Source organism: Microtus pennsylvanicus, chromosome 12 (genome assembly GCF_037038515.1).
Source record: "Microtus pennsylvanicus isolate mMicPen1 chromosome 12, mMicPen1.hap1, whole genome shotgun sequence".
Taxonomy (NCBI): Eukaryota; Metazoa; Chordata; class Mammalia; order Rodentia; family Cricetidae; genus Microtus; species Microtus pennsylvanicus.
The window spans coordinates 87,723,512-87,867,690 of NC_134590.1; the positions used below are offsets into that span (position 1 = coordinate 87,723,512).

Sequence of the window (144,179 nt, forward strand, 5' to 3'; positions counted from 1 at the left end):
GAGATGTCCTATTTGATCTTTTTACAACCAAATGCCACTACCTGCAGGAAGTACTCAAATAAATAAAATATGACAGCTGGATGTAGTTCATTGTATAGAATTTGGAAAATTAAAATATGTACACCATGCCATTGATACTTTGTCAGGTTTTCAATGGGCAACAACTTTGAGTTCGGCAAAGGTTGATTCTATAATCACACACTTACTAGAAGTTATGACCATCATGGATATACCACAATAAAAACATACAATGCTCCAGTGTATGTGTCTAAGAAAATTAAACAGGTTTTGCTTATTATAATATAACATATTATAGGTATACCAAACAATCCTACAGGTCAGGCAGTTATAGAAATAATAAACTGAACTACAAAGCGATGTTAAATGAACAGAAATGGATGATAAATACCCCCAGGAATAGATTGAACAGTGCTTTATTAACCTTGAATTTTCTTAATGAGAATGAGAAAGGAACAACAGCTACAGAGAGTATGGGAGCCCATGTGTGACTCAGTTTCCATCTGGAGTCATTTCTGACTTGAAGTCATTTGAGTTCAAGCTTGCTTGCCTGCTCTGCTTTTTCCAGTAACCTTGAGATCTGTGAGAAAGCTCTGATTAAGCCCATGGGAAAGAGCATTTTTGCCCAGTTGGAAGAGCACATTTTTCTATTAATATTTGAGCTGGTGTATGCCAGCCAGAGGCACTCCTCATTACAGATTAGAAGGTGCTTAGCTGAATAAGTTAATGCACCTGCTTGAACTTCCTCCCAAGGACAGTGCAGGGAGGTGCTTAGCTAACTGCATTGCTCTTTGTTTTACCTTTTGCCTGTAGTACATATGCTGCCTGAAAAATAAACTCAGGGCTGTTTGGTATTGATCTTCAGTCCTCCTGGTCTATCCTATATTTCTGTCTTTATTTCTCTTAATCTAACTTTTCCTCCATCTCAGGTTCACAGGGAACCCTCAGCTGATTTCTGCTGGAGTGGGCTCTGACAAAAGAGATATTGAACAATAGGAAAACCTTCTGAATTGAATCAGCTGATGCACTTCAAGGATGTGTTGGCCTCAGAATGAAAACCAGGAGATGTGCTATGTTGGGAAAGGGTTTTCTCTCTTGTTTCCACAGAAAAACAAAAGCTATGAATACCATCAAAATTAATCAAGATATGGTTTAAAAAGAGAAATCTCTGGATTAAAAGAAACGACATCTCATCCACAGAGGTGGCACTCCTACAAGTTGTAAGAAAGCCTCACAAGGGTTGGAACAAGGTTCTGTTCTTGTCTTTGCAGGAAAATAGAAAATACCCATTTTATGGATCTACAAAACATCATATTGAATGGGGTAACTCGGACCCAGAGAGACAAATATAATATGTACTCACTCATAAATGGCTTTTATACATAAAACAAAGAAAAACCAGCATACAGTCCACAACCCAAGAACCTAGACAACAAAAAGGACCCTGAGAGAGACATAAATTAATCTAATCTACATGGGAAGTTGATGTAAGAGGGTCTTCTGTCTAAATGTTACTTTCATTGATCAAATAAAAAAACTGCCTTGGCCTTTTGATAGGCCTTAGGTGGGTGGAGTAGACAGAACAGAATGCTGGAAGAAAGAAGGCAGAATCAGACAGATACCATGAATCTCCGGCCTGAGACAGATGTAGGTTAGGATCTTTCCTGGTAAGCCACAGCCTCGTGGTGCTACAGATTTAATGGAAATGGATTAATCAAGATGTGACAGCCAAAAAGAGGCTAGAAATAATGGTCCAGGCAGTGTTTAAATGAATACAGTTTCTGTGATTATTTCAGGGTAAAAGCTGCCTGGAGTCAGGAGGCGGGAAGCGGCCGGCCACTCCTTTTACAAGAAGTAGAAAAAGACAAGATCTCCGGAGTAAACTGGGAGCATGGGGATCATGGGAGAGGACAGAAGAGGAGGGGGAGGGAGAGGGGGGAGCAGAGAAAAATATATAGCTCAATAGAAACATTTTTTTTAAAAAAAAATCTTTGAGAAGTCAAGAGACCTTGTATATCTAGATGGCGAAAGGAGAAAAGATAGCTTTTCAGAATCACCAAGTGTAGGAAAATCTGACTTATGATATCCATATTCTCTGCATCGTAAAATCTCACTACTTAAACACACATATCTTCTTACTTCTTTCTCAGTATAATGATAGTCCTGACTCACTTAAAAATCAAAGATGGCTTTGGAGTTAGACAGTGGCTCTCCTTTTCTAAATCCAAGCATGTTGTTAAAAGAAGACTTCAGAGTTTCTGTCTAATATCAGGAGAGCCACCTGGTGTGGGACAGAAGAAAGATAAAAATTTAGAGACTAGAGTTATCAAAATTCTGCATTCAAAAATTCTACTTCTCCCCATATCTATTTTTGTCTCTGTGGTACCTTTCTTTGAATATATGTCTATAGAATTTCAAACTTTCCATTTTGATATGAATAATGTTTAAGTTTTCCACAGTGAACAATAAATTTTTCTACAGTAATCTCTGAAGTCTCTAGGAAGAAAATGAGGTCCCACAACAACAATTCCACCTGGTTCATATGATGCCATTCAGCTGATATCATCACTTAAAGATCAGCTTTGGACTATAAACTACCCAGAATAATTTCAAGGTGACTAGCTGAGGTGATCCAGCCTAACAAATTACTCTAACCAGGACTTGAGACAAGCTCTGTGCTTTCCCATTATGCATAGCCTGGAAAAAGTTGATAAAGCTGCCTCTCCCAAGAGTTGACAAATTAACCCAAATTTTTCTTTACAGGATCCATTAAAGATACTATTTCCCCGCCAGGAAGCATATTCAAGAATATGACACTGACATTCCCAAGAGGTGGGGTGTGTGGTGATTGATTGTTCAACAAATTATGGATATTTGTTATTGTTTAGAGGTGTTGGTTACGAGTTATTATTGGTAATAGTCAGAAAAAATCTAAACAAAGGAAAGTAGATTCAAGGTTTGTTTTGAAAAGAAAAATGGGCTGTAGTTATGATAGGATACAAGGGTAGATTACTGAGTCTACTCCATAAAGAAAAGAGGAAGGATATAGATACAATAAGATAAAAAGGTAGATTATTGAATCTACTTTTAAAAAGTAACTACTAGTTTTAAATGTTTTATTTTGGATTGACTTTTGCATATTATATATAATTTTTTATATTGATACAAATTTGAGATTAATTTTGTTAAAACATACTGTGCATATGTTTCTAATCTTATTCAAGGTGTTGTACCTATAAAGCTCATTTAAGAATGTAATGCAAATTTCTAGTCTTTGAAAGTTATTATTACCAACTGTTTAGAATAATAAGGAAATGCAGGTTAGCAATTAATCAATTAACATCAAATCTGTAATCAGGTATGTTTTCAAGGTCAAACAAAGATACATTTTAGATGGACAGATCATCTTCAAACATTTCAGAGAACTGCAGAATATGGCATTTAAGATGCCTTAATAGCATAGGCTCTTTCTTATGACAATGAGACATGTCTGTTGCTGGCAGCACCAATATACATCAGAGAAGAAACTCCATATGGAGTTTACTTTCTTTGTGGCAAAAGTAAACCACTGGGCAAGAAAATGTCCTTGCCTCAACTGCTGACAGTATGTTGTCCTAATTGGACAAGAAGGACACAAAAGAAAGTGACTGCCAAACATTGTCAAGACAAGGAGGGACAGCCCTTCAAAATATCCTGCTTCACAGAAAACTCTGTCAAATATGCTAGGCCTGTAAGCCAAAGACAGATGTCCAAACATTGCCGAGGAATTTTGGGTGACAGTACTCAACCAGTTGCTTCTGTCATTTCTCACAATTTTTGGAAGTATCTTGCATGCATTTTCTGCTTACTCAGTTAATATTACTTTCTTCTTAAATTTCTGAGGGAGTTGAAGACTAGATAGTTATAGTGTTCCTTGTTTACACAGAAAGCAAGTTATGATAAAAAGTAAATTAGGTACAGGAACTTGGACTCACCAAGGTAGGATAGATATGGAGTATTTTCTCTGAATTAGTCAAACACAAATAGACTAGACATTGTTGATGTATTTATTGCCTGTATGTATTGTATATAGTCATTGTACTTATTGGATATAGTTTTTCTTATATTAGTTATAGCCTTTTTAAATTTTAGACAAAATGGGGAATGAAGTGGTAGTTCATTTGTATTTTAATAAATACAGCTTGCCTGAAGGTCACAGAGCCATTGGTCAGCCTTACAGACCAGGCAGTGGTGACACACACATTTAATTCCAGTAGCCACACTAGTTTGTCATAGAAACTGAGCAATAGTGGTAGCACCTTTAATCCCAGCCCTAGAGAAGAATATAAAATGGAAGGAAACAGTTCTCATTCTTTGTTTCCTGAAGGTAGGATCACCATTTCAGACTGAGCTAAAGATAAGAACCAGTGACTGGCAGTTTTTCTTTTCTGATTTTCAGGTTGAACCCCAATATCTGTCTCCATTTTTTGTTTATCATGCTACATTTGGTGCTCAGCATTTGGGGTACAAATTTACAAGAAAAAAAAAAGTTTGCCTGAGGTTATTAACCAATGTCCCAGGCCAAATCTGAACCCAAACCTAGCTACCTAGGTTCTGGAGAAAAACTAGTGCTCACAACTCCCATCTGCTCTTGCTTAGCTTCCTCTCTTGCCCTGGCTTTTACTTCTTGTGGCAATGGTGGCTTGTTGCCATCCTATGAGGCACACACACAGCTTCCTGTGCACCCATACACACTCCGCAGTAAAAAAACAATGACATCTTGAATTTTGCATGCAAATGGATGGAAATAGAAAACACTATCCTGAGTGAGGTAACCCAGACCCAAAAAGATAAACATGGGATGTACTCACTCATAATTGGTTTCAAGCCATAAATAAAGGACATTAATCTATAATTTGTGATCCTAAAGAAGCTAAATAAGAAGATGAACCCAAAGAAAAACATATAGTTATCCTCCTGGAAATGGGAAGTAGACAAGATTGCCGGGCAAAAAATTGTAACTGTGATTCTTGCTAAATAACTATTCTAATAAATATAGTTTTGCTATGTTTAAAAAAAACCTTCCTTTTTAATTAGACAAAAATGGAGAAATGCTATGGAATAATCCTTCTGTACACTGTGAATGTGTATTACTCTCATTGGTAAATAAAAAGCTGACAGACCAGTCCCATAGCTGGAAGTCTAAGTGGGACAGCCAGACATAGAAGACTCTAGGAAGAAGAAGGGCAAAGTCAGGGGAGATGCAAGCCAATCAATGAGGAAGCGGGATATGTAGAAAATGAGGTAGCAAGCCACAAGTCACATGGCAAGGCATAGATAAGAAATATGGGTTAATTTAAAGTGTAAGAGTTAGCAAATAACAAGCCTGAGCTATCGGCCAAGCTTTTGTAATTAAGCCTCTGAGTGATTGAGGGTGACTGCAGGACAGGAAAACTTGGCCTACATCCTAAAGTATACTCTCAACTTGGGCTGCTAGGAGGATGAAAACAGGACTTGCCTTCATGGGGACTGCTGAGACAGATAATATTCACCTCATTCCACAGATATGAGGGTCAGCAGCATTTCTGTGAAGGCTAGAAACACACCTCAGTCAAATGCTTGATGTATATTGGATGGGTAGATGATGCTGAATAGACGAGGAAGACTAGAAATGAAGAAGGAAGACAAGCAGAGCAGGGTGGCACACAACTGTGATGCCAGGACTCAGACGGTGGCAGCAAAGGCATCTTGAGCTCAAAGCAATCTGGGTGCTACATAGCAAGACCCTATCTCAAAATAAATAAATCTGAAATGAGAGGGAAAGAGGTAGGAAGTGAAAGGAGAGGAGGGGAGAACAGGGAAGGGACAGGAAAGACCTTCCTCCTAGTCTGTGGCTATGCCACTAACTGGTGTGAATTTCAACAACTCGTCACTTGTCTCATCTATGAGCCTCCCAAGGTCGTGTGGGCAAATGGACCCTCATTTTCTTCTCTTTCCTTTTTCCTATTAAGTGAATTCATCTGTTCTTATGCCTTGAAGGTCCTTTTTGCGCCTGTCATTCTTCCAACTGAACTGAACAAATTCAATACTGTTTTATAATTCTTGACCCTTTCAAAGGTTACCTACAAAGGAACCATCTGCTGAACAGAGATCTTAAAGGAAGAAATAAACTGAAATCCAAGAAACATCCATGCAAAGTCTCTCTTGTGGATATGTAAACTTTTAACCTCTTACCTCCAATGAATGAATTTCCTTATTTGTCCCATTTAATCATCAGTAAAAGTCAGACATGCCAGTTCTTAGATTTTGTCTGTTAGCACTGTACTATAAATTCTAAAAGGAAAGTATTTTCTTTGGTCTTTCCACATTCTGCAATGAGAAAGAAGTTAATACTAGTTTATCAAGATAATTTATGTTTTAAATCCCTTAAAGAGGAGAGAGAAAATGATAATGTCTATTTCATTTTAGGCTTTGGTCTCACCAGTTGCATCGACATAGGTTATGACATACTCAGGGGAAAAATCATAAATCATTCTTACAGATGCTATTACACATTTTTCACAAGTATGGATGTCAACATGCATAAAGTATTTATGATTTTTTTGAACCATTATTTCCTAAAGTTCCATTTAAATATTTTTAGACTGATTTTAAGACCTTATTTAACTATAATCAAGAAAAAATTAAGTAGTCACTAAAGGAAAGCCAAGACACATCTCTGCTGTAGTAAAAATCTACAAAAATGAAGGAAATTTTAATCTTCACAAAATGTTATTATTGCTGTGTGCTATATGAGGTTGCATGGCTCCGCCCACATTTAAGGTCGGAGGTGACTCTGTGAAGTCAGCTCTCTCCTCCCACTTCTGTGTGGCTCCTGGAGCTGGATCTCTGGTCATCAGGTTGGCACAGCTAGTGCTTCATCCACTGGGCCATCTCACTGGCACCCCATGAGTTATTTAGATAGTTTTATTTTGATGTTGCAAAGCACACTGAAAGTTCTAAAAATCAACAAATTACTATGGAAAGTTTCCAAACTGGCAACGTGGAATAGCATTGATCTAATTCTTTAAATTGCACATTGAGGAGGAATTAGTCATTTAAGAGGGTTCTTGTTTCCAATTTCATGCTCGGTAACTACAATCATCTTGAAACCCCATCAACCTGGAGGAGGGTTCCAGGAAAGTTAAATCTGAAAGGGGGTGGCGTTGTAGCTGAAAACAAAAGTGAAGCTTGCCATCTGCATCCTCTGAGGTCGCCTCCCAGGATCTGAGAACTTGTTAGAAAGCAACCTTCTGCAAGGCTTTACATCATGCGTTTGTATCTCTCCAAGGAAATTCTAATTACTGGTTCCAATCATTTCTGATTGATTTGACTTTTATTTGTCCAAGATTTTCTTTGCTCTATGATGAAATCAAGCCTCTAATAAAATTCCAAATATTTCAGAACAATTTACCAGCTCCAGATGACTGAAAGTTTTCTTATGTCCATCTGGCGTTCAGGAAGAGAGTTTCACAGGACAGATCCTGAAGAATGATACTTCTGGCAGTGCCTAAAAAAAAGGACTCGACAGTGACATACTTAAGTCAATGAATCTCGCATGAATGCAAACTTGTCAATAAACTTTGAGACCCAAGCTTCAATATAACCATCACACGTTTTAGTGATTTGTCTTCTAACACATGGCTTCATATTTAGAGGACATTTTGGAAATCAATTACATAAACACACATTATCTTCAGTGAACACATTTATAATTATTGGCAAGCCAAGCATAGTGGCATTGTAATTCAGGAGGTAAAGACAGTGGAATCAAGAATTCAAGGCCATTCTCTGCTACATAACAAGTTCAGGGCAAGCCTGAGATACATTAGACTATGTCTCAAAAATACATGTTATATAAACACAATATATATATATATATATATATATATATATATATAAAACATATATGTGTGTGTTTAATATATATATATATATTGTGTGTGTGTGTGTGTGTGTGTGTGTGTGTGTGTGTGTGTGTGTGTGTGTGTGTGAGTGTATGTGATCTATGTGACTCTGGCTGGCCACATAGGACCCTCCTACCTTAATCTTCTGAGTACTGGGATTACAGGACTGTGCTGCCAATTTGCCGTGTTCCTTTTTTAGTCTTTGGGGTTTTGGGTTATTTTTTCTCTTAAGAAACTAATTAGATATGCTAAACGTTCACTTAAATTATTCCTTTCTGTTGGCTTTACATAAACTCTAATTTAATGATGAAAGAAAGTGGAAGAATCTTAGCACTGAAAAGTAACTACTCACCATCACATCCAAGGACTTGCTTGAATCATAGCAAATACATCAGAATTCATAAGTATGCTCATCAAGAAAGAAATTGTCATAGGCAATAATGTTCAATTTAGCTATTCAAAAATATTGAGGTTTTTAAGTACCAATATGAGACTAACTAAAGAAAATAAATAATTTGGTCAACATTATTCTTACAGGTCATTAATTTTTATCAATTCACTACAAATACTACTAAGACAATAATAAATTCTTTCTATAATACCAATTGGTTGATTCATCCCGTTATGGCTACAATTGTTACTTCTCATGTACCCATATAAGAGAACATATTTTACAAAATGAGACGGTGTCAACATTGCCTGGTTTGGCTACCTGGCCGTAACAGTCAGACAATTTGATAATTTCTATCTTGGTCTCTAAGACTCCAGAGATATCCAGTGTGGTTCCTTGTTGGACTCTCTATTAGCCCATACCTCTACCAGCTCCTCTTAGAAATAAGACATACTTACAGGACTGATTTGATCCAGACACGTGCTTCAAGAATTAGAATCTTAGGGCATATTGGCCATGCATAGTCCTCAATGTCTATAAATCTCCTCTGAAACTGTAAACTCTCCCCACCAAACAGAACTTGAAGTCTTTAAAAGTATCAGCTTCTCCTAACCTCAGAGCAATTTATCAAGCCAAGTTTATTCATTGCTCAACTGTATTCTGCTCAACCCTGTTCTTCCAACCTTGAATCCCTGTAGTTGATAGAGCTGCACTCGCTATAGTTGACTGCTTCTTTGTGATCCCATTGTACTAAACTCCCCTGGTAGAGAGGGGGGATAATGCACAGAAACATTCACAGCACACTCCTGACACCAGACTGCCTGAGTCTGACACCCCATGAGGCAAGTTACAGTAGTGTGCTCAGTTTTCTGGTGGCATAAAGACACAGTGCTAAAAAGCTATGACTCAGAGTCTGATTATTAGTTTCTGGGACAATGGGATGATATATAATACTAGTCACTCCTATTTATTAATAGTAAGATAATAGTCTATAATATGTTTAATGTTTGAAAAGTTAAATACCCAGAGCCTCCAAATTTTAGAGGAGGTTTACAGATGTTGAAGAACCTATTCCAAACATAACTTTATCTTTAAATATTGCTTATAAGGGATCCACATATTCCCAAGACCTAGACAGCAAACCACAGCACACCGGTGCCCAGAGCCTGCTGCTTCTAAAATATAGCAGAGACGGGAGGAGACAAAAAGCCATGAAAAAAATTAGACATTAATCTATTTGTCATGTAATGAAGGATCAGACCAGTAAGTGATAGACCATCATGATCAACAGCAACATTAGCAACGGTAACATGAAAATCCTAAAGGTTTTTTCTTTATGGACACTTTTAATACTTGTAAAAACATCAATGTGAGAAAAATCACCTGTCTGCCTGTCTTTTAACATATGAAGAAATCGAGGCCTAGAGAGATTGAGTTCAAAGTTCACGTATTTGGGAAATGCCAGTCAAAACTTGAATATAGCCCTGCAGGCTCTATGCCTCGTGCTCCATCACCATTATTTTGGTTATCTTTGGGTGTGTCTGCTGTTCCTCAGCCATTCTATCTGACCACAGGAGATTTGATGCCATGATTAGCAAAGGCAAAGCACATACCACCTTTAAGCCAGGGTTGGGGACTGGAGGAGAAACCTCATGACAATGACATAGTGAAGAAATGTCCTACATAAGCTACAGTGTCTGGATTCAAGGTCATATATGACCCCAAAAACAGATAAAATGAAGCAAGGGTTCTCAGACTGCCTAGTCCGTGGCTTGCCTGTATTCTGCAGAGGCAGGCCTGGAGACTGGAGCTCTTGGCAACACAGCTAGAAGGGCTAGCCTCTGGACCAGAGAGGAGGAAGGGTGGTCTGTGTCGTTAGTACCTAGGCACACAGAAGCAAACCACTCCCAAAGCCAGTGAGCCAGTGACTCGGTCATGTCACCCAACCCAACAGCTGATGTTTGACATGCTTGTTGCTCTGGTACTAGCCCATTTCCTCTTAACTACACTGCTGAGCCTGGGGGAAGGGTCTCTTTTGTGTGCATTTAAGGACCTCATCAAGGTTTTACACCATAAGCCTTGGTTTCCAAAGGAAAACCAAGAAGCTATTCCCAGAAGACAGATGAGGAGCAGACAAAAGCAGTGTGGCGCCTGCTGACAAGCATGTTACGGCAAGAGTAGCACATGCCGTATGGTGAATGTAGACTGGCCTTCCTTTTGAGTCTGGGCTATAGTTCAGCGGCCAAGTGATTGCCTAGCATTCCTAAAGCCCTGGGTTCATTCCTATCACCACGAAAAGAAACACACAAAACAGCTCTTTATTTCCGTTCCTATTAGCCCTACATGGGCTAATGGTCCACCGTGAAACAGGACCCATCAAGCAACATCACTAGTTGCATCAAGTCTACACTAGTCAGAAGACTGTCAGGACAGGAAGTAATACCTGAATAATATCCTGTTAGGGTGGAGCACCAGATATTCTGATATCTAAAACACAATTATTTGCATGTGTTTGATATTCTTCATGGATTTCTGGTTCTAGCCTCAAAACAACCTCAAGGGGCCAGTAAGATGACTCAGCTGAGTAAAGGGGCTTGCTGCCAAGCCTGACAGTCTGAGTTCAATCCCTGGGGCCCACATGGTGAAAGGAAAGAAGTGACTCCCACAAACTGTCCTCTGACCCCTGCACATGTAGCATGCATGCCCACGTGCACACACACACGTGCACACACACACACACACAAATGTCATTTTTTAAAACTTTAGGAAATAGAGAATCTGTTCTTCAATTTGACAAAAGCAGTAACATTTTAAAAATAGTAAAAAAAATTCTCAAAGCAGATTTTTGAGTAGAAAAAGAAAGAACGGTTCTATACATCAAAATTGAAAATATTGACTCTTAAAAGATAGCAGTAACACATTGATGTTGACAGAAGTTTCTGCCCTGTCTGGTCCTGCAGCTGTTCAGCCCCAAAGAAACACACAGAGGTCTATATTAATTATAAACTGGTAGGCCTATTAGCTATTATAACTCTTAAAACTTACATTAGACCGTAATTCTTGTCTGTGTTAGCCATGTGGCTTGGTACCTTTCATCAGTGAAGCAATCTCATCTTATTTCCTCTGCAGTTGGGTCACAACTGATGACTGACTCCTCTTCCCAGAATTTTCCTCTTCTCCTTGTACTGCCTCTACTTGCTGCCTGTCTACTGGCCAATCGGTATTTTATTAAACATGTGCAAGAAACAAGTATTTACAGTGTAAAGCCATTGTCTCACAACACATTGAAAAAAACGAAGAAAATGTTCAAATTGTATCTGACCAAAGACTGAAAAGACCACTGAAAAGCACTTCTACAATAAGATAAAATAAATAAATAAATCGACAAAAGATTTGGACAAAATCTTTAAAAGAAAATTTTACCAATAAGCAAATAAAAAGATGCTGTGTGATAGACATGAAAGAAACGTTATATGAAACTGCACAGATACAGGTTAGCCACCAGAAGGGATAGCATTGCAAATACTGAGTCAGAGCAAAGTGAAAACGCAAAATATTCTAACATTTGCTTATAAAGGTAAAGATACAATTCCATTCCTCAAACATTTACCTAAAAGAAAAATACTCAAAGCATTCTAAATGAGTGCCCAAAACAGGTTTATTCATAAACAACCCAAATATCCATCAAAACACCAGCAGAAAACTGGAGATATAGCCACACAATGGAATGCCACACATCAATGGAAAAAAAAAAAAGAACTTCTGGGTCCTTCCCAAGGCTTCATCTCAAAAGCATGCTAAGTGAAGGAAACCAGATCCAAAACAATTATATGCTGTATGGTTTGATTCACATGAACTTCTGCAACGAACAGCTGCAGGGGAACAAAGGTACACACAGAGAAATCAATCAGGAGCTGTAATGATCCAGATGGAAAAGTCTAAATCAGGGTGGCTGCAAAGATGATGAGAACTGGTCCAGTTCTGAAAATATGTCAAAAAAAAAGTCTGTGTCGTTTTCTGCAGAACTTAATGCAGTATGCACGAAGTAAAGAAATGAAGCTGACTGGATCCTAGCAGAAGGAGAGATGAAATTTTTGTTGATTTGAATGGTGAAGCTGATGGTGGTGCAGGCTGGGGGAGGGGTTGCTGAGGCTGGCATGTGTCCAGTCTGAAATGCCCATCAGACGTCTAAACAAGGGTAGCAAACCAACAACTGGGTGCGCAAGATAAACTACAGATAGAGTTTATATAGAGGTAAACTACAGATAAACGACTACAGATAAACCACTGGGAGCCTTTTACCTCGCTGCTCCAAAGAAAACGATGAAGAGAGTTCGAACAAGAAAACACATAGAGAGGTGTTTTAATTGTACAGAAAGGGAGAATCTACTTTTTAAAACACAGAAAAGCAGTTTGGAATCGTTGGTGATAAGTGGAGTCAGGGAGACTCACTAGAAACTCAGCAGTCAAAGTCTTTGCTACGATCATCAAAGTCTTGCACACTCGGTATATGCTGGGGACCATCTCAAACTTCTCTGGTCCTGTTAAATGTTGGGTGGTTTTTTATCTACACACTGTTGTCTAGGTAACCCACCTTCCCCAAAGACCACCTGGCAGAGCTCTCCCAACAGTCTCCCCAAGTCCCCACCTCCTCAACTTCTGCAGTCTGCCTCTGGGCCAGCATGTTCTTAGACCCTCCAAGTTATCAGGTTCTGTGACCTCTGATATTCATTTGGTAACTTGGTTCTTAAAAGGCACACCGGCAGCCAAAGGGAACTGCCTGAGTCTAGGGTTAGAGAAGTTATCATAGATAGCTGCAATCTGTGCGGTCCGTGAAGTGGGTTTTAAAAAAAAAATCTCTCCTCAGATTCCTGAAATTCCACTACTATTATGAAAGATGGAAGCAAAAGCCTAACTTGACTTTGGATGAGCAGTGCTGGGGAGAAGGAAGAAACTATAGATAAGAAAGGAGAGGAGTTGAAAGACCAGCAATACCACACACACACACACACACACACACACACACACACACACACACACACACCACGGTGCGGGCAGGGGACAGGCATGCATTCAGGCAGGTACACATTTTGTTAGTGTGAGTTCCATTTGACCCACTCGCAACCTGGAGCACCTAGTAGGCCAGGAAATGAACACATTCGTTCTCACTATTGCACAATTTGAGGAAGCAAACCCTCCCTCCATCAATAAATAAATAAATCTGAAATTAAAAAGTAAAAGGCCATCTCTGAATAACCTTAATTTACTCTCCCAGGAATCACTTCTTGAGATTAAAAAAATATATTAAGCCATTTCTGTAGAACCTAAAAAAAAAAAAACCCTCTATGGGGGTGATATTTGGCATCATGTCTCAAATCCTTGTGAATCTGAAGACAGAGGGGCCGACCACAGAGAACAGCTGAACACCCCCAGACCCCAACGCCGAGGGGCGCGCTTTCCCGCGGGCTGCAGCCTGGGCTGGGCGCTTGCGCCTCCCTCTCTCTCCTCCGCCCTCCTTCGCCCTACTTCTCCTCCCTTTCTCCTCCTCCTGTGGCTGCTGCTGCTGCCAGACCTCGCCATTTCAGACCCACCGGGCGGCCCTCCCCTGCGCACTCCTTCACTGCCAGGGCAGGAGAGCGGCGCGGTCCCCCGCAGGTAGGAGCCCCAAAGCCGAAGTCGCAGGGTGCGCGCTGCTCCCGCGGTGGCTGCACCAGGGAGTGTGGTGGGGTGACCCAAGAACTATCACAGTCTGTGCAACCGGGCAGAGGAGAGGGAGGTGGAGGTGAGGGTCTGGGAATGCAAACTGTCAGCCTATGCCAGTACTTGGGTGACATCTGTTGGGATGGGCAGAGTGTGTGCACGGGCTACCAACCCCGAGAGTTTTGCTGGTGACCATGGTCTCCAAAGTTCAGCGACGGATGTGCAAGATCTGAGAGGCACCTGGATTGCGCAGCGCCTGGGTGAAAACTGAAGCATTCAGCGATTCACGCTGACAGGCGCCTAGTAGTTTACATCTAAGAAAGCGGAGCTCAACTCCCTGCAGGCACCAAACCAGGCACCCAAAAACCGGTACCCAATGTTGCGGTGCAGTCCGATGTCCGAGCCTACGCAGCCTAGACTAGTGTGTAGCACATTTTGAGACCTTGGGACGAAGGGACAAGGGATCAGTGACTTTGAGTGGCTGATCTCTGATGCCCTGAGTTTAGAAACAAAATTGAGGGCGCGATGGAAAAGGTGCTTCAAGAGAGGGGACATGAGAAGTAGCCCTGCGGGGAGTGAGAAGCTCTGTGATAATTTCTACCAGAAACTTGGAGATCGCTCATCTAGTTTTGTTTGGGTATTTTGGACTTTTGGGGTGCGGTGTGCGGGGGGGGGGGGGGGAGAAAGTCTGAGGCCATATTTGTTTGCAGGTATTTTTACTGAGCTGGGTAAGAGCTTCACTAGCTAGAGGTGAACCATGTGGGTATTCTAAGATTCCACAGAACAGACAGGTGCTGCCCATTTTCTCCTCCGCGGGGGAGAACGGGGGTCGCACAGTCGTCATATTATACAACCCCTTTTTGACTCCCGTTTTGGAGCCTAATGCGTAGGTGCGGTATAAATAGACGCTGAACATCCTTGGTTCAGGATGAATGAAAAATAATAAATGAGGTGCTGCAGTTTCTCCTCTCGGTGGCTGGGGGCAGGGGTGAGAAAGCAGATTGGACGCTGGGTATCTTGGGCTCTCCACCCTCCCTCTCTTGCTTGTTTCTTCACTGCAGAAGTTTTGATTTTCCAGGCAGCAGACACTAAACATACCTTTGTGTTTTCCTTAGAAAGTCACGATGTTGCAAACCCTTTTCCTAACTTTGCTGACTCTGCTGATGGTCAAGTCACAGGACACCGAGGAAACCATCACATACACGGTGAGGGGCGATGGAATTTGAGATAAGTGTATTGAGTGGTAGGTAGTCTGTGACACAGCCTTTACCCACCTCTGCCAGGGGAAGAGCGCTGTGTTCTGTAAAGCAAAGTAACTTAAACACTTTAATATAACTCAGATTGGGGATTACTGATAAACTTTGGGTCCTTTCAAGGGTGCATTCAGATTCTCAGATGAGATGGGAAACAACATAGAAGGATTTGCGAAAGACCCGAAATGAGCACTTTCATATCTTCATCCGTGTAAGCTCTATGTTTCTATGACTCTCAGTGAATCGATGAGTTTGAGGAATTTGGAAGCCTGGGTACATGCAGATGAAATCAATGCATGCGAGGAACACTCAAGTCAAATAAGAATGTATCGGGTAAGGACACTGTCTCATCTGTGCCTGTGCCCACTGTCCTTATGGGTGATCTTTATTGAATTCATGGAGACTGTCACTTCAGAACCCTGCAAAGAGTTTCTCTGTCAGCAGGAGACAGCATTTGCTAACGAGGATTTAAAATACACTGTGTGCCTCCTGGGCTTGTAACCTCTGTCAGCATCTCTGGCATTTCTCAGTCAAATCTGATCAATTAATTAGCTGCACCAGTATAGCCAATGGTTGATAAAATATTTAAAACATCATCTGGCCCCACCCACTGCCCAGTGTGTGAGGAGAGACCAGGCCAGGGCTCACCTCACTGTGATGAGGTGCTGGGTCCGCTGTTTGGTGTTTTCTAACTCAGGGTTGTGAGATGAATGACATGTGTCCTGGGTTGAGTATATGAAAAACATATTTTTCTGCTTCTTTCCAATTTTTAAAATTAAGTAATCCTCCTAAAAAGAATGCAAATGTTTTTATAATAAAACTCAGAAGTGAGCTAATATCAATTACTAATAATAAACATTATCTCACTTTTGCATTATGTTATCCCTATAACATTATTGCCCATTCAGCAGATGTTCCTTTCTGCTGTTCACATCAACTGTTAACAAAATCGGTTAGTGAAAATACCTTGTTAACATGAAAATAAAGAAAAATGAAAACATACTGTTTATCTTCAAATGAAAATGTTTTGCTACTCAGGATAAACTCACTCCCTTCTAAGTAAGCTATTATTCATCTAATAAAAGAGTTTGCTCCTTTTTCCTGAGACTCTGTCCTAGAAATCACCGTGTAGACCAGCCTGGCCTTGCATGCATCATCTGTCCATCTCAATCTCCTAGGCAGTTATTACTGCTTTTAGAATTGCTTATCTTATACCTCCTCGTTTTTCCAATCTCCTAAATCTTATTTCTTTGTAGCAGAAAGCATCCATTGTGAGTTACAATCCTACAGTTTTAGGGTTGTTATTATGAAGGCCTTCCAGATAGGATGCCCTCTTTGTGCTGAGAGATAAAAGTCTATCCTCTTGTAAGATGTGTATGTCTAATAACTGATGTCTCAGAGAGCAGAAGTGATTAGCCAGGCTTAGTCACATCAGTGTGAACACAATCTCTGCTCCCTTGCAGCCAAGTGTGGGGTGAGTGGCGCTATCCTGTTGATGGTGGGATGGAAGAACAGAAAGGTTATCCACTTGATTGAAGGTTACACAGCCAGCAAGTAGGGAAACCAACTTTGTTCTAGGCAGACATGTTTCATAGTAGAGCCATATTTAATGCACTAATGTAATGTGATAAATACCTTACACTGCAAGTTTTCCTTATTCATCACGCCATCATCAAATGAACTGCCATCTTGACATGATTTGAAAGACTGGTATCTATAAAAGAGACAGTCTTATGTTCCCCTTTCATATTAGAGATAATTGGGTTCGCTAAACTACTATTGGACAAATATCTACATAAACAACCTTTTCACTATCAAAAGTGGTTAGAGTTATTGGTTTATTGAGACAATTCAGCCCTCTATGTTGGGGAAGATACTGTTGAAAACTACAAGGCTTCTAAACAAAATTATCATAGATTATACAAATCACCAAAGACATGGAAAGGCAAAAATGGTTAAGGTCAGTGCTAATGTAGAAGAGAATAACTTAATGTTGGCTCTCGATGGAGGTTTGAGATCAATTGTTATAGGAAGGCCCGCACAGCCTCTTGATGGAGGTTCTGAGATCGACTGTTATAGGAAGGCCGGCACAGCCTCTCAATGGAGGTTGTGAGCTCAGATTGTTCTAGGAAGGCCTGGCACGGTCTCTAAGACACGTGGAAGTGATTGTAGAGTGGATGGGGAAGAGGGACTGTGCATGTCTGAGTCATTGTGAGGTCATTGGTGGGGTTGTAAACCTGACCAGCGTGGCTACTGTGCACCAAATGTAAGCGTAAGGAATCTTGCCTCTTTGAGAGGCCAGGAAGGCTCACATGGTAATACAGACATGGAAGAGTGATAAGAGCTTGATGGTGGTGCCTTAAACAGTGTTAGAAAAACTGAGACAAATCAGTGTAAGGGATAATATGAGCTGAGTTTTCACCCTAGTAGGTTTCATGTGTCACTAAAACAGCTGACTTGACCTGGGTGCCTCCACCAGCCAGGTACATGCTAAGCATTTCTGTGCACAGTCAGTTCTCACTTCTAGTTAATGAATTTGTCTGCTCTACTTTTGTAGTCTGCCTGAAGCATCTTCTTCACTTTGACTTTCTCAGATACCATCTACTCAAACTCCTTCCTGAGTTTAAAAATTCTACCGAGGCTTCTTACCTTCTCTAGTGGTGTTTCTCAGATGTAATCTACAAACGACCTTCATGGCCATTGTCTGAAGTACTTCTCAGAGTATAATCTATAGACAACCTGCATAGCCATTGTCTGAAGTACTTGCCAAAGAATCAGATTCCAGGCATCCTATCTAGACTGACAGAGTCAGATCCTTGAGAGCCGAAGAGTCTCCTTCAACTAGCACACCAAGTGATTTGGAGGCCTAGTAAAACCTGGGAATCCTACGTTCAGGGTAGAATCTAGTTCCTCACTCTCAAGGAGAAGGAAGACTTCCTGGTTCAGCCCAGCTGGCCTTGCTGACCTCAAATCCAAACTTTTTGCCTCCTCAATAATTTCATGACTATGTTCATAGTGATCCCCATTCCTAGAATTTCCACAGCTCCCTAGGGAAAATTTGTCCTTCACTAAATCCTTGTTCACTCTCACTTTCTCTGCAAGAACTTTCCTCCTGTCTCCTTCCACACAAAAGCACCCCTAGCAAATCGGTATAACTCATTCCCTACCCACCTGCTCTTCTGGCCCATGAGCTGTCAGAGGAAAATGACAAGGTCTTCACCATCTTGAATTCCCAGGCCTGGGACAAAGCCTGGTGTGAGCAGCTGCTTGGTGGTTGTTCAGTGAAAACCTAGAGCTAGGGCCAGACCTGGGGGTGAACTCAAAGTCAGGATGTCAGGGAAGCTACATACTCGGTGACAAGTTTGGGGTTCAGAGTGTGGAGGAGATATGTAGGGGGCTTGCAGCGTGACTGAGGCTCTATTCTGAGAGCATTTCAGACCCTAATGCTATACACAGATAAGCAGCATCCTGCAGTCTCTCATGTGGCAGCCTGGGCAAGGTCCCTTCTGCACATACAGGTTTTAGAAAGAGGGGCTACCATGCATGTGGTTGATGAGTATTCCACAGTACACATGTGTGTCAGGCTGGCTCTGCTTCATGGGCAGCAGGGGAGGGGGGAATGTCTTGCATTTTTGCTGAAGGAATAAGATGTTGAGGGGAGAATCTTGAGGATGGGGCTTGGCACTTAGCTAACGGGCATTCATCATAAAGGGTGTGTCCCTAGTAACCCCTGATTGCTTGGAGTCTGTAAGCCTAGGGGAATGTATACAGAATGAACTATGAGTGTAAAAGGAAACAAAACCACATGGGCAGCAGTTGGTCCAGGTTCTAATGTTCCTAACTTTTTATTTATATAAAAAGAAATGAGGAATAACTTTCAATGGAGGGGATTAAGATACTGGACACCATGTTCAATCTGGTTGTCTCCTGCCGAGTGTGAGGGGGGCTATCCCAGAGTTAGAGGTAAGATAGCCTTTGGACCTGTCCACACTCATTGCTGAAGTGCTGGCAACACTGCTATCACTTGTCGAACAGCTTTTGAAGGAACATGAGAAATATTGTTCCATGTGTTCCATTGCCAGGAAGGTCATTCCTAGAATAGTCAGAAAGCTGGGTCTTGGGAGAGAGAAGTTGTTACTAAAGCTGTGATAGAAGAAATTCCTGAATCATCTTAATTAGTCACCATAACCTGGTTTGATTTTTGTCCTGTTCTTAATAGCTGATGCAAAAGTAGTACTATGTCCCATATTAAAATAATCAAAAACATAGTACATCTTTATCTTTTTTTCTCTTTTGGTTTTTCGAGACAGGGTTTCTCTGTAGCTTTGGAGCCTGTCCTGGAACTCTTGCTATAGGCCAGGCTGGCTTTGAACTCATAGAGATCTGCCTGTCTCTGCCTCCTGAGTGCTGTTTTTTTTAAGTAGGGGTGGGTATAGTAAATCCCCAGACTCACTAAAAGGAAGCTGATGTAGTTTGGCTGCCCTTCCCAGAGCAATGAACAGAGAGGTGACCCTGGAGATAGGGGCACAAGTTTCTCTGTTACCTATTTTTTTTTTGTTTTATTTTGGTTTGTTTTTGTCAAGAAAGGGTTTCTCTGTGTAGCTCTTGCTGTCTTGGATATAGCTCTGTAGACCAGACAAGCCTTGAACTCACAGACATCCACCTGCCTCTGCCTCCCAGGTACTGGGATTCAAGGCATGCACCACCATCACCAGTATAGAACATCTTGAAGTAAAGATAAAGTAAATGAAGAAAATAGTTGCTGTAATGTAGTCTAGAAAAGGTCATTTCAAATCTTTAGTTATTCCCAACTGTAGCAATTTGAATAAAAGGCAGAAGAGGAGAAATCTAAGTGGTTGGACTCAGTTACTATTTTTTTTAATTAGAAAAGGTTGGGATTTGGTTTAAGAGTTTGGATTAAATTATAGATACCCCACAAATAGAGTTTCTTTCAGAAGATTTAAAATAAATTTTGGTCAATTTCAAATTAGATTTCTTTTATCCTTTTCAAAGACAGTGAAACATTTGAGATGTTTAAAGATGTAAAGTTAGTCCAAGTAGGGTAAGGGGTCTGAGTAAGTAAACAGCTACATCAAAAGCATGATTTAATTAAGGATACAATATAATATTTACCTTAGTATTAGGAATGTACCAAGCTAAATTTCAAGTGTCTTTTACAGATAGCAGAAATGAAGAAATAAGGAAGCACAAGGCTCTCCCTCTAGACTGGAGGGCTCTTCTTTTGCTTAGTGAAATCTTCTCATCATCTTCACTATCCACAGGCAAAACTCACAATTTGCTGATGATAGCTGTTTATTGAATTAGCCCTCTGGAGGACTGAGGATCATAGTTACAATAAAAATTCATATAAGGGGTCAAATTAATAAGTAGATTTAATTATTTGTCTACCAGAGTAAGTTTGATAATTAGTATGTAACTTAGCAGGAATATCTCAGTAGTAAGACTCTTTCACATCAGAACCTTTCCTAGTGTTAAGACAGTACCAGCAAGTGAAGGCTTCATACAATAGGAAAACATGTTTACCATTTGAAGAAATCAAATCACAGATTTTAAATATCTCACTTACTATAATAAAATTTTTGGACAGTGAGATTTTCGGTAGGTAAAGGCGCTTGCTGCCATGCCTGACAAACTGCATTCAATCCCAGGTTGCATTTAGTAGAAAGGGAGAACTGAGCCCCCAAAATTTTCCTCTGACTTCCATACATGAACCATGGCACACATGAGCCTACACACATATGCATAAATAAATAAATTAAATAAACCCCAAATCTAGCTTTTGTAAGTATTATTAAGAGAAAAACTAATACTTCAGGAAGCTAGAGGCTGGGGAGATGGTTTAGTCATCTGCCATGCAAGTGTGAAGACAATCATTTGGATCCCCAGAACCACATAAGTGCTGGGCAAATGTGTCTATAATATCAGCACTGGAAAGAAATACCCATAAGTTCCCCAGAGCAGGTGGGCTAGTGGAACTACCCATATCAGGGAGCTCTGGGTGTTATTGAGAGAGTCTGCATCCGTCATAAGGTAGACTAGAGATGGTGGTGAGACTACCCATATCAGGGAGCTCTGGGTATTATAGAGAGACTCTGCCTCATTGAATAAGGTAAACAAATAACTGAGATCATTCATGGCCTCAGCTTCCGGCTCCCACAAACATGTATGCACGCACACATACACCTACACATGAGCAAACTTACACACATACATGCATACCACACACACATGAAAACAGTAGAATTAAAGCATATGCTTCAGGAAAACTTATTGTAACAAGATAGAGAACTAGAACATTGATTTTTATCTCGATACTTAGAGTTTTGGCCATAGCACTTATAATGAATTATGTTTCACCTACATTATAACCATCTTTCATAAATTTCCCATATAAAAATCTCTTGTCTAAAGACAATATCCTTTCTAACCTTTGTTATGAGCAAAGATTAAAATGGATTTATATATTTTGTATACATAACCTTTATGTCTCTTTTTAATTTGATGACTTTTATGCCTAATTTTTAATAAAATCTTGCAAACAACAATCTTTTAAATGAAAGCTGAATAAGTCATATTTGAAACACAGAAAGCATGCACGTTGTATCCAAATATCTAGCAGACATACGTATAGATAGCATGGAGATCACCTAAAGTCACTGTGAAAGAGAAGTTAACATTTATGATGTAAGCAAGCACAGGCCATTGTTTGTGAATGTCCCGTGTGTCTGAGCAAAAATCTCTGTGTCTTAAAATGTTTGAAACATATATACATACCCACCTGTGCGCATACTCATATCTTAAAATCAGGTACACAGCACTCAATTACAGTAACTACAGGTTCTATTTCGTTTTTTTTTCTTGGAATACAGAATGGCATCTAAATATAAGTGGCATACATGTGGCTCATAAGCCCAAGCCAAGAAACATAAACATGCAGCCCATAAACAAATGACACACACTTAAGTAACACGATTACATTCAACCCTGAGAAAGGCAGAGCATCCAGTGAAGTTCTGCATCTGAGCAGAGACGCAGGAGGCCCCTTGGCCTGGAGCCAGTTTGGGCAGTTTCAGCAACTGAGAGATACAGGGATCCAAGGGGTGGGGGAAGGACGCAGACCTTCATGTCTCGGGTGTGTAGTTCCTGGAGAGAAGGGGAAGGGAGAAGGTGTGACTGAAGAGAATCTGGAGACTACAGACAAAGTTTAGGAGCCTGCTGGTTGGACACAGAATGAAATTGCGTAGGAACCAGCAGCACCATGAACTGCCAGGTTCCGGAACAGCCCTGGAGGGAAATCCTGGAGGGCAGCCCACAGGGAAAGGGAAGGCCCTGAAAAGAATGTTCACGTGGAGACCAGAAAAAAAGGGCCGGAAGCAGAGAAACAGGAAGAATTCGCAGAGAAGCTCTCTCACAGGGGAGGAGGGGGCAGCAGTGAGCCACTTTGAGATCCGAGGAGCTGGGGTCAAAGGAAGAGAATCTGGAGACACCGATTTAGGAAAAATAAGCGCTATTCTCATGTGATTAGAGCAGGGTGTCTGTCTAGAATAGAGGAAGATTTGTTATCTCCCGCAGAGAAACGCTGCAGTTTCCGGCCAGTCAGAAAAATAGGCTTCATGGAGTGGAATTTTAGTAGCATGATGGCGTAAGCATTACGTGGGTGGCAGAGAGGAAAGCCCTTCCTACGGTCGAAAAGGACTCTGGGAGCAGACCCTTTAACTACTTGCCAGTACAGCCTGGAAGAGTTCTGACATAAAATAGAAAATCTGTTAAGAGGTTTCCAGCATCCATCTTCCTTCTGGGGAAGGAAGTTGTCAGAAAGAGTAAGAGTCCATTGCTTTAGGGCTATGGAGTCCAGTCCAAGTTCAGGGGAGCACCTGACCCAGAACCAAGTCAGCAGACAGTCAGAACTCCTGGTGAACCCAAAAACCTCCCCAATGGAGACCAGAGGACAGTGTAGGGATGGAGAAAGCAGCAGCAAGGGTAGAGCCCCCCCCCAAAGGGTGATCTTCTTCAGTGGTACCCCCTTCTAGTCACAGCACTGTCGCAAATGTTTTAATATCTGGAATTTGAGGAGAGATGCTGAGATAATTAATGGGAGAGACATTAACAGACAAATACAAGGCATGAGGGAAGCTCTGAGATCCAAGGACCCCTGCCACAGACAGACAGTCGGGGCTCTCAGGAGAGCTCAGGCCCACGTGGCAGAGCGAAGGGTCCCTTCAGATGTGTTTCAGAGGAAGGAGAAGGGCTGCAGGCCAGGTCGTTGATGAGTAGTCCATAGTACACAGTGGCTGTCAGGATGTCTCTGTTACCCAAGGAGGTCAGAGAGGAAGGAGTGTTGCGGTTGGGAAAAGAATGTGTGACCTAGATGATGGGGGTCGAGTTTACTTGACTTGAATCAACCACGTGGGGCGTGACTGAGAAGCCCAACAGCTTGAACTAGGCTCCACTAGCCTGCGGAGAGGAACAGCTATGTTGTGCACAGGACCTGAGCAGCAGTGGGCTGGGTTCTACCACACAGCTCCTCAGGAAGAGTTAGAGCGATGCAAGAATTCAGGATGGGAGAAAACAGGGAGCCCAGTGGACTTTTTTTTTCAATCTTGGTTTTGGTTGTTTTTTTTTTTTTTGTGTGTGTGTGTGTGTGAAGTTTATAATGCAAAGTGAGGAGGGAGCGACAAAAAATATCAGTCAGAAATTCAGAAATATTTGGGGTGAGCAGTCTTGAAAGAGAGAAAGGAATTCTAAGAAGATGTTGATGGACAACTGTCCCAAACACACCATGGAATCAGGCCAACTGAAGGAAAAGAAGGGACCCCTAAGCTGCCCGTTAGCCATATGTGTCTTAGGAGAATGTGGAACTAACTGCCCATCTCGTTTCTCTAGGGTTGCAAGCCTCAGATAGCCCTTTCACAGTAGCTTCTTAGGGAAGCCATTCATTGTTTCCTGGCTCCATGTCTGGTATTTTCTTTACAGCAATGCACCGACGGATATGAGTGGGACCCCGTAAGACAGCAGTGCAAAGGTAAGCTTGCTTCAAAGCCTCGCTGTCCACGAACAGCTCCCTGTCTCCGTCTCACGCATTTCCCTTCCTAGTCCTTGCTTGCTAACCCACACTCTATCCACTGAGAAGCTTGCTGACTTATTTTATCACTGACTACAGATATTGATGAATGTGACATTGTCCCAGACGCTTGCAAAGGTGGCATGAAATGTGTCAACCACTATGGAGGATACCTCTGCCTTCCTAAGACAGCCCAAATTATTGTCAATAACGAACAACCTCAGCAAGAAACACCAGCCGCGGAAGTACCATCGGGGGCCGCTACCGGAAGCATAACTGCCAGTAGCGTGGCAACCAGCGGTGTGATGCCTGGAGGCGGTGTGATAGCCAGCGCCACTGCCGTTGCTGGCCCTGAAGTACAGACCGGCCGAAATAATTTTGTCATCCGGAGGAACCCAGCTGACCCTCAGCGTATGGCTACCAACCCTTCCCACCGGATCCAGTGTGCAGCAGGCTACGAGCAGAGTGAGCATAACGTGTGTCAAGGTGAGCGTGCGTGACGTGTACTGACAAGTAAGTTCTTGCCCAAGGGCACCTCCTGGTGAGGATGTAATAGCTCACATTGATCAAGGGCTTCCCACACAGGACAGGGTGATAAGTGCCTTGTCCACAGTAGCATATACCATCACTGCAATATTCCCAAAAGATACTTGCTCGTGAAGTCATTATTATTATTTTACAGATGAGGAAGCTGTGCCTTCGAAACTTCACCAGTGGTTCCCAACTCACTGCTCTATTTATAATCACTTAGGAGCCTTTTAACGCTTCTCAGTGGCCAAGCCACGCCCTAGCACAATTAAACAACACTCCCTCAGGATGAATTCCAGGCATCAATATTTCTTTAAAGCTCCCAGTGCGGTTCCAGTATGCAGCCAAGTTTGAGAAGTGGAGGTCACAGGTGTTAGGTACAGAGCTGGTTTTTAAGCCCAAGCAGGGAGGTGCCAGAGTCATGGCTGTTGGGCGAGGGGTCCGGTTATTTGTTTGGAATTTGAAACTGTGCTGTTGACCTACTCCATAAATGTCCCCCTTTGGTTTCTTAACCTTTTTTTTTTTTTTTTTTTTTTTTTTGCCGTTGGAGTTACCACTAATTTATTTTCCCCAATCAGAGGAAATCTCCACCTTGGAGGGCAGCTCTGCATTCATGAGGCTGTTTCTTTTAAAGGTCTCATTTCAACACATTTTATTTCTGTTGCATGCACCACGGCACCATATGCCTGGGCTTCTCAGTTTATTTCCACAGAGTACACATCACTGCATATTGTAGAAACAGCTGAGGGGTCATGCTAGCAAGGCGATAAGAATCTTAGGCTTTGAAGATATGTACGATGTTAACTAACTGGACTGTGCTAAAAGATTGTTTGCTTATTCCTTCTTGGCAAATTCTCTCAGAACTGCTCGTGTGATGATTCTTTTATTGAGAACGGATTCTACGAGATCCCAGACTCCTTTCACATTGCTAGGGGATGAGTAGGTAGATCCCCTAGGATGGGCAGGCCTGTCATCACCATCCACACTGGGCAAGGGATGGGGCTTAGGAGCCCTGCCCTTCTGCCTGGTTGTGAATGAGGTCATGAATCTCTCAAGACGTAGTACCATCAAGCATCAGGGACATGGTCTCTTTCCTAGTGGTTTGTTCTGTCTTCAAAATAGAAACAGGAGCTTTTCAATGGCTTCTAAGTTAAGTGAGGAATCCACCCTGTTCTGGTTTTTATTATTTGATATTTTGTGGGCAAATTTTAAGTCACCCCACATCAAGAGCAAACTCATGCAGTGACGGTGTCACCTTTCAGGGGACCTCAGAAGAGCATCTGTTTTTTGTTACTGTCATGAGTCAGAATTCCAGTATTGATGATAAATGCTTCAGCATCTGCTTGGTATTTTGGTATCTAATTTAGAATTATGACAATGAGATAAACTGATGAGGTTATATGAGAATATATGTATTCGGATGAATACTGGTGGAAAAATGCCTTCAGTTTGTTTCAGATATTCCATCTTTTAGCTGAGTTATTTAAATACATTAACTTGAAAGTTTTGGTGGTATTTTATCTGAAATAAAATATCTTTGGTGAAGTTGTTTAGATTTTTACATTCATTCTGAGTTACTTTTAGCCCTTTGGGTATTGTATACTTTAATGATACCTGGGGGAAGAACAGATGAATAGTGGGCTATTTATCAAAGTAGCTCATGGTTCATCATTAATACTTCTGGCTGAATTCAGGACCAATGTCTAAAACTGAATGAAGACATTTTAGATTACAACAATTCCAAAACATACATCAGGTATAGTAGAAACACACTTGTGAACAGTGAAAATCAGATCCTATGTAATTTTCCTTTAAAATAGTTAGACTAGTTACCTGTGTTTCTATGTCCTGGGGTGGGACCCCTTGAAACTTTCCCCATCCTTGTTAGCATGCTCATTGATATTGCCGTTGTTCCAGTCTGGCTTGTTCAGCCATTTCTAGGAGACGCTGTTTGACAGCAGATGCCCTGGTGTTCTGGCTTTAGCAATCCTTTCGCTGTCGCTATCCCCACAGCTCCGGGAACTGTGATGCAGATGTGTCTGTAGGTGTAGTAATAGGGGCGGCGGCGGGATTGCGTCCCCCAAACCCAAGCCACCTGCCCGGCTAGCTTATGCCCCGAAATAATTACACGGACACTGTATTCTTTTAAACACTGCTTTGGCCCTTAGCTCTAGCCCTTACTGGCTAATTCTGATATCCCAATCAACCCATCTCTAATAATCTGTGAGCACCGGTCTTACCGGGAAGATTCTAGCCTAAGTTCATCCTGGGTCGGAGCTGGGGCATGGCGTCTCTCTGAAGCGTCTGCTCTGGAGAGGAGAGCTGCGGAGTCTGACCTCACTTCCTCTTCCTCCCGGCATTCTGTTCTGTTTACTCCACCCACCTAAGGGTGGGCCTATCCAATGGGCCTAGCAGTTTATTGCTTAGCTAATGAAATCAACAGATTGATATATGACACTCCCCCATCATGTAGGTGCTAGGCTCACCACAGTATGTTGACCTCTGCATCGTGTCCAGTTGTGTTTTTCTCTGATAGTCTCCATTTGCTCTAAGGTGAAGAGTGGTAACTACACTTACCTGTGTAAGGATAAGATTTGGAGTGTAGTAAGGAATTGTGTTGGACTAACCAAGTGATGTAGTTGATTCTTTCCTAATACGCATAAGGTCACTAGCCCTGGGAAGCTGGCCAGGCTTATAGGATTGGCATGACTTTCCTCCTGTTGCATGGGCTTTAAGTCCCATTAGACAGCTGCTGGTTACCACCAACATGTCAGCATCACATACTGCATCTTTATGGGTGTCTTTCTGATCATTGCCATGGTTCCTAGGTGCTGCACCTGGGTAGAACTGTTTAATTGCTACACTCCCTTGGAAGCTTGCATAGTATTGTCTGTACCATGAAGGCGAGACAACAGGAAAGAGGTTTTCAGGTCAGATCCAGCTTGAGTCATCTGGGTCATGTGCCCTCAACGTATGGTGTTTTCATCAATGGAAGCAAACCTCAAGTCCTAAGAGGCAACCAATGGCTACATTAATAATCTATATCTTTTAGGAATCACTTGGACTACCATGACCAACCATTCAAAAGGAGGTTTCTTTTTTTTTAATTTATTTATTTATTAAAGATTTCTGTCCCTTCCCCCCCACCGCCTCCCATTTCCCTCCCCTTCCCCCAATTAGGTCCCCCCCCTCATCAGCCCGAAGAGCAATCAGGGTTCCCTGCCCTGTGGGAAGTCCAAGGAACCCCCACCTCCATCCAGGTCTAGTAAGTTGAGCATCCAAACTGCCTAGGCTCCCACAAAGCCAGTACGTGCAGTAGGATCAGAGACCCATGGATGAATATAGCAGACAAAAGGAGGTTTCTTATACCCAGTTACCAAGGTTTTTGTTCGTCTGTGATTCTTATGGGGAACACTGCAGTCAGAGTGGTTTAACTTCTTTTAAGACACACACACATACACACACATATAGGCATACACAGAGACACACATACAGACACACACAGAGAGACACACACAGACACACATAGACACACACAGACATGCATAGACACACACAGAGAGACACACAGACACATACAGATGCAGGCACACAACCACACTCAAGCACTACAGACACATACACACTCAGACACACATTCAGAGAAAAACACACAGACACACACACAAAGAGAAACACAGAGACACACACACTGATGTATATTCTGTATAATTTTATGTAAATATAAAATGATTCATTGAAGTTTATCAAGCGACTTTGGTGTTCTTTGTCCTTCATCCCTCCTTCTTCTGTACTGACCTCCCTCCTCCCCAGTTGGGGTTCCCCTCTTCACATCACCTGTATCCTGCTATGAGCTTCCAAGCCCAGCACCCTTCCACCCCACACTCCCACCACCTGTGGTCACTGTGGCTACTCTAGGTCCTGTCCTCCTCTATGGGGATTGGGACTAGGAACCACAGATGAAAGAGAACATGTTCAGGAGCTTTTTGGTCTGGTGTCCTTACTCAGTATAGTCTTTTCTAGGTCTATTCTCTTACCTAAAAACTTTGTGTTTTCATTTTTCTTTGTAGGTAAATAGTATTCCAGTCTGTTTAAGAATCACATTTTTATCTCTATCCATCTATTGAAGAACATTTAGGTTGTTTCCACTTCCTGACTATCAGGGATGAGCCCCCTTTTCATTAACCAACTGAGAGTGGGTAACCCCCAAATCATAGACACACCACCAACAAAATGGACTCAGCAGGCTGTATTTATATATTGTGCATGTATATGTGACAATAATAACCAAAGAAAATAGGTTATCCTCTTGGGAGTGAGGGTAGGACTTGGGAGGGGTTGAGGGAGCATATCTGGGAGGGCCTGGAGGGTGGAAAGAAAAGAGGGAAGTGATATAATCTTATTTCAATTTAAAGCATCTCAAAAAAAACCTCATAGGAACAGACATATTTAATTAATAGAAAAGGGAAAAATATCTTTATAAAGCTATTAGTCACATATTAGGGTCCAGTTTCACAGTATTGTCACAGACATGTTATGTGCTCTTGGTCTAACTGGAAAGTTGTAGTCATTTAACTATTTTTCAGGTTACTGGATGAAATTTTATCTTACGTTTATTAAATTAATTAAAATACCAAAAGATATATTTAGACTATGTTACGAGGACTTTTGCATATTAAAATACAATAATTTTCAGTTCTCTGGGTAATTTTTAATTACAAATAAAAATTATTAGGCAGTTTGCTTATAGAAAATACAAATACTTAGCTATCTATTATATACACACCAAAGTATTCAATCTAAACTGTTTTAAATAATTCAGCAATTTCTAAAATTTGGGCTTGGGGATCTGTACTGGGCTTATGTACAAAAGCAATGTTAAAGGTTCTTTAATGACCTAAGGCTTAAATTGGATTTCTTCCCACCTCCCAATTTTGCAAAGTGCCCATAAATGTGGATTTACTTAATTGTTGACAAAAAGGAGTTATAATATGATAACAGCGGAATAATCTGTCTAGGGATCTGACTAATAGAAGTCCAGTCACACATGTGCCCATTGATTATTGAGCTAATCAAATATGCAGCCCCGCTCCTTCTAATTGCCTGCAGATGAGTGACGTCCTCAGTCCAGGCCAGCAGCATAAAATAGCGTTTCATAACAGTGCGAAAGTGTGAGGGCCTCTGCTTACAGCAACAGTGTGCCCCAAGGACCTAGATCCCTGATGTCACCAAGCCACTTGAGGAGCTCTTTGTTTTAATAAACCTCTCTGCTCCCTTTTAAATGCTGCACAAGTGTGTCCAGTAAGCCAAACACATTTATTATGACTGTCTGGATTAGGATAAATGAAAGCTACAAATGAATCTTAGTTGTACAAAAACTATTTCTTTTTTTCCACATATATTTTTCAATAGATATATATCATCGCATAGTCCAGAACTGAGAACTTCTTATGCAAGTGCGGTGGTCTCTATGGTGTTTCCTTTTTAAACAGTGCTTTCAAACGCACCGTGCCAATCACATGTCTAGTGGACCCACCATTAGATTTTTTTAATAAATATATAACCGATTATCTATGTATTAGCAGTTTAATAAAAACATGGAAGTCTTAGTTTTTTCCATGTGCATTTCCAGAGTTTTCAGTTTTGTGCAGAAGCGGAAGGCTTGAAATATGACACAACATCCAGAGATCGAGTCATGGCATTTTTTAAAGTAATTCTTGACAAAGGAGAGTTCAACAGGGGAGCCAGACATACTGAGAGTTGTAAGTGGCTGGCATTACCCTTACAGATACACAATAACATGGTCATTTCTGTGTTAAGTATCTGAAGTCCATGTGATATCGTCCACCTCAGAGACAACAGAAACTTGTCTGGAAAAGCAAGTTGGATGGGTAGGAGATGCATTAGAAGCCATAGATGGCTGACCTCTTGTTTTCCACATTGCTGTCCCTATGTGGTCATCCTCAAAGGAATGGAATTAAGAGGCACTAGTTGAAGTCAAGAAAGATTTTTTTTGTCATATAAAATTTTCTGAGTACAGCTTTGTAGGGGAAAATCATTTTGAAACTGGCAGAAAGAGAAAATACGAATTGTCGTATTTAAAGGAATGTGTGTGTTTAATTGAACTTACAAAAAACTGGGATATTTTGCCTTGCTTGTAAGAAAACAAAAGCTATTAACTTGGTCCTCTTTCACAGGGACAGCGACTAACCAATGAGAGAAACTAACTAGGCCATCAGGAATGAACTCAAGATGGTTCAGTAGCTAAAGGCACTTGTCCCAGCTCTAACAATCTGAGTTTGATCTCTGGGTCCATAACACTGAGGGAAAAAAAAAACTGACCCCAAAAAGTTGCCCTCTGACTTCAACATGCAGGCCATGGCGTGCACATGAAAGCCCAGGCACGTGCTCTCGTGCGCATGCGCATACTCCGGCATGTCACCTTCTTAGGCGTACAGACGAAGCCGCCGCCCTCTGTGTATTTATAGCTAAAATACTGTTTTGAAAAAGGAAGAAATAATTATGCATGTACTTATCTAAAATCCTCGAGCTAACACATTCCACTTCTTAGAGGCTACGGAAATATTCCTGTTATTTCTTTCCTTTTAAATGGATGTGATCTCATAACCAAAAGAACACTTATAAATTCTAGCCTAAACAGATGGCTCAGCGGACTTCACATTGTTTTTAACAGGCAACTCTCAAATGCTGCCCTTTGTTGATCTGACTGATGCTGCAAGGGTCTTTGGATGCTTGGGGTAGTTTTGTGAGGAAATGCCTGGGTATTGCTGCGTATAATAACACAGCCCAGTGAAGAGCTTTGATATAAGAAAACATATTTTGAAAAGGGGAGACTATAATTGTGTAAATTATGATATAAACCTAAAAAAATAGCTCAAGTAGAAAGAAAAATGGGCAATTAAACCTGATTATGTTTTTAATTGTCAATTAGTTTTGAGTATCTAAAATGTATAGCAGAAATTTGACTTTTAAATAAATGGATACATTGAAATAGAGATGTTTTCCTCCTAAACATAAAATATATTTTATTATTTTCTTTTCAAAATACTGTGGTCATTGAATTTCTAGTCAATTTAAGGTCATTTTAGTATGCATTTGTGAAGAATATATGTATATATTTGATTCAATAGCATTAAAAATTTTGTTATAATGGCCAGGCAGTGGTGGCATATATCTTTAATTCCAGAGCTGCTCTGAATTGGAGGACAACCCGGTCTATAGAGTGAGTTCCAAGAAAGCAAGGACTACATAGAGAAACTCTGTCTAAAAATAACAATAACAAAAAAAAACCCTTCATAAACATAACAATTGGGGTAAAGACTAGAAGAGATCAATATGATCATTCTCCTAAGAAAACTGTGCTATTGCAATCCTGACTCCACTGCTTCAAAAGTATGATCCCTAGACCAGAAGCAGCAAGCACATTTGGTCATTTTCTAGAAATGTGGATTTCTGGGTCCCACACCTACAAAATCAGAAAATTCTGGAAGTAGGCCCCAAACGCACACGGTAGTAATCCTGTGTTTCTGATACCTGCTTAAAACTGAGAACGAATGTTGTAGCTTAATCCTAGCTTTCAGGAAGCTGTGTGAGCCACATAAATCAGAAGACAGTATCAGAATCCCCATGGGATACAGTTAGCAGTAAAGGGAAAGCAAAAAACATGCATGCTGTGGTAGGGTAGGGTGCTACCGTATTTTCCTTCTCTTCCTGCTGCGATCACTAGCATGCGGTCGCAGGACCATAAGCCCCTGCTAGAATTGTATCCTTAAACTAAGGATGTGATAATGTGAATCTCAAAGCGAGGGAGTAAAGAGGGGAGCCCCGCATCTCTCTGTAAAGACTGAGGAGGTGAAGTCACATTGCCGGAGTGAACCTATAGTTGTGTTCTGGTTGGTTATGATGAGTGGCTCTCAGCTACATCTGTGACTTCTCTACAGATCCCCGTAAGCTCATGACACAGACTGTGGTGTGAAGCAGTGTGGTTTGGAGGCTCAGGGCACACTGGGCCACAGAGGGATGAAGGTGGCCTAGGCTTTGGCCGCAGAGCATCTTTCAGCTACCGAAGTAATAGGGAATCTTCCCAGTACCGGTTGTGCTGATGACTGTCCCACTCGGCTCACTCGCTGAGATAGCCGGCATTTCAAAAGTTCATTGTGTCTTCTTGTCGATATGAATTTGATCAAAGATGCGTTTCCCATCACAGGAGGAGATTCTTGTTAGGACAAGTTAACTCTTAATCCGTGGAAAGAATTTCCCTCTCCCCACATACAGGCAAAGCAGCAGGTTAGAGTAGAATTGCAAACCTGGGTAACTTCAAGAATGTGTAAAGGGGCTGGGTGGTGGTAGCAGCACTTGTCTTTAATCCCACTCGGGAGGCAGAGGCAGGTAAATCTGTGAGTTTGAGGTCAGCCTGGTCTACAAGAGCTAGTTCCAGGACAGACTCCAAAGCTACAGAGAAACCCTGTCTCAGAAAAAAAAAAAAATGTGCACGGGAACAGGCCAATTATCTCTTTGTCCAGCAGAAAACCCCAAGCTGTATTCTCTGAAACCAATGTTTCCTTTTGTAAGGATTGTCTTTTCACTTGTTGGCTACTGGCATGATTTTATTTTTTGAAGCCAAGGAGTAAACAAAATTTGTACCAAATGCGTTTGATTTTGCACGAATGTACAAATAAGCTATTCACACCACATCTGAAATTCATTAGCACACTGCCTTTTCCAGGAGGTAACTGCAAATTGCACACTCAAACCCAAAACTGATCAGGAAAACTGGAAACATTGGCAGCAGAAAACACTGTTGTTACAAGAAGTTAAAACAATTGCAGGTTTGTAGTTTGGCTCTAATTGATAGGTAAACATTCAGTGTAAGCACAGTGATGAAATACATGAAAGGAAGGCTAAGTACCAAGACGTTTGCAACAGCATGGAATTCTTAGTTAGTATGAATGGAGATTAAAAGAACAGAAAGACAGTGGGTCAATGTTGTATAATTGGGTGGAAAGTAGAGAAAGAGAGAGAGAGAGAGATTTCACTTCAATTTTAAAATTTTACCTACTCTTCAAATAGTTGCGCATTTATGCTAGTCCAGGCTAAGCAGTCAGTATTTCAATGAGATTGCCTAATTACAACACAAAACTATTCAACTAGTATTTGACAAATGCTGTCAAATCTGAGAACCAATTTCTATTGTTATTTGATAAAGTCAAAGTAGAAGGAAGGCATTTTGATACAATCAAAAGTAAAAAGAATGATCACAGTCTAATACTTAGAGAACTCAGCATAAATGATCCACGATTTTGCAAATGACGTTAAAACAGCCAACAGTTTAGCCAAGTAATCCATAGAACATCTCAAGTACCTGATTAACTGTTAAAAGTCAAAACAAAACTAGTTTGTGACACAGAAAATCTCACAATTGGCTAAAACACATACTCAGACCAAACACAAAAGTATACCCCAAAAAGCAAGGCCAAAGGTAAAAGCTCCTCCTTGGAATGGAGCATTTAAGAGAGAAGAATGTTGGAGTAGAGTTGGAAAAACGTAGAAATTAATATCCAAGCCTCAGAAAAAATGACCATCCTATAGCCAAGCAGAATAGTGAGGAACATTGAGTCTGGGTCCCTTTTGTCTCAGAAGGGGCACGGGAGGCTGCTTCCATAGGAATGGCATCAGTGTACCTCGGGAGGTTGTTTCCATAGGAATGGCGACAGTGTACCTCGGGAGGTTGTTTCCATAGGAATGGCATCAGTGTACCTCGGGAGGTTGCTTCCATAGGAATGGCGACAGTGTACCTCGGGAGGTTGCTTCCATAGGAATGGCATCAGTGTACCTCGGGAGGTTGTTTCCATAGGAATGGCATCAGTGTACCTCGGGAGGTTGCTTCCATAGGAATGGCATCAGTGTACCTCGGGAGGTTGTTTCCATAGGAATGGCGACAGTGTACCTCGGGAGGTTGCTTCCATAGGAATGGCAACAGTGTACCTCGGGAGGTTGTTTCCATAGGAATGGCAACAGTGTACCTCGGGAGGTTCTTCCGATAGCGATAGGAATGGCAACAATGTAACGAGGGACAAACCAGCTCCGAAAGAGCCTATGATGAGCTGGCTCCAGTAGCTTTCCCAGCAAAGTGCTCGTAACCTAACCAAACTCTGATAAACACCTTCCCGGGTCATTTCATTTAATATCCAAAGAGCACTAAAATGCTTTGTTTATGTACATGACCAATTTTTAATCACAGGCTCTAAGACCTCAGCTATCCTTGAAGATGAACCCATTGACTATTATTGTGTAAGGCTTATGTCCCAACCAGAAGTACTATAGAACCCAATGGAGTTATTTAAAAAGAATTTTTCATCCTTTAATGTAAGGCATCTTGGAGAATCTGTTCTATTTAAGCTTATCCACTGGGGGGGGATTCATAAAACCTCTTCTTTGCAATCCTGAATTGCTGTGTTTTAATAAACACTAGTAACTAAACAGGATGTTCTTTTCCTAGGAAAAGGAAAATTGGAACTATTGAAGCTATTTTCCAACAAACCTTTTCTGTAGTGACCTCAAGTCTGTATCAGATATACCCTTCCTCAAGCTAATAAAAACTTGGGTTGGTAAAATTTTAATATTCATGATATTTGAATAAAATAATCACAAGGATGGAAATTTTACCCAATATTTTATTGCATTTACTTAAATAATGTGTGGGTGCTGGTGTGCCATGGCACGTGTAGGAAGATCAAAGACAGCTGTCAGGAATCCGTTCTCTTCTCCCACATGTGTCTTGGGGATGGAACTCGGGTTGTTAGGCTTGGAGGCCAGAGACTTTATTCACCAAATCATCTCTCTACCCCTTTATTATTTTAATTTTTAAAAAATGTATAGGGCTAATGATGAAGCCCAGGTCTAGCATGTGACAGACAAGTAAGCTACAACTGACATATACCCCAGATGTGCTTTCATATATTTATTTTATTCATGTTTATGTGTGTGAATGGTTTGCCTACATGTATGTCTGTGTACCATATTCTGTGCACACCTAGTATCCTCAGAGGCCAGAAGAGGGCATTGAATCCCCTGGGACTGGAGTTAGAGATGGTTGTGAGCCACCATGTTGTCTGGGAACTGACGGCAGGTCTTCTGGAAGAGTAGCAAATATTCCTACCTGCTGAGTCATCCCTCCTGCTCCTGAGTTTTTATATTTTAATTGGCAAGTAATAAATCTATATGTTTTGAGGGCATGGTGTGATTTTTGATGGGTGTACTTATTATGGAATGATCAAATCAAGCTAAGTAATGTATCCATTACTTCACACACACTTTATGGTATGGATAGTTAAAATCTACTTCCTATACATTTAGAAATACACAATAAATTATGAGCCATACCTTCAACTTGTGGAAGAGATCTCAAAAACTCATTCTTCCAGACTAACTGAACTGCCCCTTTTTACCAGCGTTTCCTCGCCCCTCGCCTTCCCTACTCAGCATCTGGTCACCATATTCTTCTTTTTCTAAGTTTGGAATTTTCACATTTCACATATGTGAGATTTTGTAGTCTATCTGTAAGGCTCATAGATAGTCATGCGATTTCTCTGATAGCCCAAAGAAGCTCAAAACTCTTGAAGAAGGATGGCGCAATAAGAGAAAGGAGGAAGAAGGACAGCAGCTTGTCTCTGTGGCACATGTCCTTTGACCTACCTATGGCCCAGAGGCTGTCCTCTGCTTTTAGAGAGTTAAGAAAGATCACATCTGATCTCAATACGGAGTAGAAAACTGCAGGGAGGCAAGAAAGAATGCCAGGGTCTCAGGACCTCCAGAAGAGCTGAGACCTGGTACACTTACACAGTTGGCAAAGGAGAAACGAAGAAAGGAGAGAGCTATGGGCTGCCTCAGTGTCACTGGTATCCCACGTGCCCAGCTTACACAAGAACCACGACAGAACTTGCATATGCCTTTGTGCTTTATATGGTTAAGTCTAAAAATGCTCAGAGGTGAAGTAAGTTTTCACTCTTTGCAGCTGTGTGGGCTGTCAATGATCTAACTCTGCTCCCAGGAGGGAAGCCATGAAACATAATTCAAAATGAGAAATATCTCCTGTAATCCTATTCAGTGTCCTCTTTAGCTACCAAGTCCTTCACAACCTGGACTCAGGAAGAACTTCTATTGATGTCATTAGATGTCACCATTGTTCATAATTTGAGACCTAAAGAGATACCGTTGCATAAAATGGGTTTCTATCTTTTTATTTATCTGTTTACCATCTTTATTCCTGAGAACTTCGTGATGATGGAATATTCTAGAAGTTGTTGAATGGTCGTTAAGAAACTGACCTGTGTGATATAGATGTACCCTTCTTGCTTGGAGCCAATATATTCTAGAAATTTTTGCTTACATGTATGTACACATACAGACACCTGCTCCAGCACATGTCTGTATGCATGCATGCACAGAACATGCATTTGGCATTGTTTGCAGAAGGAAATTACACTTATAGGAGACAAGACTTCAGTCTTGCTCTTAAGATCTCAGTCAGAGTAACCTAAACACAGCCTCGCAGAAAACAGGACACCTTGGACAGCTACAGCATTAATTTGTTCAACCAAGAATTTCTGTAACATTTTCCCTAGAAGGGTCATCTACACAGAAATGAAGCTGATAAGGCACAACCCCTGGCTTTGTCATGACACATTTGTGATGCATTGGGATCATTGCTTTGTTAGTCTAAGAGACTCTTGGCAAAGAGAAAATGTTTGAGAAACCATGACATGGACTAGAAAATAATATTTTAGCTGGGTGTAGTGTTAAATCTCCAAATCCTTACATTCCTAGGCCTTTGGTAAATTACATAGTCAGAAGTAAGTTCTGAATGAAGATCTGCTCAGCAAACAAGACAGAAAATTCCAGTCATTCATAATGAATTAAACTTCACAGTAGAAAACTGTGGGCCCTTTTTGTTAAAATAGTTCATGACCTGTTGGAACATAATAGCCCTAATCCAGAGAAGAAGCCAGGCTGCTAAAGATCAACCTTTGTTTTGAGTTTTAGTTGTATAATCCCCTACCCCATCCCCACCTTCACCCCCATCCCCAGATTTGTTGATGGAGAAAAAGAGCTAGTGATAAAAGGAAGCTAAATAAAAAATGGAAATTTAATTGTGGTGCAATTTAAGATGCTAATGATAGTCCTTTTAAAAAGAGAAGAAAGAAAGAAAGAAAGAAAGAAAGAAAGAAAGAAAGAAAGAAAGAAAGAAAGAGATTATTTGGTGAATAGATCATTCAAAAAATAGTTAAATAGAAAACCTTTGTAAACTAGAACTCAATTCTAAGTAAAGTGAAAAACCTTCTCATTGACGTTTTAATCAAAACATGAAAGCAAATTGAGTAAACAAAGCAAGGTAGTCATTTTCAATAACCCAGCCTATCACAGGTGGTTAATTCCTCAAAAAGATTACCAGGATTATGCTCTATTAGAAAAACCTGGATAATTTGGTTATCATTGTAAAAACTAGCTACTTATAGTAGAAGAATATGGCATTGAAAAATTATTGCAAAATCTGCTTGTATTCTATATAATCAGAGATGGACAGACATACAAAAATGTGAATCCAGTACAATATCATTTCAGTCATGTAACATCCTTAGCAAACTATTGTTTCTTCTCTCAGATTTATAGTGTCCAGCTATATAGCTTATAGTGAATAATGGAAAATAAAGATCTCAAGAAAAAATACATAAACGATATTTTGGTGGTGGTGGTGTTTTGTTTTGTTTTGTTGTTTTTGTTTTGTTTTTGCAAAAATATGGTAGCAGTTGTGAGAAATTGGCCTTCCTCTTCCTTAGTGCAAGTCTTGAGTTTGAGTTTCCTTTGTAACAAAATAAGGAAATCTAATTTTTAAAAATTATCTCAATAGATGGCATATGACAATTGTGTCAAAACTATTTTATCCACTAGAAGGAAAACACAACTGTCCTTTAGAAGAAATGGGTTTCTTCTCCATGGGAGAGATTGAGTTGGGGCTGTCCAGAACAGAGCTAACAGAGGAGAGAGAGAACAAGAGTTATCATGGGAATTGTCACATGATTATGAAGGCCAAGAAGGCCCATGGGACACAGACTACAAGCTAAAGAACCATGAATGCCATTGATGTGAACTGATTGAGTCTGAAGGCCTGAAAAGGTAGGATCATAAGAGGCCAAAAGTCTAAGATCCAGGAGCTCTGATGCCTAGAGCAAGATAATGTTTCTGGCCAAGAAGCAGAGGGTCATTTGCCCATCTTTTACACTTTTGCTTTGTGGGCCTCAGTGGGCTATATTATATCCATCCACCTTGGTAAGGGCCATTTGCCTAAATCAGTCAACCAACTCGAAGACTCTCTCTTTTGGAAACACCCACAAGTACACACAACAGAAATAATATTTCACCAGATATTGGGACAATCTTAAGTGCAGTCAAACTGACATATAAAATTAACCATCATACTTCTTAACTACAACCATTACCTAGCAAAGTACAGTTGTTGAGACTGTATGACTTGGGTGAGACTATTACCACATATTATTTGGAAAAGATGGTAAAGCCAGTCACGAGACATCTTGGGTTTCTCTGCTGTGTGACTCAGATACCTAAGAATATCAGTTGTGAAATCTTATTAAAAATTAATTTAAAGTTATATAGAAATATTTACATTCAAAACTCAGTTTAATATACTTTAAAAACTCTTATATGCTATGCATTGGGAACCAAAAATCCTCAGACTTTAATGAATTTCCAAATTACCTGAGAACCCTATTAAAAAAGATTCTGACTCTACATCCAGGCTGACACCTGACATTACACATCTCTAGCAAAACGTCTCCATCTTCTGTAGCTGGCTATGGACTTCCTGCCATGAATCCGATTTCTCCACTGATTCTTCAGAGTTGGTCTTCTTCAGTAGCCAGCCTCATATGGGAATAATCAGATCTGCATGTGGTGCTTTTTCTCCTTTGTTAGATGCTTGGTTTCTTCCTCAGGAGCGCACATGTAACCACTGCAGCTGTGCTACACGGGTATCTCCACTGCTTACTGATGAAGAGACTTTTATCTCTGGCAGACTGCTTTCATGTCTCCCTGCTCAGAAGCGTTTCAGAAAGTAGCCTCTGGCAGCAAAGAGTGCTAGAGACTCCACCACACTAAGCAAGACACAGAAGATTGCCCTCCGGGTCCTCCCCTAAGAGAACTGACAACCTATTCATCCAGCTCATCTCTCCAGGCTTTAGTTTTCTTAGCTCCTACACTGAATCCCATATGCAGACATACTGCAACAGTAAAGAAAGGAACAGAGGTTTCATCCAACCAGTACAGTGGCAACACTCTTGCTCTTCACTGAGAAATAGCTGACTCTTACAACTATTTCTATTGATGGGTGTTCTTCTTTGCCTCAGATGGTATTTTTATCAGTAAAATAAACAGAGTCTGCCAGGGCAAGTTAAAATCTTCCCTGAGAAGAAAGCAGGAGCATCCTGTGATTGTAAAACTCTCCATGACTCAGAGAGAGAAAACTAGACATGTCTACTGATCTGAAGGTTTATTGACAAAGCAGTTCACACCTAGTTCCGATTGCCTATGGGATGTCTGATCCAACTCACTGAAGCATCAAAGCTGGATCACCACTCTACCCCAGGCCCCAGCGTGGGTCATTACTGTGGTGACTTGGAAAGGAATTGTTTTCATTTTGGCACATGGCAAGTAACCATTTGCACATGTTAACAGGAACTTCTTTATAACGTGGGAGTACGGACTTTAAGAATGACTAGCCCTCTGCTGTGTTCTTGATTCTGAGTTGGAATTTCTCACCTTCGCTGGGGATAAGAATGCCTTTCAGCAAGGGCAGATCACTTAAAGTTTACCAATTTCATACATTTTGGATTGTTTTTTTTTTCAGCTTTGCACTCAAACTAGATTCATAAACCAATTTATTTTGCTTAGTTTCATTATTGTTTATCACACGTAAACCATAGGGAAAGCTATATTTGAGTTATCCATTGCAATACATAAAATTACCCCCAAAACTAGAAACTTCAACCAGCAAACATTGATAATCACACAGCTTTTCTGGGTCAGGAATACAAGTGTGACGTTCCAGCTTCTCTGGTTTTGAGTCTTTCACAAGGCAGCAGCCATCTCTGCACTAGACTCGGAGAGATTTACTTCCTCCTTCATTTGTTTGTGGTTATGAGCAGGACTCACTTCCTGCTTCCACCAATGGAAGAATTTGTGACTTTTCCTTTAGAATTCCTTGCTGCATAGCATGTCTTCACAGCCTCCATCAATCTGCAGCTTCTTTCATTAAAGGACATAAAGAAAGAAGCAAGGGGAATGGTAATTAAGCTAAAGTCACGGTCCTTTGTAAGCTAATCAAAGAAATGGACACCAGTCTAGGACTTCAAAATAAGTCAGTGGATCCAGCCCCACTCAGGGGGAAGAATGCTGAGAAACTAGCATCCCTGGGAGACAGGTCAGAGGTGCCCACAACAGTCTAATTAAAACTCCAGAGTTGACGCTGGCCAAACTTTACAGTTAAATCTAGAATTTTTACATGGGTTCTGTAAACAAAGACTGCTCGCTCATTTCCCAGACACCCAGACCCAAATAGTCACACAGAAACTATATTAATTACAACACTGTTTGGCCAATAGCTTAGGCGTATTCCTAGCTAGCTCTTACATCTTAAATTAACCTATTTCTATTAATCTGTGTATCACCATGAGGCTGTGGTCTACTGGTAAGGTTTTTGTGGTGTCTTTCTCCTTCAGCAGCTACATGGTGTGTCTTTGACTCCACCTACTCTCTCTATATATATATATATCTCTTTTGGGATTTCCCACCTGACTTTATTCTGCCCTGCCATCAGTGAAAAGCAGCTTCTTTATTAACAAATGGTAATAAAAAACATATTCACAGTGTACAGAGGGGAATCCCAAATCAGGGTTCATAAATTAATTAATAATTGAAAGCAAAACAAATGCCCATTGTCAAGCAGTGTAAGATACAGTATGTCTCATTCAGACAGCCATCCCAAGGGCAGTGTATGGGTGAGGTGCTGTCCAATAGAAGAGCCTGCTTGTTTCTGCCTGCCCCTTGTGCCTAAGTCACTCTCTTCTCCTTCATTGACCAGAACTTCTCAAATGTTATCCACTCCTCCAAATCTTTCCTAAAAAATTCCATCTCCTTGGATTTTAAATTTTTCACTCCACTGTACACATAAACAATACCCCTGAAATAAAACTCACTGAGAAAGTACAACAATCCACATTAGTTTTAGAAATTAGTGTGTGCTTGGTTTACAAAAAAAAAATACAATATACACTGTTGTTACCTACTGGCAACTTTGGTTTTAGACATCCTGGCAGCTGTGTGTTTCTCTGAGACTCAGAGATATTTGTTGTTCTCTCCCACTGAAATCTCAGTTCTGATGTGGTCACAATTTTCTTCTCATAGGCTATAGCCTACACCAAGAATCATCACATTTGTGTTTAAATATGGTCAATATATTTTCTTTTATCATGAAAGTTTGCTGGGAGATATGCTACAAACATAACCTAAGGTTGCAATAGGTACATAACTTAAAAATTCAGAAACAACAAAATTCTACATCAACTTTCTTGGGGTCCTGAGGAATAAGTGTCTTGATAAAAGACAGGGTGGGTCTTATTTATCAAAAAGAGATAAGGGGTAAAGCTGAGTCACATTATAAGGAAGGGAGAAAAGATACATGACCAAAACAAGAAAAGTCTACAGGGATGGAAATCAAGAAGGGAGGACCACTAGCTATGCTGTCTCTCCCAGCAGAACGGTCTGGAGACAGTCTGTGAATTAACTAGAGAAAAAGAAAAAAGAAGAGTCTAATTTGGCTATATTCACAACAATAACAAAAATCCAAATGAAATCGATTTTCTCTTAAAGATAAAGATAGATCAAATGTTTTAAAGTTGACTTTTAAAGTATGTAACAAAGTTCTGACAGAGCATAGTGTGTTGCCCCTCAGCTTGCTATAATGCAGATTATTTTCCAGAGTTGTCTAAGTGTTTCTGATGTCATTAATCCATCTATGGGCCTGCTCAATGGGTTGTTGGGACCTCAAAACCAGGTGCAGGCTAGCCTCTGCCCTGCAACCTCCCAGGGAGGCTAAAGCAAGGAGAGCTGACTCGGCTCTCAGCGGGGTTCCCAGTTAAATCTGGTTCTCTTTACCAGGAGGCCTGGAGGAGGCAGGAGCATGATGCTCCTACGGCTTTTTCATATTCTGCTACCCATTTTCTAATACATCCTCTTGACATGAGCAGCCCCACTGTATTCTTTTTTCTTCGTCACTAACTCTAAAATGACAGGTGGAGGATTATCTTTTCTGCCACTTACCATGAAACACAGCTCCAGACAGTGGTTGTAGGTTTCTGAGCTTAACCACACAGCTCACAACTGAGTGGATAATCAATCATTCTGTGACTAAATCCATCTGGAACAAATTTGTAGAAGTGGCCATGTAGGTTTCTTGGGGGAGGGGGGGAAACTAAACTGAAACCAGAGTTGATTTTTTTCAAAGCTTTAGAAGGGAAAGGATTATAAAACACAGCAGTGACTTTCTCCTCCAGGACTTACACGCACACTGTGTGTTTGTGTAGATGTGTTCCCACTTGGCAGTGTACTTAAACAGTGAAAGACTCTCTGTGCATCGCAGGAGAGTCCACTCCACAGAGAGTGAGACCTCACTCTCTCCTAGGTTAAAGAAAAGGAAAAGATCGGGGAGGCACGGTACCTTCTCATCACCATAACTCCATGCTGCTCTGCAATCCCCGGTATACAGGTTCAACTCTGGAGCTATAGAACCCAGAGAGCCTGTTCTGAGCCTTTTCTGGATAGAGCACTCTCTTTTTACCCTTTGCATCATAAACATTAAAGGATAATTTAAATTTCAATAACCTTAATTTTTAAAAACATTTTCATTGGATTTTGAGATTTGTGTACACTATGTTTTGATAGTATTCAGTACCCTCACCTCCTCCCAGATCCATTCCCCTTCCCTCATCACTTAATGTTGTGAGGAAAAAACAAACAAACATGGAGACAACTTGTGCTGCCCAAATAGTTCTAGGTGTGTGGCCTTGCACTGGTGTGTGGTTGACTTAGCAGCAGCTCTATTCTTGGAGAAATCTGACCCCACCTCTCCCAGCAGCTAACAACTGCCAGTAGCTCCTCTTCTGGGGCTGGGACTTAGTGCTGGCCTCCCCTTCCATGCTGGGATCTGGTCTGCCTTGGGCTTGCACAGGTCTTGTGCATGCCATCCCAACTGCTGTGAGTTCATTGTGCAATGCCCTGCTATGTCCAGAAGACAATGCTCCCTTATAACCGCCCAGTCTGTGCCTCTGCTCTCTCCACCCCATCTTCGGCAGTGACCCCAGAGCCTTAGGAGGAAGTGGTACAGCATACTCGTTCTGTTCAGGGATAAATACTCTGCAGTCTCTTCTTCAAGTGTGAGTCTGTTTGTCACATCTGCTACAAATAGAAGCTTCTGTAATGAGGGTTGAGGAAAACATTAACCTATGGGTATAACAATAAATCATTAGGAATTGGTTTACTACTACAGAACTTTGGCTTTTAAAAACACTTTCTCTGCTATAATACAAAATGAGAGTAAAATTTTAAAATATATTTTTGATGTGTAACCCTAAGTCAATACTATTTATTTATTTATTATTTTGTTTTGGTTTTTCAAGATATGGTTACTCTGTGTAACATTCTTGGCAGTCCTGGAACCCACTGTGTAGATCAGGCTGGCCTCAAACTCACAGAGATCTGCCTGCTTCTGCCTCCTGAGTACTGGGATTAAAGGTGTACAACACCACTGCCCGGCCACATTTTTAAACAATAAATGTTCCAAGTGATTCAGCTCCACACTGAGCGACATTTCCAGGTAGCCAGTGGTAAATGGTAGCTGCAGGGCAGCCCTGAGGTCCTCAGAACAAAGACTGGTGACTGCAATCGGGCGGCCTGCTAAGACTTTTTAAGACAATAGGTGACATGAATGATAATCTGGATTAAACAAACCGGGCTGGGAGAGGATGTGAAACCAGGTAGGCTTTGCTGGGGCACAACCTGGAGACCTCATGGTGTGAGTGCTGGTGCCACTGTTTGCTGTAAGAGTAAAGACAGCATCAGCAAGCACAGCAGGAAACAAGACTGGAAAAGTCCCTGGGTGACTGTTTAGATAAGACTCTGAGTTCTTGGTTAAATCACTTAGACATGACATGGTCAGAAGAAAACTTTGGTCAAGGAGTGACATAATGGAAATACCACTTTCAAGTAACTAAATAATAAAGAGTGAAAGTCTACATAAAGAGTTAAGTGCGTTAAATTGTCGTAATTTTCACAGTGGGAGAGAGAATGTGTCAGTCTGATTGATAGCCAAGTGAGTGTCTCCAGAAAGAATTGTGGGGCATTTGAATGCTGTATTTACGGTAACTGTACTAGGAGGAGCATTCCAGTGCTGTGTATACAGTAACAGTGCTAGGAGGGGCATTGGGATTATATATATCATTGCTTAGAGGAGCATTCCGGTGCTGTGTACACAGTAACAGTGCTAGGAGGGGCATTGGGATTATATATATCATTGCTTAGAGGAGCATTCCGGTGCTATGTACACAGTAACAGTTCTAGGAGGAGCATTTGGATGATATAGATATAGATATTATCAATGCTTAGAGGAGCATTCCAGTGCTGTGTACACAGTAACAGTGCTAGGAGAAGCTGTATATACTGTAACAGGGCTAGAAGGAGGTATAATATAAATGGGTTATTTTCAGGATGATAATAACTAGCTTAAAACTATTTCTAAAAAGTGCTGTTTGCTATTTTACATCTGAGTGCTTCTCCTGATTCAGTGATTTCAAACAAGTTATCTTCAAGGAGGGTCAACAGCAATATATTTATTCATAATCATATATTTATTTATAGCTATAAAGATAAGTATCAATTACACATTCATAAAATGGTATGATTTCTGTTTTCATGCTTCATAAAATAATCAATTAAGGGATAATTAGCCCCTAAATGATCTTTTGAGCAACTAGCCTTTCTGCCTCGTGCCCACATTATTATACTCTAAGGTGTTCGTTCACCGTGAAGTCTAACCAGAAGGACTCTGCAACAAGTCTCCTCCTACAAACTGTCTAAGCATAGACTCTGCACAGACATTCTACTATCTGAACATCAAGGCTGCTCCCTTCAAAATGCAATGAGCCCAAGCTTAGCTCAGTGTAAGGTTTTGAGAATATATGAAATTATAACAAAAGGCAATTCTCTGTCCCGCCACTCCCCAACCTATCAGATAGGAGTGGATGAAGAACAAGCTCCTTAAGGAGGGAGAAAGCAACAGGTTTCCATGGTGTCTACAGAAAGAACGTCTTACAGCTATTGTCTTTGTTAAAAATAATAATTTTTAAATTGTATGGGAAAAAGCAGTATAGTTTAGGAGGAGGGGCAGGGCTGACCTGCTGAGCTAATAAAATATAAATTTGATTTTATAAGAATATATGGTTTGTGAAATAAGCCAAAGAAACTCGAGTTGAGTTTGGATCCTATTTCGCTAAGTTGTTCTCTGAAAACTAGCACACAACCAGTTTACAAAGGTGACAGTGACTGACGTGTCTGGTGACTGACCTGTGTAAGTCACAGTCAAGCCTGAGCTTTCCCTCTGTGGGGTAGGCGTCTTCTGAGACGATGTGGTAGCTGTCTAGGTTGCTTTTATGTTTCATATTGGATTTAGGAATGAGATGAGGAAGATGGATTTAACTTCACTTTGTCACAGTTGGGGACATGTCACCAACCACAGATAAGGTATCTCATTGCAAGATCCCTAAACATGTCTTCCAAATGCAAAGTTATGTGCCGGGCCTGAATTGAGCATGATCAAAGCATAGGAGGTACCGAGAAAACAAGTATCAGAGCTTATGGGGCCTGCCTGCCAAGAGCTCACATGTGGGAGCAGACTAATTCAGTGTGGCATTACAACTATTAGGTTCCATTTGGGGACTTCCTGGGAAAAGTGACACCAGGCTTTAATCTTAAAAAGTTATAGGAATCTGATTTCAGAGACATAGGGGAATGAGGGAAGAGAAAAAGTTTTCCAGGCCTAGTGAGAAACACTTGCTGAAATGTAAGGTGTTTGGTGTGACCTGGGTGCACACGGTGTGAAGAGACAGGAGTCGAAGCATGAAGAGCCCCACACGCCAGGATCAGAGTTGGGGTTTTATACCATTGATGGGCCAAGATGACATGATGAGTGTCCTTAGTATAAGATGAGAGATACCCTGCATTAAATTGTCTTACAGAAGGATTAAGTGCACAAATATAGTGTTAACCTTTAAATTTGCTTCTGAATTCTAATTTATTAACAAGATCACATTATTTATCCTGAATACTTAGAACTGGCCTTATTAGGTATGGATTTCCTTCCCAAAACAGCCCACGTCTGTTTGTAAGTCTAACTTTCCATCAAATGATGCAGCAAAGACCCGGATTCAGGAACAGCTGCAGAGGTCAAGCCAGCTTTATGGATCCCCTCGGTAATGGCTGTATCATTCCCACCACTGCTAGGTTTTCCCCACACAGACCCCAGCTGCAGTTCTTGAAGGGGTTTGAGCCAGCCCTGTCCAGAGCTTGTACTAAAACTTATTGAAACACTGGTTTGAAAACCAAACTGATATTTGGGGTTTGCAGAGACCAGGAAGAAAGTCCAAATAAACACATTACTTGGCCCAACATTCTCTAGTTATGCAAAAAGAAATCATTTATCATAGAGAGGAGTAAACTGTAAAGTGTAATGGAAGCCTTAAGCATTGTTTATCTTACGTGCTTTGTTTCTTTATATTATAAAATACTAGGATGTGTACATCAAATTCAGCAGAGAGCTCAAGGGCTGCTTTCAACTTGCTGAGGCTGTGCAATCCCCAGGCCACTGCTATGCGACGGTTGTCTAGAGGACATGGCCAGAGTTTATTTGTCAGACCAAAACTTGATAGAAGTTTGGGCCAGATCAGGCACCATGAGCCGAGTGCCCCTTCATCCTTACTGTAACTTTAATTAAAAATGAAGTAGAGACCAGGCAGCAAGGGCCTCCCCTAGGTAGTTCATGATTGCTGCCAGTCTTCTTAGAAGGAGGGTTATGGCTACAACTGTCTGAAGGCCAGCTGGACAACAGGGCGTCACGTTGGTCAAAGGAATCTGGGAGAAGATGTATAAAGAAGGTTGGCATGTGCTGACCTGGAAGGGCACTCCCTCCTGCTGAGTTAGGGGGCTGGGGGAAGGCCTACTGGCAGAGGCAGGCGAGAGGTGAGAGTGTATTACACATGGCTGTGGCATGGGTGATACGCAGAGTTAGAAAAGATGCGTTGATGAGGAGGAGCCCAAGAAGAGTCATTTTGTATATGGAACCACCTATAATGCCTCAGTGGAGGTTCAGAGCAATTGTGCAGAACTGACTAAACTTTATCACGTATAGAGCTGGGGCAGGTTTTGGGATCCCTGAGAGCCTGGCAGCCCCAGCCTCACTAGGCAGGTGAAGATGGCAGGGGACATGCCCCGGGTCAGAGTAAAAGCACCTACGAACAACTGTCCAAGAAGAGGTGTCCAAGGACTGTGTCCCTCACTGAGGGATCAGCAGTCAGGGCTTATTAATTAGAGCAATGGTCTCAAAGGTGATACAAAATTAAATATTAAATGTAAGAAATGTAGAGCTGACAAAGGAAGTCGCTGTCGGTTCTCTTACCTACACCTTTAATATGGCAGTAAGAGACACTGGATACAATGAATATGATTCTCCTCACAATGTTTGATGTCCAATGAAAACTGACTTTCCGAAAGGTGCTTCTCATGATCTTTGCTGTTACCTGTAAACATCTCAAAACCTGAAAGCCGCTCTCAATAAAACCTCCCCCTCTGCTGTGGCCAAAGGGCTGCTTCACCGACACACGGTCCAAGTGCTATAGGCATGCTTGTTCTGAACCTCCTCATTGGAGAAATCAAATACCCTGCAAATATAACCAGTTCATTTCAGTTTAACTCTCTGCCTTATCCTTAGGGAAAACTGCAGGACCCTGGTTCTGCTTCTGTATGTAGATATTTCCCTATCACAAAGCATTATGAAATAAAGGGGTGCATTCTCCCTTTATCCTCTAGTTCTGAGCTATAACTTCATTACTGACTTGAATGAATTACAGTGACTATAATGCCCTTAGCATAATTAAATAAATAAAAATTACCACTAAAACTTCCATCTTCTTATCTTTCTCATAGCTACAGTGTACATTAGAGCACTCTCTTAGATTTATAGTTCAATACTAATTGGAGCTGTGGTTGGTGCTGTCTGCTAAATCCTCTTATAAACACTAATACCTGATTGTCACAAAGGGCTGTTAAAGTATGAGCTGTCCTTTCCTATCATGAAACATTATGAAATATAAAAATGATATCATACTTTATTTTACCAGACCCCTTTTTGTTTGAAGGTTCCTATTTCCTCCATGAGAACAAAGTATAAGGAAGTCTGGCTTCCCTTTTCTTGGGTTCATTCATCTGGGATATATAAAAAGCAGGGACAATGGTCACGCAGTGGTTGGTGATCCTCCACATCAGGCTTCAGCTATGGTTGGCCATATTCAAATATGAGAAAGCATAGAAATGAAGACCTGTGTCTAATCATATAAAAATTAATATGAAAATTATGCTGGAAATCATAGTATTTGCAGCTTTCTTATTTCCTTCCATCTGCGTCTGACAGAAGTATTAACTTGATCTGCTGTCAACTTTTAGTCTTTTCATCCGAAGCAACTTATGGAGCACTTCCTATGATCCCGTGCTACTCTTGCTGTATTATTTCAGTTCATCACTGCAATGACATTATGTAATTGACACTATCTCTTTTTGGTATATATAGCAGTGAGACTTGGAAAGGCCAAGTAAATGTCCTAGGACACAAAATAAAACTGCAATTCTGTTTAGGGTTGGGACCCGCGTGATGGGGGATAGCACAATGACCAGAGCACTTGCTGCAGGAGTGTGGGCATATGAGTCTGGATCCTAACCCCTCAGACAAAAGCCGGGAGCAGCAACACATGTCTGTATCCCAACATTTTGTAGAAGGGGAAACAGATCTCCGCTGCTCTCTGGCCAGCCACTCTAGCTGAAGAGGGGAGTTCCATGCTCAGTGAGAGACCATGACTCAAAAAATAAGGGGAAAAGAGAGGACACAGAACATTAATTTCTGGCCTTCATAGGCACATGCATAGGCGAGCACAGCTACATACGCAGGTGTACACACCTGTAGGAACATGTATACGTACATACAACAAACACACATATACTACACATAAACAAAAGAAAAAAAAACACCCATGATCTTATGCTTCTGTCTCAATCATATTTAAAACAAGGAGCTACATAAGAAGATGTTATTCTGCAATTCTAAAACCTTTTAGACAGATCTGTTCCTTCTTTGAACTTGGTTCATAGTATAATATGTTAGACATAAGCATTTTGTTATATTTGTAATAAAATTGCCATCTCAAATAAAAGAATTTAGGACTTAAAATACTAGCAGGGAGAAAATAGCTTGATTCCTCTACTTCAGAAAATAAAGAGATCAGTGATTGACAGTCACTGACAGGGGACATTCAGAGACCTTTCTGGCAGTCTCACCATCATCTACATTAACCACATGTGTGCCTGAAGTCAACAGCTTTTATTTAAAGGTTTGCATAAATAAAATATTACATTCCTAAGGAAAAATAATCCCAGGGTAATTTTTAAATTAACAATATGACTCGCTCCAACGTCCCACTTTCTTCCATATTTGTGGAATGAGATAGACTCCATACATGTGCCGCATACAGCAACCATTAAAGTAGATGTAAGAGAGCCAAAACACACAGGCTCCTTTTCATCTGTGTTTACTCGTGCCAAGAAATTCCCCTGAAGACTGGGTTATTTAGCATCTACCTTTAACACATCCACCACGTGCCTGGCATAGCTCCATCTGTCTTTGTACTTCAGCTGAGAAACACTGTACAGTGCATGTCTCTCCATGAGGTTTTCTCCAGTGTACATTGTCAAGCATGCATTAAAGCTACTCTGAAGTCCTGGCAAACAAGGACTTCTCAGGTACACAGTAGTATGCATCCAGGACTCCCTACTCCTCTGATAATCCTTCCCTCTTATCCAGAAAGACAGTCTGTTTTCAGACTCCGCTTTGAACCAATCCAGTAGAGTAAGGGGGAAGTTTGATCAAAAATTTTAAAGGAGAAAGAAGAAATGGAGACTTGACACCATCACTCCAAGAAAACAAGAACAAGGTTTTCATGGAAATGAGTTGAAAGCGGGGAAATGAACACTTTTGAAAATGGCACCAATGACCCATCAAAGAAACCATTGTTTCAGAACTGAAAAAGATCTCAGAGAATAATAATACTGCAAAACTTACCACTCCCATCAAGGAAATATAAGATAAAAGGCCCAACATTTATTTAAAAGTTCAAAGACCGTTTTCCATGTTGGTTTGCAGAAAGCTTGAGACTCAGATCTCCCGTGGGGCCAGCAACTTTACTGAACAGGATTTTCTCTTGTCCCACATCCCCTTTACACTCCTCCAGCTGAAACTTATGAGTTCCTCAAACTTTCACAACGCTCATTGCATTTTGATACAAAGAAGGAGGGATTCCACAGTCTAAGTCAACACAGTTTATTGGAAATTAAATTGCGGAATATAGGACGGTAGCTCGGGGAGAATGGCAATGGTTGAATCGTTCTTTGTGAAATACAAGTTAATTACTGATAGTTGCTCACATTTAATATTTTGGTCACTGAGTAATTCCATGTCTTGACATGATCAAAGTGAAGGGTCCTCCTTTCTGAGGAAACAAAGACATGTGATCTGCTTTTCTGCTCAAGGAGAAGGGAGGAAATAAACAGGCCCTTGAGATAAGAATGTCCCTCTGTATATTTTATCTTCAAGTTTGTCAGATGTTACAGGATCAATACAAAAGTCAACTTCCTAAATGTACAAAGACACCCATGTGTGTGCATGATGTGTCAAATGAAAGGAAGTGCTTAAGTCTGTTGAGTCCTTATTCATTACTATTAGGACAAAGGCAGTGGTTTTCCTCTCTTTCTTTTGGTGTGTGTGTGTTCTCTGTGTGTGTATGTGTGTGTGTCCTGTGTGTGTGTGTGTTCTGTGTGTGTGTCTGTGTGTGTGTGTGTGTGTTAAGCTTAGGAAAAGTTAATTTTAAAATACAAAGAAATATGCCCAAAAGATTAAAACGTCATTTCCACTGCCACACGTATGTATAACCCCTTATCACTGTTTTCTAATACAGATAAGGAGGCAGATCCCTGCCACCTGCCTGAGATCCATGGTGCACGTGTGCAAATTCCCAGAGACAGGAAACTCATTACTTCTGCATACATCAAGGCTTCTAATAACTGTAACATCTTTTCTTGAATGTTAAAGTCTAGTTTCCTTGAATTTCTCCTCATGACTTCTAGTTCTGCCTTTTAGAATGTATTTGCCTCTTTTCTCTAAATAGCTTCTCGGGATGCTGAAGTCCACTCTGAGCCAACTGTGACAGAGAAAAAAGGTCAAGACTGATGGGGAAGGTATGGAGGAAGGATACTCGTCCCCACGACTCTGGATGTCGTTTTCACTTTTCTCCCTTCTCTAAGCCACGGGCTTGTCAGAAACGTCTGCCTTTTCCAAACGAGCTTTGCCAGTCTTATTGCTGCTGTCCTTGTCCTCTTGCTCCAGTCTCTTCTTCGTCCCTGTGGAAGTTGGAGAGCGTAGCGTGGGGTTAACGCTCTGCCACTGAGCCACACCCTCTAGGAAACATAATCTCTACATGGACGTCTTTGAAATTTATTTAGACTTGTCCCATGGCCAGCACATGGAGATTTTCTTTCAACATTCTCTCAGTACATATAAAAGCTATGTTTTCCATACAGTGGTAAGCATTTTTTCAAAGTTTTCGCCATGATATTTTTATTTTGTCTTCATTTCTGAATAATGTGTGTTGATTCTTTCAGTTCCTAGGAGAAATTGCTGAAATCTTACCACTTACCATAATTGTGTTTCATTGTGTTTACATTTAGCTTTTACTTCATTTATGATTAAATGATTTTAAATTTAGAGTTTCTATGTTTCCCTAAAACTTTTGTTGTAAGTACTATTCCTGACTTATTCCTTAGTGATTTTCCCCTTAAAGGCAATTTTATCCAATGTTAAAATTGCAAAGCTAAAGTTTTCCTGGTTAATATTTGTATAGTATATTTTTAATCTCTTTTTCTTTAATATCCATACACTTACAGTTGAATTATGTTACTTGAAACAGTATATTCATTTTCTTTAATTACACGATTATTTAATAATTATCATCATCATCATTATTGCTAGTGTATAATGTGAGCAACAGGGTGGGAACATTGTGAGATCAGGTCTCCATTTTGCATGGGTTCCAGAAACTGAACTCCTGTCCTCGGCTTTCATAGAAAGCATTTCTGATTGCCGAACTGTCTGCCTGCTCAGTTTTTGGTTTAGAGCTAGCATGTAGTCCAGTTCTAGTCCCTAATTGATATGTGTGAAACCCGAAACTACCCTACCATCTGCTGTCTGCATTGCCTGCACATTTCGTCTTCTCCTTCTCCTTTTCTTTTTTGGATTTCCGAGACAGGGTTTCTCTGTAGCTTTGGAGCCTGTCCTGGAACTCACTCTGCAGACCAGGCTAGCCTTGAATTCACAGAGATCCGCCTGCCTCTGCCTCCCGAGTGCTTGGATTAAAGGTGTGCATCACCACCGCCTGGCATCTTATTCTTATTTTTATTCTTATTCTTCACCTTCTCTTTAAGTTGACAAAGGATTTTTCATGATTCTGTGTTCCCCTGAGTCAGATTTCTAGTTCCGTGCTTTATTACTATTCCTTTATGTTTTCCCTGGGGATTGCTCAAACATGCACCCTGGCGTATCAAAATCCAATGTAAATTAGAAGTTTTAACCTTTCCTGAGGATCTGAAGATACACTAAAAATATTTAAGCTCACCAGGCAGTAGTGGCGCACTTCTTTAATTCCAGCACCTGGGAGGCAGAGGCAGGCGGATCTCTGTGAGTTCGAGGCCAGCCTGGTCTACAGAGCTAGTGCCAGGACAGGCTCCAAAGCTACAGAGAAACCCTGTCTCAAAAAAAAGAATATTTAAGCATTCCATCTCATTTTGTCAATCCACATACATTTAAATATACATGGTGTGTATATGTTTGTGTGCATTTATGTTTCTATGTGTTCGTGTTCAGATGTGTGAGTTTTCATATCTGAAAATTCCACACCCAAGTGTGAAACTTTTCAGGTGTCAGGCCTTGCCCTCCATTTTGCTTTGAGAGTTTCTTCTTGCTTACCCATGTGAATGTCAGACTAGCTGGCCCTCGAGCTCTGAGTAATGCTCCTGTCTCCACATCCCAATTCACCATGGTCAAAGGTCACCCTAAGGGGACAGATGTGCCCTCTCCCATGGTCACCCTGAGGAAACAGATGTGCACTCTCCCATGGTCACCCTGAGGGGTCAGGTGTGCACTCTCGCATGGTCACCCTGAGGGGACAGATGTGCACTCTCCCATGGTCACCCTGAGGGGACAGATGTGCACTCTCCCATGGTCACCCTGAGGGGACAGATGTGCACTCTCCCATGGTCACCCTGAGGGGACAGATGTGCACTCTCCCATGGTCACCCTGAGGGGACAGAAGTGCACTCTCCCATGGTCACCCTGAGGGGACAGAAGTGCACTCTCCCATGGTCACCCTGAGGGGACAGAAGTGCACTCTCCCATGGTCACCCTGAGGGGACAGATGTGCACTCTCCCATGGTCACCCTGAGGGGACAGATGTGCACTCTCCCATGGTCACCCTGAGGGGACAGAAGTGCACTCTCCCATGGTCACCCTGAGGGGACAGATGTGCACTCTCCCATGGTCACCCTGAGGGGACAGATGTGCCCTCTCCCATGGTCACTCTGAGGAAACAGATGTGCACTCTCCCATGGTCACCCTGAGGGGACAGAAGTGCACTCTCCCATGGTCACCCTGAGGGGACAGGTGTGCACTCTCCCATGGTCACCCTGAGGGGACAGATGTGCACTCTCCCATGGTCACCCTGAGGGGACAGATGTGCACTCTCCCATGGTCACCCTGAGGGGACAGATGTGCACTCTCCCATGGTCACCCTGACGGGACAGATGTGCACTCTCGCATGGCCACCCTGAGGGGACAGATGTGCATTCTCGCATGGTCACCCTGAGGGGACAGAAGTGCACTTCTCCATGGTCACCCTGAGGGGACAGATGTGTGTGCACTCTCGCATGGTCATCCTGAGGGGACATGTGCACTCTCGCATGGTCACCCTGAGGGGACAGATGTGTGTGCACTCTCCCATGGTCACCCTGAGGGGACAGATGTGCACTCTCCCATGGTCATCCTGAGGGGACAGATGTGTGTGCACTCTCCCATGGTCACCCTGAGGGGACAGATGTGTGTGCACTCTCGCATGGTCATCCTGAGGGGACAGGTGTGCACTCTCGCATGGTCACCCTGAGGGGACAGGTGTGCACTTCTCCATGGTCACCCTGAGGGGACAGGTGTGCACTTCTCCATGGTCACCCTGAGGGGACAGATGTGTGTGCACTCTCGCATGGTCATCCTGAGGGGACAGATGTGCACTCTCGCATGGTCACCCTGAGGGGACAGATGTGTGTGCACTCTCCCATGGTCACCCTGAGGGGACGGATGTGCATTCTCCCATGGTCATCCTGAGGGGACAGATGTGTGTGCACTCTCCCATGGTCACCCTGAGGGGACAGATGTGCATTCTCCCATGGTCATCCTGAGGGGACAGATGTGTGTGCACTCTCGCATGGTCATCCTGAGGGGACAGGTGTGCCCTCTCACCATGGTTACCCTGAGGGGACAGATTGTGCAGGAAAACATAATAAGGTATTATGGTCAAAAGTATGAGTCACAAAGACATTTTTTGAAAAAGCTTTAGGCCTTTAATGAGTTAGGGAACTAATGCCAAGTTGCACCCAACATTTAGTACTGTGCTTAAATTTAGTGGGAACTAAATCTACTTAATGTTGGATGAACAAGAATATAACCCGTCTCTCTAATTAGGAGGTCACCAAGCCATGCCTGTTATAATTGGCACTGCCGTAGCCAGAGGCTTATGTCACTTCAAGTGATGATTACCTAAAGGAGAAAGCCAAGAATGTGTTTGCTTTGGGGTGGGGGAACTGACCCAGCTATAAGGTCTCCAGGCAGGAGACCAAAACTCAAGTCACACTGCTCATGGGGACTCAGTAGGCTCCAGAAGTGGAATTGGTCTCCATTCAGCTCATAACTTGCCAGAGTTTGATTTGGGCTTCTGGAACTGGCCAGTGCCAAGACACCCACAAAACATAGATACAAACACATCCCATGATCAGTAGGATCAGAATTATACCCAAGACCATCCTTTTTTTATAATTAGTTTTATTGAACTCTACATTTTTCTCTGCTTCCCTCCCTACCGCTCCCCTCCTTTCTACCCTCTCCTATAGTCCCCATGGTCCCAATTTACTCAGGAGCTTTTGTCTTTTTCTACGTGCCATGTAGATTAGATTCATGTATATCTCTATTAGGGTCCTCTTTGTTGTCTAAATTCTCTGGGATTGTGATGTTTGCTGGTCTTCTTTGCTTTATGTTTTAAAACCAATTATGAGTGAGTGCATGTAATAATTGTCTTTCTGGGTCTGGGTTACCTCACTTAATATGATGCTTTCAAGCTCCATCCATTTGCCTGCAAATTTCAAGCTGTCATTATTTTTTCTGCTATGTAGTACTCCATTGTGTAAATGTACCACATTTTCCTTATCCATTCTTCCTTCAAGGGGCATTTAGGTTGTTTCTAGGTTCTGGTTATGACAAACAATGCTGCTATGAACATAGTTGAGCACATGTACTTACTGTATGATTGAGCATTCTTTGGATATATACCCAAAAGTGGTATTACTGGATCTTGAAGAAGGTTGTTTCCTAATTTTCTGAGAAATCACCACACTGACATCCAAAGGGGTTGTACCAGCTTGCATTCCCACCAGCAATGCAGGAGTGTTCCCTTTACCCCACAACCTCTCCAGCATAAGTTGTCATCAGTGTTTTTGATCTTAGCCATTCATACAGGTAAGATGGAATTTCAGAGTTGTTCTGATTTGCATTTCTCTGATAACTAGGGATGTTGAGCATTTCCTTAAGTGCGTTTCTGTCATTTTAGATTTCTCTGTTGAGAGGTCTCTGTTTAGGTCTGTAATCCACTTTTTTATTGGATTATTTGTTCTTTTGATTATCAATTTCTTGAGTTCTTTGTATATTTTGGAGGCCAGCCCTCTGTCTGATGTGGGGTTAGTGAAGATCTTTTACATTCTGTAGGCTGTTGTTTTCTCTTGTTGACCATGTCCTTTGCTTTACAGAAACTTTTCAGCTTCAGGAGGTCCCATTTATTAATTGTTTCTCTCAGTGTCTGTGCTACTGGGGTTATATTTAGGCAATGGTCTCCTGTGCCAATGTGTTCAAGTGTACTTTCCACTTTCTCTTCTATGAGGTTCAGTGTGGCTGGCTTTATGTTGAGAAGACCATCCATTTTTAATATTTAAAAATAATGACCAACCTTATAGGACAAATTTGAATTGCCACACAGAAAAGCTTTTATTCCTAGTACCCAGCCACTCAAGAGCCAAGACTGATATTCCAAAATATAGTCACACTCCCCAAGGTTGCAGTTGGACCACTGACCATAGTATCCCCTATTCTAGGGCACCTTTCCCCAAATATATCTGGGGAGTAATTGTGTTTGAGAAAGAAACAAAAACAAGTTCATCTGGGTATGATACCATCACACAGATGCCTGAAAATATCCCAATACTAAAATATTTATCTGTAGGAAATGTTGCTTTAATTCTCTGAGTGCAATCAGCTGCACTTGCCCAGTGCACAAAGAGCACTAAAGAATGAGTGTGTGTGCCTCTGTCTTCTTTTCTGTTTCGGCCTATAACTTAGGGGTACATCTGCTGGGTGAATAGTACAGAGAAGTTGCAGGTTAAGCATTCATGTGAACCTGTTGGGTTTCCTTCCACATTTATGAATGATACACTGAACCCCATCTAATCAGCTTGTGTTTGGAATCCATTGTTCCATGGAAAGCTAGGTGAGTAAAGGTTCATCTTCCATGCAAATCCATCCTCATTGCTGAAGAAGCAACCCCGATACAAGCATCACTTTTTAAACATGGGAACAGCATATTACAAAACTCTACCAGAACATGGTACAGTGCCAAGGATTTCCAGGACACTGGATTTGGTCACTTTCTAAAACAAAGACTGAACCACCAAGAGGGCTGAAGCTGATTTTGATGATGTTTTTGTTTATCACTTAAAGCACACCAAATTGTTATCTACGCTTTGCCAGAATTGATAAGAATCTAGAGCTATAAATCTCCTGCTGGCCACAATGATGACAGTTCCCCTCTGTTAGTAAATATCTCTTTTCTCCACTAGAACTGCTTAGCTCTGGTGAATTCTAGCTAAAGGGTGAAAAGCCAATTGGAACTGGGCATGTTGCCAGATAAATCTGATCCCGGCTCTATAAAGGAAGCAAAATGGGAACTAGAAAGTCTTTGACAAAAATTGTTGATAAGTGGCTAAAGACTGGGGAGGGAAGCAGAAAGCACAGAGAGCTAGAAATCTAACTGTAAGCAAAAGAAAGACACGGGGAAGAACCCAGGTATGACATGATTAGCAATCCTCTGATCCTGAGGGAAAAAGTTAAAGTATACATGCCTGCAGCTCAATTTTTGCTACCCACGTTTGTGGGAGAAAAGTCTGTGGAGAACTAAATCATAGAAGGAGCAAAAGGGAACCTGGGATTTGAACATGAGGTTTCTGCAACATCAGGCAGCTCTGACTCTACATGTCACTAGCATCTTACTTCCTCGCCTGTCAACTGTAGACAGTAGTCTGTTTCTGTTTCCCGAGGTGTCCTGGAGTAATTCGACTTCTTAAGAAACTCTTTCTGTATAGAAACTATTTATCTACTTTATGCTAATTTGTTTTAGAGCTTTAATAAATGTCTATGCAATGCTATATTAAATAGTATACACTCTCCTCTAAGTAGATTTTAATCAGTAACATTAATGGATTACCAGGATTATAATTACCAGCAGCCACTATTAGATAAGACAGAGGCAGAACAACAACGTCCTCAGCTTTTGCTAAGAAGTTCCTACCTCCTCCAATAATTTTGAAAATAAAGACCCTCCAAATTCCTAAGATCCTCATCCATCAACTCCTTCCACTGAAAAAGTTCACTGAGGCCACAGTCCTAGATCACATGGGCAGCCACAGAATCAGTCACTTCAGCCGCCTTCCTCCTCTCTCTAGTCTGCAGCGCCTTCCTCAAAAGTGGTCAGGAGTCACTTCTTAAACTCAAGTTGAAACCCAATGTGGTACAGTAGAACACTCATACTGCATCTCACTTTTGCCCATAGAACACGCTGAAGTGACTCCATGTCGTGGTAAGTTATCAAATTATGGAAAGAACATTGCAGAGATTAAAATGTTGCATAAGAGAGAGCACAACATGAGTCAGGGATTTGGAAACTATGAGTCAGAATACAAGGGAAGAAGCCAAAACTGGAGAACAAAGGCCTAAGCAGGGCCTAGGGGACACCAGTGAATGGACACCATCCCCGTGTTCGCTTGCAGATAACAGCAGATCTGCAGTGCCACTGACTGGGGCAAGCCTGATAAGAGGCTCAGCAAAGACTGTACTGGATTATTTAAGGCAACTAAGGTTGTCAGTGTCAAGAAAAGAAATACCTACAGTAGTATAAACCACAAGCAGGGAGGTGAGGACTCTTTTAAGTTATTCTCAACCTATCAGAATGTTTAAAAGTGTTGTGGGATTTTAGGAAGCATGTTCTGCTGTTTTGTTCTTCGTAGTGTTAACATTATCCATGGCTGTTTCATTAACAGCTGTTCGCTATAGTGTTCAATACAAACCCTCGAATCCCCCATTTAAGTCTCTGGATTCTGCTAGTGACTTGGGCACGCATTTGCTGAGCACATTCTGCCAGACCCAGCACCGGGCTGACTCCAACTCCCTGCCATTCTCTGCAGAGTTGCTGGGTCTCTTTCTTGTGGGACTTGCCTTCAATAAGAGAGCTTCCTTCCACTACCAGGTCCTGTATCTCGTCCCCTTCACCTGGCAGCTCAGGACCAACCTCCTCTGCAAAGATGCTAAGGCTGCTCACTCTGGCCAGCATAGGCTGAGAGTCCTCCAGACTCAACGGTTTTCCCTTGTTCCCACTCAGAAGCAGAGTTGATTCTGCCGTGCTCCTCAGGCCTGTCTGCTACTCTGCCTTATGAATTTTACTTCCATAAGCTACAGTGCTGGTCCTGCTTTCTGTAAACCCTGAGCACCAAGGTAATCATTCATTCATCCATTAATTGGGTAAACATCTATTGAAAAAACAAAACCCATAACATTCCATGTGCTATAGTAAGCAGGGGAAATGAGCTTCGCTGTCAAGGACAAATGATGGATAATTGAAAACAAAAACATAAAATTCCTTTCCCCAGAGCGTTTGTTCCTAGATTCTCAGGAAAACATGGCTGACCTGAGTCATTTTCCTGTTAAATAAAGCCGGGTTTTGCCCACGCAGATGGCCTCCCAAACAGATGCAGGAAGTGAGTTCTGCTCACAAACAACAGAGGTTCCTGAAACAGCAGTGGTTGTGCCGCCCTGGAGTGGTGACAGAGTGTCACCCTGAGCCTTCTGACAACAGACAAGCAGGAAAAGACGCACAAAAAGGTTTAAAGATGTTTGATGGCTTAACATGCCTTTGTGTGAGTGTATAAGCAAGCAATAATAGAATCTTCCAAGCAATAGCATTACGGCATTTAAATAGATACTGTAATTGAAGACAGTCCACAGAAGTTCTGGACGCTGGGATTCTTTAGCTTTAAATAAGCTGCTAAATGTGAGGGCTGGGGAGAATAAATACTCTACACTGCGGTTAGAACGATACAAACAGAAATGCAGATGACGCTGCCTCCAGGTCATGGAGGTTATGCTTTGAGCATTTCTAAGTGCAGGTCAAAGGAACATTGCATCCAGCAATTCATGCTCACTAGATGAAGCAAATTCTATCACAGCTTTCTTGTTTGGGGTAAAGAAAGGAAAATAAGGTAGTTGGAGTGGCATAGTAGTGTATTTGGGTCTTTGCCTTTATTAAATTACTGTAACTCACTGGATATTTTTTAATAAATAATTCTTTTCAGAAGCTAACTAGAGCAGACTCTTAGAAAGGAGCCTTACAGGTTTGTATGTTTAAAACCTATTTCATGATACATTGATCCCAGGGGAAACGTTAGTCGGTTTATCAAAGACAGTTCGAAGCAAATGATGGGAAAATAGGAAGGAACTTGCAGGACACCCAGAATGTGATGAGGTGGAGTCAGTTTGCACAGAGTGGTTGCAAAAAGAGAAGCCTCCATCACTGGCAAGGCCTCCTTCAGCAGTGCCAAGCCGGCCCGAGTCCTTGATCTCCTGCCAGCACGGACAGAGGGAGCTTGCCACAGTTGGATCTACCAGGACTCTATCTCTCAGGGCTGTTATCACGGCAAATGTTGGCAGATGTTCCTGACATAAAACAATAGGAATTCTGCTGTCATTTCTACATTAGGGAGTTATAAAGCTCCAAAGAATCCCAGTAGAGAAGGTTTTCATCAAGTGCATTTGAGAAAAAAACAAGGCATGAAAGGGAGCAGCTGACTTCACAGTACGGTCACTGCTCCGTGGCCTTTCACCTCGAAAGGGCCCTTTGGGGTAGATTGGAAAACAGCATCATAGTGATAGTGTTAATGCATTTCAGAACAACAGCAACAAAAAAACCTTGTTGATGTTTAAAATCAGGTGCCAAGAATTTTGTGTGAAAGAAAGCCTTACCAGGTTTATCCAATGGGCAATCGTGCATCAATCACTGGAGCATCCTCATCCTCTCGCCCTCTTTTTCTGGACAGAATCTCTCCTACTGCTCCAGGCTAAGTAGAGTGATTATCTCAGAATGACTTCTTATAAAATGAATGGCTTACTTTATGGCTTTGCTTAGCATGAATGCAACAATTCAATTCTCCTTGAAATTAAAAAAAAATCCAAACAAAATAACACAAAGAGCCACTTTCTGCTTAGGTGGGAAAGAGAAAGCATAGTTAGTTCTCATGGCTGAAAATTGATTTCTTTTAATTGATTCTCAGCCCACCACCTTGGGGTCTCCCACAGTGATGATCAAAAATTCACTCCCCAGCAAGTCTATCTTGGTTATGAAGAAATGGTCATCTAGAAATTACATGTTTTGTGACATTTTATTAAAGCTTAGTCTTCAGTTGTTAGAGAATACCAAAACTATGTAGCCCCCCTTTGAAATCTATCTTCCTGGTGGCTATGTGATTTCTGAATGACTGTGAAGGATACAGACAAGGCAAAATGAATTCTACCTACAAGTGGCAGTGAATGGTCACACAAATTCCTAGCACACTTTGGTCAGGAACAGGCTAAGTTGTCTTCCTTGGTAAGTTCCCCTCTTTGCTAAACCTGTAACTTGCTTCCCATGGAAGCACATGTAGCAATTGTTCAAAGTAAAATCTCTTAGGAGACTATCAACTACACTAACATATCTGTCCTAGAAGAATATGATCAAATTGGTGCTTTTCATTTTGAGTTTTGTAATGTAAACTTTATATATACATGTTATTCTGCCATTTGAGAAAAAGACACCAGAATCAGAAGAGAGACTATACAATAATAAGATTTATAAGAAGGTCTCTCAAATTTAAAAGCATTTGGTAGCAAAAGTAGGAGTCGTGCAATCTAATTTAATTCTCTCACCTTTTATGTAAGTGTATCTACATATGTATGTTGCTGGTGATTGCACCTAGAGCATTAAATATACAAGGAAAGTGCTTTACCAATGTGCTATATTCTAGTCTCATTTTACTTATAGTTTTGAGATAGAGTCTAAGTTGCCAAGGCTGGACTTGAACTTCCCCTGTAGCCCAGGCTAGACTTAAATTGGAGATCCTCCTGCTTCAGTCTTACAAATAGTTGTTGTGTGTTCTCATAGGTATCCCTATCTAATAAAAGTATAAAACTGACTTAGGGAAGCATTCATGCCTACTGGGAACGTGATGGGTGATAGATAAAAGGAAGAAGATGGAGTAAATGACTAAGATAGGTATAAGAATTATTAGGACCTCGTAAATCTCAGGTGTACACACTGGTAATTCTGAAAATATTTTATAAACATTTGAAATATTTTTTTATTTTAAATATTTCCAGCATTATAAAATTATTTTATAATGCTTTTGAAGAATAAAGTAAAATTCAGTTTAAGAAAAAAGAAAAGAGAGCCTCCATATCTTCACAAACAGCTGGAATTCTTACTGTATTGCATGTCTTTCCCAGATATCGATGAGTGCGCCTCAGGGACCCACAACTGCAGAGAGGACCAAGTGTGCATCAACTTACGTGGTTCCTTCACATGCCAGTGTCTTCCGGGGTATCAGAAGAGGGGTGAGCAGTGCGTGGGTAAGTCCCTGGTGCAGTATTAAGACTCCCATCTTGAGACTCTTTAGACATCAAAACAAAGCCCTCCCGGTTGATTGAAGAATGATACCCAACAGCTTCTTCCTCTTCCGACAACGAACAATATAGTTTCCAGCTACCAAGAGGAACCTTAAGGTTGAAACTATCCTAAATACTGAAGTACTATAGACTAAGTGAAAGCAGTAATCTAGTCTGAATGGAATCATAAAGACAACTGAGAACTAAATTTTTCATTAGGGGTTGTGTCACTAACATACTGGTGACAGGGACCACTGCACAGCAGAATATGGTGTATGTGATAGATGCTGAGGTCAAATGCCCCCTCTACCCCTGTCATTTGAGCCTATGGTTACTTAAGTGCTCTGTGTATCACCGTATTCAAGTGTCCTGTGGAGATGCCACTAGTTCCAACTCAGGAGCTCATGAATGGCAGTGGTTAGCACATATGTGGTCCTGTGCCATGTGACTGGCAGAGTGAACACTAAAGAAGTGGTTCTCAACCCTCCTAATGCTATGACTCTTTAATACAGTTCCTCATGCTGTAGTGACCCCCAACCGTAAGATTACTTCATTGCTATTTCATAATTGTAATTTGCTACTATTATGAATCACAATATAAATATCTGATGCAGAATATCTGATATTCAGCCCCCAAAGGAGTCATGACCCACAGGTTGAGAACCCCTGATCTAAAGCCTCTTTACACTGCAAGTCTTTGGCGGTGTTTTAAGTGCAGAATGAAGCACTGTACCAGAGGGAGTTTGCGAGGATACCTCCCTGAGGTCTAGGGCCATGTCAGCTTGTGTCACTACGGATGCCAGAGTCCCCACAAAGGGTCCAGTACACGTAGTAGATGACCTGCATACATTCTGAATGAATGAAAGAACACAGTTTGAGGAGGCCAGCTGGCGGGCAGTGAAGTAAAACAGCACTCTGGCTCACTCAATCAAGGAACCCAGTAGAAGTCACGTACTGCTGTGATTGGCTCCCTCTGCCCATCTGTTTACATGCCTAGACTCTTACCACAGACCAGTGGGAAGACCAGATTTTCTTCTAGGAGCAGAGGATGAGGGTTTGGAGACAGCCAGGCAGCATCAGCTTCTACCTGAGAATGTGAGCTGTCAACATGGGTATGTCAGCACTCAGCTCCTTGTAGACCCTGGCTGACCCTGCCTGCCAAGGGCTGTGTCTAGGTGCTGGAATGGGTGTCCGGACTCATGGAAGGACCAGGGTTTGTAAAGCTGGAAGTTAAGACAAAGAACAAGAGTGCTGGAAAACTCCACAGACGCCAAAGCAAGCTATGCTCTTTGGGTTAGTCAGTAAAATAAACACTGAGGGCCTAAAAGTACAGTAGTAACCTACTCTACTGCAGGGTGAACCGAAGACAAAGGAAGACTAAGAGGCAGCCTTTATGGGAAAGTGGGAAAATGAGCTCACATCAGATCATGTGTGTACCGACGTTGCCCTCACCCACAAAGGTAGTTCTGCTGTTTTCAGAGATCATAGAGGGGTCTCCCCATCATTTCTAGGGCATCAACACCCTCCCTCCCAAGGTCACTTGCACCACAGCTTCTTCTCACTGGTTATGGTTCTGGTCCACACATGTGTACACATTCTTTCCAAAGCAACAAGACCACCCCTACAAAACCCTACTGCACTATCCAATCCCATCCCAGTTGCCTCCCCAAGGAGCCATAATCTAACCAAATATAATTAGTCACTCCTCCTTCCAATTAGGATGAAGTAGACCATTTTTGGAAATTTCCAATCTGTTGCAGTCTGATAACTATGCAAAGTATAATAAAAGCATTGTGGAGGTTTTGCTTGCCGTAGCTAAACATGCACTCTGAGTTCCTGCACTTGTGGATTGACCCAATCCTCCATGGACCTCCACAATCAGCAGGGCACTGCGCAGCTTGCTCTCTCTGTCCCTGCTATACCTTCCTATTATTTATCTTCTCACTATGTGGAGTAACACGTTTATGCCTGTATCCCATGCAGACAGATGGAGAGTAAATTGCAGTTATGACTATGCAACCTTATCACCAAATGCAATGCTGTAAAATGAGTATCTACTAGTTGAAGAGACGGGCACCATTGAGTCATAATATATTCACCGAGAGCAGACTGTGTGCCAGGTACAGTTCTAGATGCTGAGATATAGGATTAGGCCAACAATTTTTACAGAATCTTTGGTCTGGAGGAGCTATTAGAAAAAAATCCATACATATTGACTAGCGATTGTGGTACCTGGCTATCACATAAGGCACTAGGAAGCACTCTAAACAATAGCTCTTAATTAACGTAAGATTCCTCCACATCAAATAATGTAACTGAGCATCTACTAATACTAGTCCTTGCTCGGGGCGTGAAGCATACATCAGAGAGCAGACAAATATCTTCCACCTCTATCTCAAGGGAAGAGACAGCTCTTATTTGCCTCAGATGATAGTGAGAGAGACAGATAAGCAAATAAACACACATCTCAATATTAAGCAACGACAAAAGCTACAAGGAAGTCTGAAGCAGGATAAGAATATGGGTGGGGACATAAACTGTCATATGTAGTGAGAGAGCCATCCTCCCTGGGTACCAGGAAGCAGACACATAGGCTGTGTGGATGTCTCTCTAGTTATTTCAGTGTGCTGATTGGCCAGCAGCATTCTGCATCTTTCTACTAACACCTCCCACTTCACTACCTAGTATGCTCCAGATACATCACCTATTCTGTACCATGTGAACTCTCCAACCATTCTACCATATGGAATAAGAATCAGAAGCTCCAGAAGCTAAGACATGGAATTGCCAGATCCAAGATTCGAACTCATGTTAGCTTCAAGCCATTCGAGCACACTGTTGTTAAAACAGCAGCACAGCTTTGTTATTTCTTATTTTTTTTTTAGCATGAGGTAATGTCACTCTGTGGTGCTGTTTTGTATGTACAAAACTGTCCTGTTAAACTACACATGCTATGCTGGAGCTGTCACAGAGTGTAGTCATGAGGTAATGACATTTTATTATGCTTCTCTGCAAGTTCTCCACCAAGCGTTTTATAGCTGGAAATATTTATCAAAGAAGGACACAGGCTGGAACACATCATCCAAACGTCAGGACATTCTCAAAAGGTCACTTGTGTAGTATCCTTTCCTTTCACAATGTTCTTTCATTTGACCCTCACAAAACTTTCTAAGATACACATAGCAAGCCTTCCTATCACGTTAGGCACAAACACGAAGACACAAATGTTTGGATGGCTTAGCCACAGTCACTAGCTGGCCACGACCCACATCTTTTCTCTCTTGATTGTAAGCTGTATCTTCATTCTTTTTCTTTTTCCTCATTTTAGGTAAGTTTTTGGCCCTCCACTCTCAGCATCCTCCTGTGTGTATGTGACATGATCTTAACCTCTTTCCTTTCTCTACATTTCAAAGCATTCATTCACTGCTAACATGGGTGTGTGGTTGGTCTTTTGTTTCGTTTTGTTTCTTTGTTTGTTTTTGGTTTGGTTTGATTTGGTATTTTGAGGCAAGATTTCTCTATATAACAGCTCTGGCTCGCCTGGAACTCACTTTGTAGATCAAGCTAGCCTCAAACTCACAGAGGTCCGCCTGCTTCTGCCTCCAGAGTGCTGTGATTAAAGGTGTGCATCACCATGCCCTGCTTGGTCTTTCTTCATAATGTTTTACTTAACCTATGGCCAAAGTATGTTTTAAATACATGTATCCTAATTTTAAGAGAGAAGGTGAAAAGGAGAGATTGAGGAAGGGAGGGAAGAAGATTGTTTTTAACACAAGATCTTCCTGAGATGTTTTCTACATTAGCACCACTGAGAATTCAATAAGTCAACAACTTGGTTCTGGTTTTTGGGTTTTGGGGGTATTTGCTTGTTTGTTTGGTTTGGTTGATTTTGTTTTTGTTTTTGTTTCAAGATAGGGTTTCACTATGTAGCTATAACTATCATGGAACTCACTATGTAGATCAGGCTAGCCTCAAACTTACAGAGAACCACCTGCCACTGTCTTCCATGTGCTGGGATTAAATTCGTGTACCACTATGGCCAGTTAACCCCTTGGTTCTGTGTCTGTGCCATCTGCTTAGATATAGATGAATGCGCCGTGCCTCCATATTGCCACCAAAGATGCGTGAACACACCAGGTTCCTTTTACTGCCAGTGCAGTCCTGGGTTTCAGCTGGCAGCAAACAACTACACTTGTGTGGGTAAGTCCTGCGAGAACTGCTGTCCTGCAGACCAGCTTCTGCCTAAAGGAATGGTCTGCTGCTTTGTTCCTGGTGTTCTGCGCTCCCGTGTGAACTGGTTTCCGCCAGCTTCCCTGCGAGAACTGCGAGAACTGCTGTCCTGCAGACCAGCTTCTGCCTAAAGGAATGGTCTGCTGCTTTGTTCCTGGTGTTCTGCGCTTCTGTGTGAACTGGTTTCCGCCAGCTTCCCTGCGAGAACTGCTGTCCTGCAGACCAGCTTCTGCCTAAAGGAATGGTCTGCTGCTTTGTTCCTGGTGTTCTGCACTCCTGTGTGAACTGGTTTCCGCCAGCTTCCCTGGGGTCATAAAGCTGAAAAGACAATAGCTAATCTGTTTCTTAAAACAGATCAGGATAGGAATGGGAAGTAATTTTAAATCTTGGTTCAAGTTTTCCTCCATGGAGATAGATAGACAGACAGACAGACAGACAAAGAGAGATTTAGATATAAAATGGAACTACAGATTAATGGATACACATACTTCAATTAGTCAGTGTGTGTGATAGAACGCTGAAGAGGCCAAAGGGTCACTGGAAGTTCAAGTGCACAAACTTTTCACTAAGAGCGCACGTGACCCTTACATGCTTCGTCTCCCCTTTCAGTGTGCAATGTCATGCATGCCACATGATTCAGACGAGCACAACCTGGAAGGAATCTAGTGCAGGAGGGAGGAAAATGCCTTCTTCACCATATTTTCTGTGTGTTGGAGCATAACAAAACTCTGCATGGGTCTCAAAGGCTTATGCTATAATTGTTGAGGAATTTAACAGAAACCATTTAAAAAGTAATAAATATCCCAGATAACTCTTTACCACCACATGCTGAGATACCATATCAGTTCAGGTGTCTTAGAACAATTATTTATGGATTTGGATTTTGAATCTGGACAGCATAAGAAAATAGGTACTGGGACGTATGTTTATTGGACGCATTAAATTCATTGGGGGGAAATTTATCAGACATCAAACTATCATTCCTAGAAAAAAAATATATTCTGGTATTTCTAAAAGAAGTGTCTGACCAACTTTTGTCCTTCCAACAACTGTGGTGCTGAGGGGTTGTTCTCCAGTGAGTGCCCACAGCGAGGGACTACTTACCATCAAATGACACAGGCACGGAAGAGCAAGGCTGAGCCTAAAAACGTGCAGCCCCAGATACACAGAGACAGATGTAGACTTAGATTCTTTCCCTACAGATATAAATGAATGCGATGCCAGCAACCAGTGCGCTCAGCAATGCTACAACATCCTCGGCTCCTTCATCTGTCAGTGCAACCAAGGATACGAGCTGAGCAGTGACAGGCTCAACTGTGAAGGTAACATTTTCCACACATCCTAGAGCAAGGGCCAAACTGACTGACGTTTTTTTGCCTGACTGTGCTGCCGATGAAAGAAAATTTTATTCCCACAAATCCTGTTCTTAAAATCTTACAAAGGCGGTTTAGAGAAAACCGTGGCTTTTGAGTTTGTTACTGGAAGAAATAAAAAGCATTGAGCAGTTGGAACACTAGGTGTAGCCTGGGAGTGTCTTGATTTTAAAAGTGTGCTCCTATGGTGGCTTCTGCTGGGAGTTGGTGAGAAACTGAGAATCCCAGCCCCCAATCACAATTTCCCAAGACAGAATCTGCACTTTTAGGTTTATAAAGAGCTGGGGGTGCGGTAAAAAACCAAGAGACTTGGCTCCTAATTTTATCCATGCGCTGTGTGGCTTGAACACATTTTTAAAGAAGTCAGGGTTGAGGTTTCTAAAGAGTAAAAAGATGGTCAGTCAGTGGAAAACGTGACTTTGAAAGGCTAGTGGATATACACCTCCTGGGTAATTCAGTGGTTTAAAGCATCATGAAGGGGAGGCCATCAACATTTGGTGTTCATACCCGCCTCATGAGTCTAGCCATGTTTATTTGGGACCACATAAGTCATAACCCATGCAAAGAAGTCTCAAATCAAGCAAGCGTGTTTAAAACTATAAGGAGTTAGCTCAGAACTGCTGCCTCTGCCGGGCTTAGCAAACTATATGGTGGTTGCTGATTCTGAAATGCAAAGATTCTTCCTCAGAAGGCCATGCCTGCCAAGACGTCACCTCTGCAAAACTGCACAGGGATAGAACTTGAATTTCAACAGTTCAGCAGCAGGGTCACACCATCACTGAAGAGGCAAACATCAATCTGGTACCTGATTAGGCCTGCGGAACACAAGATGAAGAGTGTCAGCCAGGAGCCCACTCACTCAGTCCACTTAGCATCAGTGAAACCTGCTGTAAGAAACCCTCTGCAGGCTGGGAGGGAGAGAGGAGAATGGACATGTTGCCACGGTTGGCTCTGCATTTCAGATGGAGCCTTGCCTTTCTTCTGTTTTAGAGTTTGCACTCTTTTGACATTCTTTAGCTGATCTAAACATGTGTAATATAAAACTAGTGTCAGAAAAGCTTCTCAGCTCTGTGCCCCTGTTCTTGTCTGATTCTACAGACATCGATGAATGCAGAACTTCAAGCTACCTGTGTCAATATCAGTGTGTCAACGAACCAGGGAAGTTCTCGTGCATGTGCCCCCAGGGCTACCAAGTGGTGAGAAGCAGGACCTGCCAGGGTAAGCTCACTGGTCTCATAGAGCTGAAGTCAGCAGTGGCCGGGAACAATGTGGAGAAAGTGGCAGGATTCAGACTTTCATTTTTCTACCTTGATTGTACAATTTGAGTTCCTGACTCATAACATTATTAGAGTACATTTTATGAAAGGGAGATTCAATGGTACCCTGACTTCCTTTAAACCTTAACTTCCTTTCTTTTTTTTTTAATATTTATTTATTATGTATACAATATGCTGTCTGTGTGTATGCCTGAAGGCCAGAAGAGGGCACCAGACCCCATTACAGATGGTTGTGAGCCACCATGTGGTTGCTGGGAATTGAACTCAGGACCTTTGGAAGAACAGGCAATGCTCTTAACCTCTGAGCCATCTCTCCAGCCCCCTTAACTTCCTTTCTAAAACTGTGATTTAAATAAACTTTAATGTTTCTTAATATAGTAATATCTGTGGAATTACACCTTCCAATAATCTACCAAAAAAGATTCACTTACTAAAATGCTTCACTCTGAGTTTTGAGTTTAGAGCCCACTCTTACTACTTGAGCTATATGTACGTACCTTAAACAAGCCTCAAAAGCTCCAACATATCAAAACTCTGAATGAAGTATACTTGGAGGGTGGTAGAGGGACTTGCTCTATACCCCAAGCTGCCTCATAGCACCCCAGCCTCTGCCTCATCAGTGCTGGGATAACAGGCATATATCATTACTCTCAGCCAATTCGTGTAGTTTTAGATGTTGAGGAAAGCAAAATTCATGATGGATATTAAAATGTATTTCAACGACTCAATAAAAGCAAGTATTAATCCAATAATGGCTAATGACCCTGGGCCCAATTTCAAAATTAATACTCATATGGTCCTCGTGTTCTTTCAGGGGTGGAAGAGAGAGCTCTCTGCAAACATATAATTCCGAGTCTGACAGAAAGATGGGAGAATATGCAGCCCTTCCCTAACCTTCAGTGTTGTACACAGCTTGAAATTTCACTAATGGAAGAAAGATTATCAAATAAAAACAAAAATATAGGTGATCCCAGGAAATCCAATATAAACACGTTTACTCAAAACAGTGGAGTAAAGTCAAATACAGCTGAACTTAGTGACAGAAACCCTGCTGGGATCCAACTCTGCTGCATACTGTCTGTGCAATCTGAACAAGTCATCAGACGTCTCTAAACATTGACTTTCTCTTTTGAAAAGGGGAAACACAGGGACAAAACAAAACAACACATTAAATGATTTGCACAGCTCATAGTGATTTGATGAAATTTACTTAGCAATGTCAATAAGCAATAGAAAATCTCTAGAGTCCTTTTTACTTGGAATTAGAAAAACTAAACTTGAGGACAGGAAAGATCTTATGTTTAAAAGGACCAGATGGAGGCATGTAGAATCTAGTCTAGTGTCACAGTTGTAGGGGGGCAGCAGTGAACTCAGAGACCATCCGAAACCTGGGATTTTGTAGTATGGAAACACACCACAGTAGTAGGTGTAAGAGTCATTAGGATGTCATCTCTTGCACAATGACCACCTCTATAACCCTTCCCAGGTTACTATAAGCTCTGCAAATGTTAGTTGTGGGAAAACATTGCCCTCCAGTGATCTCACATAACCCTAATTGAGATATGAATATTACATGCAGGGAAATATTAGCCAGTCGAATACTTCAACCAATTCCCCTGGAATCATCAAACAAATGTCTGTGTGCTTCCAATCACAAATGAATTTGATAGTCAACAAAGTCAGACTCAAACTAATACATAGTAGGGTCTTATTTGTCTGGGCTTTGTCTTCAGGGATATTTCTGTTATAATTGGGGGTAAAAATGCATTGAAATCAAATGAGAGTTCACAGTGCTGTTATGTTGAAAATACCTAGCAGCAAAACGTTTGGCTATGCAAAACATCTTTTCATCATGCAGACTTCACTCTTCTAACATTTAAAGCAATTGTTTCTCTCTACTGAAACCCCAGCATCGTTTGTAAGGACAGAGTAAAATCTACCATATTTGAATTCTTAGCTTATTCCAAGTGCAAAGGGTCTGATATAAATGTTCTCATGATCATAAGATCACAAAAGTCAGAGCAGTGTGCATGTGTGTTTCTAGAGAGGATCAAAATAAGATGTACTTATATATATATATCAAATATTTTAATATTGTTTCTTCCTGAAAATTTCTCCAGAATGATATAGGTGTTGATTACGCTAGCTCCTAAGTTACTGGAAGTAATAAATTAAGTCGTACCCTCATTTCCTTTCGCTACTGCCACTCTTCGTCATGGGAACCAGTCTTAGTATTCCTGTAGCTGAATGCTACCTTCATTGTGCAATACGCTGGAAATATTTAAAGAATATATCAACTGTTACTTCGAGGGAATCTTGACATTTTGTCTTTAGCTAGAGTCAGGCCATGAAGACAGTTTGTATAACTTGTTCTCAGAAACTGTAGCTTTTCCAGTTTCTTCCTGGATTGAAGAAAAATTTTAGCCAGCTAGAAATGAGAAGAACTGGTGTTCTTCAAAACACGGCATAGAATTATTCTCACAATAGAACTATTTCTGTTATTTTATAACCTTGAACTTAACCTCTGTTTTTCCTCCATAACCAAGAGCCGCTTGTCACCTAGCTCTTCACAGCTTGCATGAGAAACTACTGGATTATTATTCAACAGATCCAGGTGATCCTGATCCGTGCCTTAACACTAGCTAGTGGAAAAATTCCAGAGTAGCTGTAGTTGCTCCTCCACAAGAGTTTACACACTAGGAATACAAACAAGCAAAGCACAGATTTTGATTACGTAAAATAGAAAGCAACAAAGACCCTAAAGGGACCGTATCAGGTCTAAAAATTCAAAGGAGTTCAGACCCCAGCACCCAGCCAACTAACTGAAAGCAGGATTAGGTAAATCACTTCAGGAAAGATAAATTAAGGAATGAAAATACTCACTTGTAGGGAAGGCATGATTCATAAAAGGCTTCTGTGAGACAAAAGAGAAACTACAATCCACATGGAAATGGAGTGAGGATTACATGATAATATGGACGTTGAGTATTGCTGTTAACCTACAATAATGCTTGCTAGTAAAACCCTTTCTTCAGCTGTCGTCTGGGGATCCTACTAGCGAAATATGAATTCAGCACCTGTATGACCTGGTCTAAGCACCACCACTCTCAACCCCAAGACTCTCCTCATCTGGATGCTTCTGTTTACACTGTCTTTTCCTTATTTACTTGCCACTATTGACAGTCCCTGCTTCTGCACAGTCCTAAACTGTCTCTGTTCTGTGAGGTGGAACACGTCATAGCTCACTTTCTCAGTGCATCGTCCAAGGAGTGCAGCCCATCCTCCCAGAGCACCATCTGTCCCTGTCCCTCACAGGTCACAGGTCGCAGGTCATAGGTCATGGTTGAGTCTCTCTCTCTCTTCCTCCCTCCCTACCACTTTCCCAGGCTCCTGAAACAGCTACCCTCTCTTAGAAATGTTCCCCTCTTTACATGAGAATTCATCTCCGTACCTTCTTCCACTTGAGATGCCTCTTTCCTTCTGGTTGCTAACCCTCCACACACAACCAGCTGTACTTCCGATTTATTCTGCTCTTACCTACCTCTTAATTGCATTTTACTCTGTAAGTAACTGTTGGCATACCTACATTCTCAACTCCTTGCAACAGGAAATGAAATGTTTTTGTTGGTCTTTTGTTTACTTTCATATAAGCAAAGTGAAAATTAGCATTTGACTTTCAGGTCAACAGATGGACAACTGGTGAGTATTAAAAAAAAATCAGGAAATGTCATGTATTAGTCCACAATGACTCTGCTCTGTCTATCCTGATGTTGAAGCAGCAAATGTAGGTTGAACTCAGTCTTGTGTCTAAGAGCAAACTGAACAAGCCAGGTGTGGTGGTACACACAGATAATCTTAGGTCTTAGGAGGCTAAGAGGGAGAATTTTGAGCTCAAGGCCAGATTTGGTTACACTGTGAGCTCCTCACGTGCAAGACCCTGACACACACAGCAAACAAATAAAAGTCGGTCCCTCTAGTGCTTCCTTACAAACCAAACTCGGCCACACATAAAATGTGCTTAGGTCAGTAGGTTCTTTAACCCTGTGACTGCAGATATAAACGAGTGTGAGACCACTAACGAATGCCGAGAAGACGAGATGTGCTGGAATTACCACGGCGGCTTCCGTTGTTACCCACGAAACCCGTGTCAAGATCCCTACGTTCTAACGTCAGAGAAGTAAGAAACATTAGGAACTTTATATTAAAAGTAAGAAGCTTCTGGTCCTCCTGAGTCAAACTGATGACTGCGTTTGTGTTTGTCTCTGCAGCCGATGTGTTTGCCCTGTCTCAAATGCCATGTGCCGAGACATGCCCCAGTCCATAGTCTACAAATACATGAGCATCCGATCTGACCGGTCCGTGCCTTCAGACATCTTCCAGATACAGGCTACAACTATTTATGCCAACACCATTAATACCTTTCGGATTAAATCTGGGAATGAAAACGGAGAGTTCTACCTACGAGTAAGTATGTTTCGGTAGTAGTAGCTGGCGGAAAGGTGGCCATTTACTGTGTGCATTGCATGGCGTCAACCTAAAACCTAAGGAGCTTCACGTGTTGGCGTTGTGTCTGGCCTTCTGAAATATATGTAGTAATACTATCAGATATTAAAATCTACTCTTTACAGAAGAGTGGGATTCTGAAAGATTGAGTACTCTCCCAAAAGTCACCCAGATTCCAAGTCATGGAATCTAATTAAGCTGTGCGTGACTCCCCAAAACACAAGCATGCCCCAAGTACGTACTGCAAATGCATGCTTTGTAACTGTACAGGGAAAAACACTCAGAGAGCTTCTCTTGGGATAAAATTTACTAATTGTTTTGATGTTTACCTGTTTAGCCTGACCCTTGATTTATTAACTTTCTTCTTGCTCCAGAGTAACAGGATCCCATTTCTTTGCCAGAAAATTAGAAGGGATTAATTTCTCAGAGACAATTTCTAAGGCGAAAAACACAACTCAAAGTACTGTCCATTGCTTTTACTTTTCTTAATAGGAAAGAGTAGGTTTCATTAACATATGATGTTTTAGACTTGAGCTATAGCAGTTGCCTCAACATGAGTATCACACAGTTCAGATGCTTATTAATTATTAATCAGTAACTGCATCGTAGCACAACAGCTCTTCTCAAATATTTCAATAAACTTTCTATTTTTTGACCTTTTAACCAACATTTAAAAAGATAAAAGCTTCCTGTACTAACAGTTAGATGAAGTCCAAACATGTTTTTTTTTCTCTATAGTAAACCTGGCATTTTGAAATTTATTTTTATTCTCCGGAAATCCTTTTCTCATGTATGAGGTGAAACATTACCAATTTTGTAGAGTATTAGAGATTTTAAATTATTTGCAGAATGTACATGCTTGAAATCTCAGCATTCAGGAGAAGGAATCAGGCCTGCAAAGTTGAAGCCAACCTGGTCTCTCCAGTAAATCTGAGGCCAGCCTCTGTCTGAGGCCCATCTGAAGTTCTGAGAAAGAATTCATCTCAAATTAAGTGTAAGAAAAATAACAGAACAATAAAAATGGGTACTCTAAGAATATTTAACACACAATTAAAATCAACTCCTACAAAAGTTTTATGCTGGAATTCCACCTGTAGCCAGCATTTGATGCAGAAGGATCAGCCAGCAGGCCATAGCTGAAAACCTACTGTGTTCTGGGTGTTATGCTGGCTGCTTTGAGAAGCTGAGAAGACATTCAGTGCACTGTTCCTTCTTCCAAAGAGCTTTTTACTTAATAATTTTACCCTGGGTCAATCTACTGTTTGATACTGTAGTCTAATAGAGGCCACAGTTGTGGGTAAGATCATTCACAAAGAAGATGGAAGGAATGTCTCAAATTGTTCAGAAGAGGACTAAAGTAAAGAAGGACTAAATGATGAGAGCCTCCCTCTGTAACCTTACCTGAGGACTATTGACCATCTCATCCACCATGACCTCCATGTCACCCTGCCACCAACTCCCAGATTCCAACCATGGCCTGAGGTTTCTTGTCTATTCAGCGCAGTATTGCATGAGAATCTTGATCTTCAGTGGCACAGGCAGTAGCTGATGCTCCTGTTTCCTATATGTCCTCACCCCCACTCTGTGAGCTACTGTCTCCAGCACCCCACTTCCCTGGGCAACAGCCCCAGAGAAATGATGTAATTCACATATATTCCCCCCCAAGCATGTGAGCTGGTAATACTAGCAAAGCTTAGGCTCCACTTTCAGATAGGACCTCGGTATGCTCAACAACCCTACTGCTTCTCTGTGTCTTTCGTACCATTCTTTTCAGCCCTTGTTCTCAAACGTTCTCAGATCTAGGAAGTCCTTATACCCTACTTTTTAGTAGATTAGTCACTTCCTGTTTTGAAACCACTGACACCGGCACTAACGCTAATAGGCATAAATGACCCATTCTATCCCAAGCAAATGTACATCTGTGCTGTCCCTCTGGTTTCCAAAGATATTTTATATTTGCCAGTCAAGACCAGCCCAGCACTGTGTGCTTCTCATTGCATCTCCTCTGGACCCCTACTCCACCAGACTGCCCCCACCTCCAAATGTTTAATCCTAGGTGTCCCACTGTCTCCCTTCTCCTGTGTTCTTTGCTCTGTGCTTCCTCACCCCTCAGCCATTCCTTTGTCTTTCTATCAAATACTCTACTGACACTGCTCCAGGGAAAAGTCACCAATGACATCCTTTAGCATAACGTTAAATCCACAACCACTTTTCAGTGCTGGAATTAAAGGCGTGTGCCACTACCAGCTGGCTCTTTTTCTATTTTTTAAATTATTTATGTGTATGTATGTATTTTTATAAATATGTGAACATGGGTGTGCCTAGATGCCTGCAGAGGCCAGGTGAGGGTGTCAGATCCCTTTTATAAAGGAAAACATTTAATTGGGGCTGGCTTACAGTTTAGAGGCTTAGTCCATTATCATCATGGTGGCATGCAGGTACACATGGTGCTGGAGAAGGATCTGGGAGTTTTACAGCTTGATATGTAGACCAGGGGGAGTGAACTGTCTCCAATGGGCATAGCTTGAGCATAGGAGACCACAAAGCCCATCCCCACAGTGACACACTTTCTCCAACATGGCTATACCTACTCCACAAATCCACACCTTCTAATGGTGCTTCTCTCTATGGGCTTAAAGTAGCCAATTACATTCAAACCACCACACAAACACACAATTTAAGAAAATGAAAAATGACAATTTTCTTTGCCAGTTCCAAGATTATCAGACTCTTACATGAACTCTTTAAAAAGGCTGGAATGATTCAATTTGTGGATAGAGAAAGGCTAACATTAAAAGAAAGTGTGAAATGTTAACACATGTTATCAAAAAATGTCGGAAAATAAGAATTTGGAAAGCAAAGCCTTACCTTGAAGCCAGTGCAGATGACGGGGTTAAGGTAAGGATGAAGGTTCAAGCAAGCAAGAACTAAGCAATGCTTCTTTATCCTATATTTTCCCCTGGTTATTGTAGGAAGTATGCTAAAGAAAAACAGAAACTCTAGCCCCAGAAAAATCATTCTCTCCACCCCTCTTTTCTCGTTATTTTAGCAAACAAGCCCCGTGAGCGCAATGCTTGTGCTTGTGAAGTCACTAACGGGACCGAGAGAATACATCGTGGACCTGGAGATGCTGACAGTCAGCAGCATAGGGACTTTCCGCACAAGCTCTGTGTTACGATTGACAATAATAGTGGGGCCATTTTCGTTTTAGCCTTTATGAGGGTCCACCACATGCATTTAAATAAGCCAAAGAATATTGTTACATTAAAGCACTATTTTATTTATAGATATATCTAGTACATCTGTATCCAGACAGTTACACAATGATAGGAAGTGGGCATTTAATCTGTAAGATTCAAAGTTTATCTTTATCACTGAGTGTAAATTAGACATTAAGCCACCAAATGTTCTTCTTGAAGGGAGATAAGCATATATTATCTGGTGAAACTTGGATTCTTTCCTATAAAAATGGGACCAAGCAATGATACTGGTCTGTGGTATGTAGAGAAACACATGATTCCACAGGCCATCTCATGAGTATCGACCATCTTAACACCAAGAGCAAGGAGGAGGGTTTTTTTTTTAATTGCTTTGTAAGAAAAGGGGGAAAAAGTCAATAAAGATATATTTCTTTAGAAAATGAGAATCTGTCATGTGTGTATTTTAGTGATGACTTTAAAGGTACTGTTTATTGTTCATCAGTAAATTATTACTCCACAATATAGTGGTTTCTGTAGGACTCTTGAACTTTGTCATAAATTTTACCCACAATTCCAAATGAATCACAGATTTCCTCAAAATTTACCCCATTGGAAAGTCTATGAGGAGCAGTAAAGAAAACAGCTTTTTGTAAAACCATGTTAGAATCCTTCACAGAAGCAAGCACGTGTAGTAGAATTCCTGAAGCAAGAAGTGCACCCAAGGCTCAGAGAGAGATGGGAAAAGAAGTATCTCCCTGGAGACATCCCTGTTTCTAAGCTTGACTTCTAGCAAGCCCCTGGTTTGCCAGGAAGAGTCTAGTCCTTGTACTTGCAAGCACAGAGGAAGGAATGGTGGCTCTTTAGCCACTTAAGATTCACATTAGCCTCCATTCCCAATCCTATGAAAAAGCTTCGTGTCTTGTTTGTGTAAAATATCTGCTTCTCTTTGATGTACCATATTTTTAACTAAAATAAATATTCTAAAAGATCACCCAGTTTTCAGAAGAATTTTTTTAATGTGGCCAATAAGAGATGACATAATTTTTATGTATTGAGAAAAATCAATTGTAATTGTCAGAGCAAGAACAATCTTTATATTTTATATATAAAATAATAAAGTAGGAGATGAAGACATACAAAGACTATTACAATCATGCCACAAGTAAAAATGTCACAAGTAACCTCACTGCTGAAAACAAATGTCTTTCAGAGTTGACTAAATGTGAAAGAATTGTCAAAAAGACAATTCACTGGGGAACAAAATACCAGCCCCTTGTGTGTAAGGAGTTGGGGTGGGTTTCAGCCACAGCAGGACACAGAAACACAAACAGCACAAGATCCTGCTGGGCAGCCACAGGACTGCTGGACTGTGGGCACACCCTCTCACCTGCCACACATGGTCTACAGTCCACATAAATTAGAGATTGCCACAAACTTTTCCATTTTTAACCAATCTAGATCCCCCCCCCATTTGGATAAAGCACTCAAGTTAGAGTTGAATATAAGAACACTTTAGGAAGTGAGGATCTACAATATTTGTGTTGATTATTACTTTAATGATCAGTCTTAAGGCAGATGTTGCTGCAAAGCATTAAGTCACTACTGTACAATGTACTGGTGCCTGTGGAACTCTAAGCTTTATCAAAGTTTTTTTCCAAAGCCTAAGATATTATCCAAGATTTTCCATCTTAAAAAGACAGAGTTGTCTATAGTTCTGCAGGGCACTGCAGAAGTAACAGGGATCTACAGAAGACTCATGCATAAATGTTGGCCCTCCAGCCTCCCTTCAAACATGGCATATTAGATCTGGATCAACAGAAGCCATTAGCTGCCAAAAAGATGATTTCCCTTTTAGTCCAAAGTCTAGTCCAACCCACACATCACAGACACATTGAAAGACTGACAGTCCCACGGAGGTGTTCCTTTCTTTAGATTGTGGCAAGTGCACACGTCAAAGGATGCACGGCTTTAGGGTGTGCAGCCCCGAAGTGCACACTTCAGCGGATGCAGCATGCTCACTAAGCTGTGCAACTGTCTCCACTCTCTAGATCCATAGCATTTTATTCACTAGAAAAGCCCATTCTAGTCACTCCCAGAACCACTTGTCACAGACTCCTGTAAGAGCTACTACAGTCTGGATTTGTCAGCTCTGACATTTCCTATAAATAGAAGCATATATATGTGGGCTTTTGAGTCTGGCTTCCTTCACTTAGCATGTTTCAGAGATCACTGACAAGCATTTCTCTGTAATTCTCACAACATAGTTTCTATCTGTAATTCATTCCTGGTTGTGTTCATTGCATAGATACACATTTTGCTCATCAATTCATCAGCTATTAGGTATCACTTGATACATTATTTCTGCCTATAACTCTTTTTGTCATTCACTTTTACAAAAAAAAAAAACCTGATTATTTACTCACCTCTTTCAGAGTCAAAATTATCTCATTTTCAGCAAACTTTTGCCTAGGAGAGGACAGCCAGTATTTTTTTTTAAATTTTTAATTCACAGGAAAAAAAAGTCTTGCAAAGACTTTAGAGGTACAACAATCCTCAGTACACATAAAAATCATATGCTCTCTTTGACTATGGCTTGAAATCCAAAGTCGGTGATGACCCAAATTAACAAAGGCAATAAAAGAAAGCCCTGTTTGTTCTCCAGCTGTAGGGCTCCATCCTCTTGTCCTTGAAAACCATTCATCTGAAGCAGTTCCCATGGCTGGGAACTACAGCGTGATTCACTGTCAAAGTTATAATTAGACTTTTTCTATTGGCACGCATTCATTGAGAATTCTTACTGTATCCCTATCCAGCACTGGCTGGTATAACACAGAAGAACCAGCATTCTAAGAGATTCAAGCGTATGGCACCTCTGTCATTTTATCTATAAAACGAGAAGTTTGAAACAAGGTATTTTCCCAACTTTAAACCCTTTTTAATACCTACCCCATGGATGCATTGAGAGCTTCCTCAAAGTACCAGGGTACTCTGTGAATATGGCCATTGTTGGGAAGTACTGCACACCTGTGGGAAAAAATGATTATTGTCCAAAAATAGATCCTCACACTATAGGTTCATCTTTTGAAGTCATGAAAATAGTCCAGTTCTGCTACAAGTTTTTAAGATTTACAATATAAAATATATTTGTACGTATTAACTCTTAAATGATGTCTTTTTAAAGTATTAGAAGGGCAATGTGCAGGGAAGTCAGAAGCTAACACATGGCAGACTGTCTCTCCTTATGCCTTGTGGGTTCTGGGGAATGGACTCAGGTGATCAGGTTTGCAGCTAGTACCTACCCACCGAGACGCCTCCCGCATTTCTCTCCACCGATACTAACTGAAACAGGACTAGGTAGTGAACATCATTTTAAAACTTGCCTTATGCACAGAGAAGGAGCTGTTCACAAGTACAGGCAATGTACTCCTAGAGAAATGTCTGCATTTTTCCTCAGGGGGCCTCAGAAATGAGGACTGATGCAGACCCATTCTAATGGGTCAGGCCTTGATGTTTTCTGAATGGATGGATGTTCCGACAGTGGTCAGGAAAGGACTAGTGACTAAGCCCTCTCCAAAGGAGGATTACTTCCCTCAGTTGCCAAATCGCTACCCCAAGCAGCTTGACAACATGTGATTTCCATTCCCTTAAAAAAAGAAACTCTCCTGACACACACCCTCCTTTTTAAGTAATCAAAGGACTCATGAACCTATATCTGATCTTGTTGGGTCCTTTGGCTTCTAAGACGTGCTCAAGGCTGCAGTGTATTGAGCAAGGTACCTGTACCCAGAGTGTTCTTAAGAGTTAAGAGTTTTCCGTAGCCATACTCCAAGTCTTAATATCACCAGGCAATCCGTTTCTTCCCAAGCTCTTCCATAGACAGTTGACTGCATCACCAGTCAACCCTGCTACTTACATAATCTACGGTCACAGCCACTGTCACACAGTCAAGACAAAATCATACTTATCCATACTGCAAAGTAATTTACTTTCTCGAGTTGTAGCAAATTTGTTTGCTTTAACTCCAATGAGACAGAAGTGCTTTATATACAATACCCCCAACACATTGAAACACCAGGAGTTGATTCTACGTGAGAGGACAGCCATGGCCTAAAGAAATGGAAGTGTGTCTGTAAAGCTCACAATGGAATGCCCTGCATGTGGGGACTCTTAGAGGCAGAGTGGGACAATGGGCTGGGTCTAGTGCTGGTCAAGAAACTGGATGAAAAGGCTTACAGAGCCCATGCTTCCCCAAGAGTAATGGGAGGATTAGTATAAAGGATACTGACATTCATAAGTTACTACTGAGAGAGAAATATGCGCATGAGACAAGCTTGGGTAACAGTGCCTGCTGCCAAGTGTGATGGCTTAAGTTCAATCCCCAAGACTCACAAGAGGAAAGCAAAGAATTGACCCTGCAAAGTGGCCTCTGACCTACACACACACACACACACACACACACACACACACACACATACACACACATAAACATACCCACGCCTGCGCGTGCGCACACAGAGACTAATTTTTTTAGTTTAAAGAAAATATTTTAACATAATTATTTACTAAGATGTAGGACACCCCTAGAAAGCATCCTTAATATGTCACCTCACTCTGTGAGAAAGATGTTTTAATGAATCTAAAGGATGCACTAGAAAGATTAATTATCTAAGACCACTGAGCATCACCCCACGAGTTCATTGTTTTGGAAGATCCTTCACAAAACTGCTTCTGTCTCCATGAATTCGAGCAGTTGCATGTGTTTTAAAGAGCTCAGTGTGCTGCTAACTTTCTAGTGCTCCCTTTAAAACACAGAGCAGCTGCTGCTCTGCTCACGCGCTATGCACAAGCAGCCCACGAGAGACAAAGCCCTCCATTAACGTGTTGAATTATTTTTAACACACATACTTCCGTCCCAAATCAACATCCCTGAACGATGGCATGTGTCCATGTCCCCAGCTGGGAGGTGAGCACCTGCGAACTACAAACCCAAACTGTCACACATCTGCTCCCAAAATGGCCAGCCTTGTTTCATCTGGCCCACAGACTAAAATATCAAGACTGTTGAACAGAAACGAGGCAAAAGTGAGCTGCCTCCTGCATGCAGTCAACGCAGAGGTCTGGTTGAGCCGTTTATATTGTAAGCACATGTGCATCCTAACTCAGCACAGACTCTCCTAATAAGCCAGAACTGGAGTATAAATGCAGTAGAATTTTAAAGACCCAAATGCAATGCTCAATTCTTTTCTAAAAAACCTTCCCATAGAAACTCAGTTTCTGAAAGATTAGCATTATCTTCAAATAGATGCATACACCACGAACAAATGATTGAGTAAATATATACGTCTCCAAATCGTTTATTTCCTTTAAAAACCGTATTCCACGGTTTTGTAGTTTAATGTTTAGACTATGTTTCATGTTGTAAAATACTTGATTAAGCCAGGTGTCTCAGTTTGCACCGTCCATAAGCGTATCCTGACTCAAAAACTACACAACATAGAAGTGGTTTGAGAGACTGTCACAGACAGTATGCGTGAGGAAGGAAGCAAGGTGATGAAGAGAGATACCTTGAGCCGACAAGGGAGCACGCTTTGGACAACTTGAGCTCAGTTCTGGAATCTACCCCCACCGAAATTCTGGGAAACTCGCTTTGGAAGTGGTCCATGAGAGACCAAACAGACTGGGGTATCACCTACCAGTGTGCCCACACAAACACCTGCCTGCAAATGAGTGGACACTCTGGTGCTGGAAACATTCCTTGGGCAGATGGGAAAGGCTCCTTTATGTGAAGCACTACCAAAAAGTTACAAACATCTATCCTAGCTCCCAGTAAACTTCCATGGTACAGATGGAGTGGGACACTAACATCTCAAGATCAGTTTCAGCCCAGAAGACTCTGGCAACCACAGTCTGTGTCACTGGGTCACTCCTTGGCAGTCTTCTGTCACATGAATCCATCACATAAATAAACTTTTCTTCTCCGCAGGTGTCAGCTAGCGATTTACGCTCATGCCATATGGCCCTGAATCAGGCAGAAAGACAGCTAAGTAGAAAGTGTATGCTTCGTGGTTGACATGACATCGATCTAACCCTGATGTCATTCTACACCAGACTGTGGAGAGCTATATAAAATGGGGTGCTCTTGAATGTCAACTCCAGAGGATCTAACAAAGCTGAGGTAGCGAGAGCCCTTCCCAAGACCTTGGAAAGGCCCCTAGCTATGTGTCCACCTGGTCATATACTCATGGGAAATTTGCAGAAGCAATGTGCTTCAGCTGATTTGTAAGGTAGTACCTGTGTTTTAGATTCACAGTCACCTTTTCTCTCATCTCACACAGCACCTGAACTTCACAAGCATTTTTGGACACAGTTGAAGCAGGAAGCATTTATATGGTCAACAGTCAATACAGTATATACAAAATAGAGCTCCTGTTTGGGTACAAATAGTGCCTAGTTTATACCACTCTGTGTAGAGGAAGCGGGGAAGAGGAGAGGAAAGGGGGATAAGGAAGGGGCAGGAGAGGGATACAAATTTGTCAGAGCCAAAAACTAATCCATGGAAAGCTCTTCCAGTCCCTAGAGATATGAAGCAGTAAGCAGAAGATATTATTCTTAATGCATACTCATGGTATACTTTATGCTATATGCATAATTATTAATTTACCATATCATGAAAATACTTTCGTGTTTCTATAAGATCCCTAGAAACTATTCTGACAAAGGAATGAACTGTGCCTAAAAAAATCTTCAGATAATACCAAAAGCCAACATTTACTGAAGGAAGAGATAAATTCATTTTTGGTGTTTTTTTATTTGTTTGTTTGTTTGCTTGCTTGTTCAAGACAGGGTTTCTCTGTGTAACAGCCCTAGCTCTCCTGAAACTTGTTCTGTAGAGCAGGCTGGCCTCTAACTCACAGAGATCCGCCTGCCTCTGCCTCCCCAGTGCTGGGATTTAAGGCATGCGCCACCACCGCCCAGTGAAATGAATTCTTAGAAAACATTCTTGAGTTAACCAAGAGTAAAAGTTGATGGGATGGCCAAAGAGAATGGACCAGCTGGGAAAGTACTTACTACACAAATGTTAGGGCCTTAGTTCGATCCCCAGCACTCATGTAAGAAGTAGGGTATGCCTGCAGTGCCAGCACTGGGACACAGAGGAGAAATATGGGATTTGCTGGCCAGTCAGTCTAGTCAAACTGTTGAACCCCAGGCTTCCACAAAAGACCTGACCTCAAAAAAACAAGGTAGATAGCTCTTGAGAAATAACACTCAAGGTTGACTTTTGGCCTCCAAATACACACACACAAACACACATGCACATACAAACACACACAATAGAGAGGAATGAATCATGTAAAAGAGACTGTGAACAGTTTTAAAAATATTTTCAGAGGGGAGAATCCCGGTGCTAGGGAATCCACAAGGATGACCCCAGCTAAGTGGAGAGCAATACGCCTTCCCCTCTAACTAGATTGGTTGATGGGGGAGAGTCTTCTGGCTTGTGTTAATTTCATTGGTTAAATAAAGAGACTGCCTTGGCTCTTTAATAGGACATAAAATTAGGTAGGCGGAGTAAACAGAACAGAATGCTGGGAGAAAAAAAGCTGAGTCAAGGAGTTGCCATGATTCTCCTACCAGACACAGACACAGGTTAAGATCTTCCCTGGTAAGACACCTCGTGGTGTTACAGGGATATTAGAAATGGGTTAGATCGATATGTAAGAGCTAGCCAATAAGAGGCTGGAACTAATGGGCCAGGCAGTGTTTAAAAGAATACAGTTTCTGTGTAATTATTTCGGGTATAAAGCTAGCCGTGCGGGTGGCTGGGTGGCGGGACACAGCCCCACTGCTCCTATTTCAACAGAGTGGCGCCCAGCGTGGTAATGAACTCCATGTAAAACCTGAGAGAGCTTAATTTTAATCAGAGAAAAAAACAGAGTTTAACACAGCTTTTGGCTGTTAGTTGGTGGCGTGCTGTAGAGAGATTTCCTGATTCGGCATCAGCAGCAGAAAAAACCCTCCATCAATTGGTGAATCCCCAACTGACATCGTACAGTTTTCATACAGTAACTGATGGAACCAGATAAAGAGATCCACAGCCAACCACCAGGCCAAGCTCGGGAATCCAGTCAAAGAAAGAGAGGAGGGATTATATAAAAAAGGAGGTCAAGATCATGATGAGGAAATCTACAGAGACAGCTGAACCAAGCTCATGGGACCTCATGATCTCTAGACTGACAGCTGTGGAGACTGCATGGGAACGGACTAAGCCCTCTGCATGTTGGAGACAGTTGTGTAGCTTGAGGGGCCCCTGGCAGTGGGACCAGGATCTGTCCCTGGTGCATGAGCTAATTTTTGGAGTCCATTCCCTATGGTGGGATGCCTTACTCACCAGTCTTGATGCAATTGGTGGGGGGGGGGCTTGATCCTGCATGGACTTATTGTGCCAGGCTTTGTTGATTCCCCATAGGAGGTCTTGCCTTTTGGGCGGAGTGAATGGGGATGAACTGGGGGAGGTGAGAGGGAGCAGGAGGAGGGGTGGGAAAGAGAGAGCTGTAGTTGGAATGGAAAATGAATAATAAATAATAAATTTATTTTCTGAGTATCATGCATGCTGCATGGAATATAGTATGACTGTACATTAGGAATCACGTTCTGCTCCAACCCACACATAAGCAAAAATGAACAGTGACACAAGACTGAGAACTGGCAGCACTCACCACCACAGACCTCGCATATCAAAGGGGATCAGATGAATTTTCTGCAAGAAAATTTATCGTGATCCAAACTCACAGATCTGACGAGACAGAAATTTGACAGAAATATCTCAAATCAGGCAGTACCAAAAAATTGCATGACCTAATAACTATTAATGAAGATAAAGAAACTTCTGTAAGTATTAATTTAAGAAAATCTCAATCATATGAGAAGCAAGACCTGAGCATCTTGCTATTCTCCCTATAAAAATGACATAAAACAATTTGCGGAGAAACATGTTACAGGAGAGTACTCAGCAGTTAGCTAGGGGCAAGGAGGTGGTTTTGCGGACTTGGTGAATTTTGCTAATATTTGTCAGTTTTTAAAATCTGTAATTTCTAGTGATATCATTTATAATTTTAAATAAAAATTTACTCACTTCTAATTCTGTGCTCCTTTTACATCCATTTTCTCACATTGAGCCCCAAGTATGTGCACACTTCGGTCAAAACTTGAGTGCATCCCTGGTAAAGGTGGCACAAATCTGCCTTCCTGGCACACAACCGGGACTTCTGTGGGAACCATGGAATGATACTTTCTTTGTCCATTTTGTTGTTGCTGAAACAAGATTCCTAATGCTGGATGGTTAACAATGGAAAAGAATCTAGTAGCTGGACAGTGATGGTTTTGAACTCACAGAAATCCACCTGCCTCTGCCTCCCACAGGCTGGTCTACAGAGCAAGTTCCAGGACAGGCTCCAAAATTACACAGAGAAACCCTGTCTCAGAAAACAGAAAGATAAAAGGGGAAAGAAAAGGGATCTCAACCTTCCTAATGCTGCAACCCTTTAATTCAGTTCCTCATGTTGTGGTGTCTCCCAATCATAAAATTATTTCATTGCTACTTCATAGATGTAATTTTGCTACTGTTATGAATGGTAATGGAAATATCTGTCATAAGGGACCCCTGAGAAAGGGTTGTTTGACCCCCAAAGGGGTAGTGACCCACAGGTTGAGAATCACTGTCTTAAAACTCATAATATTGGAAGTTGAACATCTAAGTTAGGTAGACCCATCACTTCAGTTCTGGTGACAGCATTCCAGGTGTGCCCAAACATGGCTCATGCGCATAAATGAATGCAAGAGTGATGTGGAGGAGATCATATGGTCAGAGTGCTATGGGATCGAGGCAGGCCATGCTTTGTTCTCAAGAACTAATCGACTTCTTCAAGAGTCCATGAATCTAAATTCATCTCTTTATGAGGATAGTTTTTCCCAAAAGATTCCTACTAGACTTGTCTTTTTAAGGTCTCAGTACCGTTCAATACCTGCTATACTTTTGATAACATTATTGTAAAGACTTTTAAATATTATTATTTTGAGAACCAAGCTTCCATGTGAGTTGTGGAGAAGACGAACTACTTCTGAAACACAGAAGACACTTAACCTGGGTCTTAGAACATTTGAATGAGCAGGAAAGGGTGCAGGGGGAAGACCTTTTATTTTGGCCATGCTGCCTCTACTTACCAGCATTATTTAATCTTTTTGGCAGTAATTGTAGATTTAAATGTATTCAGCTTTAACTCAAATTCAGACATTTAAAATATATTTTAGGGGCTGAAGAGACAGATCAACAGTTAAGCGCACTAGCTGCTCTTCCAGAGGACCCAGGTTTAATCCTCAGCATCCAAATCCACATGGCAGCTCACAATTGTCTGGATCTCCAGTCTTGGAGATGATGCCCTCTTCTGGCCTCCTCGGGCACCAGGCGTGAAAATGATGCACATATAGACATGTATCATGCAGGCAGATAAGAGTGTGTGTGTGTGCGCGAGCGCACATGCATTTGTGCATGTGTGTGTTGATATGTGGTTTTCTTAGAATGTCAACATTCTGTTCACTTGTTTTACCAATGATTGTTTCTTCCTTATATCTTTTAAGCAGCTGTTAATGAGAAAGGGAAGACTTCAGGGCTACCTATACTCTGATTGTATTGCACTCTGGACCCTGCCTTATATTATTAGCATCTTTCACTGAGCAACAACCATGCATCTAAGCATGGGCTAAGTACTAAGGGAAAAGACTAAAAATGACATATAAGCTCTGCTCACAATAAACTGGAAATATATTTATATAATTAAAAAGAAATTCTCAAGTCCCACGTTTTTCATCATTTCCTGAGAACTTACCACCAACAGGAGCCCTCAGCTCCTCATTTCACACATCATTCTCACCGTGGGAAGGGGGAATGATGGGCTCTGCTTTACTAGTGAAAAGTCAGCGTCAATCATTTAATAAGGGCCAAATATCAGGCATGGTAGAACCAAAACTGGAAACAAGAGCCAACTTGAACATTGACCAAGGCAGCTAAGGGCACTTACTACAAGAACACAGAGAAAGCCCCTCTGTGCTCTTCAAGATGGTGGAATTGGGTTTCTTCAGGAAAAAACTGTTTTAGCAAGGGAGACTTACACATTTTTAAGGTTAATATTGAGAAAAGGATCTACATATACAAATACTTTTGGAAGGAAAGAATATTTCTGGAATAAAATATAAGAAACTAGAACTCTGGCGTGGCTGGGATAAAGGATAAAGCTTAAGAGCTAGGTAGAACCCACTGAAGTTCTAGCTTTACTCTCAGAGAAGTGGCAAAGGATTTAAGCACTTTAAGCAGATAACCAATGTTCTCGGGGTTTTACTTGTCAAGGTGACAAAGAGGTAGAAGTGGTGCAGGTAGGAAATCCCATTGAGAATGAACATGGCAACTCAGTCGAGAGCATTGGTAGAGAGTGTGAGCAGACAGTTACAGGTTCAACATTTATGAGACAAAATCAAGGACATGATGCTGGAGAGTGTGGGGAGATGGGCATGTCAGGAACGAAAGGGTTTCTGACTCCTATTGACAACTAGGCAGGCCGCCATTTTCAAGCCAAGATAAAAGAAGGTCGTCTGTGTGATCATGTTTGGAGCTGGCCATTGGAGCCTGGTGGCCCACCCATGAGCAGACAACGGAAGATAACGCCATCCTTACCCCCCAAATCGACCAGCAGCCAACATCTCAGCAGAGAAGGGGAGGGCTCTGTGACGGACAAGCCCAGTCTTGCACAGGCTCAGCAAATCCCTATCTTAACACCACTTACTCATTCACTAAATATTCAAAGGTCCACTGTTGCCACAGACTACTCAGAGATGCCACACAAAGGGAGGGCAGAAGCAAGGAGGGCTGTATGTCCACTCTTTACTAAATTAATTTTAGCTAATAAGTAAAAATATAAAAGTTATGCATATCCATGGCATGCCTAGCCAGGCCTGTAATCTCAGAGTTCACAAAGCTAATGTAAGAGGGTCACAGGCTTCACACCTGCCTGGCCTACAGTTTTAAAGACTAACCCGAACAACTTAGTAATGTTTAGGAACTATATTTTACTCTTAAAAAGAAATATTAAAAATGAGTTTCCTATTTATGAAAACACACACATATATGAGTATTAGTATTATTTTTAATAATTGAGCATTATGAGCAATTAAAATTTCTAATTAAAAACTTTTAAACCACAAGCATGTGTGACTTCCTTAATTGCTGACATGCCCTCTTCAGATCAGCCAAAGATGCTATTAAACGTTAAGTACAGAAAATTCCTGAGCAAGCACACGTTTGTAAGCCTAGCACTCAGGACCCCGGCAGAAGCAGGGCAATCATAAGACAACTCTGGACTACATAGACCTCTCCTAAATTAATCAAAAATTAAAATAGAGTATTCTTTACTGGGTAAGGATAATAAATGAAAACAGTAAGTACTTTGTTGTTTGAAGATTAATGTAGAACTGTTAAATATCAGCTGCCTCTTAACATGTTTGGATATGTGGAGGGAGTGTGAGTGCGGGTGAGTATGTGAGTGTGTGAGTGAGTGGGTGAGTGAGTGTGTGAGTGGGTGTGACTGTAGGTGTGAGTGTGGGTGTGAGTGAGTGTGTGAGTGAGTGAGTGTGAGTGTGGGTGTGAGTGAGTGTGTGAGTGTGTGTGAGTGAGTGGGTAAGTGAGTGTGTGAGTGGGTGTGACTGTAGGTGTGAGTGTGGGTGTGAGTGAGTGTGTGAGTGAGTGTGTGAGTGAGTGTGTGAGTGTGGGTGTGAGTGTGAGTGAGTGTGAGTGTGGGTGTGAGTGAGTGTGTGAGTGTGGGTGTGAGTGTGGGTGTGAGTGAGTGTGTGAGTGGGTGTGAGTGTGGGTGTGAGTGTGGGTGTGAGTGAGTGTGTGAGTGAGTGTGAGTGTGGGTGTGAGTGTGGGTGTGAGTGAGTGTGAGTGAGTGTGTGAGTGAGTGAGTGTGAGTGTGGGTGTGAGTGTGGGTGTGAGTGAGTGTGGGTGTGAGTGTGAGTGTGGGTGTGAGTGTGTGAGTGTGGGTGTGAGTGAGTGTGGGTGTGAGTGTGGGTGTGAGTGTGGGTGTGAGTGTGGGTGTGAGTGAGTGTGTGAGTGGGTGTGAGTGTGGGTGTGAGTGTGGGTGTGAGTGTGGATGGTGAGTGTGAGTATGTGAGTGTGAATGTGGGTGAGTGTGTGAGTGTGGGTGAATATGTGAGTGTGAGTGTGTGTGTGAGTGGGTGGGTGTGACTGTGGGTGTAACTGTGGGTGTGACTGTGGTTATGAGAGTGAGTGTGGTGTGAGTGGGTGTGACTGTGGGTGGTAAGTGAGTATGAGTATTGAGTGTGAGTATGTGAGTGTGAATGTGGGTGAGTGTGTGGGTATGTGTGAATATGTGAGTGTGTGACTGGGTGGGTGAGTGGTTGTATGTGAGAGTGTGAGTACAAGATTGAATGTGTGTGCGTGTGGGTGGGTATGAAAGTGTGAGTGTAAGAGTGAGTATGGGTAAGAGTGTGTATGTGTGTGAGTATATGAGGGTGTGAGTATGTGTGAGTGTGTGTGTGAGTGTGTGTGTGTGAGTGTGTGTGTGTGAGTGTGTGTGTGAGTGTGTGTGTGTGAGAGTATATGAGGGTGTGAGTATGTGTGAGTGTGTGTGTGAGTGTGTGTGTGTGAGTGTGTGTGTGAGTGTGTGTGTGTGAGAGTATATGAGGGTGTGAGTATGTGAGTGTGAGTTGGTGTGAGTATGTGTGAGTGTGTATTGTGTAAGTGTGTGTGAGTGTGTGTGTGTGTTTTAATTGCTCAAGGTTTGGCACATTTTCTTCTGCTGAGTGAGAACTCGTGCAATGAACTGTGAGGAAAACTGCATTCTAGGGCCATTTTACCACACCAGAAATAACTTCACCCAGCTCCAGTTGCATGTTCTCCCGAGTTCTAAATCTAAATCATGGCAAAACAACCACAGGGGACTGATATATGGCATTCACTTCCTGTTCCAAGAAGCTAAACTATAAAGGAATGGGAACTGGAAATATTAGCCCCTTAGGCAGTAGCTCTCATCTTTTTTCCTAAGAGAAATTTCAAAACCTCTGTGATGAAATTGCACAAAACACATGGTACCATGGCTGCCCTGAAAGAACAAACACGTGGTTCCGTGGCTTGCCACCAAACGGCAAACAAGAGATGCCGTGGCTCCATGAAACAGCAGTCCATAAACACTCTGGAGGAGAGAAAATTAGACATCTACACCAAGAAACCAGCAAACCTGGGTTGCTGATTTTGCTTTTCAGGGCCCTGAGTGCCAGTCAGAAGATCCTGTTTTCAAGTCAAGGAAGCCGTATCTAGACACTTCCTTGTTCGCGAGTGTTCAGAGGAAGGTGGCACAAGTTTCCTGGCAAATTAACGTAGAGGATCCATATGAAGTAAAGAACAGAAAAGGACGCGCCACAGCACTAGTTAGCTCTGCCAGATGTTTCAGTAGTAGAGAAATCCCTGCAAATTAAACACAACGGCCGGTTAGTGTCCCTGTAACTTCAGTAACAAGCTATTTGGTGTGGCAGCCGTTCAGGTCTCGGCTCCTGACAGTTTTATAGACCACAGTCAAGCTTCTCAGCAGTGTTTGGGGCAGGCGTGGCTGACTAGCAGCTAGATTATGCAGACGGACTTCCCGCTTGTAGATACATATTTACTTTACAAAGAGAGCCAGTAAACCATCTGACCGATTAGGCCCCAGATTCTTTGGGTCTCATGAAAGCTAAGAAAAGACCGGATGTAAAAGCCTGAGGACACATTCAGGCTGGAGCGTCCTCTAATGGGTCTTTCCTACAAGCCCTGTAAAAGACTGCCAGAGTCCAGTCATCTTCATCACGGACACAACGAAAAACAGTGCGTGCCTCTGAGAGTCCAGCTGTGTGGGTATAAAGACGCACACACTGGCAATCCATGGAACATCGCTTAGGAACAAGGCAGAGTTGTACCAAAAACCTCCTCAATTCCCCCACCCTTGTCACTTAGCCTGCCATCCAAGTTCATCCATAATCAGTATTTCAACATTTTAGAGCAGTATTTCCTTAAATGAACTTCTATTCTAGCTAACTGAGCCCTGTCTCTCTGCTTCCGCTCAAGCCACTGGACAGAGAAGGTCATCACTTTGCACTCTGTCTCCCCTTCCCCATCCTAAAGCCCAGACCACCACCAAATGCCCGCTTTAATACCTCCTCTCCATGAACAACTCTGGACCACACTCATGTCTCCTTTCTCTGGCTTACCAGGATTAACTGTAGTCACACTCAGTTGATGCTAACGATGGCATATAACTGTTAGATCATCACCAGCCTCTTTTATATATGTCTTCTCTGACTCATAATTGATAACCACTAATTAACAACTTTGGCTTTATATTGCAAATTGACAGATCCATCCATGCGTGTGGGCTGTCCTGCAATTTCTAACGCCAGAACTATCTTTCTTATATTTCAGCTAGGTTCAAAACTAGGCCTCTCCTTCCACATATGCCACAGTCAGTCACTAGAGCTTGTGAATTCTGTCATTATTGTATCTCTTGAAGCCACCCACCTTTTCCATTCCCGCTGCCAGCATCCTTGTGTAGGCCTTGATTTCCTTGCCTGGACTGTTTCAAAAGTCTCCCACTGGCCTTCCTGACTCTAGTTTCCTCACCTCCAATCCAACGCAAACACCCAGCTAGATTAATCTTCCTAATACAGCTTCGTCTCACATTACTTCTCAAAGTAAACACCCTCCACGGTATCCCATAGACTATCAAAGTATAAATTGCTCGTTCTGGCATAAACTAGCCCAAGGTAGTGAGTGCTGTGGTATGTCACCCATCCTCCTCCCCTTCACGTCAGGATATTTATTCCTCTAGACGTCAGCAATTCTGGCTACTGACAGGACACAGTTGAATCCCTCTCCAGAAATTTCCTTTGGCATCAGGAACTGTTTGTCTTAAGTTCTATTCCCCCCACCCCCACCCCAGGAGGCAGCCCACATGCAATGCTGGCTGTGTGGACACAAAGACTGGGCTGGGTCTAGAACAATGTTGTGCTCTGCCAGCTTCACACAGGACCAGCCGAAGGGCCTTCTCCAGCTTCATGTTAGCTCAACTTTATCTCTACCCTATCCTGTTTCCTTTAGTCTCTCAGTTCTTAATCCCAAGGGAATTCCCCAATAAACACCATCCACTGGAATCTTCATCTCAGAATGTGTGTCCAGAAGCTACAACGTAAGACATTAAAATACCTTTCTTCCACAGAATTCAGTTTTGTTTTCCATGTAGCCTCCGCTCCTTGACCCAGAGTCAAGCTGGGTGATCGACCTACCATTCCTTAAGAACATTCACACGCCGCCACTCATTTCACCTAACATAGAACCTTGCTGGCTGTCCAACAAGTTACAGAATTTTTGAAAGATTGGACTAACAGCACATAAAAGAGCAAGCATCCATTAGAATACAAAAGGAGCAGTTGTTATGGTTCAGATGTGATTCAAGTGTCTGCTAAAGATTCCTGCTTTGGAAGCTGATTCCCTAATTTGGCAGCATAGAGTAGTGGAACCCGTTAAGAGGTGGGGCTTGGGGCAGGGTGAGTAGGTCACTAAAGACAGAGATCAAGCCAGGAGATGGTGGGGCACGCCTTTAATCCCAGCACTCGGGAGGCAGAGGCAGGTGGATCTCTGTGAGTTCGAGACCAGCCTGGTCTACAGAGCTAGTTCCAGGACAGGCTCCAAAGCCACAGAGAAACCCTGTCACACACACAAAAAAAGACAGAGATCAATAACCTTCTTATAGGGTCCCACTTAGTAGACACAGAGTGGGTCATTGTTTTTAATGGACTGGCCCCTTCCCAATCTCTGTACTCTTGTATTTCTATGCTATGTCCTTCTCAGTCCCGCTCCCACTGGGATATCCCTCCATAGTGCATCAGAGACTCAGGGCCTCACCATAAATTGCCATTACAGAGTCAATTGGTCTTGAATTTTCAGCCTCCAAAACTTTGAAATTAAATACAATAAATAAATTTAGTTTTTATAAGTATTCAATTGCGGGTATTTTGTTACAACAACAGAAAATGAACTAATAAGGCACTGATTTCCCAGTTGATAACATAGGGCAAACATAGAAGAGTATGCTGGACAGGGAAGGACATGACCAGAGTTTTAGAAATATGAAAATTCATCCACAAGAACATTCCAGAACAACTGAAGGTCAAGGACTTTGAGAAGTGGTAACAGAAGAAGGGGCATGAGAAATCATCAAGGGCAGAACAGGAAAGGCAAGCCTGATAGATGATATTTAGAACAAGGGAAACATCACATGGCTTGAAGGAAAAAACAACCGGAAACTAATATTTGCACTTTAGAAAAAACCTTCTAGGTACTGTACAGAGGAAAAGAATTGCTGACTTTTGAAAGAAGTTAGCTTCTTCAGTCATCTAAGCAAAATATAATGGGAACTAACCCAAAGGGATCCATTTACTCTGTGAAGGCTGATGAGAAGGAAGGAATCAACATCACTCCAGGCTGCTGATGACTTTCTGGAATAATTACCTGGATATTACTCACAGAGGTACAAAACTGAGAAAGATAGAGCTGTAGGAAGTAAGATAATGGTTCAATTTTAGTTGAATGTGCTAAACTAGGGAGGACTAGGAATGAACAGAAGACAGGCATGGAGAGCTGAATGTGAGAAAAGCTGCCTAGCTGGAGACACGGGTCTACACACACACACACACACACACACACACACACACACACACACATATATATATATATATATAGTCACAGAGAACTAGAGGTGAGATTGCAAAACACCACCAGGGAAGCAGAAAGAATCCCAGCAGAAAATGGGGCCAGGAAGCCCAGAGAGGACTTCAAGATGAAGGAAATAGTCTACAGTCTCAAATATTCCTCAGGCCAAATTAAGTAAGACCCAAAAATGTATCCACTGGTTAGAAACAACCCTGTGCTACTGATCCAACTCCTACCCCACTCCCCCCAACCCCCTTCTACCACCTGGCCAGTCTGGAATGTTCTTTCCCACAATCAGAAACAATCCCGTCTCTCAAGGCTGAGTTCTAATACCTCACAGTTACCTCCTGACTTACCAAACATCATCGCAAGTGACCTCTCTGACCAACTGAGATTTTGAGGGCTAAGTCTGCCTATATATCTTGCTCCCCTTTATCTCATTGGAATATGGAAGCTATAGATCCCAAAAAGAAACTAACTATTTGTGCGGTTGGAGGGGGAGAGACGCCATGGAAGAAAAGGGCCAGAGAGTGAAAAGCACTTCTGAGAGCTGTCTGTGGGGCTGACATGGCAGCCAAAGCAGAACCCACCTACTCAAGATGGTCTTCCCTGTACAGGCAAACGTGAGGCATGAAATGACAGTGGCAAGGCCTCTCTGCCTTTTCACTGTGTGAGATTTGTTTAGTGGCCCAGTCTAATGTCAGCACTGGAGAAAAACATCTCTCTCTTCCAAAGCCTGGCTGACCTCACTGGCTCCAGAAGGGAGGCCCTGAACAGCCCGTGAGAAGCAGATACTCGTCTTCTGCTTTTTATTTGCCCGAGTGTAAACTTCTAAAGAGGGAAGCCTATTTGCATAGGCACAACTGCCAGCTTCACTTACCCTCTCGTGTTTAATGAGCCTGTTTTGTTTTACGGGCGCTTCAAACAAGCTGACAGAGAAGAGGCGGCTGCACACAGCCAACATGAAGCGACTTGCTGAGCCCTCAGTGTGAGGTCGGAGGCTTGCTCTGCTTCACCCCCTCAGACCTACTTTTCCATGACTCCCCGTTCAAACACAGATCAAAACCCGAAGCAGACGAGGAGAATTCTTGCTCTTCCAGAGTGTCAACAGAAGAGAGCGTTTCGAGGCGGCTGGAAGGAGACGCGGTTGCCAACGTGAAAACAATGAACGTGATGGTCATGTGGTAGCTATTGGAGACATTCGACTCAGAACTTCAAAATCTGGGTTTACAGCTGTGTGACCAGGACTTATTCTGCCCTCCCTCCACTCTTGCCTAAGCAGCATTCCTCTTGGACTTCTTGGCTTTTTGAACACCAGCAAATATTTACTCAGTGCCCAGGAGAGCATTTTGAATATGATTGGTAGTCACAGTGGTAACGCTCAACATTGGTAACAAATAAACCTTTAAGCTATAGCTTTTCCTCAGTTAGGGGGATAGGGTAGTGAAAGTCAGTATTAACCAAGGTAGAAATTCCTAGCAGCTTGAATCTGAAATATTTTACCTTGAAGAAATGTCAAGTCAGAGGGCTGGAGAGATGGCTCGGTGGTTAAGAGCACTGAATGCTCTTCCAGAGGGTCCAGGTTCAATTCCCAGCACTACATGGCAACTCACAACTGTCTGTAATTCCAGATCCATGGGATCCTACCCCCATGACAAACACTAAAAAACAATATATAAATAAATAAACCCTGCAATAAAAAAAAAAGAAGAAATACCAAAATGCCCATTAGCAGTAAGCCATTCTCCTGGTGGCCTCTGTGCTCAGCAATTCCTGTCCTTTCAGAATGACTCCCACGTTAATATTGCTTATACCACCACACACTTATTCCCTGGGTGGCTTTAGACTTGAAATGTGGCTCCCACCTACATCCCTGAGCCGGCAAAAGTAGGTGATCACCTTCACGCCAATTTACCTGACAAGAGTCCAAAGTCATAAGGCACCATGACAGCAGAAGCAGCTGTCAAAGGAGACTTTCAGATGGGAAGACATACATATGGATCTCGGGAAGGAATTGTGGATTTAGTCCAACACCAGCATTTTGCCTGATTAAGACAACGTTTAAACACATGGGAAACATTGGAAAGCTTTACCAAGACCGCATCCTTACAAGCACCTTCTCAGAAGGCTCTGTTTTCTGTGTGTTGCCTCTGTTTTTAATGCCTACAATCTATAACTTGTCAAATAGAATAACACGTTGTATTTAGCTACCTTAATCATCCCAAGCACAGCTTTAGAGCCTTCGAAGGGGAAATGGGTGGAAGTTAAACAATTGAGGTGGAAAGAACATTTACCAAACACAAACTATACACAAAAATTGAGAAAGTGTTTTTGATTAAGCCAAAGGAACTCTCCTCTACACTGATGACAGGTGGGATTTTACAGGTGCTTGGTTACACTGAGTCCTCACAACCATCTCCATATACAGACCAAACAATGAGTGAATACAAACTGACTTCCCAGAGAAGCTCAAGACAAAAAGACTTCCTATATACAAAATTTGAGGCATTTCTTTTTTTTATTTTTAATTTATTTATTTATTAAGGATTTCCGCCTCCTCCCCGCAACCGATTCCCATTTCCCTCCCCTCCCCCGATCAAGTCCCCCTCCCTCATCTGCTAGAAGAGCAATCAGGGTTCCCTGACCTGTGGGAAGCCCAAGGACTGCCCACCTCTATCCAGGTCTAGTAAGGTGAGCATCCAGACTGCCTAGGCTCCCACAAAGCCAGTACGTGCAGTAGGATCAAAAAACCCTCTGCGATTGTTCTTGAGATCTCAGTATTCCTCTTTGTCCGCTATGTTCAGCTAGTCCGGGTTTATCCCATGCTTTTTTAGACCTAGGCCAGCTGGCCTTGGTGAGTTCCCGATAGAACATCCCCATTGTCTCAGTGTGTGGGTGCACCCCTCGTGGTCCTGAGTTCCTTGCTCGTGCTCCGTCTCATTCTGCTCCTGATTTGGACCTTGAGATTTCTGTTCGGTGCTCCCATGTGGGTCTCTGTCTCTGTCTCTGTCTCCTTTCATCGCCTGATGAAGGTTAATATTTATGAGGATGCCTATGTGTTTGTCTTTGGATTCACCTTCTTATTTAGCTTCTCTAGGAACATAAATTATAAGCTCAATGTCCTTTATTTATGGCTAGAAACCAAATATGAGTGAGAACATCCCATGTTCCTCTTTTTGGGTCTGGCTTACCTCACTCAGGATAGTGTTTTCTATTTCCATCCATTTGTATGCAAAATTCAGGAAGTCCTTGTTTTTTACTGCTGAGTAGTACTCTAATATGTATATATTCCATACTTTCTTCATCCATTCTTCTGTTGAAGGGCATCTAGGTTGTTTCCAGGTTCTGGCTATTACAAACAATGCTGCCATGAACATAGTTGAGCATATACTTTTGTTGTATGATAGGGCCTCTCTTGGGTATATTCCCAAGAGTGGTATTGCTGGATCCAGGGGTAGGTTGATCCCGAATTTCCTGAGAAACCGAAACACTGCTTTCCAGAGTGGTTGCACAAGTTTGCATTCCCACCAGCAATGGGTGAGTGTACCCCTTTCTCCACAACCTCTCCAGCAAAGGCTATCATTGGTGTTTTTTATTTTAGCCATTCTGACAGGTGTAAGATGGTATCTTAAAGTTGTCTTGATTTGCATTTCCCTGATCGCTAAGGAAGTTGAGCATGACCTTAAGTGTCTTTTGGCCATTTGAAGTTCTTCTGTTGAGAATTCTCTGTTCAGCTCAGTGCCCCATTTTATAATTGGGTTGATTAGCCTTTTGCGGTCTAGTTTCTTGAGTTCTTTATATATTTTGGAGATCAGACCTTTGTCAGTTGCGGGGTTGGTGAAGATCTTCTCCCAGTTAGTGCATTGCCTTTGTGTCTTAGCAACAGTGTCCTTTGCATTACAGAAGCTTCTCAGCCTCAGGAGGTCCCATTTATTCAATGATGCCCTTAGTGTCTGTGCTGCTGGGGTTATACTTAGGAAGTGGTCTCCTGTGCCCATGTGCTGTAGAGTACTTCCCACTTTCTCTTCTATCAGGTTCAGTGTGTTCGGACTGATATTGAGGTCTTTAATCCATTTGGACTTGAATTTTGTGCATGGTGATAGATATGGATCTATTTTCATTCTTCTACAGATTGACATCCAGTTTTGCAAGCACAATTTGTTGAAGATGCTCTTTTTTCCATTGTATACTTTTAGCTCCTTTATCGAAAATCAGGTGTTCATAGGTTTGTGGGTTAAAGTCAGGGTCTTCTATTCGATTCTATTGGTCGACTTCTCTGTTTTTATGCCAATACCAAGCTGTTTTCAATACTGTAGCTCTGTAATAGAGTTTGAAGTCAGGGATGGTAATGCCTCCAGACAATCCTTTGTTGTATAAGATTGTTTTGGCTATCCTGGGTTTTTTGTTTTTCCATATAAAGTTGATTATTGTCTTCTCCAGATCTGTGAAGAATTTTGATGGGATTTTGATGGGGATTGCATTGAATCTATAGATTGCTTTTGGTAGAATTGCCATTTTTACTATGTTGATCCTCCCAATCCAAGAGCAAGGGAGGTCCTTCCATTTTCTGGTGTCTTCTTCAATTTCTTTCTTCAAAGACTTATAGTTCTTGTCAAATAGATCTTTCACTTCCTTGGTCAGAGTTACCCCAAGATATTTTATGCTATTTGTGGCTATCGTGAAAGGTGATGCTTCTCTGATTTCCCTCTCTGCTTCCTTATCCTTAGTGTATAGGAAGGCAACTGATTTCTTGGAGTTGATCTTGTATCCTGCCACATTACTAAAGGTGTTTATCAGCTGTAGGAGTTCTTTGGTAGAGTTTTTTGGGTCGCTTATGTATACTATCATATCATCTGCAAATAACGAAAGCTTAACTTCTTCCTTTCCAATACGAATCCCCTTGATCTCCTTATGTTGTCTTATTGCTATTGCTAGAACTTCAAGCACTATTTTGAAGAGGTATGGAGAGAGTGGACATCCTTGTCGTGTTCCTGATTTTAGTGGGATAGCTTTGAGTTTTTCTCCATTTAATTTAATGTTAGCTGTTGGCTTGCTGTAAATAGCTTTTATTATATTTAGGTAGGACCCTTGTATCCCTATTCTCTCCAAGACCTTTATCATAAAGGGGTGTTGAATTTTGTCGAATGCTTTTTCAGCATCTAATGAAATGATCATATGGTTTTTTTCTTTCAGTTTATTTATATGGTGGATTACATGGATAGATTTGCATATGTTGAACCAGCCCTGCATCTCTGGGATGAAGCCTACTTGATCATAATGGATAATTTTTCTTATGTGTTCTTGGATTCGGTTTGCCAGTATTTTATTGAGAATTTTTGCGTCGATGTTCATGAGTGAGATAGGTCTGTAATTCTCTTTCTTGGTTGGGTCTTTGTGTGGTTTTGGTATCAGGGTAACTGTAGCTTCATAAAAGGAATTTGGCAATGACTCTTCTGTTTCTATATTGTGAAATACATTAAGGAGTATAGGTATTAGTTCTTCTTGGAAGTTCTGGTAGAATTCTGCATTGAAACCATCTGGTCCTGGGCTTTTTTTTCGAAGGGAGATTTTTGATAACCATTTCTAATTCTTCACGAGTTACCGGTCTATTTAGATCATTCACCTGGTCTTGGTTTAGCTTTGGTATATGGTACTTATTTTAAAAAATGTCCATTTCTTTTGTATTTTCCAGTTTTGTGGCATACAGGCTTTTGTAGTAAGATCTAATGATTCTCTGAATTTCCTCTGTGTCTGTGGTTATGTCCCCCTTTTCATTTCTGATCTTATTTATTTGCGTGTTCTCTCTCTGTTGTTTAATTAGTTTGGATAGGGGTTTGTCGATCTTGTTGATTTTCTCCAAGAACCAGCTTTTTGTTTCATTGATTCTTTGGACTGTTTTCTGTGTTTCCATTTTGTTGATTTCAGCTCTCAGTTTTATTATTTCCAGTCTTCTACTTCTCCTGGGCGCATCTGCTTCTTTTTTTTCTAGAGCTTTCAGGTGTGTTGTTAAGTCCCCAGTGTATGCATTCTCCATTTTCTTTAAGTGGGCACTTAGTGCTATGAACTTTCCTCTTAGCACCGCTTTCATTGTGTCCCATAGGTATGAGTATGTTGTCCCTTTATTTTCATTAAATTCAAGGAAGACTATAATTTCTTTCTTGATTTCTTCCTTGACCCAGGTGTGGTTCAGTAGTTGACTGTTCAGTTTCCATGAGTTTGTCAGTTTTTGGGGGATAGCGTGGTTGTTGCCTTCTAACTTTAATCCGTGGTGATCTGATAAGACACAGGTGGACACTGATATTTTTTTGTATCTGTGGAGGTTTCCTTTGTTTCCGAGTATGTGGTCAATTTTTGAGAAGATTCCATGAGCTGCAGAGAAGAAGGTATATTCTTTCCTATTTGGGTGGAATGTTCTATAGATGTCTGTTAAGTCCATTTGCTTCATTACCTCCAATAATTCTCTTAATTCTCTATTAGGTTTCTGCCTGATTGTCCTGTCCCTTGGAGAGAGAGGTGTGTTGAAGTCTCCTACTACTATTATGTGTGGTTTGATGTCTGCCTTGAGTTCTAGTAATATTTCTTTTACATAAGTAGGTGCTTTCATATTGGGGGCGTAGATATGCAGGATTGAGACGTCATCCTGATGAATTGTTCCAGTTATGAGTATAAAGTGACCATCTCGGTCTCTTCTGATTGATTTTAGTTTGAAGTCAGATTTGTTAGAAATTAGTATGGCCACACCTGCTTTTTTCTTAGGACCATTGCTTGAAACACCTTTTCCCAACCCTTTACTCTGAGTAGGTGCCTGTCTTTGTGGTTGAGATGTGTTTCTTGCAAACAGCAGAACGTTGGATCCTGTTTTCGTATCCAATCTTTTAGCCTGTGCCTTTTTATAAGTGAATTGAGCCCATTAATATTAAGTGATATTAATGACCAGTGGTTGTTTACTCCGGTTATTCTTATTGCTTTTGGTAGTAGAGATTGTGTGTCCCCATTCTTTGAGATGTGCTGGTGAAGGGTCACTAGATGCCTGGGTTATTGTAGGCAGTGTTGGCAGTGTTGGATTCCTTGGGTTACGATTTTCCTTCTATTACTTTCTGTAGGGCTGGATTTGTGGCTACGTATTGTTTAAATTTGTTCTTATCCTGGAATGTCTTGTTTTCTCCATTGATAATGAACGATAGCTTGGCTGGGTATAGTAGTCTAGGCTTGCATCCATGGTCTCTTAGCTTCTGCAGTACCTCTATCCAGGACCTTCTGGCTTTCATGGTTTCCATAGAGAAGTCAGGTGTAAGTCTGATTGGTTTACCTTTATAAGTTACTTGCCCTTTTTCCTTTGCAACTCTTAATATTCTTTCTTTAACCTGTATATTTTGTGTTTTGATTATTATATGGCGAGGAGATGTTTTTCTTTGATCCAGTCTGTTTGGTGTTCTGTATGCTTCTTGAATATTTAAATGAATATCTTTCTTTAAGTTGGAAAAGTTTTCTTCCATAATTTTGTTGAAAATATTTTCTGGGCCTTTGAGCTGTGACTCTTCTCCTTCTTCTATTCCTATTATTCTTAGGTTTGGTTTTTTTTATTGTGTCCCATATTTCCTGAATGTTTTGTGTTGAGAATTTGTTGGCTTTGCTGTTTTCTTTGATCTGTTCGTTTATTTTCTCTATGGTGTCCTCAGCATCTGAGGTTCTTTCTTCTAGCTCTTGTATTCTATTGATTATGCTTGTTTCTGTAGACTCTGCTTGTTGACCTAGATTTTCCATATCCAGCTGGTCCTCAGTTTGTATTTTCTTTCTTGCCTTCATTTCAGTTTTCAATTCTTGAACTGTTTCCATTACCTGTTTGATCGTTTTTTCTTGGTTTCCCAGGGTATCATGTACGTATTTACTCATTTCTTCAAACTTTTTGTTATACTTCTCATCCATTTCTATAAGGGCATTTTTTACATGTTGTTTAAGGGACTCTATTGTCTTCATAAAGTCAATTTTTTCCACTTCTTCTGTGTTAGGTTGTTCAAATACTTCTGTTGTAAGATCATTGGGTTCTGGTGTTTTCATGTTGTTTTCAGATTATTGGGTGAATTCTTGCCTTGGCGCCTGCCCATCTCCTCCTATTGATCCTATCTAATGGGTCTTTTAAAAACCGGATCAGGTTTCCCTGCTGGCCAAGGGCTCCGCTTACAAAATGCCCTTGCTCTGTTTCCTGGTTCCTGCCGCAGGCCAAGAACCCTCTCACCCCTCCAAAGGGTCTTCAGGACAGGACCAGGCTCCCCGTGTGCCAGTGACTTGGCCAACCAAAGGCCTACCTCTTTGATTCAATTGTAGTAGGGCGATCTGCTCTCCTTATTGCATGCCTGTCCCCGCCGCTTGGGTCTGCCGCTGCGACTGTCCCCCAAAGCCTCTTCCTGAATGCAGTGTCACACTGCCGCGTCTGGCTGCCGCACCGCCTCCATGCGTCTGGGGCATTTCTTTTTTTATAACTTATCATAAAACTACTAACTTAAACCAGAATAAACGAGTGTTTCACTTTCAATATGCTTCTTTAACTGATGGCTTGCATTTAATTAACCAGCTAATTTTTTATATAATTAGAATAGTTGCTTCTTGCTTAAGAACATTAATTATACAATCATGATATCTTTCAGGAATTTGGATTTTTCTACCAGATTATTCTTTCTTAAAATGAAAGAAAGATTTATTTTAATGACAGGTCCGTGTGGATGCACATATGCCCACGGAGGCCAGAGAGGAAGCCAGACTCCCTGTAGCTGGTGCTGTAGGTGACTGTGAAATGCTCTGTGCAGGCGCTGGCAAACAAGCTCAGGTCCTCTGGGAGAGCAATGTGTCCTTTTACCACTGTGCCATTTCTCCAGCTTCATAACTATTTCGTTTTCAGAATACTAACCTGAGCATCTGGATCTTCAGAACATTGTTCATAATTTATTATATTTCTAATAATTAGTGGAAATTATGTTTGACTGGAATAACCCAAGCAGATTGGAAGTCAAAACCCACTTTCCAAAAGTGGCCACTAAATTAACCAGTGGAGAAGAAATTGTAATGTTGGGCCAGCCCTTCTAAAAATTGAATCAATTTTTTAATTGGCCAAATTCAAAGATGGCTTCTTTTTCAAATATTTATTTTTTAAAGTTGCTTCCAGGTAGGTTGGTGGAACTAGATGCTACCTCCTTGTGAGCCAGTGAAGAAAGTCAATTCAAAGGAAAAGGAGGCCATTTTGAGAAAGGAAGACCATACGAACCAGTAAGGAACTTAAAAACTAAAAAGTGGAGAGAAAGACAACACAAAGAGTTCAGTCAGAAACAGCATCATGGACAGCTCCACCCAGGAAACCACTTCCTAAGGCAACTGATCTTCTCCTTGCCGCATTGCTCTTAGATTCAGCTAAGTGGGTTGCTCAGTGAGAGCATCCTCTTTTCTCAAGAAAACAAAGATATCCCAACCAACAAATATACAAATAGTACCATAGAGACACACAAACGTAGTGCAATGGAGTGAACCTAGCAAAGTAATGGGAGATACAGAACCTGAATCGCTTTCTTCTGTAAGCAGGCAAGGCTTCCAGTGGAGGGACTGGAAGGAACATCAACCCAACTGCAAAACTTTCCACCTCTCTGTCCTGCCTGCAAGGTATAAAGGTGGTACACAACTCGTTGGAGCAGCCAACCAATGATCCGTCCAACTTGAGACTCACACGATGAGAAGGAGTCCATGCCTGGCATTGCCTGGATAGCTAGGAACCAGAGGCTAGATATTCCAGAGACCTATGACAGAGTCAAATACAACTGGCAACAAAAAAGTCAACGAAATGATTCTTAATGACTTTCTGTTATACTTGTAGGCCAGAGCCTAGAATAATCATCATCAGAGAGGCTCTGACTAGCAACTGATGGAAGCAGATGTGGAGACCCAGAGCCAAACATAGGTGGAACTTGGGGAATCCTGTGAAAGGGAGGGAGAAATGATTGTAGGAGGCAAGGCTCACAGATACCAGGAGAACACAGACACAGAATCAACTAAGCAGGGTTCACAGGGGCTCACCAAGACTGAAGCAATAAACAGGGTGCCTGTATGGGTCTGACCTTCATCCTCTGCATGGATGTTACAGTTGTGTAGCTTGCCACTCTTATGAGACTCATAACAGTGGGAGTTGGGTTGTCTCTTTCCCTCCTACTGGGTTGCCTCATTCAGACTTAATATGAGGGTGTATGCCTAGTCTTATTGTAACTTGTTATGCCATGTTCAGTTGATATCCCTGGGAGGCCTGCCCTTTTCTGAAGAAAGGAGGAGTGGATCTCAGAGAGAGTAAAGGTGAGGTGGAACTGGGAGGGGTGGAGGGAAGGGAAACTGCAGACAGTATTTTTTATATGAGAGAAGAATAAAGGAAGATGGAGAAAGAGAGAGAGAAAGAGAGGAGAGAGAGAGAGAGAAGCCAAGGCAACACGACTCTTATAAGAGATGGTGACTTCTGGTATACCGAACTCAAACACATTTGAACAGTTAAAAGGCCAGACAAATGTTTCAAAAGTTTTCTGTTACAAATGATAAATGATGTAAAAAAAGATACAAACAAGCAAGTCAGTTCAATACAGAAACTGGAGAAGAATGTCTGAAAGGTCAGCAAAATGTATGGGGAAAACAGAATTGTGGATAAAAAGGTCAGTAGTGTGGGAAGAGTTCAGCAAGGAGGTGGGGATTTAGGAGAGAAAGACAAAAGCATTATAAGGAAAAACGCAATGAACCATATAAAAATCACAATGGAAACCACTGTTAATAGCTTTGACCATGCAGAAGAAAGAATATCAAGGATGGAAGACAAGGATTAAAATGCTACACTCAGACACCAATACAGGAGAAAGTAACACATGGATGTAACTAAAACATGAAGAAAGTCGGGTGTGACCAAGAAACAAGACCTGTGGGACAAAAGTGTCTGAAGTAAATCCTAAACAAAAAGATCATAGTATAATTTTTTTAAAAAAAAAATCTAGAAAAAGAAATAGACATTCAAACAGAAAAGGCTTTAAAAACCCCAAATACCAATGACCAAAGAGGAACTTTTCTTTGACATATTATAGTTTTCTTTTAAAAACACAAAGTAAAGAATATTAAAATGCTGTGAGGGAAAATCACCAGCTCGTCTGCAAAGGTGGAAACAGCAGGATAATGCATAATCTCTCATCAACAAATGTAAAATGCAAGGAAGCATGGAATGATATAGTAATTATATTTCTTGAGCTCTGAAAGCATGTAACTACAAACCAAGATTCTTATATTCAGCAAAGCTGTCTTTTAAAATAAACAGAAAATTAAGGATATTTCAAGTCAAGTATGAACTACAGTGGTTATTGATTATGAAGTCAGCATGACAAACAATACTTAAAAGAGTAGATACTCTACATCCAGGATGAAGAAAGACATATCAAACATAAGACTACAATAAAAAAAATTTATTAGAGGAACAGATGAACTGAAGAGAGATTGGAAGGAGTCCTTTCTATACAATAAAAGTAAGTCAGCAAACCTCAAATACCAGAATGGAGAAAAGCAAATAAGTAAAAATCCAACCAACCATAAAATAATCAACAAAATGACACAAACTAGTAAGAATCTCTCAGTTGTATACTTAAGTGTAAATGGCCTCAATTCACCACTAAAGAGAATTAGATTGACTCAATTAAAAACTGCATCCAACTATCTGTTGTCTTCAAGAAACATACCTCACTGATTCTGAAAGCCAAAGAGTAGAAAACAATCAATCAAATGAACAGAAACTAAAAATAAGTTACCTAGGGTATCTGATATCTGACAGGCTTCCAACAAATGTCTTTAGAAGAAATAAAGATGACTCTTACATTAGAACATTGTCTTAGTTAAGGTTTCTATTTTTATTTTAATTAATATTTATTTATTCATTTATTTTTTATTTTTCTTTGTTCTCCTTCCTTCTTCCCCTTCTCCTTTTACCCTCTCCTGTGACCCCCATGCTCCCAATTCACTCAGTAGATCTTGTCTTTTTCTCTTTCTATGTATATCCATCTATGTCTCCTTTAGGATTCTCTTTGTTGTCTAGGTTGTCTGGGGTTGTGGACTGTAGGTTGGTTTTTCTTTGCTTTATGTCTAGAAGTCACTTCTGAGTGAGTACATATTAGATTTGTCTTTCTGGGTCTGGGTTACCTCACTCAATATGGTTTTTTCTAGATCCATCCATTTTCAAGATGTCATTATTTCTTACTGCTGTGTACTACTTTATTGTGTAAATGTACCACATTTTTCTTATCCATTCTTCAGTTGAGGGGTGTCTAGGTTGTTTCCAGGTTCTTGCTATTACAAATAATGCTTAAGGTTTCTATTGCTGTGACAAAATATAATGACCAAGCAAGTTGGAGATAAAGAGTTTATTTGCCTGACACTTCCATATTGCTGTTAATCCTCAAAGGAAGTCAGGATCAGGATAGAAACTCACACAGGGCTGGAGCCAGTAGGCAGGAGGCCATGGAGGGGGTTGCTTACTGGCTTGCTTCCCCTAGATCGCTCTCCTGCTTTCTTATAGAACCCAGGAAAACCAGCTCATAGATGGCACCACCCACAGAGACTGAGCCCTCTACCATCAATCTTTGATTAAGAAAATGCCTTAGGGAAGAATCTTATGGAAGCATTTTTCTCAGTTTGGGGCTCTCTTTTCAGATAACTTCAGGTTATGCATCAAGTAGACAGAAGACTAGCCATCACAGACATCTGTGTCACTGCCTCTGAGGCTAAGGGAACATCACAAAAGAAGGAGCAGAAAGGATGCAAGAGCCTGAAATTGGAGAGATATGCAACAAAAAGGTGTGTTCTGGACATGACCTGGACATTGCCCTCATGAGCCGACTACGTCTGTGGTCACCTGCACAGACCATGCACAAGGCTGGGTCTGTTAACATCTTACCATAAGAAGGGAATTGCCCATAAGATTCTATCTGAAGGTCATTAGAGGTAATGCTGGGGTGGGGGTCATTTTCTTCAGTAGCATAGCCCCCGTTTCACTGTCCATGCACCAGTAAACAACTCCACACCCACGAACCATTAAATGCAGTGAGTCACCAATTAAAAGACATGAAAGCAGTGTTCTGGAGAAGAGAGGTTCAGAAGGAGTAGAAGAGGGGTAAGAAAGCATAGTGGGGTGGATATGATAAAAAATACATTGCAAATATGTAAGAAACTCTCAAACAATAAAAATAGTAGTAAAACAAAATGAAGCCCACTATATATTAATGACAGTAGCCACTTGTATCCCTAGATACATCATCTAGGGTAAAAATCAACAAACACCCATGTTAAACAGCAACACAGATGCAATGTATTTAATGGTATGTAAAGAATAGTCCATTTAACAAATATAGAATACACAATGCCCTCAGAAACTCATGGAACTGTCTCTAAAATATATCATGTTTTATGCCACAAAACATGTCTTATCAACTGAATAAATTGGGAGCATGGAAACCTTAGGAGACGGTTGAAGGGGAGGGGAGAGGCAGGGAAGGGAGCAGAGAAACTGTAGAGCTCAATAAAATAAAAAAAAGAAATTTGTTAAAATTTAAAAAAAGTCTTATCAAATACAAAAGAATCCAAATAAATTACTGTATCATAGTGTAATAAGACTAGAAATTAACAGCAAGAAAAATTCCAAAAGCAGACAAATAGTTAGAGTCTGAAAAAGATACTTTTGAATAAATCATGGAGGAAAATAATTTTTCTAAATTGAAAATAAAAGTACAACCTATCAGAATCATTGGGAGACAGCCAAGAGAGTTCTAAGAGGAAATTTTATATCCATGAGCTCTTACATTTAAACAATAGGGTGAAGCAAAACTATTTCCTGTACAAGCAAGAGGACATGAGTTTAAGCCCCCAAAACCCACATAAAAAATTCAAATGCATAGCACAGGCCTCTGTAATCTACCAAGAGAATACCCTGAACTTTACAGGCCGGCTTGCTCCTGGCTTGCTGGCATACAAAGCAGAAATCAACAGAGACCCTGCTTCAAACAAGATGGGAAGTAAGGGCTGAAATTCCACACTTTAACCTTCAAATTAGTGCTGTGGCATGTGTTCATACGCACACATGAGTGCACACACACACATCACTTACCTGGATGTGCAAAAATAATTAGAGGTTAAAAAGATTATTCTGTGAGTAAAGCACTTTCTACTCCAGCCTGGGGACTTGAATCTGGATCCACAGAATCCACATCAAAAAATGTGATGGAACATAGTAATGTGTGCTTGTAAGCCCAGCACTTGAAGGGCAGAGACAGATCCTCACTGACCAGTCAGTCTAGCTGAAATGACAAATTTCAGATTCTGGGAGGAACTCTGTCTCAAAAAAAAGTGGAAACAATTGAAAAAGATACCAGTTGTAAACCTCTGACCTCCATATGTGCACATACATGAGCATACACACATATCACACATACATACATACACACACACATGATCTGAAAGATGTCAGATAGTCTAATGATGTACCTTAAGGGCTGAGAAATACAAGAGCAATCCAAACTCAAAAACAGTAGACTGAAAGAAAGAAATGATAAGGGCTGGAGAGATGGCTCAGTGGTTAAGAGCATTGCCTGCTCTTCTGAAGGTCCTGAGTTCGATTCCTGGCAACCACATGGTGGCTCACAACCATCTGTAATGAGGTCTGGTGCCCTCTTCTGGCCTGCAGACATACACACAGACAGAATATTACATATACATAATAAATAAATAAATTTTTTTAAAAAAAGAAATGATAAGATCCAGGGAGAAATTAATGGGATGGAGACTAAAAGAATAATATATAGAATCAATCGAACAGCTAATTCTTTGAAAAATAAAAAAAAAAACAAGATTCACAAACACACAGCCAAATCAACCCAAAAAGAGAAAGAGGCAGAGAAAACTCAAAGTAGTAAGATTGGGAGGTAAGGGGGTAGTTACCCCAGATCCCAACAAAATCCTGAAAATAACATATTCAAAAAAATTATAAAAATCTGGAATAAATTGATAGTTTTCCAGACTCACATTAAACCAAGAGGATGTAAGCAATTTAAACAGATTCACATCAATCATTGAGATGGAAACAGTCATTATAATAGTGTGAAGGTTATGTTGCTGTGCTGGTTCTTCGTTTCTTATTAGGAAATACAGGTGTTGTCACTATGTATTGATCTGTAGCAGTGTTAGAATATGTATAATCACATTTTATTCCATGGACTATTTGTCCACATTGCTGAATTGCACCTGATGACCTTAGAAAACCAAAAATAGCTGAGTGATGATGGCACACGCTTTTAATCCCAGCACTTGGGAGGCAGAGGGAGGCAGAGGCAGGTGGATCTCTGTGAATTCGAGGCCAGCTAGATACAGAACAGGCTCTAAAGCTACAAGAAACCCTGTTTCAAAAAAAAAAAAAACCAAGTGGGGGAGTAAAAGAACAATCACCATCCAAAAAAAAAGCAAATATGAAGAAATAATAAAAATTAGAGCTGAATGAAGGAAATCAAACAAAAACAATATAAAAAATAAGGAAACAAGAAGTTGGTGCTTTGAAAGTATTAATATGATTGGCAAACCTTTAGCCAAATTAACCAAAGAATGAGTTGATCCAAATGAATGATATTAGAGAAGAAAGGGAAGATAGTACAAGAGGCCCTAAGGAAATTCACAGAATCAAAAGTCTACTCTCAGTAGGGTGTGGTGGCACGTGTCTTTAATTCCAACACTTCAGAGACAGAGGCAGGTGGATTTCTATGAGTTGAAGGTCAACCTAGTCTACAGAGTGAGTTTCAGGACACCCAAGGCATCATAATTAGATCTTGTCTTAAAAAGAAACAAATACCAACAAAAACAACTATATTCTACCAAATTTGAAATCTAAAAGTAATGGTTTAATTAATTTTTAGATATATACAATTTAAGTTAAAGCAAGATAAAGTAAATAATTTAAACAGACCCATGACACCCAGTGACATAAAAGCTATGATTAAAATCTCCCAACTAATGCCAGACATGGTGGCACAAAGGACTCCATTTTCTACTATAGAGACACTTGCTCATCCTTGTTCATTTTGCTCTATTCATAATATCCAGGAAATGAAAACAACCTAGATAATCATCAACTGATAAATGGATAATGAAAATGTGGTGTCAACCACCCTGTGGCCAGTGAGGCTGAGTCTCAAGATATAAAAACCTGCAACAGGTACCAAGGGACTCCAGGCTTGTGAGCTCAAGAGCAGTGTAAACAAAACATTTCTCGTTTTTATTATTAAAGCGAGCAAAGCATGAGGTGAGGTTTACTCTCGGCTTAAGCAAATACAATAAGGGAGTACACCTGGTATTATGTCTTATCATCTTTGGTCATGTGAAAAGGGCCAAGAGTATTCCTCCCAGGCCTTTGCCTTTCTGTCAGAGATAATGTGGACATGCCAGGGCATTCCCTTCGCGCCCTTGCTTTCAAGTGCATTCACTTATCACAGTTCATGCAATTCTTTCTAAAAAGCCACCTTGTGTAAGAACATTCTGCACTCTGCCCCATCCATGGATCACAGTAAGGTCACAACAAGTTCACAGCTTTCTTACACAGGTGCCCACAATGTGAGGGATTGCACAATAGAATATTACTCACATGCTAAAGGAAATGAAAATCGCATTGAAAAGAATGAAAGAATGATATTAGAAAAAAATCACTCTGAATGAAGTTACCTAGACCCCAAAAAGACAAATTTCACAAGTTTTCTCTAATCTTTGGATGTTAATATTGAATTTTGAGATGCATATGTTTCATTTGTAATATCCAATAGGGCCAAGAAACTACTAATGGGCCCTAGGAAGGACACTCGAGGGAGGAGAGATAGAATACACTCGTATAAAGTGTGAAAGAAAAATCAAGATACAGGAGGGTGATGCTGGAGCAGGGGAGTGGAAGACAGAATGAGATAGAGAAGGAAACACAATCTTTTGAAAGAGATATATGGGAACCTTCACACACACACACCAGAGAGAGGGAGAAAGTTAAAATTGAATTACTTTACAGTGGGGCTACAATTCCCCTACTAGACACCAGAGACTAACACATAAGTTCTGAAGGGTAACCATGACAAATGGCAATAGCCTATAATGTTTGAGGGTCTATAGAATTCACTGACCAACAACTCCAAAAGTTCTTTTTGTCTCCTTGATACAAACTAGAGTCATCTGGGACTCTGTTGAGGAATAGCCTTCATCGGATTGGCTTGTAGGTATGTCCTTGGGGCTATCTCTTGGCTGATTATTGATATGGAAGGGTCCAGCCCACTATGGGTTGTGCCAGCTCTGGGCAAATGGTTCTGGGTTGTTCAGGAAAGATAACTAAGCGAGCCATGGAGAGCAAACATGTAAGAAGTATTTCTATGCAGTCCGTGCTTCAGTCTGGTCTGTGTCCTAACTTCCCTCAATGACGGACTGTGACATGGAAGTAAAAGTCAAATAAACACTCCCCCCCCTCAAAAAAAAGAAAAAAAGGAAGTAACCTGGCATTGAGTTTCTTATTTGTTAGTCTCTGGTGTTTAGAATGGGAATTGTTGCCCCACTGTAGAGTAAAGCCCTATTGTTGAAGACACCACATTCTTGAGTCGTAAAATATGGTGAAATGAAGCCGGTAAAAATCTGAAAACATTATCCATACTGATTAGCTAGCTTTCTTCGTGCTAGAAAGTGCTATGCAAGCCTAGTGCAGTGGTGCACTCCTTTAATCCCAGCACTCAGCAGGCATAGACAGGCAGGTTTCTGAGTACAAAGGCAGTCAGGTCTACAAAGTGAATTCCAGGACAGCAAGGGCTACACAGAAAAAACCTGATTTGAAAAACCAAAGAAGGAGGAGGAAGAAGAGGAGGAGGAGGAGGAGGAGGAGGAGGAGGAGGAGGAGGAGGAGGAGGAGGAGGAGGAGGAGGAAGAGGAGGAGGAGGAGGAGGAGGAGGAGAAGGAGGAGGAGGAGGAGGAGGAAGCTACTGGAGAAGAAAAGAAATCATCAATCATACCTAGCTATGAACCCTTCAAGCTTTAATAATGAATGGCCTGGGAATACATGCCCATCAGTGCAATGGTGGCATAAACATCATGGGAGTAATCAATTACTTTCTGATTGGATCTAAGTACAGCACCAAGGGTTGAACTCATACCTGGCACCATTATCTGACTAAGAACCTCTGGACAGACAGTCTTGGGGGAAAACCCACTACTATTATGCTTCTATATGGATATAGTATTAAACTCACTCTTAATTATTTGTCACTCTACCTGCACAGATCAGGGCATTTCTTATCACCATCTGAGAGGCTTCTATCCGCAGTGGATTGTGATAAACACTGTGAGCCAAGGTATGAGACTAAGAGACTACAGAATGTTCAGCCTTCTGGGGAACATACATACACAACCCTATACCCAAGGCTCAGAGCTCATTTCTGCAGAGGGGGTGGGATGGCTGTAAGAGAGGAGGTAAATGACTACAAAAAACATTGTCTTCATGATACATCAGAGCAGCTGCAAGATGAACTCATAGCAGTTGTAACAGCGTGTGCAAGCCCAGGCCAGATCAGACCCCAGCAAGGAGAAAGAAACCAGGCACATACTCCCACTCCAAGCTGTAGAGCTACTGTCAATTTTTGTCTGCTGGGAGACAGAGAGACAGTTTCTCTGAGTATAGCTCCTGGTAAGTCAGCCACTCTCTGATAGAAAACCACACATCCAAGAATATTTTGGCAGCACAGATTGATCTTGAAGGATTTTAAAAAAAAATTCACAAAGTTGGGTGAGTACGGAGGAGGCAGTGACTTGAGGAAGAGCTGGTAGAGGGGATAATGAATGTCATCAAAACATGCTGCAGGAAACTTTCAAAGAACTAATAAAATATTACCTTATAAAAGAACATCAAAAGGTGGAAACAAAATGTTTTGTTTAAAGTGTAAAATGTGGCCTCACTAGTTGAGTTTTTACCCAGCATGAACAGAGCTCTGGATTTTATTTCCAGTGCTGCCAATGAAACGGTAAAAATTTTGTTTGATTTACACACAGTATGTCATTCATGCATTTCTTTTGTTGAAAGAAATAAAAACACTACATTGCTATATATTCAATCCTGACTTACTGATTTTAAGAATAACTCTATACTCAATTCATTATGGCAAAAAATATAGTGCTATGTAATTCCCATCAAAAAGTATCTCTTCGTGCTCTGCTTTTTCCTCCATAATGATTCTTTGTGGTTCCTTAAATTTATAATATTAAAATATACTTATCCATTGCTTATACTGAGCCTCTCAAGCTTCCAGGAAATTTTTTAGGGTGTTATATATGTGATAATGTGTATTAGCCTGTGAAGAAAATAAAAGATTTTTTTCAAGGTATACAGTCACCTAGTAAGTAATATATAACTATAAATATGTTGATTTTAAGCATTTGGGGTCATTTAATAATTTATATGGTGCTTATTATATCAAAATTAAATATTTTAACATGTGGCCTGACCCCTTCTGAAAGCATTCTGAATGTTTCCTGTTAGAGGAATTTAAAAGAAAAATCATCCATGATCTTTGTACTGATATTTGTACCTCTGGATGGTCTGTCTGCTGCTTCTGCCTCCAATAGCCCCCAAAGCCCCCTGAGCTTCACTCTCTTCCGGCTGCACTGGCTCTTTCCATCTCTCTTGTGAGTCAGAGTTTAGCACTGACCCTAGGGAGCTGCTCACTCCATCCTCTAAACAGTTAACTGCTCCTCTTCATTCAGCCTCCTTCTACCTCACAACTCCATCCAATCCACCTAATACATGTTACAATAGCTCCATGTACTTCTATTCGGGGTACTTTGTATTGATGTGACTTTAAGGTATTTGGGTGATTATGGATAGCTGTCTGTCTTTCCCACTAAACTATGTCTTACTCCAAGAAATAGGAGTTCCATGTCTGACTTTTAATGGTCATTTCCATTGAACAATGTACCTGGAATAGAGTAGTGATTGTGAAATAAACGAATAGCTCAATGGCATCTGTAAAATAATAGGAGTTGAATTTAATCATATATTGCTTGCTATAAAAGACTCTGCAAGCTTGCTTGAGAGTAGCTCTCCTGTGGGCATGATTTTATAGAGGCAGCCACTTCTTCACTGGAAATAGAGTCCTCACTACAGGATCTCATGATTGCTATGGCTGTCAGTCAACTCCTGTTCCCCGGGGAAGAATTAAAGTTACCACAGTGTCAAGACGAGCCAAGATTCCCTAAAGAAAGTTCTATTAGATGCATAAAGAATTAATCTCTGAAAAGTGGATGGAGCTGGAAAACCTTATTTCGAATGAGATAACCCAGACACAGAAAGACAGTTATCACATGTACTCAGTCAATAAATGGGACCTCCTGAAAATGAGAAGCTTCTGTAAGACAAAGGACACAAGCAATAAGACAAACTGGCAGCCTACAAAATTAGAAAAGATCTTCACCAATCGCACATCAGAGAGAGGACAGATCCCAAAGTATATAAAGGACTCAAGAAATTAGACATCAAAATACCAAATAATCCAATTTAAAAATGAAGAACAAATCTAAACAGAGAATTCTCAACAGAAGAATCTCAAATAGCCGAAAGACACTTAAGGAATTGTTCAACATCCTTAACTTGCAGGACAGAAATGCAAATCAAAACAACTCTGAGATACCACCTTACACCAGACAGAATGGCTAAGATTTAAAAAAAAAAAAACTATGATGAACACTCCTGCATTGCTGGTAGAAGTGCAAGCTAGTACAGTACCTTGGATATCAGTATGGTGATTTCTCAGAAAATTATGAAACAGTCTTCCTCAAGACCCAGCAATACTACTTTGGGATATATATCCAAGGGATACTCAATTGTACCACAAGGACATATGCTCAACTATGTTCATAGCAGCATTGTTTGTCATAGCCAGAATCTGGAAACAACCTAAATCCCCCTCTACCAAAGAATGGATAAGGAAAATGTGGTACATTTATACCATGGAGTACTACACAGCAGAAAAAATAATGACATCTTGAAATTTGCAGGCAAATGGGTAAAGCTAGAAAATATCATATTGAGTGAGATAACCCAAGACCCAGAAAGACAAATATCATATGTATTCACTCATACGTGGCTTTTAGACATAAAGCAAAGAAAACTAACCTACAATTCACAATCCCAGAGAACCTAGCTAACAACAGGGACCCTAAGAGAAATATACATGGATCTAATCTACATGGGAAGTAGAAAAAGACAAAATCTCCTGAGTAAATTGGGACCATGGGGACCATGGGAGAGGGTTGAAGGGAGGGGAGAGGCAGGGAGGGGAGCAGAGAAAAATGTAGAGTTCAATAGGCGGAGCTCCCTGAGTACAATTGAAGAGAGGGAGGAGCAATAATAAAGCAAAGGGGTGAAGATCATGATGGGAATACCCACAGAAACAGCTGTGGTTTCTGTGGAAGCTAGTGGAAGCTCACTGGCTCCAGACTGACAGTGGTGGACCAAACTAGGCCCTCTGAGTGCGGGTGACAGCTGTATGGTTTAGGCAGTCTGTTAGGTCACTGGCAGTGGGACCAGGATTTATCCCTAGTGCTTGAACTGGCTTTTTGGAGCCCATTCTCTTTGGAGGAATACCTTGATCAGCCTAGATATAGTGGGAATGGCCTTGGTCCTGCCTCAAAATGACATTACAGACTTTGTTGATTCCCTGTGGGAGTGAGGGGAAAGGTGGGGGAGGGGATGTGGAGGAGGGGAGGGAGTGGGAACTAGGATTGATATGTAAAATGAGAAAGATTTTTTAAATAAATGAAAGGAAGGAAGGAAGGAAGGAAGAATGAGATAAAATTCAAAGTTTTTATTGCCTTACCTCTGATAGTGTGAAATAATCTAAAGATAAATCCCTTATGATAACTAAAAAGAAAAAGAATTAATCTCTCTACAGTTGCTTTCTCCTCTGAGAGATGATTCTCAGATAGTATAAGGACTTCTCACCATCTGACTGTAGTGACTTTTGGCTTCTCTGAAAAAGAGCTAAATCTTTTTATGATTTGAGAATATTCCTGTTTGTTTTCAGATCAAACTGGAGAATCTAAATGTATACAGAAATCTTACCTGGTCCACCAGTCCCAGGGGCCTCTGCTTCTTCATGGAATCATGACACCTCCAAAGTATTATGAGCATAGCATAAACTATTGTGCATCCATGTCACAGTCAAATATTCCATAGTTCTCACTGGAGTGCCCCTGATCGATGGCAATCTAGTCTTTTGGAGACTTGGGAGAAAACTTAATGAAATTTCTCTAGGAAAGAAAAAAGAAAAAAAAAGGTTGTACTTCCCTATCGAGATCTAGAGAAATAGGAAGGAGATGGTGGGGAAAATGTACTAGGACAAATAAAGAAAATGAAAAAAATTAACTCTGGAAGCAAATGCCAATTCAGATAGACCGGGATTTGAGTCAGAAGTTTAGTGTGAAAAAAATACAACCAAAGAAAACTAGGGAAAATGAGATAACATTGCGGTTTTTTGTTGCTCTCTTATAAACATAATTTTATAGCTATTAAACAAAACAAAAATTATAGTTGCCAAAATGTACTAAATATGAAGGGATAAATTTTAGATAAAATGCAAACATCCAAGAATATGTGTAAATTAAATGAAAATAAGCCAAATGCAAAATAAAACATGCCTAGTATTTGTTCTTAAAGAAATCACAGTACGGCACTTGGAAGAGCCTTCTCAGGTTGCTTTATTTGTTTTCTTTTTATTGGCTTTCACACAATGCGTTCACACACAGGCCCTGATGTTACTGGCACATAAATCAAATCTTCTATATAAATTAAAAATAAAAATATATGCACACAAGAGGTTCCTGGTATTGGCAATACCCCAATCCACATACACCCCTAGACCCACTGACCTGCTTAACATCCTTGCAAAAGTCTGTCCTTAGGTCAACAGGGAAGATGCTATCAGCCTTGGTTTGTATATGTTAGTGTGCTTTCTATAAAGAGTGACACTTTGTCAACAAATTGCCATAGATGATGCGACAAAGTGTACAAACTCTTCCTCACTCCCCATTCTCACCAAGACAGGTAAAACATCCTGAAAATCTGTTCAATGCCCATGTGACGAGCAGTAGTAAAAGCCTGTGAACAGATGTGCCTATGTGCTGGGTTCACAACGCCTGAGCAAGGAAACTAGCTCTCATAGAAAAACGTGCATGCACAATGAACTATTCTGCACCACAGGAAGAGCTAATGTTGTCAACAATAAAGCAGAAACAAAAAACGATTTGAAGTAGACTACTACAGGTCATATAGAGCAATCGTGACTGACTAACCGTCCAAGAGGAGGCATAGTAACTCCCTTTGGGCCAGAAGCCGAGTTCCAGGGAGGGGCTCACCGAGCAGTCCTCATGTCTGTTGACTTGCTTTTTCAAGCTGTTAGTGTAACTCGCAGCTACATTGGTTTGTTTTGTTGTTGTGACATGGTCTCCATAGATGTGCATTGAAATGGTGCCCAGCTGCGCTGAAGCCAAGAACCATGCAATCTGGAGGCTGTGTAAGCAAGATTACAAGGCTCCAAGGTATCTGGTGCCGGCCTTGCTCGTCTCTCTGCTTACCTCCAGCTTCTGCTTATATAGCCTGGGCAATTAGAGGCTGTGTTGGGACCAGATCCAAAGGGTGTAGCAAAGTGACCAGATCTGCAGAAAAGCCACAGTTTCAACTTTCCATCAGTACTCAATTTACATGCTCAGGGAACAGCCACCGATAACTAGAACCAATCTGGGGTTTGCTTTTTCCGTTTGTTCTTTCCTTTCAAAGCATAACCCAACTTGCTCATCGTTATTCCTCTCAGGAGAAAGTCTGTATGTTTTCTTAAATCCTCTGTCCCTTTCACAAAATAGATTCTCAACAAAAATGACTCTTGGTAGAGTTACTCATTCACACCAGACTACCAAATACAAGCCATCCAGATAAGGTTTCTTAGACTAAGTAAACACAATATTTGCAACAGTCTTATACTAAAATGTATAGCTATATCAAAATTAGTCATTGTTTATTTGAAACTCAAATTGAACTTCCCCCATGTTTTATGTGGAAGCCCTGCATTAAAGCGTAGGTGGCTTATATTTTACTTAAAAATATTGACTAAGTCAAAGTCTCCATACTCTAAGCCAAATTAATATTTAACAGATTTTTGGCAACGGAGCAAAAGAACAAATGTGTCAAGTAAGCAAGCTTTGCTTATTCCAAGCCCAATTGGAGTTGCAACTTTTTAAATTTGAAGGTCTCAACTCCAAAGACAGAAAGTGCAGTTTGATCAAGTCTTACCTGCTTGTAATTGAGGTTCCTCAACAATATTTACTTCAGATCAGATCATGCAATTATACTAATTGATACTCTTTCCTTCTAAATGAAAAATATTATTCAAAGATCAAATCGTAGCCCCAAGTTCTCACCGAGGACAGAGGCACCAGTGGTGACAGCTGGATCTCCTAGGACACACCTCACATCTCACCAGAGAGACGTTTTACGTCACAGCCTTGACACAGCCAAGTGTGCATGAACTGTATTCTTTCAAATCCAATAAAAAAAAAAACCTGTGTATGTAGGAGCGGGAAGAGAAGGGGTGTGGGAAGAATAGTAATGAAATAAAATTAGGCAATCAAGGAGCAAACGGAAAACTGACTCAACTCAATGTTTTCAAAAATGTACACAGGGAATGGGGAGGACACTTTGGCAGCAACAGTTCCCCTGAATAGGTCATTGACATGAGTAAGAAACTTGCAGGAAATACTAAAAATGGACTTGTTTAAAATCTTCCCCAGCCTCTTCCTCTTGCTTTCTCTTCCTCTCTCTTTCTTTGTATTTTTTTTTGACAAAATATTATATCCAGGGCTGGCCTCAATTTCTGATTGTCCGCCTCTGACCAGAGCGCCTGGATTGTAGGCGTATGTCACTGTGCTTGCCTGGTGACTTTCACATACACAGAGTAGTAAACTGTGGCCTACCTCTCGCCGGACTTCCCCTGTGGTCTGATTGTGAGCAGGCTCTATCATCAAATACCCTTCTATGTCTGGAACTCAGAAAGTGCAGTGAGTGCAGACTCTGGCATCGGGAGAGACTTCTGCCCCGTGAATAACATCACAAGTCTCGTTCATCGGAAGCTGCAACCAGCCATGAGAGGAAGGCAATGGAAGTTGTTCTTCAGATGGACCATCCCTGGTGTTCTTTCAGGAGCCAGTCTTGGAAATTCATCCCTGAGTTCTGTTTCCTTAGCCCACCGACCCTGCCACTAAATACATTTCAAAGTAAGCCAACCACAGCAGAGTCTGTCCCATATAGCGGAATGACAGCTAACGCACCAGCCAGCTGGTCCTAAGCCAGAGGTGATCAGGGATGATTTTATCATCTCCAGAACACACTTGACAGGATAAGGCAAACATTGTTGGTTGGCATTGTTTGGGTGGAAAGTGAGGGTGACATAAAAGTTGCCAGCATCGAGTGAACAGAGTCCAGGAAGTTGCTGAAACTCCTTCCATGAACACAGGTACCCGCAATGAGGAACCATCCTGCCACAAATATCAGTAATTCCAGGATGCAGAATCCTTCCCTAGTACAACACCCATTTTGATGTTTTTTCCATTTTTGCAATGTTGGTGATTTTAAAAATGTATTTGTGTGTCTGCGTATGTGTGTGAGTGTTCCACAATACTTTTGTGTGCCCCACTTGTGTGTGGGTGCCTACAGAAACTAGTAAAGGGTTTGGGGTACCCTGGAACTAGAGTTTCCATCCATACGGAAACTGGGGACAGAACCCAGGCCCTCTACAAGAGCAGAAAACTGTCCTAACCCATGGGCCATCTCTCCAGCCTTTGATTTTAAAACAATCCTGTGCTGTAATGTAAATTGCCTTATGAAACATACATCCTGCAGTTTATTTACATGATTTTCACATTTTGTTTCTGAAACCATGTCATGGCCTAAAATCAGCATGTGCTTTAGTATGATAATTTTTCTTATTCTTTTTTTTAAATATAAATGCTGTGGTTATTCCTAGAGTTTCTCTTTAAAAACTAGTGGCAACTTAAAATCAAGGATAAAATCAAAGGGTCACATACGCAGGCCCCTTGTCATGAATGAGCATGCCCAATTGCATAGAGAGGGGGAGTACGGGAGGTGAGCACACATTACCTTGGCTTCAGCCTCGGGAGGAGCATTAGCCACCCCTTCACTTTTCGTTGATCATGTGGTCCAGGTATCAGTGGTGTTTTAAGGCCATAATCAGTGGAGCCAAGAACAGCTCATTTGGGGCTCTTTGAAGTTGAAATGGAGAACATGGACTAAATCAATGAGTAAATAGTTGCCCCTGTTAAGGAAAGACAACGGAAAAGTAATAGCAAAGAACGAGATTCCAGAACTGCATCCATCTGCCTGGGACCAGGCCTCCTTGACTACCACCAAGCAATCTGCTGACCCTCTGGCCTTCACAGACCTTGAGTAACTTTTACAAGCTTTTCAGGCCTCAAAGTACATCAGCGCTGGAGCACTTATCAAGCAGTAGACCCTGGCAAGAAAAACATGTTTTCATCTGCTCCAAATTCAGCTCATATTCAAAAGCAAGGTATGCGTTATATAGTTGTATTTCCTAACGCTTATAAATACCCCATCCCTATACAGCTGGAGTGAAAAGGTGCTCAATATTTGTTAACTTGGTTTAAATTCACTCACCGGTGCTCCCACCAAGCTGAGGAAAGCGCTTGTAATCATGAGGACCTGAGTTTGAATTTCTAGCACCACATAAAAAGCCTGTCCTAGCAGACACCTATAAGCCCAGCACTGGAGACTGGAGATAGGAGGAGTCTGGGGACTCAGCAAGCCAGCTAGGCCCAAATGGGGTGATTACACCAAGCAATGGCTCCAGGTTCAGTACGAGACCCTGTCTCAAAAATAGAAGTAGGGGGTGACCATGGAAGACATTCCAAATGTCACCTTCTGGCCTCCATGAGCCACATGCTGGTAAATGAACAACACACACACACACACACTAGTGCTACAAAAATATGTGCACTCCTCTTATAGGAAGGGGCAAAGTTCAAGAAAAAAATATGGGGGATGGAGATACCAGCCCATTCTAATGTCCTCTTCCATCTGGCAAAAGGAGATCTACCCAGCTCAAGAAAATGTTTCCTACTATTTATTTGCTAAATTTTTGTAAATGTCAAGCTCGACACAATTCCAGTGTCTCCAAACACCTCAAGATCCAGGAGGCAAACTTCTAAGCCTATGCAGCCTGACACGTGACCTCGACTACACCCAACGGACTTTGCATCAGCCACGCTACCGAGGGGTCAGTGGCAGGCAGTTCCAATCTTTCCTGTCTGAAGCAATCCTCATCATTTTAGCAGAGTCAGTTTTCTTTGTTTTACATTTATTTATTCAGAGACATCTAAATATATGCCGGTCTGTGGAAACAGCCTCTGGGCTGAAGTACAATAAAAACATTAATTAAAACACCAGATTAGAAACACCCAGCGGAGCGCCTGGAACGGCATCAAATGAGCCTGCCATTTAAGTGTCCGTCAGAAAAGATGCGGTCGCTGCAGGTGACCCGCCATGTGCCTGCAGGTCTTCTAGGGGATTCTTGCCCCATGCTGAGGTGTGTGCTGCCTGCCCATGGATAGCCATACCCAATTAGTCCTTTTTTCTCCCATCCCTTGAGCTGGCACCGTCTCTGTCACTCCTTTCATTCTGCAGTTGACTAGGGAGGCATCTTCAGAATCCTCGAGGTTGGCAGCGATGTGGGCACGGGAATCTTACATAACAACCGGGCTTTGTCCTGGCAATACCAGAGAAGCCAATTGCCCTCAGCTGAAATGTGCAGGGCCCTTTGCGGGCAGGAGCACCTTCTCTGAAACGACGCCCTCCCTTCTCAACCCAAAAGCTGTAGCGGAGCTTTCTGGGACTGTGCAGTGCCAGCTTCAAGAAACAGCCACTAGAAAGTATTCATTTCAGATGCTGCGGGCTTCAGATTGAGGGTGTGGGCAAGACCAATCACTGAAGGGAGGAAGAGAGGGAGGGAGGGAGCCTTAATTCCCCTGTGACACAGAAAATTCCCTAAATTCCAAATTTGTTTACACAGCTAATTAGGCATGAACTTTTTAAATCCAGTTCAGGCCTGTTAAAAAGTAAGATAATGCTCGTACAGCAGGCATGTTCTGTCAAGGGCTCATCCTGTAAGAGACACCATCGGTAGGAAACAGGACTTCATTATAATGCCTGAAATTTTCTTAAGGGCTCACAAAGTAAAATAAAAGCAAGTAACTTTTTTTTTAAGCTTTTGGCTTCTTTCCTTTAAGTCTATTTTTCCCACAAACCTCCCAACTTAGATAAACAAAAGAGAAGATTTCATACATGGTAGGAGTGTATTTATTTACTGTTCCACTGAATTCTGTGTTGTTCATTCATCCTTATTTTTCCTTAATAACGAATGTGCCAATATCTTATTACAGAGAGACCACCACCAACGTAGATAGGACTGCCTTTTATCAGGCATCTGGCCCTACTTACATGCCTACAATCCTGTTTAAATCAGTCATGGTGTTTTTTAATTGATTTTATGATATCATTTAACTAGATAGGTCTCATGAACTGCGTGCTACTACATTCTAAAGTGCCGGGTTATTACCTAAAAGAAAAACACTGCTTTTCTTCACTTGTAACCCACATTCTGACTTCTCATGCTGAATTCAACCCCTAGCTAATGAGTTCAAGAGCAAGCAACTTCAACCAAGATTTGGGATTACATCCCCGTTTCTGAAAACTGGGCTTTCCCAGAATGTAGCTCTCTTGTTACCCTTTGCATTTTAAATAAGCCATCTTGGAGCATGGTTTGTGTTTCTTCCTTAATGTATGCACCCCTTGGGGCTGCACTGAAGCTTATGGCGGCTCTGTGCCAGTAATCAGGACATCAGGATGTCTACACAGTCCGGCTCTGTCCTGCAGTGTCCACGATGCAGTTCCAGCCCAACAGCGAGGTTGCAAGTCAGCTCCGCAGTGCAGTCACTGGTGCTGCGAGAGAGATGACCAGCATTTCCCTAAGGTCCCCTCATTTCATTCTGCCTCCAATATATAGTGTTTTCCTTATTGATAGCTAGTAAAACATCCCACAGGTCATATTTTCAAATGAATACTGATAAATACAAGTTTGAAGGAAGTGCTTTCTACTATGTTAAAAAATCTCCCCCAAGTCTAAACAAGATATGCTAACGAATTTGACCTTTCTTGGTGATTCAGAATCACCTTTAAACTGTTAGCTGCCGTACACATGTGAACAAAAGCATCAAATAGAATACTTAGACAACAATGAGGACACTAAGAGAGACTTATATAAATCTAATCTACACGGGAAGTAGAAAAAGACAAGATCTCCTGAGTAAATTGGGAGCATGGGGACCGTGGGGGAGGGATGAAGGGAGGAGGAGAGAGGCAGGGAGGGGAGCAGAGAAAAATATAGAGCTCAATAAAAATCAATTTTTTTTAAAAAAAAAGCATCAAATAACACTGAGCTAACAGATTTTCCTGTGATCTTGAACAATTTGCACCGTTTTTCACCTTTGGTGTTGTCTCCTTCTGTAAGGTCAAAGACCACTTTGCACTGATGTCCATGTCAACATCTCAAAGGAAACTTGGGGTCTACTGCCTCCAGTTCACAGATGACTGGGAACACAAATGACTTTACTGTAGCATCTGCGCAGAAAGTTAGTTAGTTCCGGGTGAAATTCTGAGGCTCTGCTCTTGGCTGTAAATGCATGAGCAGCAGTGACTGAACCTTCAGCATCTCATCTAGATACACAGAGGCCTGTCTGTCCACTTCCGGCCCTGGTCTGACTGCCACAAGAGTGATTGCCTGAGCCTTGTCCTTTGGTATTGGCACAGTCAGTAGTCAAACTGTTCCACCCTCAGGTTTCCTCTCTTCCTCTCCTGCGTGTGTCTTCTCACCTCCCTGTTAATTCTTACCCTGGACCATTTCAGTGAGCACCAAGTCATTTGCCAAAGGAAAAGAGTCATTAAAAAGAGCAGAGCATGTTAACACACGCAAGCTGAACTCTGAAGTTAGTTTTGTTTTGTTAGGAGAGAATGAAAATAAATTGAATTTTAAATTATGTGAACATTTTGGTTTTAAATTTGCCCTCATCAAAACGGAAGCATGGAGGTCAGCTAAGCTCACACGGGTCCCTGCTACTCATATGCGCTGTCCCTCCCGATTATAAACCCCCCCAGTTTCTTGAAGGACCTAACAATGAGGGTTTGAAGGCTGTCCTAGATGAACCAGGCCAAGAGAACGCAGTGCTGTAGTCTAGATATGAAGCGTCCCCAGAAACCCATGTATTGAAAGCTTAGTCTCCAGCCATGGCTGCAATTAAGAAGCAAGTGAATGATGAGAGAGCTAAGCTCATCAATGTATGGATTTGTGGCTGAATGGGTGATTGGAGACAGGGCCTGGAAAAGGAGGTCACTGGGGTCTTCTCCCTCTGTCGCTTTATTTTCCAGCTCCTGTGTGGTGAGTCATACCTGTTGACCCTCCTGGTGACTTGAAGTTCTGTCTCCCCTCATGCCTGCAACAATGAAGCTAACTAATTATATACACAAACGTTGGGAACCATGACCCAAGATAAACCTTTCTTATTTCTCGCAGCTTGTTTGCTGTTTGTTTTGAACCAGTCTCACTATTGAGCCAAGGCGGGCCTTGAACTCACAATCTTTGAGGCTATAATTATGGTCCACTGTGTCTGACTAGCCCTTTCCTCCATTAAACTGGTTTCTACTAAGTATTTTGCTACAGCAGCAGAAAGTTGACTGTCATACTCAAAGCAGCAAGGAGAACCCTCTAAAAGTTGAAAGCTCTTACTCAACATGGTAATACGTGATGCTGGCATCTCTTGGAGTTGGGGTAATTCTGGTAGACTGAGTCAAGACTGTAAAGGACTAAGCTCTGGGAGCACTTTAGCCCTAAGACAATTAAGACAACTTCTCACCCTGGTAGGCAGTGACTCCCTGAGCTGTCTCCCATGGTTTTCCCAAAATGCTCTTTGCCTTGAAGCATCACTAAGCATTCCAAGGTTCATTCCTTCTTTCTCTTCCTACCAGTCTGACAAATCATTTCTTAGTAACATCCTTAGCTTGAAATTCTTCTGTTGGGGAATATTAGTTAATGATGTATTACATTCATTGATGCTATGGAATATTTGTTCAATGATACAAAGATGTGTTGCATTCTTTTATGCTACATTTATTTAACTCTGTAAAGCTGTATTACTTTGCCTGCTTAAAACACATGATTGGTCTAATAAAGAACTGAATGGCCAATAGCACAGCAGAAGAAACGATTGGGAAGAGCTGACAGGCAAATAAATAAATAAATAAATAAATAAATAAATAAATAAATAGGAAGAAAAACTTAGGAGGAGAAGATGAAGGAGCAAAAAAGGGATAAGAGGAAGACATCAGGAGCCAGCCACCCAGCTCCACAGCAAGCAACAGAAGAAAGAAAGAAAGAAAGAAAGAAAGAAAGAAAGAAAGAAAGAAAGAAAGAAAGAAAGGAAGGAAGAAAGAAAGAAGGAGGAGGGAGGGAGGGAGGGAGGGAGGGAGGGAGGGAGGGAGGGAGGAGAAGCCTAGAAGCAAAAGACAGTTGGGATAATTTAAGTTAAGAAAAGCTAGCTAGAAACAAGCCAAATTAAGGCTGGGCATTCATAAGAAAGAATAAGACTCTGTGTGTATTTATGTGAGAGATGGATGGTGGGTCCCCAATAGAGTAAAAAGCAACCAACTACATTTTTCTTTTATTTCCATCAATTTGGATATTTGGCCTCTAGTCCTGGGCTATTATAAAACATCTAGGAAGCTCTCTTCCTTCAGTCTCAAGTATGTACCACTTTTGTATAAATCTTAAAGCTCTTGGACATTGATGCAAAGTTGAGTTGGAGGTCCATTTTCACCATGAAGTCTAGCAAATTCCATGGATTAACAATTAAAAAAAGGACCAGGATGGAAGAGGAAAGAGACAGGAGGCTCCTCAGTTCTGACAGGACTGCTGGGATCTCACGGAAGCTTCTAAAGAACATAATCAAGAAAGGCTGTCAAGCAGAAAAGTGGCACACTAATGTCAGTCATCTCGAGAATAAGCCACCAAGCCAAGGAGGCCCTGTCACAAATGGAAACAATGAAAGCCTCAATACAGATAGATATTCCAGTGCCACAGTGCCCTATCTCCACAGGAAATGCAAAAAGATGATACCAAGCAAACCACAAAAAAAAAAAGAAAGAAAGAAAAAGAAAAAAATGCTGACCCTGAAACTGGTCAGTTGGGAAGGCACACAGCACTGGCTGAAACTGCCAGGACCATTCTCTTCGGTGAGCAGGTGCTACTCTGGAAAGCGGTTTATATGTTAATTTGTGCATCCTTTAACTGCAAACATCAGTAAATATGTGACATGTGACGTAAGAAATAATATAGTGTGTTCCCAGGTTCTGTAGACCATTTACACAAGAAACTAAAAAAAGGTTACATTAACTGCACATTTCAGGAAGGGCTGGAAGTTGTCAGCCTAGCTGAGGTCTAAGACATGCTAATCAGCTGGTAGAACACAAACCCTTCCCTGTCTCTGTCTAAACTTGGGAGCAAACATCAACTCCCTTATTTTCTTTCATACCTTAGTTCAAAGTCGAGGCACAGGAAGAAGAAAGAAACTACCAGAAACAATTCTCCTTTCACAAGACTGCAAGCTAAGACCCAGGCTTGAGATATCCTTATGTTTTCAGACTATAGTGTTTATTGATGCTTGAATTCCAATCACAGGGAGCAGGAACTAGATGCTGTTCAGTTGAGAATGTCCAGCAGGCATGCTAAATCACTTTCCAAGCGAGGGTTGGAATGTGTGCGTGCTGAGCATCCCTTGAAAATGGTTCATTTAAGAAGAATTGATAAGAATGTATTTCCTAATACCTTTAAAGACTCAAGTTTAAATAAAAGCCTGTTGTACCAGTTTTAGAAGGGCAATCACCTTTGTTGACTGGCTTAAGAGAACAAAGAAAAAGTGATTTAAGATTTACAAAGAATGTGCTACCTGAGCTTCAGGGGGAGTGGTCAGTACCAATATAGATAGCCGCATGCTTAAGGAGGGCTACTTAGTTTCTTTTCTATTTAAGAAAAGAAAGTGGTAGGTGCTACCATTTGGAGAGCTACTGGGAGCTTTAACAGGAGTGGCCTCACTAGAGGAAGTAGTTCACTGGGGGAAAGACCCTTGGAGCTAGTTCATGCAAGCACTTTTGTTCCCTGACTCCACCCTTCCACCTGCCGGCAGCCATCCCCTTAACCCCGCCTATTTCCTGCCCGCCATGTGGTATGCAGCCTCTGGCACAGACCATGTTCCCACTATGATGTTCCCCACCACCACAGGCCCAGAATCTATGCGGCAAGGGAATATGGACTGGGGAAATCGTGAGCTAAAATAATTCCCCATGAACTGCTGAGGGTTGAACTCAGGTCTGCTGCACCAACAGTATGTCCTTTAACGTCAGAGCTAGATCTCCATATAAAGGAAAAGTCAAAAGGGCCACTTCACTGCCGAAACACTAGCTAAACTAAGAGACAAAACTGCACTTTTATTGTTCTTTGTTGTTTTATTTCTAGATGTCTGCAAGGAGACGCGCATGTCCAACATAGGATAACGAGGTTCTTTCTTCCTGAAGACTGAGGTTGCAACACTGTAGTCCCAGTGAGCAAGGCATAATAAGCACATACAGGAAATAGTGGAGGGACTTCAACTAAAAATGGCCAAGTGTATTACCTGATGTGCCTATCTAATTATATGAACAATGTGGACTTTTACCATAAAGGTCAATAAGGTTTCTTTGTTGTCTAATAGTACAAATTAATATATAGCTGATAATAGAGATTGGCAAACCAACTCAGCAATACTATGTGTATCTGATGGCACATAGTAAGGGTATGAGAAATGTTGATAAAAACGAAAGAAGAAACTGAAGTGAAACTGTAATTACTAGACTATCAAATGAATACTTTTTAAAAGATAATCAAAATGTGATAGAGCAACTATCAAGGATAAGCAGTAGCAGTCGTATTTTAAAATTAAAACGTCATTAGAGCCCGGGAAACCTCAGGTTTGACCCTCAGCTACGCAGAATGAAAATTCACTCAAATCAGTTTGTTCTCTTTTAAACGATTTAGGAAAGAAATGATTCAAACCTAAGGGAACTTTCAAATGTCAGAAATGCAAAACAAAACAGAACAGAACAGAACTGAGAGCAGAGTTGGGAGCCCAGCCTGTTTGCCACTTGCAAACAACCTTCCCAAGTCCTTGGGGACCCCTGAGCCTCAGCGATCCCTGGCCACAGTCAGATCAAAACCAAAAATGCCCAGCTACCTTTTTCTGTATTTAGCTTTCTCTTTTCTTCTTTGTTAAAATTTTTATTGAAAATAAAGTCTTCTTTCATACAATACATCCCAACCACAGTTCCCCTCCCTCCACTCCTCCCAATTCCTCCCTCCCCCAGGTCCTCTGCCCCTGTTTCATCTTCAGAAAAGAGCAGGCCTCCACCCAGACAAGACAAGACAAAAGTACAATAAGACAAGGCAAAAGCCTTCATATTGAGGCTGGACAAGGCAATTCAACGGGGAGAAAAGAATTTCAAGAGCAAGTAAAAGAGTCAGAGAAACACCTGGCCCACTGATAGGATTCCCACAAAACGCCAAGCTAACAGCCGTAAAATAGACACAGGGAACTTGGGTCAGGTGCTTGTGGGCCCTGAGCCTGCCACCTCTGTCTCTCTGAGCCCATGTGATTGCTGCTTCTCTGATGACAACTGGACAAGGCATCAGCCTACGAGTTTAGCAGAATATTTTTTTTTCTAGCTGGGCAGTGGCGGCCCACGCCTTTATTCCCAACATTCAGGAGGCAGAGGCAGGCAGATCTCTGTGAGTTCCAAGCCAGTCTGGTCTACAAAAGGATTTCCAGGATAGCCAGGGCTGTTACACAGAGAAACTTTGTCTTGAGAAAAAAAAAATCTAATTAGCATATAAGATGTTAGGAATCATTATGGCATTTTTAGACGTGATTTTGTTTTCTTGATTCTCACCCTCCTCCCCCCATCCCTCTTGAACCTTTCCACTCCCAATGGCCTCTTTCTTCTTTCATTTTATATGTCCTGTTTCTGCCCTTCTTCCTCAACACCACTTCCCAACCTCATGGTGCCCTTTCTGGTTTCAGATCTTGTGTCAAGATTTCAGCAATACAGCGTACCCACTTGCTTAGCGTTGGCACTGTATAGGCATTGTGAGCATCTAGAGACAATTTCATGGTGGCACATGCCTGCTGCTATCCCAGCACCTGGGAGACTAAAGCAGAAGGCTTATAAGTTAGAGGCCAGCCTAGGCTACAGAGTAAGTTCCAGGCCGGCTTTGTCTATGATATGAGAGCCTGTTTCAAAGCAAGCAAGCAAACGACACACATGTAAACTGCACATCTTCCTATGAGCTGGACCTGAGCATCATTGGATGCTGTGTGTGCAAGGTATCCAGAAACCAGTTTCTCATGGATACCAAGCATCAACTGACTGCATCTCACTCCTGCCGCCCCTTGGCTGTACTTAGAGAGCTGAGTCAACTGCCTCCTTCCATCCAGCTGCTGATGCTGTGGATAAATTAGCAGAATATTTTTAAGAATCATTTCATCGAGTGTGTGTGTGTGTCTGTGTGCGTGTGCGTGTGCGTGTGCGTGTGTGTGTGTGTGTGTGTGTATGTTTGGTTCTACCCTAGATCTCAGAGCTATCCAGTCTCCAGTTCTTGGCTGTCCAAGCAGTGTCAGACATGGGTTCCCTCTCCCAGCCTAGGCTTCAAGTTAAACCAAACATTGGTTGGCCATGCCCACAAGTTCTGCACCACCATTGTCCCAGCACATCAAGCGGTCAGGACAGATTGTAGACCGAGGGTTTTGTGGCTGGGTTGGTGTCCAAGTTTCTCTTTCTGTAGCCTGCAGAGTAACTTTCCACACCAACAAGACTAGAACACAGGAGTGAGGGCTCCATGCCGGCACCAGCTCGACCTCTCTATGTTCCGCGAGCTGTGTGTATATTTTCCTTGGCAATGGGGCCCCACTGTCAGTTTTCAGAGAGTGACCATCTGTCCTAGCATCAGACTGGGTTGTTTAGGTCTCTCCACGTGACTCCCAAAGCCAACAAAGAATGTAACCCAGTCCCCACTATGGAAGTCTTGCCTGGCTAGTCTCTGTCTCTTCTATTACTAGAAGTCCTCACCAGCGTCACCCTCATAGATTCCAGTTCCCACAGCACTAGGTTTCCACACCATCACCCTCAATGCTCCCGAAGTCCAACTGTCTCTCCTCACATTCTATTCCTCCACCCACCACCACCACTGCACCACCCCACCCCATATCCTCCCCACTGCCATCCCCACCCGCCTCCATCTCCCCACAAAATTGATTCTGTTTCTCCCTCCAGGGAGGTCCATGTGTTTGCCCTAGAATAGTAACATAAACTGTATATTTAGCCTACATCTTACAAATGATTGATAGTATAATATATATAGAATAGACCACAAACATAGGTGACTAAAGTGTATAAGTATATAAAATCAACTACATGCCTAATACATACTACCAGTTATACATAAACTACACTATATATATATAGATAGATAGATAATATGTATATATAGCTGCATAAGAGTCTGTACATAAACTACACTATATACATACATGATATGTATATAGAGATGCATAATAGTCATAGTAAATTACTGAACATGGATTCAAATAGGAATTGTTATAGGACTGCTTAAAAAAAGTGAACGCTGGAGTAAACAACCACAAAGGGCCAAAGTCACCAAAGGTTTTCAGACGATGAATCAAAGCAGTAACAGGATGTACACACTGTTTTTGTGTTAGCGGTACATATCAGATTAGGTAGCTGAAGGTTTTGAGAATAGGATTCTGAGGGAGCCAGGGGCCCAGAAAAATGAGAAGCAATTTAAGATAGAAGAATAACAATAGTAACGTTTTTTGTTATAAGCCTTATAATATTAATTGGCCTTTCTACTTGGATTTAAAAAATACTAATTTTTATAAAAAAGAAAGAATGGCAAAAGGAAGGGATGAAGTTTTGCACTTAAAATATATTCATGTAAACACCATAATATTTTAAAAATATTTATATAACCATGATTCTAATGACTGTAACTTCCCCTGTTTTGTTGATGTTGTTGTTTGATTTAAAAAAAATAGTAAAAAACTCAACCTCTGGCATGAAGCACTCAAGTTCAGGTTCAATCCAAGTGAGTATATTGAGCCCCAAAGCACTGTTTGGTTGTTAGTGCGAAGACACCCTGCTTGCCACACTTTAGGTACCAGTTTCTTCTCACACCCTCTCCTCTTGTGTTTCAAAGGGGTTGGTTCACACTCTGCAAAAGGAAGTGAAAAATCCAGGACACATATAACTCCCTTGGCAATTTTCACAGTACTTTATAGAGCAGACAGTTCAAAACTTATAGATTCAAAGGCTTTCAGACAGAGCTATTAATTATGAGGTGGCAATGAGCCTGTTTCATAGATCTGTGAAGGAAACGCATCTTTCGTAATACCACAACACTGAAAAACTGGGCAAGGGCAAGGACTTGGTATGCTCTCTGTTGAGTAATCCCAGGAGCAAAACAAGCCCCGTGCTGCAGAACTCTTATTTTACCTTTCTTAATCTTTGAGTAATTAACATGGGGAAAGGATGTTTTCCGGGCCACTACACAGACAAATAATTTCCCCGCAGAAAGACACAAGCAAATGAGCCTGAGCATGTGATGGGCTTGGCAAGCAACGCGTCTTAACAAATTTGCAGTTGAATTACTGAACTGCTAAAACTGCAGAGTTAAAAAGAAAAGATCTGGACGGATAAACAGGGTTTGGTGAGTGTGGATCTGGGGGTTGCTAATTTTGTTTGTTGCAACTGCTTGTTGCCATGAGTACCAAATGTTAGGGCACTTCCATTCACACTGTGCGTTTTTTATTTGGAAAATAAGGTTTCACTTACATAGTTGAGGTTCACCAAGCACATGAACTTAAAGTGTGAGGTTTGCACACACACACACCATAGATTTCTTTGCTTAACCACTGACCTTATTTATTTTTAGATGAACTACAGAATGTTGGTTCTTCAGAGAGAAGAATAGAGGCCTTTTTAGAGTCTTTTTAACCTATTTATTCAATAAATATTTTAGCACTATTTACTAGGTGCTAGAAATAGTACAGAAGAAAACAAGGTATTTAAAATACAGTGAGTTACTTGGGCAATCAGCAGTCAAATAAGTACTTATAATGAGCACTTGGAATACATTTAGCAGAAGCACTCCACATATCCTGGAGCTAAAGGGTGGGGACAGCTTAGTCAGGAAAATTTCCCAAGGGAAGATCTAACATGAGAACTTGAGGGATAACAGGGGTTCATCTAAGCCAAAGAGAATGGAGAAAAGGCAAAGATACTAAGGAAAACCAGAGACCAATGAGAAGCAGTGCGAGATCCCAGCTCAATTAACAGAAAAGAGTTGGCACAAGTGAGCCAGTGGGTTATGGTGGTAGTGTTATAGAAAATAGGTATATCTTACAGCTACTGTAGAGTCAAAATTTACAACATGTCACAACTTATCTCACATGTCACATGTCTTAGTTAGGGTTGCTATTGCTGTGAAGAGAAACCATAACCATGGCAACACTTATAAAGGAGACACTTAATTGGGGTGGCTTGCTTACAATTCAGAGGCTTGGTCCATCATGGCAGGGAGCATGGCGGCATGCAGGCAGAGGTGGTGCTGGAGCTGAGACTGCTACATCTTACAAGCAACAGGAAACCAACTGACTCACTGGGAGAAATTCTGAGCATAGGAAACATCAAAGCCCACCCCCACAAGGACACACTTCCTCTAACAAGGCCATACCCACTCCAAAAAAGCCACACCTCCTAATAGTGACACTCCCTATGAGATTATGGGGATCAATTACATTCAAACTACCATGTCACATAAGAAAGGAGATGAAAGAAACATGGGTGCACTAGACTACTAGGTCATGGTGGTTGTCATTCACTGAGCAGGAACACAAAGAGACCAGCATGGGGAGAAGAGGTGTGTTAACTGATGTACTTCATTGACATTTTCCAGTAGGCACTTGGACTTTAGGTTCTGGACTCCTATGGAGAGTTGGAACTCATTATATCAGAGTAGATACTCTGTTCAAGTGACATCACACAAAGAAATTCTATAGATGGGACTATCATGAGCCAGAGGAAGGACCCAAAGAGTCTACTGACTGTTAGGAAACAGCTGTGAAAGGAGAAGTAAGAAGCCTTTGGAAGAATAGAGGACAGTGTTGTAAGGGGTGGTAGTGCCTTCTATGGAGAGAGACCATTACAGAAAACCACAACCAATCATAATGCAGAGTTATGGGGCCCATACCTAGCCTACTCATCTAAAGTACAACTCCTCACACCTGGTTCAAGGATCCTTGTGGAAAAGGGGTCTTGAAGAGTGTAAGAGCCAGATCAGGGAGTTTACTGTGAGACCATATTCCCTAGTAATGCTAGAAGCTAAACCCATAAAGTCTCATCAACATGACGCTCAAACATGAACTAAACAAGGATAACAAATAGATATGCTAAAATGGATGGGAGAATTTCCAAGAGGTGCTAATCCTATGCAAAGAACTATAGGCAGATAAGAAATGCTAAGAATGAGAAAAATAGTCTTCCCCAGGGAAGATCACACCAATTGGTTAGCCAATACCCATGAAAACATTCATACAAAGAACATTTTACAGACTTAGCAGGCTATACTTATAGATTTAGGAATATTAGGGGATATGGGTGCAAAACCACAATTAATGAAAAATAGAGGTCATAAATTTGAAAAAATTTTGAAAGAAAACAAGGGAGAGAGTGGAGAGGGGAAAGGAAAGGGGGAAGAATGTGATTATACTATAATCTCAAAAATTAAAAGAATTGTTTTAAAGTTTCTTGATTTGATGCCATGAGTTCTCTAATTGAACTGACAAAAGAGAATAATAGGAGACATAGCATATAAACTTCAAAACTGTATATTTTTTATATGACACAATCTTTCTACAAAGGAAGCGAATGGACCAGAGATTACATATGCTATCTTTTATAAAATATTATAAATTATAGAAATGTATCAAAACAACAGAAAAAAGATTTTAGACTATAAGGTCTGCCAACTCTTGGGAGGTAAACATGGAGTGAAATAGTGGAAAACAAGGACTATTCGAAAAATATTTGTGTAGAGCCATCTTGGTGTCAAATTTCCATCTCCATGGTCCTAGAAACTCAGCCCAACAAGGGGTTTACAGCAGCCTTCACTCTCAGAAGGTACGGTGATATCCTTTGGAATCTTTTGATGATTTTTTAACTTTTGTTATTTACTTTTTAATTAGCATATGAAGTAATGGGCTCAACTATGGCATTTTTGTCATACATTGTTTTTTTTTGTTGTTGTTGTTTTCCTATGCTTTCTTCTCCCATATCCCCTGCCCACCCCTTGCTCTCCTGGCATATTTGGCATATATTCCTCATTTCTCCCTCTCACATTTTGCTTTCTAGTTCATGAACTAAACATACAATAAGAATCACAACATAGTTAGAACCTCGGTGGAACTCTGAATCACAGCTTGCTCTAATACTGAGGGGAATTAAGAGGTGAGTGAACAGCCACACAGTGGGATGCCCTACTCTCTAGGACCTCACCAGTGGGACAAAACCTCAGGACCCTCCCCTAACTCCCTTGGATTTTCTAGCCAACCAGCAGGGAGTTTCTTATGGCTAGTGGGAGGGTGTGTGGAGGGAATGGAAGGAGGGGAGGAAGTGGGAACTTGAATTGGTATTTTTTTTTAAAAATCTAATAAATGAAAAAAATTAAAATTAAATAATATCTTTTTAAAACCATAGAAAATCACAACATATATAAAAATTAAAAGCTAGGGTGGCTCCTTTCAGAGACCCATACCCACATTCTCAGCTGTATCTTAGTTTCTTCCTATGTGCTTTTCTTTCTCTTAGCCATATTGTTTAAATTTTATATTAAACTCTCCACATAAACTCCATCTCTGCCTTTAAAATTAAGAGCTAAAATTTGCATGTGAGAGAGAATATTGCAGCATTAGTCAGTCTGAGTCTGGGTTTTCTCATTATAACTACCAGGTATACATATTTTCCTTCACATCGAATTAGTCTGTTATCTTTGTAGCTAAACAAATTCCATTGTGTATATGGACAATATCTTTAATATCCAAAGATCTGTTTATGGACATCTAGACTGATTCTATTTCCTGTCTGTTGTGAAAAGAGCTGCAATTGACACGGATGGGTAAGAATCTCTGTGGTAAGAAATAGAATCCTAGATCAGATGGTTGCCCAGGCATGCCTGTCAAATCGACTTCAATCTCAGGAACCCACACAGTGGATGGAGCAAACTGACTGATGCAAGCTGTCCTCTGACCTCCACATGCATACTGTGGCGTGAGTATGCCTAACACACACACATACATGAAAATAAGTAAATGATCAAAAATCAGAAATAATTTGTTTTAAAAAAAAAGAAAGAAGGAAGAAGAGAAAGAGGAAGGGAGGGAGACATGGAGAGAGGGAGGAAAGGAGAGAGAGAGAGAGAGAGATCCTTTGGGTGTGGCTCAGGAGTTACATAGCTGGGTCCTATGTAAGTTTTTGAGGAACCTCCACCTTGATTTTTGTAGCAGCTACACTAATTTACACTTCAACCAACAAAGCTAAAGGTTCCTCTTTCCTCACATCCTCTTAGGAATAGAATTGCCATTTAGCTTCTCAAGGGTAGCCATTCTGATTAAGGCGAGATGGAATTTCAATATAGTTTTAATTTGCATGTTCCTAGTGACTGAAGCTGTTAAAAACATTTTAAAATATTATTGTAGGTTTGTATTTCTCCTTTCAAGAACTGCCTGTTCAGTTCATTGGTCCACGTATTAATTAGCAGAGTTTTCAGTTGAATTTTTATAATTCTTTATATATTCTAGACATCAAACCCCTCTGAAATATAATTGGCAAATGTTTTTTTCAAGTTCTGTAGACTATCCACTCTGGTGATGGTTCCCTTAACTGTGCAGACATTTTTAATCTCATGTAATCACACTGTTAAATTACTGGAATGATGGCCCACATTATTTAGAATTTTTTGCCTGCTCTTTTCCATCTTCCTCTCAGAGAGGCAGTTTCGCTTCTGCCTCTCTCCCCACTTCTCTGCTTCCCCCTTCTCTGTCACTTTCTCTTTTCTCTCTCTTCCTCTCTGTCCCCCCTTCCCCCTTCCCCCTTCATAATCCCCTGAATAAATAGTCAACCTCAAAAAAAATAGAATTTTTTGCCTAAACATATATCTTACAATAACTCTCACCTTTCCCTTTAGCAATTTTTGCATTTTATGTTTGCTATTGATGCCTTTAATTGCCTTTGTGTGAGATGAGAGATGTGAGTCTACTGTCTTAATATAGTTAATGATTCACAATATGCAGAAAGAGTTGTTTTGCATATTAAAACCACTGGATTTATACCAGATGATACAGAATTGACTTCATTATTCATACAGGTTCAAGATATAATCAGGAATAGGCTTTGTTCCATATACATAACACATATCCAATCCTATACGGGTCTGCCAGGTCTTCTAGCACAATGTAATGCAGAAATTGATCAATTATTGATTGGAAGTATGTTGAAGGCCTCAGAATTTTATAAGAAACATCAAATCAATAGAAAAGGTTTAAAGAAAGAGTTTTTTATTGCAAGGCAACAAGCTAAGGAAATTATAAACAGATGTTCTATTTGCTCTTTCAATAACCAAACACCACTATTTGCAGGGAGTAACCCAAAGGGTACTCAAATGAAATGAAATCTGACAGATGGATATGTTCCACTTTGCAGAATTTGGAAAATTAAAATATGTACATCATACCATTGACACTTATACAGATTTTCAGTGGGTAATTGCTTTGAGCTCAGAAAAGGCTGATTCAGTAATCACACATTTATTAGAAGTTACGGCCACCATGGGTATACCTGCACAAATAAAAACAGATAATGGTCCAGCATGTGTCTCTAAGAAAATGAAACAGTTTTGCTTATTATAATATAAAGCATATTACAGGTATACCAAACAATTCTACAGATCAGGCAGTTATAAAAAAATCAAATTGAGCTATAAAGGATATGCTAAACAAACAGAATGGAATGGAAAATATTCCCAGAAATATATTGCATAATGTTTTATTAACTTTGAATTTTCTTAATACTAATGATAAAGGAACAACAGCAACAGAGAGACATTGGATAATAGAAAAAACTTCCGAATTAAGTCAGACAGTGTATTTCAAAGATGTGTTGATTTCACAATGGAAACCAGGAAATGTGCTATGTTGGGGAAGGGGTTTTGCTCTTATTTCCACCTGGAAAGAAAAGCTGTGGATACTAACAAAGTTAATAAAGATTCTGTTTGAAAAAGAGAAACCTCTTGAGAAAGAGAAATGACAGCTCACCCACAGAAGTAACAATCATACAGGTGGTATGGAAACCTCATAAGGGTTGGAGCAGGCTACTGTTCTTTTCTTTGCAGGAAAATACACATCTTCAAAAAGTCAAGAGACCCTGGAAATTTGGATGCCTAAAGAAGAAAAGATAACTATCCAGAAAGGGTCAACAACCAACCAAAGAGGAATATGACTTATGAGGACAGGTTATCTGCAGGGCAAAATTTCATATGTACATAAATATGTACATATAAATATCTAATATCCAGTACAAATATAAACTCACTTACAAATCAAAGATAGCTTTGGAGTTGGATGATGGCTATCCTTCTCTAAATCCAAGCATGTTAATAAAAGAAAAATTTAGAGTTTCTGTCTCATGTCAGGAGCCATAGACTAATCAGGTTCTTTAGATACACAGAGATTGTATTTTGCATGAATAGGTAATCTTCAACCACTTCAAAGAACCGTAGAACATGGCATTTAAATAACTTAGGGTTCTGTTGATGTGAGACATGATTGCTCCTGGCAGCACTGATCTATGCCCAAAAGAATGTTGAGCACCAAAGACACTCCACTTGGAGCTTGTTTTCTTTTTGGTAAAACAGGCCTATGGGCAAGGAACTGCTCATGCCTCAACCACTGACAAAATGCACGATATCTGGACAGGACAAGCAGGATACAAAAAAAAGAAAAAAAAAGAAAAAAAAAACAAAGACTGCCAAACCTTGCTAAGACAGTAAAACAGTTTTGAAAATAAATGTCCTGCCTCTGAAAATGATCTGTCCATTAATCTAGGTCTTAGTCAAAGTTGGTTGTCCCAACATTGCAAATGAGACTTTGGGTGGTTGCCCAGGTAGCTAATTGTCTCTATCATCTACTACACATTTTTGAAGCTGCTTGATTGCACTCTCTGCCTACTCAAGTAATATTATCTCCCTTTTCAGACCTTTAATGGTGTTGAAGATTAGATAGTCGTAGTTACTTTCCTCTTATGGTTTAGCCAAGCCATTTCTAATACAAGACTTAGACTCCTTAGGATAGAATCATTATTGAAACATTTATCATATGTTTCTTGCTTAATATTGTTTATTCTGGTTTATTTTAAATTTTATCTTTGATATATGTTCTTACTATATATAGTTTTATATTGGGTTTGGAACTCTCTTATTTAAAGAAAAGGGGGAGGTGCTATAGCAATTCCTTCAGCCAGTAGCCTTTAAGATACCAGTCCACTTGGGCATGGCCTCTTATACTATAAATATTGATGTAAAGCACGTGCTCACTATCTCCTGGCTTCTGGATTCAGTTCTTGTTCCCCATTCATGAAGAGGACTGTGATCTGTGAGTCCACCCCTAAATAAATAACTCTTTATTATACTCAATTCTGAGCTAGTGTGGTATTATTTTGTAACCTCCCTCTCATTGCCCCTAGTGAATTAAGGATTGACCTTTCAATAGACAGAGTTTTCTGTGATTAGAAGGCCCAACCACCCCCAGCACCTTCAGGGACCAGGAGAATATTGAACTGGATTCCACAGCACATTTCCCATGATTATGAAGGAGGGAGGGAAACGGAACATCATCTCCTCTCACTTGCTGCCTGGGTTTAGGTTCTCAGCCACACTTCCACAACACACTGTGGCATTGCACTTATCCTGCTTTAATGAACTCTGACTTGCTTTTTCACATCCTGAACCTTCTGGTGCCACTGCTGTGAACAATTCAGTGACAGGAATAGTCGATACTGGTCAGCATAGTGACCAAGACAGCAATGCACCAACAGTGGCTATCATTGCACTCTGGTGATGATAGAAGTTACAAAATAATCCCACACTAGTTCTGAATTACGTATACTAAAGGGCTATTTATTTAGGGGTAGACTCACAGATCATAGTCCTAAATCACAGTCCTCTGCACAAACGGGGAACAGGAACCAAATCTAGCAGCTGGAAGTGAGAGCCAGAAGTGAGAAAGTGAGTGCACGCTTTATAGCTGAATCTGTAGTATAAGAGACCATGCCCAAGTGGGCTAGTATCTTAAAGGCTACTGGCTAAAGGAGTTCCTACAGCACCTCACATTTTGTTCAAATAAGAGAGTTCCAAACCCGATACAAAACTATGTATACTAGGAACATATATCAAGTATAAAATTTAGAATTATAACCTATATAAATAATATTAAGCAAGGAACATGTACAAAATTCTTTCTCAGTTTCAGCTGTTAATTCCCTGGGACTGCCCTGGTGAGACATGTCCTTCATAATGACTGGGAATGTCTGAACCACTTTTGACTTGGAGGTCTGTGAGAAGGCCCTCCAAAGGAGCTTCCCAATAGTATCAGGTTGCCTGGTCTGTCTTTTGTTGATCTGCATTCATTGATCCAATGTTGGCCTTTGCCACACCTTCCAAATTCACCTGAAGGCTGAGTCCTCTTATTATTGCCATTCCCAGAAGAGATATTATTCCTAGGAATTCCTTGTCTACAATCCCTTCTCAGATGTCCTATTCTACCACAATTAAAACATTTGGAATTTTGATGTCTGCTCAAACCTTTGGGAATTACTTCTCCTACCCAAGATTCAGTATTATAGTCAAATGTCTCAATGTTCATTGTATGCAAGATCCATTCATCCATTGGTGCTGATCTAACCTTTAAAGGCCCAGGTATCGTTATGCATTCTAAGTTGGCATTTTCAAAAATCAAAGATTCAATGAGTACTCATCTAGCATCCAGGTCTGTTACTTCTATTTGTACAGCCTTAGTTAATCTTTGTAAAAAGTTATCAAAGGGTTCTCTCTGGCCCTGTTTAACCCTGGTATATGATTCAATCCATTCTCCTTGTTTTTGAATCATATCCCAAGCATTTAAGGGCTGCTTTGTGCCATAGGGACAAGATTTGTTCATCATAAAGAGCTTAGTCTGTGGGTCAGCATAAGGGTCTTCACCAAGAATTTGATCTTGTAAAGTCTCAAGTCCTTTTGCTTTTCCATGTTATTCTAATATTTTAGCCTCTTCTCTGAAATAGCAATTCCACATCAATTGAGACCCATCATCCATGACTGCTGAAAGTATCTGAAGTTAGTCATGTGGCATGTCTTTAATGCTAGAAGCCCATGTCTTTACCATCTCCCTAACAAATGCAAATGCAAACCATAAATTACTACTGCTTGCTTAATTTCTTTTGGATCATTCATTCCTATAGGTATTCATCTACCTTCTTTGGACCCTTTTGGTCCTTTAGAACTCAATGCTTTCTCAGAGTAGATTACAGGGTAGGAAGCTAAAACCTTGAGTAAGTCATTTCTGACAACTACTGGCAATGTTAAATCATGTCCTTGTACCTTCTTTCCCTACTTATCAGCTCCAATAATTTCCTCAATCGTTTCAAATCTTTTTACTACTGTTTTTTGTAAAGCCTGAATCACCTAGCTTGTATATATTTCCAGTGATTTCACTGAGGTACCTAGCCTCTGGTCCTCATTCTGCACACGTGATTCCAAGGTCTGAAGTTTTTCCTTTAAAGATAACATCTCATCCTTGGACATTATTTAGCTAGCATTCAGATTACCTTCCTGGAGAGATATTCTATCTGCTAACCTATCAAAACTTTTTTACAAATTTTGATTGTCAAATTTAACAGAATAAATTCTTTCAGATAATTTCTCAGTACCCTTTGACATGGATTCAATTTTGTCTGTTAAATTAATGTTACCCTTTTCAATACTATTAATTTTTCACTTAACATTTGATTTTCAATGGTATTAATCCTGTCAGCTAGCTGGTCATTATTAGTCTGTAAAGACTATATCCTTTCTAAAAGTGCCTCATTTTTGGCTCTGTTATCAAACCATTTTTTTTAAGATATAATATGAAAAAAAAATGAGTCCCAATATTCAATAAATGGATGTATCACAATAACCATATAAACCTTGCAGAATATGTAGAATGAGGAGTGGGCTGCATTCCTGCCACCCAGCTCCCAGGCGCCTGGCTAGCTTATGCCCCAAAATAACAACACACAAATTGTATTCTTTTAAACACTGCCTGGCCCATTAGTTCCAGCCTCTTACTGGCTAATTCTCACATCTTGACTAACCCATTTCTAATAATCTATGTAACACCACGAGATGGTGGCTTACCAGGAAAGATTCAGCATGTCTGATCTAGTGGCTGGCTCCATGGCATCTGACCAAGTGCCCTTCTTCCCAGCATTCTGTTCTGTCTATTCCACCCACCTATGTTCTGACCTGTCAGGCCAAGCAGTTTCCTTATTAATTAACCAATGAAAGCAACAGATAGATAGTTGACCCTCCTCCATGAGGAATACAATCCATAGTATTAGCAAAAAGGTTACAAAATTCTCAATGGTAATGTTTGCAATATACTTTCAAGTTTGTTGATTTATTAATT

General features: G+C 41.2%; 1 protein-coding gene across 1 annotated transcript; it reads left to right on the forward strand.

Moving 5' to 3' along the window:
- Positions 1–13,838: 13,838 nt before the first annotated feature.
- Efemp1 (EGF containing fibulin extracellular matrix protein 1) lies at positions 13,839–79,256 on the forward strand. The gene is made up of 11 exons (XM_075942442.1): positions 13,839–13,989; positions 15,150–15,239; positions 24,282–24,330; positions 24,469–24,855; positions 63,524–63,646; positions 67,763–67,882; positions 69,115–69,234; positions 70,384–70,503; positions 74,616–74,739; positions 74,831–75,026; positions 78,115–79,256. Exons 2-11 carry the CDS (start codon positions 15,159–15,161, stop codon positions 78,274–78,276), a joined length of 1,482 nt encoding a protein of 493 aa, XP_075798557.1. The 5' UTR covers positions 13,839–13,989; positions 15,150–15,158; the 3' UTR covers positions 78,277–79,256.
- Positions 79,257–144,179: the final 64,923 nt, after the last annotated feature.

Excerpts from the sequence above, each read along its gene's own strand:
- Efemp1 (XM_075942442.1), top strand. The coding sequence starts at position 15,159 with ATGTTGCAAACCCTTTTCCTAACTTTGCTGACTCTGCTGATGGTCAAG. Across the intron at positions 15,240-24,281 it reads AGGAAACCATCACATACACG|CAATGCACCGACGGATATGA; the intron begins GTGAGGGGCGAT and ends TTTTCTTTACAG. Across the intron at positions 67,883-69,114 it reads AAACAACTACACTTGTGTGG|ATATAAATGAATGCGATGCC; the intron begins GTAAGTCCTGCG and ends CTTTCCCTACAG.